This window comes from Schistocerca serialis, chromosome 11 (genome assembly GCF_023864345.2).
Source record: "Schistocerca serialis cubense isolate TAMUIC-IGC-003099 chromosome 11, iqSchSeri2.2, whole genome shotgun sequence".
Classification (NCBI taxonomy): domain Eukaryota; kingdom Metazoa; phylum Arthropoda; class Insecta; order Orthoptera; family Acrididae; genus Schistocerca; species Schistocerca serialis.
The window spans coordinates 112,069,314-112,213,492 of record NC_064648.1 but is presented as its reverse complement, the minus strand read 5'-3'; the positions used below and the strand labels follow the sequence as shown (position 1 = coordinate 112,213,492).

Below are 144,179 nucleotides of genomic sequence, written 5' to 3'. Positions count from 1 at the left end.
ACGGCACTTTGAACAGTGGACGTTACATTTCAGATGTGTTATGACCCGTGGCTCTACCCTTCATTCGATCCCTGTGAAACCCTACGTTTCAGCAGGATAATGCACTACCGCATGTTGCAGGTCCTGTACGGGCCTTTCTGCTTACAGAAAATGTTCGACTGCTGCACTGGCCAACACGTTCTCCAAATCTGTCACCAATTCAAAAGGTCTGGTCACTGGTGGCCGAGCAATTGGCTCGTCACAATACGCCATTCACTACTCTTTATGAAAAGTGGTATCGTGTTGAAGCTGCATGGGCAGCTGTACCTGTACACGCCATCCGAGCTCTGTTTGACGCAATGCCCAGGCGTATCAAGGCCATTATTACGGCCAGAGGTGGTTGTTCTGGATACTAATTTCTCCGAATCTATGCACCCAAATTGCGTGAAAATGTAAGCACATATCAGTTCTAGTATAATATATGTGTCCAATGAATAACCGTTTATCATCTGCATTTCTTCTTGGTGTAGCAATTTTAATGGCCAGTAGTGTATTTCGTCTTCCGTAGCGCTGTGGTGTGATCTTGGAGATGTGTTAAGAGCAACCTACAGTTCACAGGAGTTTCTGCAAACGTGACGTTATTTTGACGCCATAAGTTTTGCATTTATGTGGACCGGGCTGTGGATAAGGGAGAGATTAAAATGTTGGCAAGAATTAGCTCCGAAACTTACTGAAAAAGTTGTGCCAACTGCTTTTGCTAATACGCCTTCATCAACACCAAAAGTGAGACCACTTGCTGATTTACAAGCAAGAAGAATCTTAAGCCAGCCAGCACATATTCCAATAGCCTGCTCATTCAAGCTTCTCAAGAAAATAAACTTATTTTTAAAACATCTGAAAACTGATGAGTGGAGTTGGTCCATAGTCAGAAAAAAAGGGGAGGGGCAGCCATTCTAACAAGTGAGGTAAACCATCAGCTCACTTACCTTGTGTCCAGTAAGTAAAGCCTTTTCGAAACCTCAACACAGCTAGCATATCGAAAACACGTCACTATCTGTAACATTTTGTGTAATAAAATAAAGAAAAGCGTAATATAGGTGGTTGAAGAGAGCCTTTAATGGGAGATTTTTGTCTGGGAAAGAAGTGGCCTAGAAAAACTAGCCCGTAAATTGTCTTTTGTACACTTCACATACGGCTACATTTTATGTATAGCTGAGACTACGTTACCTTTTTATTCTGTGGCAAATGTGTCGTTCAGTTCTATGCTTTTTATTTTGAACGGTAATTTGCTTTGCCAGATGATCAACGTGTGAATATTTATTCACATTTGCAAGCTTCACACTTAATATGTAGATTTGTAAATTATTGACAATGACAACCCAGACCTGAGACGCACACCTCCAGAGAAAGGGAACTACTGTATGTACACAATATCTAATATCTAAGAACTAACTGCAATTAACGTAATAAAGAAGTCCCAGAACCTTTGCAAACGTGAAGGTGAGATGGTAGGACGCGAGTCACCTCCGTAGCTACCCTCTGCTCTGTAACTCAACGCTTAAAACCGCTGCCTCACAATCAACCGCTGGAAGATCAGCCCCCGCACCGTAAACTGAATGTAATGAAGGCTTTAGCAGCCGATACGTCCTTATATGACGTCTGATTATAACACATCCGAAAGAAAGTGTCGTGTTTTAAAAAATCTCCCATGTACAGTTGCGTTGAAACGGTGCTGTTTCATAATACGGAATTTAGGACCTCCTATCCAGTAGGAGCCATGGCAAATGATTACGTTTTTTGATGCATAAATAATTATAACGGTCACGTGCAAATGTCAACTCACGTGGTAACAGTGTGATAAGTTTCTTTTTTTTAACCATTCTTCACGGCCCACATAAAGTCTGGTCTTCCGCCATTTCCTTTGTTTGTCTTCACAGGAACACAGCCGACCAAGCGAGCAGATCCGTTGTTCCAGCTCCAAGTACTGGAGACGCTGTCCAATGTTCCGTACTGCATGTCTGGACTGCACAATTGCGAAGGACGTTTCCGTTTTCCAATATCTATCTACCCTAAAACGTGTCACTCAGTGTTTCGTGGCGTGCAATTTAGTAAGTAAGGGCTACGAAATGCACCACTTACGCTTCACGGAAACTGAATGTAACCTGGCGTCTACTGCGACTGCTGTTTCCAACCAACCACAACACGACACAACTGACGTCATGGGAGAATTCACCGACTTCCCGCTAATTGTAAATGACGGGAAAATTCTCCGTGCAACTTCGTTTGCATGACGTAGCTAAAAATGAAATTTCCATCCCGATGACAAATTTATTACTGTCTGTTTATTTGCATACTGATGAGTGAACCATCATTTGAATTCTGGATTCCATATAACACTTTACAGGTTTGCATCAGAAGATCACATGATCAGAAACACCTAAAGAGTGAATAGTAAAGATATTGTTTTCTGACGCAGACTGAATGCCCATTTAACAGCACATGACGATTCTTGCTGTACGAATTTCGTGGAAGGAAATACGGACCAGTACTGTGCGAAATGTGTCCACACTAGGAATAAGAAAATACCGCACCTGTTGCTACCGCTGCCCATCTTCTTTGACCGACGACGAAAACGCCGGATAAACCACTAACCAAAACGCAGTATGCGTAAAATACGTGTAGTAACAAGGACTATTTAGTTTGTTTCCATCACAGCACATTGATACACTTCACCAAATCACAAACTGCCCTGTCAGTCTCAGCTGCAGAATAGTGTCAGCACACCCTGCCTTTGAAGCAACAATGTGGGAGGGAAACAAACGTCAGTGTTGTGTTCTGCCTCTGCAGTGGGAATAGAGAGAGTCCCGTGAAACTACGGCACAGGTCAAAGCCAGTGTGTGGCATCGCTAGGACACTCTGTGGGGAGTCTTGTTTTACGGTACGTGGTTGTGCCCTAGCAGTTTTAGATTTTAATTTGGAAGGCATGATATATGCGGAAAAGTGCGTTGAATGTATTGCAAATCTGGGCATCGGAATATACTCCGTTCATCACAATAAACTTCATGTAAACATTACACTATGTACTCTTCCGCGTTTGCTGGAACCTCTTTGGATTTAGCTTCAGGTGGAGCAGATGCCGAGCGGTCACAACTGCAATCAAGTACGATAATGAGGGTTCGTTTTGTGCTGTAATACGGGCAACAGCTTTACCGGCGCGTTTGGCTTTGACAGCGCTGGCCGGGCAAGTGGTCCAGCTAACGTGCACTTGTGTGAGCAGTGGCGGTTCAGACGTAGAAAGAGACGAGCAGAGGACAATACAGCTTTGGATGTGAATTTTTGAACAGAAGGAAATAATATATGGTAAAACTCGGGTGGTTTTCTCCTTAGGAGACCGGACGGAAAATGTAACATGTCATCGATATTAGCGAACATAGTATTTTAATTAAAAGCAGGAGTGATGAAAATTCGTGACTAACGAGGGTAATTTTTCTGCATGAGCTGTGTGTGGCGTAAAAGCGCACTGTGGTAAAATACTTAAGCCACCGGAGGCATTAGAGTCAGTCATCTGGTAATCTCTGAACTCCTTCCACATCGCCGGCCGCGGTGGTCTCGCGGTTCTAGGCGTGCAGTCCGGAACTGTGCGACTGCTTCGGTCGCAGGTTCGAATCCTGCCTCGGGCATGGATGTGTGTGATGTCCTTAGGTTAGTTAGGTTTAAGTAGTTCTAAGTTCTAGGGGACTGATAACCACAGCAGTTAAGTCCCATAGTGCTCAGAGCCATTTGAACCATTCTGAACCTTCCACATCTGACACCGCTGAACACACTTCAGTGCAGCTAGGTTGATAACGAGTCTATCAGAGACAGAACCCCAAGCCAGAAAAATGTCCACATTTCCTCCTCCTCTTTCGTGAAGTGCTGTTCTGCAGTTCGCCATCGTTTGGCAGTGACGTGTCACAAAGCTTCGCGCATTAGTTTGCAGTACGTTTGACAGCGTAATGTCTTGTTATTTCTCGCGACAAATCCCTTAACTTGGCTCCATATCAATTCTGTCGGGTTCATACTGCAGTGTTACGACCACAACTCTAAATATAATCCATTTGTACAGCGTGCTCGACGCCATCAAAATTGTCTTCCATCTTTCTGCGACATTTATCACTCAGGCTCATGTGAGACCACATCTGTCCTACAAAACAATGGGCATATTCAAACAGTACTTTTTAATTTTTCTCCAAAAAATTTAATCACTTAATGCTTTATCTTCAACCATCTTTTGAAATCTTTTATAATATATCTGTAATTAAGAATGTATACTTGCAATGAAAACCAGAAATTTTCGTGTGATATGTAATTGTAAACTACAAGATGTGCATTTTTCTTAAAATTGGTGATGCACAAGTTAATTGCCATATATGGCTCAAAACCATATCAACCAAAACCACTAAAAATAAACGCAAAATATACCTATTTAAAACAGCAGATAAAAATTCGCTTGATGCTTTCCTAAGAGTGTCTCCATTCCTCCCAAGCTAATTATGTAAGTGTAGACCAGATATGGCTCAAATTCAAAGATGCAGTATCGACAGCAATAGATTCATACCATCTAAAGCTAATAAGAGACGGGACTGATCCATCATGGTACACAAAACACATCAGAACACTGTTGCAGAAGCAACGAAAAAAGCATGCCAAATTCAGAAGAACGCAAAATCCCCAAGACTGGCTAAGTTTCACGGAAGCTCGAAATTTAGTGCGGACGTCTATGCGAGATGCTTTTAATAGTTTCCACAATGAAATATTGTCTCAAAATATGGTAGAAAACCCAAAGAGATTCTGATCGTATGTAAAGTACACCAGTGGCAAAAAACAGTCAAACAGTCACTGCGCGTTAGCGATGGAAAAGTTACCGATGATGGTGCCACTGAAAAACCACAGCAGCTGTTACCATGCATGACATAAAAGTAGGTATCTTAGGTGTTGCGATACAACTCGAATCACTTAAGAAAGGCAATTCTTTCGGTCCAGATGGTATACCAATCGGGTTCCTTTCAGAGTATGTAGATACAATACCGCCTTTCTTGGCAATCACATACAACTGCTCACTTGACGAAAGGTCTGCTCCTAAAGACTGGAAAGTAGCACAGGTCACACCAATACTCAAGAAAGGAAATAGGAGTAATCCATTTAATTACAGACCCATATCACTGACCTCAATTTGCAGGAGGATTCTGGAGCACATACTGTAACTTTAACATTATAAATCACCTTGAAGAAAATGACTTATTGATACATAACCGACACGGATTCAGAAAATATCGTTCTTGTGCAACACAGCTAGCTCTTTATTCCGATGAAGTAATGAGTGTTGTCGACAAGGGATGTCAGATCGATTCCATATTCCTAGATTTCCAGAAGGCTTTTGATACCGTTCCTCACAAGCGAGTATTAATCACATTGCGTGCATATGGAGTATCGTCTCAGTTGTGTGATTGGATTCGTGATTTCCTCTCCGAGAGAGGGTCACGGTTCGTGGCGATAGACGGTAAATCATCGAGTAGAACAGAAGTGATATCAGGCGTTCCGCAAGGTAGTGTCATAGGCCCTCTGCTGTTCCTGATTTACCTAAATGATGTAGGAGATATCTGGGCAGCCCCCTTAGATTGTTTGCAGATGACGCTGTAATTTACAGTCTAGTAAAGTCATCAGACTATCAATTCCAACTACAAAATGACCTAGAGAGAATTTCTGTATGGTGCGAAAAGTGGCAATTGGCACTAAGCAAAAGAAAAGTGCGAGGTCTTCCACATGGGTACTAAAAGAAATCCGAGTAATTTTGGGTATACGATAAATCGCACAAATCTTAGGGCTGTCAATTCGACTAAATACCTAGGAATTACAATTACGAGCAACTTAAATTGGAAAGATCACATAGATAATATTGTGGGGAAGGCGAAACAAAGACTGCGCTTTGTTGGCAGAACACTAAAGAGACAGCCTACATCACACTTGTCCGTCCTCTGCTGGAATATTGCTGCGCGGTATGGGATCCTTACCAGGTAGGATTGACGGAGGACATCGAAAAAGTTCAAGGAAGGGCAGCCCATTTCGTGTTATCGCGAAATAGGGGTGAGAGTGTAACTGATATGAGACGCGAGTTGGGCTGAGAGTCACTGAATCAAAGGCAGTCCTGATTGAGGGGAGATCTATTTACGAAACTTGAATCTCCAACTTTCTCTCCCGAATGTGTAAATATTTTGTCGACACCCAACTACGTAGGAAGAAATGATCATGATAATAAAATAAGAGACATCAGAGGTCGAACGGAACGATATAGGTGTTCCTTTCTCCCACGCGCCATTCGAGAGTGGAATGGTACAGTAGTAGTATGAAAATGGTTCGATGAACCCTCTGCCAGGCACTTAAGTGTGAATTGCAGAGAAACCATGTAGATGTATATGTACATGTGATGAGTTTCATATTTAAATGCTTTAGGTATTCAAACCAAACAAAGAAAATTACACACCACGTGGAGCGTAGAACCACCGCCCGCCGGCACACACGATGGTCAGTCTACGACCCCGTCTATCACGCCACGCATACAGTTAACACCTCCCTTATTTCTGATACATAGTCCTACTCGAAAAAAGTCAAAAGCTGATTTTTGTCTGTAATCTTGTGAAGAACATTAACTACTTGTTTCTCGCCATTAACGGTGTTCCACGCGCGTGTTTCACTACGAAGCAGGAAGCAGTGTCGTCCATTTTCGCGGTATGTATGAACAGCGAGACAATCGGAGCACAAGTACTGGGTACAGAGACACTGACTGTACACAATTTAAGATAAAAGTTACGTAGGTAAAGTACGATTAAGATAGACGTTGATGGCTGTTAATACGTCAGAATGTCTGAAAGGTTCTTCCGCACTGACATACTAATAAGCTACCGAACACTTAAGTTGGACCTACTTCCAAGAGCGGAGCACCACCAGTTTAAGAGAGCTACGGCTGCTGACCAAGGCTGCTGACCAATCATCCCGCTTGCGTTTGTTTACATCTGGTTCGCTCTTATGATGAAGTACATGCTACATATGAACCCCGTAGCCCCATCCTTTATTTCGCATTCACGTTCATTGTCCTACCCGTCTCACAGCCATACCACCTTACTCCACACCAACCTAGACCTCTCGCTGTGCTACGGAGTACTGAAAGCTTGTTCCCAACAAATAAGTAGGAGTCTCAGCCAGATATGTATTTTTCCTGATAGACTGAAATACGCTGGTGTTCAAAAACTGCGTAAAAATGAGGGGTCGACAGAAGCGTCCGATCTCACGCGTCGGCTTTGACCCGTGACGTAACGGTGTTGTGTGTGACGTCATGACGGCGCGGAGTTTGGTTTGTGAGTGTGGCGTGTTTGTAGATGTCGTCGAGTTGTGGTTTGTTGTGCTCTGGTGGTACGTTCAGGGTTTTCGTTTGTGTGGTGTAATGAGCTCAGTTTGCTTTTGATCATTATCCAGAAATGTTCGAGTGTCGGCTATGTTTGTGGTGGAATTCGTTTCAGTGAGTTAACGATTTTGTGTGAAAGTTAATTTAGTGTTCGCTGTACATCCTGTGGTAATTTTAGTAAAATTAATCGGTTGTTGTTTTTGTTCAGGAATGGATATGACGGATAAAATTAACAGTGCACAGGTCAGAGGAAGTGTTTGATCCCAATGTGTGTCTGCGTATGTTGGTATTGGTATCAGGAGATGTTTTTCGAGCTATATAGGCCAAGGAAAGTGTTTGATCCTAATTTATGGGATCGGGAGCTGCTGCTGAGCTATATAGGTCAAGGGAAGTGTCCGATTCCAGAGGGTATTGTGTTTAGTGGTATTTGGAGAGTTTTGTGTTGTTTTGTATTGGAGTGGGTGTCTAAATTAGTTTATATTTAGTTTGCCCCCACAAAAAAAACACCCCATTTCCCGCGCTTGTCCCGTTAGTCTCATTAGGCTTTTTGTGGAAAGTGTGTGTGTTTGTTTTTCGATGTATTTTCGTCCTCATAATGTGTACGTAACGACTTTATATTGGAATCGTGGTTTATGGTCGTTTCCACCATATTTGTGACGTCAAAGCAGATGGGCGGGATCGGACGCTTGCGTATTTCCAAAATGGGGACAGGTCTGATGCTAACAACTACCAGCCAGTCTCACATCTGATAGCTTTATTCAAAAGTCTTGAACAAGTAATGTATTCAGGAGTGGCATCACGTACCTGTAAAAATGAAGTACTAACAAAATGTCAATTTGGTTTTCAGAAAGGCTTTTCAAGAGAAAATGCTATAAATATGTTTTCACTGATCAAATATTAAATACACTGAATAACCAAACATCACCCATTAGGATATTTTGTCACCTCTCAAAGGCTTTTGATGGTGTGAATCATGAATTTCTTCTACACAAGCTTAAGTATTGTGGCATGAGTGGGACAGTGCACAAATGGTTTAATTCACATTTAACTGGAAGAATGCAGAAGGCTGAAATTAGCACTACAGATTGTCTGCAAAAATCAGCAGAGTCCTTTAACTGAGGAGGTATCAAGAATGGTGTCCCACAGAGTTCAGTCTTGGGTCCCTTACTGTTCTCAATATATATTAATGCATGCAAAGCTAGTTCTTTTTGCTAATGATACAAGTACAGTAATCATACTCAAGGAAATTGTAAATAATAATGTCTTTCACAAAATTATTAAGTGGTTCTCTGCAAATTGACTCATTAAATTTTGAGAAAAAAGTGTATGCAATTCTGTGCAGTAAATGGCGTAACACCATTGATAAATATAGGCTATGAAAGCAAGTCTATTGCTACGGCAGAGTATTCAAAATTTCTGGATGTGTACACTGATGAGAAATTGAATTTGAAGAAACATCAATGATCTGCTGAAATGATTAGGTTGAGCTACTTATGCTACTGGGGTTATTGCAAAATATTGGTGATGAACATCATAAAATTAGCCTACTACACCTATTTTCATTCACTGCTTACACATGGTATCCTATTTGGGGGCAATTCGTCACTAAGAGGAAAAGTATTCATAGCATCAGGCCAACAGCTGGAGCCCACCGAAGATCACCTTGCGGACATTTATTTAATGAACTTGAGATATTCACAGTACCTTCGATGTACATATATTCATTTATGAAATTTGTCATTAATGACCCACCCCAATTCAAAAGTAACAGCGAAGTGCATAGCTACAACATTATAAGAAACGATGATCTTCACTACTCTGGATTAAATCTCACTTTGTCATAAAAAGGTGTGAATTATGTTGCCACAAAAATATTTGGTCATTTGCCAAATAGCATTAAAAAACCGGCAGATATCCAAACAACATTTAAAAGAAAAGAAAATTATGGAAATACGGAAGCGTCCGATCCCGCCCGTCTGCTTTGACCCATGACGTCACAAATATGGCAGAAACGACCATAAACCACGATTCCAATATGGCGCATATAACGTCGTTATGTACACATTGTGAGGACGAAAATACATCGAAAAACAAACACACACACTTTCCACAAGAAGCCTAATGACACTAACGGGACAAGCGCGGGAAATGCGGCGGTTTGGGTGGGGGGCAAACTAAATATAAACAAATTTAGACGCCCACCCCCATACAAAACCACACAAAAAGGAAAAAAAAAACCGATAGCACAAAACTCCCCAAATACCACTAAAAAATATCATCTGGAATCGGACACTTCCCTTGACCTATATAGCTCAAAAACATCTCCTGATACCAACATATACAGCCACACATCGGGATCGAACACTTCCCTTGACCTGCGCACTTAATTTTATCCGTCATATCCATTCCTGAACAGAAACAACCGATTAATTTTACTAAAATTACCACACGACGTACAGCGAACACTAAATTAACCTTCACACAAAATCGTTAACTCACTGAAACGAATTCCACTACAAACACAGCTGACACTAACAATTCTGGATAATGCAAACGGAGCCCAATACACCACACAAACGAAAACCCTGAACATACCACCAGAGAGCACAACAAACCACAACACGACGACATCTACAAACACGCCACACTCAAACCAAGCTCCGCGCCGTCATGACGTCACACACGACAACACCCTTACGTCACGGGTCAAAGCCGACGCGTGGGATCGGACGCTTCTGTCGACCCTCCTGAATGACAGCTCCTACTGAATAGATGAATCTTTAGACATGAAGTATTAACTATAAAAATATTTACTATTTTGTGTAAAGAAAACTTATGTTCAAGTGACACATCCCACATCGTTACGAAATGTATTAATGCTCTATGCAACAAGGATCAATGTATGTATGTATCTATGGATGCAGGCTAATTTGTCAACAAAACTCATATTTCAGGGAGGTGGCTATCGTATCAGCCCTTCTTTGTGGAAGTTTGTCTACAACCACCTGCATTGCTGTTTTTCATTTACTTACACAAAAGACGATGAAATTACTCCCAACGTATTAATGACAAGAGATTCGCTTGCTGTGATATAAACTGTATTCCTTCCTCTACGCAACAGCAACACACTTTATACTGTAAGCACCTACAGATGTAACAATGCGTTCTTCTTAAAGCCGCAACAGTTGAATAATTCTTTATTTGTCCTAATAAAGTATTACTCAGGAGCACCTGTTTGGTTTGACAGGAACATGTATGTGAATCTTCAGTTTCTCCCAGCTTATTTTTTGATGGAACAGTCCACAGGTGAACTGCCTGTTCGTAGTGTCCGACGTGCACGCTATGAACCGAAAGTACAGCTATGGACTGTTCCATCAAGAATATATGTAACAGTTGAGTTCTGCAGTGAGATTTGTAACTGATACTCTGTATTTTGATATCGTTCTGAGCAATGACAAACACTTGTCAGAAAAGATTCTGAGGACGGCTGGTTTTACCGCCAAAGTGTTTCAGTGCTGGTCCTTTTAGGTGGAGCACTGCTTCACACATCCAGATACCCCCTAAGCAGAAAACCGTCTACTTTTTTGGTAAGTGTATGGCACAGTCACTGCCTGGAGATGCACGATTATTAATAGAAGTGAAGACCAAGTCCCTAACGCCGGGAATTTTGACAACATTTGTAGCAAGAGGATCAATTTTAGGCAAACGAAAGAATTCATTAATTTCTGCACTCACACATATAGTCTTACTGACTACCCAACAGACTACCTTGTCACCAAAAACATTACTCTAGAAAAGTGAAGATATCGAAATTCAATGGAACAGCGTTCTGTATTAAACATTTGCGTGACCTAACGTGCTGACGATTGCTAAGGCAGGACTGGGAGAAAGAAGCTAACAGATTAGTTGCACTAAATTCGGCAGTTTTCCTGGAGCTGACTGCTTGGGAAAATACCGGATTCAATGCTCCACTATCGAACTGTCAAAATGCGTCTAGCAATAGGATCAGACTGTCCCTAGGTCTACGCACTATCCTGACATAAAGTAATTGTTTAGTTCCTCAATAGTCGAAGTTGCCATAGCATCTTATCTACTTGCAGAAGCAGTGTTCCGTCATTCTGTTCTGTTATTCCTAACACGCACAATAATTCTTTTAGGGATCACATGTGTACAAAAACGAATCTGTATTTCGGGGGAAAAAATTCAACAAAATGACGCGAATACGAGTACAAATCTCGTCCGAGCCTACGCTTTTCACTCATGCCTAAAGTCCGTAGAACAGCAGAATTAATAGGAACGTCGGTAGGACTTCAAAATAACAAGATTTGTAATACGAAATTCGTTAGTATTTTGAGAGCGTAATAACCGAACGCGATTTGCTTTATAAGCGATAGTCTCCATAGTGAACGTAAATGGAACCTTACAGCTACCGTGACTTGGCAAAAACAAACCAAAAGAAAACAAAGAAAATAATTCAATAGTGTGGGAACGCATGAAAACAGTCGTCCTTACCTTATTAAGGATGTGGATGTAGCAGAAGAAATTCTCGGCGCAGAAACAGCAGCACGAAACCCCAACGCAGAACGTCACACTGGACACGACTCGCTACAAATGCGACAGACTCCTGAAGCGGCAGGGCTGTGGCACGCAGTCAGTGCTGCCAACGGCTGCGAGGCCGGCAGGTACCAACTGCAGTCTGCTACGGGGGCCTCACAGGGGGCAGCGCTTCCAGGGACCAGCGCAGAACATGCGAATGTAATACGAAGACTGTCGTCCTAATTTTGTTATTGCGGACAAGCTGAAAAAAATAAAGTAACATGTTTGTGAAAGTACTTTTAGAGCTATGTAATCCAATTCTACGCTCACTGTGACACTGCTGTGGCCACTTGAGTGCCTCTCAGAAAATTATGCCCGCACCGGAGTCCAGGGAACCAGGGTTATTGTGATACCGACGCGCTACAGTACTGTTTATTGTCAACACACGGCTGTTGCCCATGCATATATTCGGTTCATTGCTTCTCAGCCCCTGTCCGCGCCATTTCTACTCATTGCTGTGGATAACAATGAAGCATTACATCCCACTCGTCAGCAGGTTCTTTCCTACAGAATGATTGTTTTATTGTCGTCAGTTGAAACATATGCCTGCCGTACTTTCCCACTTCACGTGTTGTGTGTGCACTGTGTGTCAAGATACAGTGTTTTTCCCTGTCCTGTGGAGTTCAAAGTGCCAACAGGGAAACCTTTCCTGAAAGGGACAGATTTAAAGATACGATTCATGTATTCAAAAGATCAAGAAAAAGCTACAACTGAACAGTTTTTGAACTCACAAAAAGGCGCTCCCGGAAAATTTCTCCTACCAACAACGTCAGACAGTGAGACTTAAGCGTGCTTAAAAGGCCATGCCCCTAACGGCAGCCTCTCATCGTGTGGTGCTTCAGATGCAGCTGAACACAAGCACTGGAACACGGACCTCCCGCTGTCCCACATGCGGGTAGGCCTACTGCTAGCAGTTGTGAAGCAGTCACGAGTTTGGACCCAGGCACTTGGCCTAATAGGTTTACATCCACAATGATAAATGAAATTTTACATAAAGGCCCTAATAACATTGTAAGTTTTGAGTATCCTTTAAACGAGAATGGAAGAAATGTTTCAACTCATTTTTAATATAAGAAGTTTACCAAATTGAGAAAAACAATTATCGTAAATGGCTTATGTATTCGAAACCTACCGACAACTTTCTTTGTTTTTATTGTAAACATATTCGATCTCCTTCAAACTAGACTTGGTCAATGTTTCTATGCTTCGATACAGTGTATCGATACGTGGAACTGTTTCAGTGTTTCCGAACGGCTGTGGTTCACTGTTTCGAAACAGTGGTGTTTCATTCCGCCCCTGTCTCGGATAACCGGACCAGATTCGATGTCGAGCCAGACACAGAAACTGTATCGTTGTTTCAAAATAAGGCTGTTTCAGTCCACCTGTGCTTGGAACGGACTAATTGTATCGAAACAGTGGTGTTTCATTCCGCACTGTGTCGGACGAGATTCCGGCTCGGCACAGGTACTGAAACACAACACACCACTTCATGAAACACTTTCAAGAGTGTCGAAATCTTTTTGACAGCAAATAGCATGAAGCTTAAGATATCCGAAAATAAAGCTTCGTTTCTAGCTGACTCTCGTATTCCGAAATGGCGTAACATCTGCTTTATAAACACTAACAAAACAATAAAACAACGCATACTATTCACATTCAAAATAATAAATATGTGAAAATCATTCAGTTAAATTACACTTTTTTTTATAACAAACGCTTCTCTGTTCATGTACAGTAATCATGTTAAGAAACGCAAGTAAGACTACAACATTTTGAATAAAAAAAAGGCGTAGAGTGACAGTTATTAGACATATACATAAATTGGATGTAGGTATAATTGCAAGCAATCTGTTTGACATATCACTTACAGTTTAATGGTGAACGGGAAGGGCTGGGAAGCATAGTGTATTTATAGTAACGGTTCGAATCACCTTGAAAGACAAAATTTTTTTCTGTTATATTTTGTTATTTATTCTAATTATTTGGCGTTATTTGTGAGTCTATAGTCACTGTGCCTATTATCCACAATGATTCCCTTTGTGTGCATGGAAATTAGCAGGATGGGTATATTACCCATACTAAAGGAATGTGGGAATCCCAGTAGCATATCCGTTGTTTCTGCAGTTTGCTCCCACCTCCAGTTCCGTTCGTGGTGGTTCTTGTATCTTCAGCTATGGCTGTCCTCAGCCATTTGAAAAGCATGAAAGTCACACGACACGAAAGCAGCGCATTTGCTGCAGGAAACATGAAACTGCAAAGACGCCCAAGTGATAGTTACATACTTCCTGCGATATGATTAGCGCTCTCGCACCTCATTTGTGTTTATATGTACATACTTATACAGTAGACATTCAAGATGATAAAATGTGTAGGTTTATTAGATTACAAAACACAAACTGTTTCACTGTTTCGAAACAGCGTATCGAAACATTACATTGAACTGTTTCATTTCTTTCGAAACAGTTATGTGTTTCAGTTTGCCCATCTCTACTTCAAACAAGATATCAGGCGATGGACTCCGTGGCTGGGTTCATTTAGAAAATCGGATTCAAGAGCATGAACAATAATTTAACAACATAAACAGTACAAGAAAGTGGACAGAATGCGAGGTAATTTGAAACAACAAAGTGGTATTGATCATACTTACTTTGAACTACTGGAAAGAGAGAAGGAACATTAGCGTCAGATTCTAAACTGAATTATACTCACCATCAGATACCTAGTTCAACGTAATATGGCCTTAAAGGGAGGCAGTGTCAAGCTCTATCAAGAAAATAATGTTAGTTTTCTTGGTTTGATCGAAATGACAGCAGAATTTCACCCTGTTTTGCAGGAACATTAGAGTTGGGTAAAGGCTCAAGTAAGTCATGACCATTTTCTTGGAAAAAACATTCAAAATGAACTCATAAATTTGCTTCCCAACAAAGTAAAAAACAGCATTGTTAATTCTGTAATCGAAAGTAAATATTTTTCTGACATGCTTGATTGTACTCCTGATACATGCCACAAGGAACAAATGACATTGATTCTTAGGTCTGTAAATTTATCAGAAGACGCAAGGACTGTAGAAGAACACTTCCTCGACTTTCTGAACGTCACTTCAACAACAGGAGAAAGTTTGACTGGAACCGTTTTGTCGGAACTAGATAAACTAGGACTCGATATTCATGATTGCAGCAGCCAACGTTATCGATTATAACAGGTTATCGAAGTGGTGTTCAAGCCAGAATATCAAGGTGCAAACCAAGAGCATTTTATATGCCATGTGACAGCCACAGTCTTGTGTTATTAGATGCGGCGAAATCTACTGCAAAAGCAGTCACATTTTCTGTTGTAATTTAAAGAATATACATTATTTTCAGTGCATCCACTCAGAGATGGGAAATCTTATTGCGCAGGGCGCCAACTTTAACAGTGAAGAATCTTTCAGATAGTTGATGTCAAAGTAGGGTGTAGAGTGTCAAAGCTGTTAAAGTGCCAGACGAGAGAAGTCAGAGGCGCCCTTCCTGAGGTGAGCGACGCCGCTGTTGAATCGAAAACAAAGAGCGGAGCTCACTCGCTTGCTGTGGACGATTTGAAAAGCTTCGAGTTTATTGTAGGCGTTGTCGTATAGTACGGTCTTCCCTTTGCCATTAGCGCAGCAAGTAAGGCAGTTCAAGCAGCAAACGTTGACGTGAAAGTAGCAACTAAATCTCTCGAAAGTCTAATTACGTTTATTGGGAATTTCCGCGAAGGAGTTTTCGTTAATATGCAGTTAACAGCGAAAGAGATAACTGAAACTTCGCAGACTTGACCAAAATTTGGAGAAAGGAGAACTGGCAAGAAGGCGAAGCAATTTGATTTTGAAGGTGACGACATGGTTTGCAGAGCTCAACCGTCAGAGGAGACATATAGGAGCGATTTTTTCTACCCTGTCGTTGAGACAGTGTTTGAAAGAGAGATTTAGTCAAATGCTAAGTATTCCGGAGTACTCGACTTTTTGTTTTCTCTACACAGTTTAAAATACATACAGGACGAAGAATTGAAAATGCTGTCTACAAACCTTGAGAAAGAGCTAAGTGTAAACATAAATTGTGAATGTTCGAAAGACATTGTTGCTTCAGCTGTCTTGACAGAAATTAATGTGCTCAGAGAAATGGCGCCCTATGACGTGAAAACTCCTACGTTAATACTGAAATACTCGAACGATTCTGCAAACCCGTTGAACGGGATTTACATCGCCCACAGTATTTTGCCAGCCGTGCCAGGAACTGTCGCCTCCGCTGAAACAAGCTTTCCACGTTCAGATCTCGTCAAGAATTATTTCCGAAGCAGCATGTCGGCCATGTCCTCAATAGAACACGGCGCGGTTCGAAAACTGAGTTCTGAAGATACTATTCATGAATTTGCTCTTCAAATAGGGAGGAAAAGATGTTTTGTGTATACCCTTTGTGTTTATAACCTACAACTCAGTTAATTTCTTGTGAACACAGAGCACAGTCGAGTGATGAAAACATTGAAGCAAAATTTGTGAACCTTACCTGATTTTGAATTTCATTGAATTGGAAGGATTCCCGTAGCAGTCTTATTATTAACATTTTTGTAATAACTATAACTATTAAGATTTCTTCTCCAATTAACTATTTTCCTACAACGACAGTAGGTCCCCTGCGGTAACCGTCTACTGATGCACTGGTACTGCGTTAATGCCGGAAGTTAGAATTCTTTTGAACGTGACGGAAGTGTGTGACCTGTGTTGGAGGAGGGGCTGGGAGTTTTGGGGGGGAGGGTGTGGGAGAGCCCCTCGCAGAACTTGGGCACACGTCCCCACGCCGGCTGAGCCCTGCTCATCCACTGCTGGCTCTGGAATTTTCTGTAAGCAGGCTTTCACGCAAACACTACTTTGTCTATTCGCACTACCCTTCTCTGTACGCGTTCAATATTCCCTGTTAGTTCTCTTTGTAATGGGTCCCACACACCCGAGCGATAGTCTAGGATGGACCACACGAGTGTTCCGTAAGCTGTCTCCCTTGTAGACTCACCGCATTCATCCAGTGTCTCGTCCACTCTGCCATCTAGTTTACCAACAACTGAGACTATGTAATACTTCCATTTTATATCACCTCAGTGTGCCACACCCAGGTCTTTGTATGTTGACTGATTCCAAAAGTGACTCATTAATATTACAACAACCTTAGAATACGACGTTTTTGCGTGTTTTTAAGAGCACAATTTTGTACGTAACTTCTCTGCCAAACAGACTGAAGTGGATGGCAGGGTGTTCGTCGAGCCACCATCACACGATTAGCCTTACATTTCTTCCCGCTTACAGCAATTTGTCGAAGCCTCCTTTACTTTGAAATCATGTGAAAATATGAATAAATATTTGTACAGCTTCTATCGGACACTCCTTCATTATAGATAATGTATCATTTCCACAAACTGTGGCCTGACTGTTAACATTGCCTCCAAGGTCATTAGCATACGACGTGGACAGCAGTGCATGCAACACACATCCCTGAGACGTGTCTCAAGCTACTCCCACACCTGTTGGTAAGTCTCCTTCCGAGATAACATGCTGCGTCCTCCAGATACGTAGACAGATAGACAGGCAGATGGACAGTGACGGGGAAAGTGGGGGGAGGGAGGGAGGGAGAGAGGCAGAGCTGGAGACAGAAGCGCCTCATTCGCGTGCAGGGGGCGGCCCCCGCCTCTCCCCCCTCGTGGTGGATGTCGCCGCAGTCCGACACACACACTGCCGGCACTCCTTCCCGCTCTCTATACACCCCTGACAGCAGCGCTCCAAGCGGACACTAAGCTATAGTTCTGAATGCGATATACGAGGAATGCGAATAGCATCATTTATATTCATTTGTAACACAGTTTTTCAACAGGGAACGTCTGTAATGCTGTAAAAATCTGCAGTAACTAAAACATTACACCTCATTTTTTTTTTTTAATTTCCTAAGGACCGTGGGAGGTATGAAGTGGTACATTTCGGGACGTTTTACTTACGATTCTCTTGTAAGTAACAGATATTTAATGAAGGACGTCGTTTTCTTACAAGGGAATCAAAAAGGCTAGTAAACAGCGGAAGACTTGACCTTCAGCAGAAAGACGTCGTATATTTATTCGGCGACGTGAAGTTTTGTTCACAACACCTCCAGTCGGATCAATGAACGCGAGACAATGGAAACTTCTATGGAATGCAGTATCTGCGTTACGTAAGGTACCAAATAAGCCAACACAACTGTTGATGAAATGAAAAACACACAAATGTGGTAATAAGGCATCAAAAACAATGAAACTTTATCCAACACGGATCACATCAATTCCACAATTGTTGATACATCTCTGCCAAAAACGGCAACAATCTTACAACAGATTCGCTCTTGAAGCAAAAACAATTACATTGAAAGAAATATTCGTCTATTAGAACATCGATAGAAGTGTAAGAATCTGTGAATCATTACACTGCATATAAAATTGTTACGTGTCAAAGAGACTGTCCATCATGACAGGAACAGAGAGCAAACGAGATATATTTCCTCATGCTTCAAATATGTGTTTACGTTCTCTTCCTTTAAGAGGAGCAAGCTGCAGTTATAGAAATTATTGCTTCACGAGTAAATTGTAGGTTACGTCACAGAATCACCTCGGTCGGCGCTTTGGCGCGAGTTTTTCAAACTGGGCGACTGTTATTAGAAAATAGTTTCCAGCTTTCCACAATAACGATCTTTTTATAAAAATAAATATAATTCGTATTTGTTTCGATATTCTGGAGTATAAAATTGGTGGAATCAGTGTATGTGCAGCTTTGTCGAACAAATTTATTACAAATTAGATTTTGTATGATACTGTTCAAAGCATCGTGTTCCTTCGCAGTCTACACAAAACACACGTGCTCTTCTTCTCACTTTTTTCCAATTGGCAACACACACGGCATTTTCGCGTCGGCGCCTTCTTTTACGCGAAAGACTGTGTGTGTTATTCTGGAAGATGTCGTCCCACCAGACGTGTCGGCACTGACACCTGTCAAGGTTCCACGCTGAGAGCATCAACTGACATCCATACTGCCTCTTTCTGTGAGATCCATTTGAAACTCAACTCTTCGGAATTTTACCACCAAGTCGGTTGTACAACAGGTACGGATTCAGAGCTGCTACGTCCATGAAATGGCGAAATCACTGCATATATATTCTCGAAGACGTTTGCTCGTGGCCGAATAACTGGTCCCGTATTGGTCAGCTGAATCAACGCCAGCCGTTCTGTCCGTGCATTCCAGGATCACTCCAGGTTTCCACTGCACTTTTATCTCCTCAGTCTGCCGCAGCTCGCCGCTGTAAACACAGGGAAGCGTGTATACGTCTCTGCTGTCTCGCCACCGCACTGCCATCAGCTTCCCTCTGTAAGAGGTCTCACATTTACCTCTCTCGTGTTTTGCCTCCTTCAGAGCTGTCAGCACTTCCTTCCCGTTAATACTAACAGTTCCAATGCAGCCACTGCTTTTAGAAACGAGAAAATCGAACCGCTCATTAATAATATAGAACCTGTCGGTAGACAAAGTATATCCATTGTTGAAACATCGGTGAAGCAAAGACTTTAGACACTAGAGGATATTCACTATATTGTGGCTTAAACACAATGTCTTTTCCACTACAAGTTACAAAGTGTAACAAAGAATCGCTACCTGCTTAATACAAGCGAAACTATTTAATATCAAAGCGAGATTGATATACGTCCCGCCCTTTCCACAATTAACAGCGATTTATGATGGCATAACTCATGTCCGGGAGTAAAAAGCCTCCTCAAATGTTTTCTATAGATGATCAATGACAGATCTGTATCTACACAATTCAGCGGGAACACCAGAGTCATTTGGAATAAACACTCTCGTCATTAAAATGAAGGAACCTCAAATAGTACATTTCAAAATTCAGTCTTTAAATAATCCCTGAGAGGAATAAGATATCGAATGAAGATTACAACTCCCCAATACTTTTTTCTACCCATTTGCGAACACACGATCGCTGTTTTAATTTGTCCAGCGTGTGCGTTTATGAACTGTTCAGCACATTTGTTCGTCTCGCTCGCCATCTTTGCTAGCAAGCTCCCATAAAAAAGTTATGCTATTAAACGATTGTGGAGGATCTCCAAAGAAATTTATACATCTAGATTTCGTGTCGAACGGAATTTACTCCTATCTACACTGCAATTAGCGGACCACGAAATTACCGAACCGGAACCATTGTAATCAGTTATCACTTCTTGTCTGACGTTCCCTTCACATCTTGACGTTTCTGAGTCATTGTAATTAAGTCATCATCATCGCTCTCTTCACCACTACTCCACACTCCGTACCGTTTATTTATTTATTTTTTCACCCATCACTCTTCTGACTGGTTTGACGCGGTCCGCCAACCTCTCCATCTCAGAGCAGCGCAGGCAACCCAGGTCCTCAACTGTTTGCTGGCTGTACTCCAGTCTCTGTTTTCCTCTACAGTTTCTACCCTCTACAGCTCCCTCTAGTACTGTGCGAGTTATTCCGTCATGTCTTTACAGCTGTCCTACCATCCTGTCCCTTCTTGTTGTCATTGTTTTCTCCATATATTCCTTTCATCGCCGACTCTGCTGAGAACCTCCTCATTCCTTACCTTATCAGTCCACCTAATTATCAACATTCTTCTGTAGCACCACGTCTTAAATGCTTCTATTCTCTTCTGTTCTGGGTTTCAGAGAGTCCGTGTCTCACGGTCATATAAAACTGTGCTCCAAACGTAAACCCTAAGAAATTTCTTCCTCAAATTAAGGCCTATTTTTCATACTAGTAGACAAGCCAACATCTCTTTTTCTCAACACATACTGAAACGTCCCCTTTGAACAATTTTACAAGACTGTGCTTAACCTGACACACAATACTTTGTTAGCGCAACGCAATCTGACTTTCAAAATTCCCTACAAAAGAATGGCCCTGACTAACATTAAACTATACCTTTCACTAATCACTTACCTCACAAAAATCTTCGCTGCTCAAGCTACTGCAATACAGCGAGCGCCACTACTGCCAGCTAAATAAAAGATTCAAACTATGGAAGGCACTAACTACTGATAGGGATAGTTAGCAAATGAAAGATATTAATAGAGAACAAACAATGTATTTACCTTAATATCATCACAAGTCATAATATATACATCAGTTCATGACAAATTACAAACCTCCGCCATCTCTCTCCCCACATCCACCACTGCTGGCGGCTCACCTCCAACTGCGCAACGCTACGTGCTGTTCACAGCCAGCTGCCTAACACTACAATGGCGAGTATTACAACAATGCAAAGCAGCCACAGACTGCACACAGCACAGCCAGTGATTTTCATATTGAGCGCTAAGTAACGTTGCCAATAAGAAAACATAAACAGCCTACTTACATAGCCCCGATGCTCCCCACAAAAAATTTTACAAATTGGGTTGGGCAGTGGCCAATACAGATTTGAAAAAATTTTTCATAATTACAATAACAAAGAAATCAAATGCACACACTTATTGATACAATGTTGGTCAAAAGCTAAAATTTTCTCACAGTCTATAAAGACAGTCCTGATCGTACATAACAGTAGAATAACAGTGTTTTTCTCAAAGTCTGAGCAGTAAAAGAAAATGCACACGGAAGTAGTGGATTTCCATGCAGTCTTGAAGAAGTAGCGTTGTCCTTCCAACGGAAAGACAGTGCTGACTCTTGACATGCTGACAGATAATGGGCCACAACAGAGCAAACCCACAGCAGAGTCAGTCGTAGTTTGGAAGAATATTGGTAGGTAGGTCACCACAGAGCAGACCCACTGTAGTCCTGGTAGAGAGTATGGTATTGGTGGGCCACCAGAGGTGCAGACCCACTGCAGTCCTTGTAGAAATAATGGCATGGTGGGTCATCATAGATGCAGACCCACTGTAGTCCTTGTAGAGATAATGGTACTGGTGGGTCATCAAAGATGCAGACCCACTGTAGTCATTGGAGAGATAGCCAGCAGCCATCTGTTGTGACTGTGCAGGTGCTCATTCACCATCGAAGAGTCTTGCGGAGAATATAGCAAGTCCATAAACCACCACTTGTGCACTCACAAAGTTTTTGAAATTGTCCTTAGAACCAGCAATGCTGTTATCCAGTCCCTTGCTGGATTACCAACACACGTGCAAACACTATCAGTCCCTACTTCTCACATATTGTCCATATACTATGACCAACAGAAACGTGTGCAGTGAAATGGAACTTACAAGTTAATAATATCATGAACTGGTGACAATTACAATTTTATAACATGAGAATACAATAACAAAGGTACACAATACATCATTAAAAACATAACAATATAGATAACATTTGTAGTAATAGGGGCTTTACAAAAGAATAGAAATAGACATATACGTCAGTGTTACAGGAATTATGACATGAGTACATACATAGAAGATCAGAATAATTATTGAAACATCAACTTCACACATGAGCATTTAAACAGAATGAATAATGTCTAACATCTTCACAAAGTAAATAACATATTATTAATGCCAATTATATTTGAGGATAACAGTATTCCTCATCATAGTGAATGTAGCGTAATATTAAAAGAGAAAAAAATTCTATGAAACTACACAGAGACAGGAAGAAAACAAATACACAAGGGTACACAAACACGTACTGGGATAACACAAAAGGAAAGGACAGGGTTCGTTTTCAGTGTAACATTTGGTACTGCAGTCCATCCCAAAACTTCATTCTACAGATCTTTCGTCTTATTTCAACCTTTGCTTCCACCAAAAAAATCTTATCCAAGCATGTTTTCTGTATTCTGTTCATATTTCTTTCAAAATAATTATTTCTGATTGTACAATACTCATTTGGGCCCAAATCCTTTTTATATAACTTCGCAATGCATTCTTTACCTATTCTCCATAGTCAGTTTCTCATATAGTCTACCCCCTCTTAAGCTAACTTAAATCTACTGAGCTCAGATGCTAAACTAAGGGAAGAGGCAATGCAGCAGCACGTAAAACAATTATTATAAACAGCAATGAAAAAAATGGAAAATTGCAACGCAAGCTACAGTATAAATTAGCAAAAGTCAAATTCAATAACACTATGCCTGGCAAACAGCAGCAACTTATACCTAAACATGACATAGCGCAAGCAGAAAAAATATTACTCTAAAATGGCCATGTCTAATACCTATGTCACATCTTAACATTAGAGTGATGCATCATAATTTATTCTACAAAAGAAATTACCAAGTACTTGAAAAGAAAATTATGAATGCAGTTCCTGTGAAGGTAAATGTCGCTTTGTGCTCCCTCATTTTTTTGAAAAAAATTATTATATACTCGATCTTAGACAGAAAATATTTATATTAGTACATCTATAAAATTTTATTTTAACCAATGCTGCAGTGCAGCTAGAAACTTGATATTAAACAAAATGTGTAAATAAATACATAAAGCAAGCCATATGGCATTTTTCTTAACTAGCAAGGCAATAGCTGTGAAATGTTTCTCATCGTTTCATTAGGCATTTCAGTAAATATCATAAATTACGAGCTCCACAGTATGCTTTCAACAAGGAGATGTCAGTAGCGCGGACAATGGCCTTCCCTTTCTTTTTTTTTCTACCTGTGCTTCTGACGAGGCACTCATACTAATGGCTTGTTCTGCAGCCGTCTGACACACCTGGGTGCCCACGACGCATTATGTGCAGGTGGTCACTTAACTTTCGTACGGAAATATTTATGACAGCAGTTTCCGCTACAGTGACAGTCATATATACAAAATTTCACAGGTCGAGAATTTACTTTGCAAATGTGTAGAAACAAAATCCTATGAATATAACAGTGTCCAAAAAAATTCGTCAGCATTGTGATAGAGTCACACATTTAATAACTCTTAAAGTACGATTCTTGGTTTCCAACATACTTCTTATGCCTCATATACGGTAGCATCATCTTATTGATCATAAACATACCTCAACAGTATAATACACATCGTCGTCATAATAATAACATCATAACACTTCAGTCAAATCTCAAAATCGTCGTAGCTTCCTCCAATAATTTCAAAACCTAAAAAAAATTCTCTGCTCATTTAAATAGTGTCAGCTACCTCAAACGTACTTTAAAAATCATGATCTCATACCAAATACATCATTCAAAGCTCTCATAGTATCACAATAGTTCCGAAAAATATGAACAGTTTACAAAGTACAGACAAAATACAGTTTCATAAGTGTGAAGTTATCCAACTGTGTAATTGCGTAAACATGTGTCACTGATGTAGTAAAATAAATGTTTGTCTCTCTCAGTTAAATGATCAGATAGCTGTGTAATTTGTGTGTTAGAGAAATATGGTACCGATGTGTAAAGTTGTATAAGCAAATACCATATTAGCTAGGGTTCCTTGTGGATGCCACACACATAGTACACAAAGTAGGCGTGTACCCCCTGAGGATTAATGTAATTATACCCTCAGGTGTTACAGATTACACCAATGGAATGAAATATATCACGGAAAACTTTCTTTGTAATTCAAAAATCTTTAAAAATAAATGTTTTAAGTACAAAATTAATGACTCAAATACGTGTCCTGTAGCGCTAAATGTGCGTCTTGTTGCAACATAATCTCTGTGGAAGTGTCGTAGTTATCGTCCTCCGAAAGCTAAGTTCTGCAGAAGTCAATGTACTTACCACATGATAAACAAAAGTGAAATGCTTTGCGTAGAGATATCTTAGTTATTACGCTTATTGTTGTGATGATGAAAGTACTGTGCTGTAACGTATTGTTGTGCTATGGAAAAGGCTGTCTCCTTGTAGCTATACCACAAAAGTTACTAATAAAACATGTTTTGATTTCCAGAAGAATTCAGAAAAACTGTGCAGATATAAAACAGATACACCGCAAAAGCAACATTGTAAATTGTCACTCATTAGTAGCGTCGTGATAAAACCGTGTAGCTGTTACATAAACTAACCACTCTGTCGTCTGGTATCTCACAGAAAGTACTTTAAACCCAGAATGTATTTTCAAGTAAACCAAAATGTTGCATTAAAATCTCATTAGCAGTACCAGTATGTGTCCTAAGTATGTAAGCCTGATAGTCGTTACGTAATCGTGCAACTAACAAGCAAGAATGTACAAATACAACACTGTGTCGTCTGTTCACTGTAACAATGCATTCGTAATTTCTGTTTAAAAAATGTTCCCTACGTTCTAGACTGGATATTTAACTTCAAACATTGTTGCATGTTAACAGTTACTTAAGTCTGACAAGCATACTAGTAATGTAAAGTGAAAAGTTTTATGGCAATGACAAAGTTAAAAAGCAGATTATCTTTCAATAAACGGTTTTGCATGTGAAATGTGGTGCAATCCTTTACTCTTCATAGTACTCACAGTTTGGCTGGAATACAATTATCATGCAGTATACGTCGGTAAAGAATACTGGAATTTTTCTCAAGGTTAGCGTCTATGTTATTTTTCCCTGAGCCAGCGGGCGCACGCGGCTGCCTGCTGTGCGAGTCATTGCCTATTGTCTCTTTGTTGGCGCGCGTCGTTAATGGGATTTGGAGACCTAACTTCTACAAATTCACCGTGACGAGAGGGCCCTGCTCTGTTTGAATCCCGCCAGTTCTGATGCAATTCAGGTCTGTCGTTACGATCACATCGTCTGTCGTCATGTCGGTAGTTCCTGTAGAGTCTTTCTTGTCGGTTAAGTGGTGGAGAATTTCTCCCTGAATCGTAACTGCGCGCTGGTCCATTGCGTCTAAAGTTATTCTGTCTCCCTTGATAGTATTTATTTTGGTTCCCATATTGTCTGTTTCTCTTATTGTCTCTGTGATAGTCATTACCACGGAGAGGTGATCTTTCCCTGTAGTTATTACTACTCTGCCAACGGTTGTCATACGGGTGGTGTCTGTTTTGGTCACGATTTGTGTTGTGAGAATAGCCTTGTCGTGTCAAGTTATTACTTCTTTCATCGCGGAATTGTGACAGATGTGACCTGTAATTGTTGTGCTCCTGTTTCCGCGTTCCCCGATTGTCAGTGTCAATTTCCAATTCTTGTAACAGACCCTGAAATGCTTCAATGTCATCTTTGCAACGTCCTGCTAAAATAATATGTCGTAAATGTTCAGGCAATTTGAGTAAGCAAATGCGGATGAGTTCTGAGGGGCTGTATGGGTTTGAAAGATATTGATTCTTGTGCAACATGTCTTCAAAATACACTCCTGGAAATTGAAATAAGAACACCGTGAATTCATTGTCCCAGGAAGGGGAAACTTTATTGACACATTCCTGGGGTCAGATACATCACATGATCACACTGACAGAACCACAGGCACATAGACACAGGCAACAGAGCATGCACAATGTCGGCACTAGTACAGTGTATATCCACCTTTCGCAGCAATGCAGGCTGCTATTCTCCCATGGAGACGATCATAGAGATGCTGGATGTAGTCCTGTGGAACGGCTTGCCATGCCATTTCCACCTGGCGCCTCAGTTGGACCAGCGTTCGTGCTGGACGTGCAGACCGCGTGAGACGACGCTTCATCCAGTCCCAAACATGCTCAATGGGGGACAGATCCGCAGGTCTTGCTGGCCAGGGTAGATGACTTACACCTTCTAGAGCACGTTGGGTGGCACGGGATACATGCGGACGTGCATTGTCCTGTTGGAACAGCAAGTTCCCTTGCCAGTGTAGGAATGGTAGAACGATGGGTTCGATGACGGTTTGGATGTACCGTGCACTATTCAGTGTCCCCTCGACGATCACCAGTGGTGTACGGCCAGTGTAGGAGATCGCTCCCCACACCATGATGCCGGGTGTTGGCCCTGTGTGCCTCGGTCGTATGCAGTCCTGATTGTGGCGCTCACCTGCACGGCGCGAAACACGCACACGACCATCATTAGAACCAAGGCAGAAGCGACTCTCATCGCTGAAGACGACACGTCTCCATTCGTCCCTCCACTCACGCCCGTCGCGACACCACTGGAGGCGGGCTGCACGATGCTGGGGCGTGAGCGGAAGACGGCCTAACGGTGTGCGGGACCGTAGCCCAGCTTCATGGAGACGGTTGCGAATGGTCCTCGCCGATACCCCAGGAGCAACAGTGTCCCTAATTTGCTGGGAAGTGGCGGTGCGGTCCCCTACGGCACTGCGTAGGATCCTACGGTCTTGGCGAGCATCCGTGCGTCGCTGCGGTCCGGTCCCAGGTCGAGGGGCACGTGCACCTTCCGCCGACCACTGGCGACAACATCGATGTACTGTGGAGACCTCACGCCCCACGTGTTGAGCAATTCGGCGGTACGTCCACCCGGCATCCCGCATGCCCACTATACGCCCTCGCTCAAAGTCCGTCAACTGCACATACGGTTCACGTCCACGCTGTCGCGGCATGCTACCAGTGTTAAAGACTGCGATGGAGCTCCGTATGCCACGGCAAACTGGCTGACACTGACGGCGGCGGTGCACAAATGCTGCGCAGCTAGCGCCATTCGACGGCCAACACCGCGGTTCCTGGTGTGTCCGCTGTGCCGTACGTGTGATCATTGCTTGTACAGCCCTCTCGCAGTGTCCGGAGCAAGTATGGTGGGTCTGACACACCGGTGTCAATGTGTTCTTTTTTCCATTTCCAGGAGTGTATTTCACAAGACTGGAGAATTCAGATTGTTCGAAATGTTTCATCATTATGATGCCATGTTTTACGCGGTCTTGTGTGGCTTGAGACCAATATGCTGAGAGGAAGGCATGATAAAATTCTCCTTCACTGTGACAATCGTGAATGACCGATCGCATTCTTACAGCTGGTTCATTCTCTAAGTAGCCACACATAAATTCTAATCTGTGTTCTAACGACCAGTTGGGAGGAAAACAATGAGAGAATTGATGGAGCCATGCTTGTGGATGAATGTCGTTGCCTGAATTCTTAAATGTTTTGAATTTACGTGTAGTAATGAACAGCTTATAGTCAAAATCATCATGTCGGCGAGTCGCATATCGGTCATTGTTAGGTCGTGTCGGCCGTTCCATCTCGAAATTCGGTGCACATTGCCAGTTTCTTTCATAACTTCCGAAATGCCCTGTGTTATTATTTTGCGTCTTTTCCGTATTTCTAAGTCCCTCTTCCCGTGTTGGGGCGCGAGTGTCCTCTGAAATACGTAATTCTTGTATTACCTGTGTCAGCTGATCTTGTACTTCCCGGATTTCTCTTTGGTGTTGCGTATTAATTTGATTCTGATTTTGTTTGAATTTCCTAATTTGTTCATACTCTTCTGTGTCAGTGAAGGCTACAGGTGTTGTGTCATTCAGATCATCATCTACCTTTGTAGATAAGTTAGTGAACTGATCTGAAAGTTCGGCCACTTTATCCGATAGTGTACTTATTTCCTCAGTGTGTTTTTCTGAACCAAGTTTCAGAGTATCTACTGTGTCCTTTAAGTTTTCCTGAGTTTTTGCAAGTTGCGTAACCGAATCGGTAGATGCAACTGAGTCAAATTTAGCTTGCAAGGTCTCATGATTTTCATGAACAATAGTTTGCAGTTATTTTATGGCTGCTTCGTGATTCCGTAATGCATTTTCATGCCGCGAAAAAATAGGTTGAAAATGCTCACAATTTTGAGTTTTAACGTCATTACAGACCTTTTGACATTTCGATTCGATGTTATGTAACTCAGTTGTTAAATCTTCACGTGTTTTTTCAAGTGTAGTGTCTAACTTTTGAAGATTTTGTCCCATTGCGTCTAACTGTTGCTGTGTTTGTCTCTGGTGTTGTTCCATTGTGTCTAACTTTTGAAGATTTTGTTCCATTGTGTCTAACTTTTCAAGCTTTTGTCCCATTTGTTGCATTAACTGTAATAACAATGCACTGGTGTCTGAAACATGTTCCTCAGTGCTTTTCGGCAGTGAATTTGCACCGGCAACATTCACATTTTGACAAGCGGAAAATGTGTCTTGACTCATTTGAGAAAACAGTGAGGACGCATAACCTGAATCTACAGTATTTGCAAAATTGTGTCCTGTCATTTCGGATTCCTGAGGCGAGCTGTTGCCGACCGATCGATCGATAATGCTTCCCTCTTCACTAATTGTTTCACTGTCCACACCATTGTTTGACGCCCGCTCCATTTCCCTGTGCACAGTTACCAAATTACTACTTTGAACATTAGTAAATTCATTACTCTGCGGCGCTGATAAGCTACGCTCGTCGTCACTATTATTTCTCAGTTTAGTTTGGAGCCTAGTGTTACGTTTTTCACACGCCATAATTTTCACTATATTTCACACGATAACACAGAAAAGCACAATTTGAAGTGCAAAAATAGGAGAACACATTAACATAGCACTGAAAATAATATCTAGTTAATTGCAAGCGTAGCTGCGAAATACTTGGTGCAAATCTATATGCATGCCACAACTGTTTTACTGTACAACAATGAAAGGCTACAACTACAAAGGAGATTCTCTCTACAATTATGCACTAGCAATAAACAATATCTACACTAATTACACAAACTACAAGAAAAATCAGAAGATTCCAGGTTCGTATCCTGGCAGGGTCGCCATATGAAACGTCCCCTTTGAACAATTTTACAAGACTGTGCTTAACCTGACACACAATACTTTGTTAGCGCAACGCAATCTGACTTTCAAAATTCCCTACAAAAGAATGGCCCTGACTAACATTAAACTATACCTTTCACAAATCACTTACCTCACAAAAATCTTCGCTGCTCAAGCTACTGCAATACAGCGAGCGCCACTACTGCCAGCTAAATAAAAGATTCAAACTATGGAAGGCACTAACTACTGATAGGGATAGTTAGCAAATGAAAGATATTAATAGAGAACAAACAATGTATTTACCTTAATATCATCACAAGTCATAATATATATATCAGTTCATGACAAATTACAAACCTCCGCCATCTCTCTCCCCACATCCACCACTGCTGGCGGCTCACCTCCAACTGCGCAACGCTACGCGCTGTTCACAGCCAGCTGCCTAACACTACAATGGCGAGTATTACAACAATGCAAAGCAGCCACAGACTGCACACAGCACAGCCAGTGATTTTCATATTGAGCGCTACGTAACGTTGCCAATAAGAAAACATAAACAGCCTACTTACAATACTAATCGTACGGGGGTAAATGAGGTATCGTTAGAAAGTTTTTTTTCTGGCTTCTGTCATTCCATATTAGTATTGCACTAAAATTTTGCTACTTGCAGAAAATTTAGCTTAAGGGAGACTTTCAACTGTCACACGCAAAAGCGTATCGCGTATGGCGAGCATCATACCTATAGTCTACGAACCTAAGTTTTTAAACAGGAAACCTCTTCAAACCACCTTGCTACAAAAATAATTTTATTTGTTGTAAAGCACTTATTAACTGGACAGTTTGTATACAGCACAGTAACAGATAATGTGTGTGGCCACTGCAGTTATCCGCTATATCTGCCATTGTACAAGCTGACTTTCCTAATCGAGTGTACCTTCTGAAACGACAGACATATCTGCCATTGCCACCTTCAGTTCTGATTTACGTACAGCCACCATGATCTAACGTGCTCACTGTAACTGAAAATGTCTCCCGAGTGGAAGTTCCAGGTTACGTGGATGCTCTGACAGTCCCTGACCTCTGCCACTCGTACAAACCGGGACAAACAGTCCGAATGCAAAACACATTTCTGGAAACATGAACGTATCATACATAATCCACGACTATTATTTCACGTCATTCGGTTAGTTTTTAAAAATATTTCCTCTTGTTCCCACAAGTACCCTTATACCAATGACTAAACTTATTCCAAATAGTGACATTATTTAAAACTGTAACAGCGAGCATGTTTCGCACAGGTCCCGTGGTTATGTTGTGTATTCCATCGTCTTTGACATGGATAAGTAGGGGACTTTCCAGTCGATTCTAGATAGCTTTCACAAGCTTTATGGGACCTTTATAGCAATTCCAAAGTGCTTGAGATTTTAACATGGCTGCATCATAAAGTTTTTGTACAAGTTACTTTCAGGTATCGTCTTAGTCACAACCCTTTTAGCTATTTGGTGTAATGTGTCTGACCTCTTTCCCGCCTTTCTTCACTTGCTTTTGATGGCACTATTCTTTATCAGACGATTCAGATACGGTTTACATTGATCAAACAGTAAAAATGTAATGTGTACTCAGGACTAACTGCCTTTTCTAATACCTAGGGTCGTGGACATCTTCACTTGACAGGTACGCCTTTGGTGCATGAGAACTACCAAGTGTGGTACCGACGTAGCAAGACAGAAAGAACGCAAAATCGTGACTGGCGATGTCCTTACTGGAGCTGGAAATTTAGCGTGGAATTCTACGCGAGATGAATTTAATAGTTCCCACAAAGAAAGTGTGTCTCGAAAACTGGCAGAAAATGAGAGAGATTCAGGTCATAGTAACATTACACCAGCCCAAAGACACAGCCACCACCCGCACTCTGCGATAGGAATTCTGATGTTTTCTATGACAGTCACTGAAAGCGATTTCCCAAATTCAGCGAAGATGATGAAGTAAGTATTCCAGAATTAGAGTCAATGACAGCTACAGATATGACAAACTTTGAAGTCCAGATCCTCAGAGTAGTTAGGCAGTTTAAATCACTTAATGAGGGCGGGTCCTCAGGTCCAGATTGTACACCAATTAGTTTCCACATGTACCAGCCCCGTACTTAGCAATCGTATACAATCGCTTGCTCGACGAGACACCCGTACCTAAAGACTGGAAATCGGCACACGTCGCACCATTACACAAGTAGGGGAACAGCAATAATCTGCTGAATTACGGACCCATATCACTGACGTCAATTTGCTATAGGATTCTGGAACACACACTATGTTTGTAATCAAACTGCACGCCTACGGAGTACCGTCCAAGTTGAGCGACTGGATTCGTGATTTCCTGTCAGATAGGTCACAGTTCGCAGTAAATGACGAGACGTCATCGACTAAAACAGGTGTCCTACCTGGCGTTACCCAAGAATGTGTTACAGCGCCCACTGTTGTCGTTAATCTACATCAGGGGTGTCCAACGCACAGTGCACGAGCCGCATGCAGCCCAAAGCAAGTTTTTAAATGCTGCCCAAGAATTCAACACCTCTCACGCTATCGGAAAAAATCCGTTTGTGTGAAGTTACGATAAACAAAAGTTTTCAATTTGAAACTCTCGCCACACGAAGCTGCAAAGTACAAAATATCTGTCTGATGCGAGAAGCGGCAGTTGACACGATCCACACGAGTACTAAAAGGAATCCGGTAGTTTTCTGTTAGACGAGAACTCACACAAATCTGAAGGACGTCAATTCTGTTAAATACCTAGAGATTACAATTACGAACAACTTAAACCAGAACGATCACATCGATAATGTTGCGGGGAAGGCTAACTAAAGTAGGCGTTTATTGGCAGAACACTTACAAGATGCAGCAGGTCTTGTGAAGAGAATGCCTACACGAAACTCGTCCGTTCTCTTCTGGAGTGTTGCTGTGCAGTATAGGACCCTTACCAGATAGGACTGACTGAAGACACCGAAAAGTTTGAGAGAAGGGCAGCTCATTTCGTGTTATCGCGATATAGGGCCAGAGTGACACGGATATGATAGGCGAAAATATTTAGTTGAAGCCCACCTACACAGGGATAAATGATCGCCGTGGTAAACTAAGAGACAACACACCACATTTAAGTGGTCGTTTCATCCACGTGGTGTTCGAGAAAGGCACGGTGCAGACAGAGTGCGGAGGCGGTCCGGCGAGTCCTCTGCCAGGCACTTAAGTGTGAATTGCAGAGCAGTCATGTGGACGCAGGTGTGTGTGTAGGTGGGACAGGGGTAACCAGGAAATGAAAAAAACAGAAGACATTGGTTAAATGCCATTAAAACACGTTAAATTTATTTTCATGGCAACACACAAATTGAAAGTTATTTTCACTTAAATTTTGCCAAGATACAGAAGAAGTACAATGGCTTTTATACAGTGAGATAACCGGTGGATTTAATTTTGGACGTATTCGTACATTGTTTGTGCTTCGCAGGACCACACAGGTGTCCCTGCTGAATTGTTTACATTGGCCGAAGACGAACAAAAGGACGTAATATCACCATAAGGACTCACCACTTCGAAACAAAGGTGTTCAATTTGTTTCCGATTCCTCTTCCTATGTGACATCGTTGAAGCTCTAACAACAAATTAAACAGCAATTTTGTTCAACAGTTCTACTTTATCCATCCTCTGCAAGACAACTATCTTGTTGACCGTGGACATAAGCACGTTCCTTCTCTTTGACGTCCCTCTATACTCGCAACAGATGCGCCAATAGAGGAAACTACACAACTCGATGTTGACTTGTTAACTGCCACTGCACTTGGATCCCTGTATGCCAGTGGCTGTATTTAAATTTAATGTCTGTCACCATCGATTGTTCCCTCTGCAGTATCCAATACTATACAGTTATTCAGATGAGCGACATATCTGAATTAAGGAGGGTCGGGTAAGTGAGGTTTCGCTGTCTCCGCACCTGTAACCACCTGCCTCCCTTGGGACAGGAATCGTTACATTCTTCTTGAACTCTGAGGATACGTTGCTTGCCTCATATGTCTTGCACACCAAGGGGGGGGGGGGAATGTTTTATCCTGGCTGGCGTAGCCAAGCATCTTAGTGACTCTGAGGGGATGTCATGTACTCCGCAGACCTTTTAGTTGTCTTTTGTATCGTGAGGATTTGAAAGCAAAGTGCATAATACGTGTTAGTGATTAAATGACAGAGGCCGTAGCCTTCCGGCGCCAGAGTCACTTTGCCTCCAATCACCGAAGGATCGTTCACATGTGGAGCTGTAGACTGTCGCCCATAAAGCGAGTGAAGCCACCTCTAGCTCACTGATCATTCATCCCAAGACACACAGTGATACAGCTGAGCACCACAAGTCACATTTCTGGACTCGTTTAAGATACTGTAATACGATTTGCCCCCATATTAAACACTGTGACAGAGGCTTAAGTGAACGACGTACAGTCTCTTTTCATAGTTATATTAATCGCAGGGATATCGGTATCAATTTAGCTTTTTGCAATTGGACTGTTGTAGTTTCTGCTGTTAGTATCGCAATTCTGAAAGAGACCAAGTCTACAGCATTTCGCTCTTCAAAATCTAGTTAGTACTTTCGGAGTAATTACAGTATTTGTAATTTAGGGTTAACCAGAGGCGTTAAGTAAGTAATGCAGCACATTTGTTTTTCTCCGCCAGTTTCGCTTGAAAAAAATGCAGAATATGTTGTGGGGAATCGTGGAATACTCCCGTTTCAGCCGTCAGAGTTTCATGGAGTTGTGACAGGTGGTGGTACGATACGCAGACTTCAAAATGGCGTCTGTAACGGAGGCGCGTTCCCAGCCCAGAGCCGCCACTGACGGAGGCCTGGCAGTGAACAAAAGCACGGAGAGTCGGCGCGCGAGGCGTCCGTCGTCTTCACAGCGAAGTTGCGCAAACCCGTCCGATGTCCCGTGTGGCGGCCGGGCGGCCACGCGCAGCTGTGGTTCCTGCAACATTCGAACGTGCGGACTCTGATTCGAGGTAAACGAAAGGTCAGTGTCAAGCAGGTCGCCGCTCAGCTGAACGTCTGTGTTGGCAGCGCTGGCACACTCGTCCGCACTCATACACAGTGCCGACTCAGCAGGTGTAGACACCTGCTTGAGAAAATTTACGTACATTCCGTACACACCGCGGCAGCCCTCGTTCCATGGTACACACCCGTGGCGTCATGACACCGACACAGGCGTCGTGTTCAATACGACCTACTTTGCAACGCCACACGTGCGAAGCCCTTACAATCGACAGAACTTGTCCTTAAACTCTTATCACTACAGCAATTCGCAACGTTTATCAAGTTTAAGCATTTTAAGGTCGTACTTTTTATTTTGCTACAGCTTTAACACATTTTTAAAACGTGTAAATGGTGTTCATGTAATCCATCGTTTGGAATACGCCGGGTGACAAGCCTCGACAATCGAATCCCGCAATCTCTGTTGCCAAACTATTTTCGGTCCAGTCACTTTTTCCTGCTGCGACATCTTACACATTCCGCCCACGTACTTAAACAGTACCGTAGTAGCCTTGATGACGGCAGAGGAGAAATGTATAATTAGTAGCCGCTCGTATGAAATGTGGTGACCGCACTCACAAGTGCTTGACTAGTCCATAGCAGAAAACTACTAGGAACTGGCGCGATTAGTGTGAACAGAATTGCTATGCTAGAACTACCGTGTACTACTGAAATCTTTAATTTCTGTTTAGTATACTGACTTTATGTACCAAAGCGTCTCTGGTATTCACAGCAGTTCTGTGAATGACGCATACTACGACTTTCTTGTTTCGTTCGGACCGGTGCTTCCACTTCCAGCTGCTAGTAAAGTTTTGTCGAGCTTATCCACATATGCGTCTTGAGGCAATATTTAGCAGGTTTTAGTTTAGTTAAGACTGGTGACATGTGAAGCTACGTTGTCTTCTGGTCATAAGAAACTGGTAGCACCTGCTTGTTCCGGCAGATTATGCGTAACCGCTCGCGCACGTACGTCACGACGCCAAACAGATTATGTTACTCTTGTAACTACATATTGAGACGAGAAAGAAAAAGAACCGGTTGATATCACCATATTTAACGACGTCTCATTAATTTTTGTGCTTGTCGCTCAGTTCTCGCTGTGTGTACTGCTTCATTTGGGACGCTTCTTAGTAACGGCAGCAAACTTTTGCCAGCTACTCAGTCTCTGATGCCAAACCAGAGACGCTATCAAGCCACGTCGCCCTTGCAAACAAAGCGATAAAGCAATCTGACAAACTCGTTTAAATATTCTGTTTCTATGTTCCAGTGCTTCGGGAACAGACTGAAATGGCGTTATCTTCTCTCCCTTTATCCAGAGAGAACAGTCTTGCGATTTGACAATAGAAAGGAAAAAATCTTTCACTGGTCTGTAATTCGTCGATATCAGACGAACGAACAATTAAAATGACGCGGAGTTTGTAAGCTGCCGCGAAAACAGCTGTTGGCCGAGAATTCCGTTACAGCTGGGAACGGAGCTGCTGGCGGCGACATTCTTGCGTCAGACGCAGTGCGTGTCGTTGCCGAGTTGAGCTCGAGTAACAAATCGGTATCAGGGCGAAAAACTGCACCGCCTTTTTCTCCGTGACCGCATTACTGCCAGGGAAGGTGTCGATGTCTGCGACGCTTTTCCCACACACGGAGACGTAATAAATTCCGGCGAATTTCTCTGTACACAGTCGGCGCTAAGACAATAGCCGCAGCCAGGCTGGAACTATATTGTTGCGGAATCTGTTTTGTGCGGCGTCTTTGGTCACAGAAAACGTAATTCCGTTTTATTACGTATGCCTCGGTATTCCGTTGATAACACTACTGCAAATGATTTTGTCTAAGACAGTAGTGTGAATTGCTGTAATTAGTTTAGTCACATAGAAAATTACTGAAAATGTTAGAAATATGTGACGATTCCGAGATTTTACTGTTCCCTATGCTTTAGTTGCGTTACGCGTATTCGAGTCTCGCAGTATTACTTCGCATTTTCAAATGAGTTTACGTGGGTCGTCCAGCAGTGACGACGTACGTGGCGGCGACAACTCCTGCCCGTCTAACCAGCATCTGGAACGATACGCAGGCGGAAGACATGTACTCCACAGAAGCCCTGTGTAGGCTGTTCTGCCGATCGCTGAATGCCTCACACCACTATAGACAACTGTGGCGTTACAACGTAGACATACTTGAGATATTGGTTAACACCGAGTCTTCACCGTCATATCTACATCTGAATCGACGTACAAACGACTGCGACGAGCATGGCAGATAGTACTTGGCGCCGTAACACTTGTCAGAAGTTTTCCCCTTTCCAGTCGCACATGATGGAGAGCGGGCAGAGTGTTCGCTTGGGCGCCCCCGTGCTGCAGTGCTGTGCTCAGCCCGACTCTGTACCGACGGCCCTCACCACGTGTTTCCTCTGGTATGCGTATAATCATCCCTTCCCAGTCTTAACGAAGCGTAGTTGTACTTGGAGCCTTTGTCCTCATTTATCGGTCGTTAACGTCAGTTCCTCATTTTTCGTTCTTGACTTCTATGGATACGCTTGCATGCTCGCTGCAGAAACATTTTTATGAAAACTGATAAGATAGCCTCTTGTACTGCACGTCGCTCGAAAGCACGGTAAACAAAATTTCGTTTTTGACAGTTTCATCCTTACCTTTATAGTAATATGTTGCAGAGCAGACGAACGTTCCATTCGCACAGGTAGGCCAACAAATGTAATTACCATCAGAGTTCATGTCCACTGTAATGCACAGTGACTGTCGCAATGTATCTGTGAAAATATCATGTAATTTCAGAGGTTTCTAATCAGCAAATGATTTCATACAGCTGTTATCTTGTGAGTTTTCAAACTGTTGTAACACAAAGTCAGATGTCTTACGTTTTATGTTCCTTTGCTCTATAACTACAATAACAGTTCTGGTAAAGTGATCGTTTGTAAGTCTAAAGATAAAGATTAACAAGATTCACGGCGAACATTTTAATCAGATTGTAAAATGTAAACTTCCACGCCCGTAATTGTCATAATTAATGAAATATTCCGGGCTATTATGCCGTGGTCGAAGGGATTTCACTTTAAAGCACGACGTTTCGTCCCCATGTGAGGAGGACATTTTCAAGAATGATCGTAGCTTTGTTGCTGGTCTGCTGTTGCTCTGCGCTGGCCGGAGTGGCCGAGCGGTTAAAGGCACTACAGTCTGGAACCGCACGACCGCTGCGGTCGCAGGTTCGAATCCTGCCTCGGGCATGGATGTGTATAATGTCCTTAGGTTAGTTAGGTTTAAGTAGTTGTAAGTTCTAGGCGACTTATGACCACAGCAGTTGAGTCCCATAGTGCTCAGAGCCATTTGAACCATTTTTTTTGTTGCTCTGCGACAGACGACGGCATGTCTAGGGACCGACCGTTTCGTCCAGGCCAGTGCTTCGATATAAACATCGGAAGTTGTAGTTGAGATATAACTCCTGAAGCTTGTGAACGATCTGTTCTCGAGACAACAAGTCAAAGCGAATACTGGATAAGTCACAGGCTTACGAATACGTTTCAGAGTTAGACTTGAGAACTGTTCCCGATGGAGTAGCTTTGCGGCCAGGCCTGGATTTCCTCTGGCAGGGCTGAGCGCTCAGCGGCAAAGGGGGTACCGCGGCAGGTGGCAGCGGGTGTCACCCCAGTGCCCACGGAGCTCTGCTGGAGGCTCGCCTGCTCTGGAGAGGGCGACTCTGGACACTGGAGAGAATTCAAGCCCTGTAATTATTCCAAAAACGATATGTCCAATAAAATGTCAATGACAATTGTGTGAATAAAAACGTAGAAGTAAAAAACTAGCAAAACTAATGAAATTCCAACTATTTATTTAGTCAGGCACCATCAATCTGGTAGTGGATAGCAGCATGGGGCCAAAGGTATCTAAGCAACAAACAAAATGACCGTTTTATTATGTAAATGTGTCGAGCCGTTAGAGTCCTCAACATTCACACAACAAAATGAAGCAGTACAGCATTGTTTTCTGTGTTGATTATTTCACTTTTTTCTAACGCAGTCTGAGGGAATTTCGCCTGTATCATACATCTTGCTCACCAGATGGTAGAGTATTGTCAGGACTGGCTCTCCCAAGGCTGTCAGTAGTTCTAATGGAATGTTGTCTACTCCTGGAGCCTTGTTTCGTCTTAGGTCTTTCAGTGCTCTGTCGAACTCTTCACGCAGTATCATATCTCCCATTTCATCTTCATCTACATCCTCTTCCATTTCCATAATATTGTCCTCAAGAACATCGCCCTTGTATAGACCCTCTATACACTCCTTCCACCTTTCTGCTTTCCCTTCTTTGCTTAGAACTGGGTTTCCATCTGAGCTCTTGATATTCATGCAAGTGGTTCTCTTTTCTCCAAAGGTCTCTTTAATTTTCCTGTAGGCAGTATCTATCTTACACCTAGCCATCGCTGCTTAGCCATTTTGCACTTCCTGTCAATCTCATTTTTGAGACGTTGTATTCCTTTTTGACTGCTTCACTTACTGCATTTTTGTATTTTCTCCTTTCATCAATTAAATTCAGTATCTCTTCTGTTACACAAGGATTTCTACTAGCCCTCATCTTTTTACCTACTTGATCCTCTGCTGCCTTCACTATTTCATTCCTCAAAGCTACCCATTCTTCTTGTACTGTATTTCTCTCCCCCATCCCTGTCAATTGTTCCCTTATGCTCTCCCTGAAACTCTGTACAACCTCTGGTTTTTTCAGTTTAACCAGGTCCCATCTCCTTAAATTCCCACCTTTTTGCACTTTCTTCGGTTTTAATTTACAGTTCATAACCAATAGATTTTGGTCAGAGTCCACATCTGGGTATATCTCGCGAAAAGTCCATGGGGATAAGATTGTAGAGGCCTACCGGTAATCTCTCTTCCTGCGAACCATACATGACTGGAACAGGAAAAGCGGGAAGCGACACCGGTTCACAAACTACCCTCCACCACACACCGTCAGGTGCCTTGCCGTATACACTTTAAATGCAGACATAGAGCCGCAGACCTGCGGTTTTCCTCAGAGAACAACTCTCCTCACTTGTTTTTAGTAGTTTTCTTTAACAAACCGAATCAAAATTAGATGAATATGATGCAGTTTTAATTTCAAACGAGTACAGTGTGCAGTTCTCATTAGCAACTGCTGTGGAAAATGAAAGCGTCTCAGCAGTTAGTATTCTCTCTATCCTAGGTCATCAGTCAGAAATTTTCTCTCGTTTCCAATTCCCGAGAGGTTGACTTGGCTATTATTTTTTACAAAGCCATGTGATGTAAGAATAACATTGAGAACGTTTTAGATGGCGAGTCACCATGCGAACGTTTCACGGCGAGGTGTCAGTCATGCTGGGGCGGGTATGCACAGCTGAACACAGCTAATGTGTTCCATTAGGGGGAAGCAGCCTGTGCTATTCTGTCATCAGCAGTAAAGACGTGCTGTCCATAGATGTCTCGCATATGGGGGCTGCACCTTGGAGTCCTGTTAGGTCGGTATAACAGTGACTGTATACTCGGAAATAGAGGCAGCTTTCACCTGTGTCCGGCACCGGATTGCGGCTGCGCTCTCACCCAGTCATGTCAGCCCCTGTGTCTAGGTGAACACGTACTTGGATAGGAATTTCTCTGGTGTCAAGTATGAAAGGGATGTCGCCACCTCTTGCCTGAGGGCACCTGTGTGTAGTTTGACAGCTGACGGCCGCATTACTTAGCGGGGATTGCCGCTAACCTCCTGTGCACTCTACTGGACAGGGGTAGCGGGCAGTGTCTGCTCGTTGATTGTGTGTCTGTTGCATCACTTTGTGAGCCAGTCTGTGAGCTGCCCCGTTCATTATTTGGACAGTTTACGAGTACTGAGCATGTCTACACATCACTGTGCTGCATTACTTAGGAGGAGTCTGCATGTCTGTACTGAAATTATTTTGGTAAATTAGGAGTTGTTTGCGTGTCTGGAGAGCGTTGTTTAGGAGTAGTTTACAGATCTGTGGGCTATGTGGCGTGACCCCAGGCATGTCAGAGCGTGTGTTTTGTGTCAGTGTGATAAATATACTCCGTCACTAAATAAAATATTCCAAAATAAATAGAGTGCACTCCTTCCTTACTCTCCCCAGCACAAGCTGAGTCATTTTCGCGCCATTTTCCACCTGCAGACCACCATCTCGGATTACGTCACAGGAGGGATGACAGCACCCTCTCGTGACACTAATGTGTACAGTTCACTTGGAGTCTAGATCTCATAGTGGAGACACTGCTTGCAAACTAAAAACTCATGACCCACACAGGCAGAGTCATTTTCCCTCAATTTACCCCCACCATCTTGGGTTATGTCATGAAAAGGATGACAGCGCTCTCTGGTGGTGGTACTGAGTACTAAGTCCTGACCTAGTGGTGAACACACTGTTTGAAGCCATATTGGATAACTGTACTTGCATCATCAGCTGATGTAATGGCTGTCATCTTGGACAGCACCCTCCGGTGGTCGTAGTGTGTACTAGGTCAGCTGGAGTGCGGACCTCCTGGCGAACACACTGGATGGTGGTGCTGTCTGAGATTGTTTAAATAAAGACTGGTGCATGATTTCGATACTTGACGATTAGCAAGCATATTTGCAGAGTATTTTAGATGGATTATTATTTTGACAATTTACGAGTTGTTTGGCTCTCAGGACGTAAATGTACTGCATTATTTACGAGTGGTTTGCATGTCTGTGGGCTGTGCAATGCGTTATTTTGACAGTTTGCAATTAGCAAGTGCAAGTGTAGATCATTATACATGAGTTATTTTGGAGTAGTTTGCAAGTATGTATGCTGTGTGGCATGTCAGACCATGTGTTCTGTATAGGTTTGACAAATATACTCCATCCCTAAATAAATAGTTCATCTCTCCAGCATCCCAGTGCAGGCTTAGTCCATTTCCCACCAATCCCTAGGAAGAGGTGGCGGTCAGGTGACTTAGGTTAGTGGAGGTGAGCTTTGTTTCCTGCAATTTTGTTAAGTTGGTAGAGAAACCCCAAGTGACCTTTCTTTACAGCCAAAATTCAAACTTGGCGCCAGTTCATAGGAAGAAGTGGCGGTCGGATGACTTTGGTTAGTGGAGGTAGCACATGTTAACTGTCTTCCCGCGATTTTCTTAGCTTAGTGGAGATAACCGCCATGTGATGTATTATCCTGTTGGAATTTGAACTTCCCGACTTTTTCTCGGGGAGGGGGGCGTTTCACTTTCCCGCCAAAATTCCAACTTCCCACCAAAATCCGTCATTTTGGGTAACGTCATTGCCGACATCTTGGATGACTTCATGTGCTGTTGCCAAGTCTATACGCTGCTATCTTGGATGACATCATCGCCGCCATCTTGCATATAAATGGCAACAATGCAGAGTGGCGCTGTATTCCCTTTGTCCCAATACTGCTCTTCTTTGGTGCAAATAGAAAGGGAGCAGCCATGATTAACAGCGCAGCAGCATTAACGAAACTAACCTAGCAGGTTGATAATAGCAAAGATATAACAATAAATAAACAACTCATGCATCATCAATGAAAAACGACAGTAGTACCAAAATAAACAAAACTATGACTAAATTATGGATAATAATTGACTTACCCTTGTGCACAGTTGTGTATAATCCTCTGAGAGATCATAGTCGCCAGCCGTAGTGGCCGAGCGGATCTAGGCGCTTAGTCCAGATCGGCGTGACTGCTATGGTCGCAGGTTCGAATCCTCCCTCAGGCATGGATGTGTGTGATGTCCTTAGGTTAGTTAGGTTTAAGTAGGTCTAAGTTCTACGGGACTGATGACCACAGATGTTAAGTCCCGTAGTGCTCAGCGCCATTTGAAAAATTTTGATGGTAGCTTGTTTTGTACGACTAGCATGGCAGGTTTGCGGGTAGGGAAGCGTATTAGGTTTTTCTTCAATTCCCTTTATTTAAACAAACTAGTAAGATGACTGCAGATGATGTGAGCATGATGTGATGTAAGTACTGCTACCAATGTGACATTGTAATTGAACACAAAAAGTGTATGTGTGCTAGAGACACAGAAGTAAATTCAGTCTGAGATCGCAACTGAAAATACATTCTAGCTGCACAGCTTATATGTCAGTAAATTGAGTATGGTGCAGTTTACACCAATCTAAGATAGGACCATACATGCTGCCAGCAAATAGTTTCCAGTAAGCTGATAATGTAGGGGACTGGTTCAAACAACAATCGGTAATAGAGTTGGGTGATGTACTAGACAGCCACCAATATTCCGGCATTTGTACCTTCAAAGAGATTGGGAGTTTACGTTTGGCAATAGACGAGATTGTGAAAGATGTCGGCTGCGTTCTTGTAAGTTGTGTGGATACATTATATTCCACGAGAAACACAAGGTCGAGAGAGAAACGTTGTGTTTCTTAGCAGTAGACTATTTCTCAATAGTTGCAGTGCTATGGCAAAGATTTCTGTCACAGTGTTCACAGTTTATACTAATTAATGGAAAGTTATCGAGTGAAACAGCAGTCATTTCCAGTGTTTCCCACGGTTATGCTGTTCCTTATCTATATAAACGAGTTAGTAGATAATCTGAGCAGCCCTCTTAGGTTGGTTGCAGATGATGCTGTCATTTACCATCTAGTAAAGTCATCAGAAGATCAAAAAAATTGCAGAACGATTTAGAAAAGATATCTATATGGTGCGAAAGTTGGCAGTTGATCTATATGGTGTAAAAGTTGGTAGTTCACCCTAAATGATGAAAAATGTGAGTTCATCCACATGAGTGCGAAAATGACTCTGTCAAACTTTATTTAGACGATAAATCATTCAAATCTAAAGTTCGTAAATTGAACTAAATACCTAGGTATCTGAAAATGAGTTAGAGAACCATATAGACAGTGTGAATATAGTGATGGGAGATTTTAATGCACAGGCAGGCAAAGACAGAAAGAGATTTGAGCAAGTGTTGGGATGTTTTGGATATGGGGGCAGAAATGAAGAAGGGGAAAGACTCCTGGATTTGTGCCAGAGAAATGGAATGAAACTAGCAAACAGCTGGTTTATGAAGAGAGAAAGTCATGTTATCACCAGATATAGTTCGGATAGAAGAACCAAGAGTGTAATTTATTATATCCTAGCAGACAGGGAATGGGGAGAGAGAGTAACAAATGTGAAGATAATTTCTAGTGTGAGTGCAGATGGAGACCATAGTTTACTGGTGGGACAATGGAAAATGAATCAATGTGTGAAAAATAGAAAACAGTAGAAAGTGATGAGGGTATGGAATTAGAAACTGAAGGAGAGTAAACGTGCTGACAATTATAGAGAATTAATCACACAAAAATTTCCAAAAGAGGTTTTCTGCGATGTAGAAAAAGAATGGAGTTTATTCAAAGACACTTTAGTCGAACCAGCACAAAAAGTATGTGGTAGAACATTTGGAAAAGAAAAAGCAGGACAGACAAGTTGGTGGGATGATACCACAATCCAAGCAGTTAGAAGATAAAATGGAGCATGGAGAAAATGGTGGAAAACTAAAAATGACGAGGGCCATATAAGATATGAAGAAGAAAAGAAGAAGTGCAAAGAAATAGTGGAAACAGCAAAGAAAAAGGCATGGGAAGAGTTTACAAAAAATTTTGAAGAAGATGTGAAGAGCAATAGGAAAATGTTCTATAAAATGATGAAAAATAAAGGAAGGCTTATGAAGTACCAGTAAAGATGGAAACAGAGGAAGTTACTGTGGTTGAAGATCCAGGGAATATAAAAGACCTCTGGAAAGAACATTTTAAGAAACTGTTAAACGCTGAGGAGCAGGTACATGAGGTAACAGCAAATAATGGAGAAATTGAGAGAAGTTGGGAAGCAGAATTAGGACAAATTATATAGGAAGAAATGGAAATAGCTGTGAAGAAGATGAAGGGGGGGAAAGCCGCAGAACCTGACGAGATGATAAGAGCAGCAGGTCTGTTGGGAATGCAGTGGCTCTGTAGAGTACTATCAAGTGTATGGAGAAATAGTACAGTACCTGACGATTTGAGAAGAGGCAACATTGTTCCCATCTTCAAAAATGGCAATAAAGGCTTTCTAAAAACTGCAGAAGAATAACCCTCATGAATCATACAGCCAAGATTTTTGAAAGAATTTTACTAAATCGAATATGTGAAAAGATAGAAAAGGAGCTGATTGAATAACAGTATGAGTTTAGGAAAGGAAGAAGCACAACTGACCTCATATTTTCTATCCGTCAACTGATGGAAAAAAGTTGGGAATATAACAAAAGGGTGATAATGGATTTTATCGACATAGAAAAGGCATATGACTCACTTACCAGGGAAAGACTCTGGGAAGAAATGAAGAAAATAGATATAGAAGATGGATAAATTAATGTAATGAAGACAATGTACAAAGGACACTATTGTAGAATTAGAACATCATTGGGGAACTCTGAATACTTCGAAATAGGACAAGGACTTAAGCAAGGAAGTGTTCTATCTCCTGCACTTTTTAATGTTGTGATGGACGAAATGAATAGGGCAGTTAAAGATATAGTAAAAGAAAAAGACAAAAAGATTATTTTTGCAGATGATATGGTAATATGGGGTGATAAAGAGGTACATGTACAGTTACAACTCGATGTGTGGAAGGAAATAATGAAAAGGTATGGATTAAAAATAAATAAAGATAAGAGTGAAGTAATGGTTTTTGGAAGAGACCGAGGGATCAACGGATGTATTACTTTGAATGGGGAACCCCTCAAAATGGTAGACGGTTTCACTTATTTAGGGAGTGAAATATCTAGTGATGGAAGAATAAGCAACGAAATTAATAGGAGGTTACAGAAGGGAGGCAATTTCTACCAAACAAAAAAACACGTGATTTGGAATAAGGAAGTTTCAGAAAAAGCAAAACTCCTTGTGTATAAGAGTTACTACTTCCCTATTGTTACTTATGGAGGAGTAACATGGACAATGACAGGAAGGGTCTGGAGCAGACTGCAAGCAGGGGAAATGAAATTTCTCAGAGCGGTTATGGGAAAAACAAGAATGGGCAGAGTAAGGAACGTAGATATCAGAAAGGACCTTCAACAAGAATGTATGAGAGAAGAAACTGAAAAAAAAGAGATTAAGATGGTACGAGCATGTTAAGAGAATGTGTGGGCAGAGACTCCCCAAAATTATGGAAGAACTAAAGATGGATGGAAAAAGACCTAGAGGGCGCCCAAGAACACGGTGGAAAACGGGAGTGAGAATATCTGTGGAAAGGAGAGGTGTGACCTGGCAGCTTGTGGAGGAAGAAAAGTGGTGGGAGGACCAAGCCAAATGGAGAGGACTCGCCAGCACCCAGACTGGCAGTAGCTGGAGCGGGATCCAGGTATAGATAGACCTAGGAATCACAATTATGAACAACATAAAATGGAGAGAACACACAGGAAATGTTGTGGGGGAAAGCGAACCAAAGATTGCATTTTACTGGCTGAAGATGCAACAGATCGACTACAGAGACTGCCTACACTACGCTTGTCTGTCCGCTTTTGGAGCGCTGCTGTGCGGGGTGAGATCCCTACCAGATAAAATTAACGGACTACATCGAGAATGTTCAAAGAAGAGCAGCACATTTTGCACTATCAAGAAATAGGGGAGCGAGTGACACAGACGTGATGCAGAATTTCGGGCGGACATAATTAAAAATAAGGAGTTTTTCGTTGTTCTAGAAACTTCTCACGAAATTTCGATCACCAAGTTTTTCCTCCAAATGCGAAAATACTTTTTTGACACCGACCTCCACAGGGAGAAACAATCATCATAAAATAAGGAAATCAGAACTCGCTCGGAAAAATAGAGGTGTTCGTTTTTTCGCGCCCTGTTCGTGATTGTAATAATCGAGGATTATTGTGAAGGTGGGTAGATGAACCCTTCGCCAAGCACGTAAGTGTGATTTGTAAGTGCCCATGTAGATGTAGAGGACTCCAAGAACTATGGGACTTAACATCTGAGGTCATCAGTCCCCTAGACTTAGAACTATTTAAACCTAACTAACCTAAGGACATCACACACATGCATGCCCGAGGCAGGATTCAAACCAGCGACTGTAGAAGCAGCGAGGCTCCGGACTGAAGCGCCTAGAACCACTCGGCCACAGCGGCCGGCATGTAGATGTAGATTACGAGTTTACTACGAGTGATATTGTAGTGGACTTTGAAGGCCAGCTATGGTTCTTTCACTTGCTCGTGTAAACTGTGATAATAATATATTTAATGCGTGTATGTTTTTTATGTTGTTACTTTCTTTTTTGTTATCCCAATTTCTTTCTGTTGTAACTTGTGACAATGTAATTAATCGCGTGAGCTGCAATGGGATGTTATTGTATGTATGTGTATTATCTTTCTTTTCTGAAATACATTCTTTGATTTAGGAATAAATCTCATTGCCTTCATATGTCGCCTCTAAGTAGCGTCTGTGACTCAGATATGACGACGGTCAAAGCCACAGTGTAGAAAAATCTCTGGAGTGTGCATTTCGTGCTGCGCATGTTGTCAACATTAAAGCGAAATTGTCACATGATCTCAGGATGACTCTTTTTAAGACCAGTTCACCTTGGCCGTGATGTCCTGTAATGTCAAGTCATAACATTCCGCAATCCATTTGAAATGGCGGCATTCAGACAAGTCATCAACAGACCGTCACGTCACGTCACGGCAGGCCAAGGTTCCCCGGCAAGGAAGTGTCGACGGTATCATCGTCTGCTATCATCGTAAGTTAACCTACTGTATTTTGCGGCGCTCGCTCGTGTTATAGTAGTTGATCTTGTGCTTTTGTATCTTCTTAATCTTTATTGTATTAATGTATGTTGTTTTCGTGGCAAATTGTAAAGGTTTAGAATTATTTCCACTGGATCTTTTAACACAAGGAATGTGAGATATCTGGAAGCAAAAAATTATTCAGGTATGACAATAACAGAACAGATGCCCTCTTTTCTATAGCACAGAAATGTCGATGTTTTGAAATATTGTTTCACGTTTCAGTATTTCAACAGACAAAACTGATCAAGAACATACGTTATGAGGTTTGGTTTGGCCATTAATAACCGTAGTTCCTCAGTTGCAATACTACACTCTGACACGGACTAAGTGAACTGACGTTACATGACGTGAGAGACAGTGTGAATACACGCTGATGCGACGCTGCTGTGACGTGATGCCCGCTCATTTTCCGCATCAAAGCTGTGAGAATAATTTATTCTAGGTATCAAATTCAAATTGGTAAGGTGTCTACAAAACACCTGTCCCAAATACACAACACATACGAAGGGAACCTATCTGTACTAACGATATGGCGGCATTCAAAATTTATAGAACGTTTTATGGAGAAACCTACGCCACCCCAAGATCACATGACCGCGGTGGCAATGTATATCGACAATAGAAAATAAATTCTGTGCATCTGAATCCTCACTCTGTGGTCAAAGCCGAGGGTGAAATCGGACACTAGAATTTATTCATTTTTTTCTGTTAATGTGTCATTAAATGGGGAGTCTTTATCGTCCTTGTGCCAATGTAATTCGCATCCTTAACACCAGTGCAGTACTGTCCCATAATCTAGAACTGAATTAGTGGAGACTGCGCAAATTTGAGCTACTAATATGTTGATTCATTTCGCTATCAACTTTGGCACTCAGGCCATAGGCTTGACACTCTAGTGGTCTGCAACATATTGGTTACAACGCAAAATATTTTAATAGCAATCTTTCGCAGTTCTCTGTAGCATGGTATGTATAACATATGGACGTGTTTCTCATTTACACTTGTATACAACGTGAGTATTCTTTTCCGGATGATATCATATTCTTGTTCTGCAGACATACTGTTTACACCTTGCGGTCGCAGATAACAGTGTTCTTCCAGAGATGAATTTATTTATAAATCTATTTACAGATAACATAGTTCTTCCAAAGATGTTTGATTTTATGTATCTATGATCTTTCTGTGAACATGGATTGTCCAACATAGACATGTTATTCATCTTTGGCCATGTCAACCAGTTTCTTCCATAGTATATTTTCAGATCAAATTCATTACACATGTAACTACTGTACTGATGTTCATTGTGTGCTTCGATTGTTTAATGACTGGAAAACATAATTGCTACCTGTCTGTCGTAGACTTAGACAATTCTGCACTTCCTGGGTGCTGGAACACCCATTTTAGATCTTGATGATGCCTTCACATACACTATGTGGTCAAAAGTATCGCGATACCTGGCTGAAAATGACTTACAAGTTCGTGGCGCCCCCCATCTGCAGTGCTCGAATGCAATGTGGTGCTGGACTTGTTATTATTCACAACTCCAAATGAATTACAAGCTTTCTCTTTAAAGTACTTTAATCACGATATGGGATCTTAGTAACTTTGAAAATTAATTGTAAATGCTCTTGGGAAATCGTAAATTAAAAAACAGGAGAAAAGTTGTGCATAATTCGGACTGGCAAAACTAGCTCAGTCGTATTCCTCGCTAAACTCCAGTCGTGGCAGAGATCTCGCTCAGACGTCGACTTCAATTCTCCAGTTCGCGAGACTGGAGTGAGAGTGGCACTGTTGCAGGGACGCCGATGGTGGGGGAAATGGAAGAGAAGTTGATCTCGACAACCCAAAGTGAAAGGATTGAAGGTTAAAGAGAAAAGGAACAGAAATAAACACGGAAGCACTATGTAACACGACGTTTTTGCTGATTGACAATCCAGTGTTGGGCACCTTTAATTGAAAAGACCCTAAGTAAGTCTTGGTGCCAAGTCTTGGTCACAAGTACTGTTGCTGTATTTGGGATAGAATTATACATTTCGATTTGCAGCTTCAGAGTGAATAACGTAACAATTTCTGAAACAGACTGTTGCAAGTCCAGTATTGGCTGCCAACCAGTGGGAAAACTTTCTGAGCCGAATTACCTCAATGAGTGTGCGTCATCATGGTTTGGTGCAACTTACAAAATCGCGACCTTCCGTCGTATGAATACGACGGAGAGTCTACTTTATATTCTAAATTTTGGAGAACATTCCCAGGTCCGTACAAATAAAGCGAGTCGGAGGATACACACCGTCCGAGAACGTCCTCAGCTTGAGTAAAGGTGTGGGGGAGGTCGCTCAAAACAAAGAGCATTTCATATCAGTAAAATAGAGGAGCCTATCACAAGTCGAGAACATCCTCTGTTTTTTGAAGTGATCTCTGTATCATACATCGAACTGAGTAAGTTCTGTAGAGGTTAATTTTTACCGACATTTTGGCGGTAAAGGCAGAGTTTATATTGCCTGGAAGGTAAGAAAGTATACGTAACCTGAAGAAATACAGAAGAGAAAAACTATTGAAGCTTATACGGGTTTCCCAATAAAAAGCATCACTTGCCTGGCGCATTTCCTTCGAGAAAATCATGATAAAAGAGAGGGGTGACCTTCCAAACGAGGTGAAAATTAAAACATTTTTTCGAAGTGATGTACGAGAAGACTTTGGTATACACAGAACAACTGTGCCGCTGGCATTTCCGGATATTCATCAACATGTCTTCTCACAGCATAAATCTAATATCTTGTTACGTTAGAAATGTAGGCGAATCAGAAAAAGTATCAGCTGGTTGATTACAAACCTAGCGATCAGTTTCTCGTAACGAACCCCACAGGCGATCGCTTGCGTCCTTGACACGCGAGCAGATCGTTCCGCGTCGTATTCAATCAAAATTATCTCGTGTTAGAAAGCTCTGCCACAGTTCCGGTTTGGAGTAGATGAAAAATCGTGTAATTTTAAGATTTCATTCACATAATGTGTTCACCTAACTTCAGTAACAGAAGAGGTTCCCGCATATCGTTAATTCGATAAGATAGCAGAAAACGCATTTTTCTAAATTGTCATTAATCGTCTTAATAGTTCGTTGCCACACGTAAAAGTGAAATCGATCGTAGTGCAACTCTTCCAGAACACACTAATCCCAGTTCCATCTTTGTACACTAAATGATTAACCTGTTTGAGCGAGCTGAATGAAGTCTGACGTTACGCGTGCGTTCTGTGCGTCACACGGCGGACGACACACACGGAGAACCTTCTCAGGGAGGTGGGGAGGCAGTGGGGAGGAAACTCTCTCGTCGGAGAATACGCTTCCAATTTGTCATTCATATGAAACTGCAAACTTTCTCAGTGAATACTCTTTTGCTCTGAGAATCTGCTCTGGAGAATAACCTCACGGTTTGTCCCTATGAATGTGAAATCGAAGGGTGTAACCACGATATAAACTAGTGGAATTGGGTGGGAGAGGGGGACAAGTCACAGTATTATCGAAGGATAGGGAGTAGGCAAACCACGAATCATTTCTTGATAATTAAAACGGAAAACTGGTGACAAACGGCTTTCAATAAACATTTTAAACACAAGAATGCACTCGCATAACAAAACAATAATTTAAATTCTTGGATCGGGTTCAGATTTTTCTGATACTTCCTTTTCTAACATCCTGCCAGTAGGGTGACAAGGGGGGCATCACCCGAAGGGGGACATCACCCCAAGGCCGGTGTCGCCCCAAAGTAGTTCACCCCACATGAGGACGTCGCCCAAAACTATGCAGACTCCAGATGAGGTCCGTGACGTCACTGATGACGCAAGTGCCACAAACCTTGCCACACACCCCTGGCGGGAGGTTTGAAGTTTGGCGGGAAAGTGCCACGCTTCCCTCCCTCACCAAAATGGCGGGAAGTTCAAATTAAAACAGGATAATTCATCACACCACGGTTATATCTACTAAGCTAAGAAAATCACGGGAAGATAGGTCGCTCGAGCTACCTCCACTAACCTGTCACCTCATCCTAGGAGCTGGTGGGAAGTTTGAATTTTGGCGGGAAGATAGGTCAATTGGGCTACCTCTGCTACCCTAAGAAAATTGCGCAAAAGAAAGGACACTTGGACTAACGTAAGTCATCCGATCGCCACCTTCTCCTAGGGATTCGTGGAAGAAGGCCTCAGCTTGCACTGGGCTGGTGGAGAGAGGAAGGAGTGTACTTTATTTATTTTGGAACAATTTATTTAGGAATGGAGTATATTTATTACACTGATACAAAACACACGCTCTGACATGCTTCGGGTCACATCACACAACCTACAGACACGTGAATCACTGAAAGACTCTGCAAACATGATTGCTAATCACCAACTGTCGAAATCATGCACCAGTCTGTATCTCAACAATTTGAGGCTCTACCGTCGTCCAGTATGTTCGCCATGAGGTCGAGAGCCCAACTGAGCTAGTACACAGTACCGGCACCAGAGGGTGCTATCATCCCTCTCATCTGTTTGACCACTTTCTTAGATAAGATTAGATTAGACTAGATTTGATTAGTACTTGTTCCATATATCATGAATACGACACTTCATAATGATGTGGAACTTGTCAGGTTAATAAAGGTGTCTATACAAGATATTACATTACACAAAATATTGCATGACACTCAATATTTTTAATTTCTTTTTTTTGTGGGGGTTGGGAAAATTATCCACTTACTATATCCAAAAATGCATCTAATGAGTAGAAGGAGTTGCCATTAAAAATTCTTTTAATTTCCTTTTAAATGTGGTATGGCTATCTCTCAGGCTTTTGATGCTGTTAGGTAAGTGACCAAAGACTTTTGTGGCACCATAATTTACTCCCTTCTGAGCCAAAGTTAGATTTAACTTTGAGTAGTGAAGATCATGCTTTCTCCTAGTGTTGTAGCCATGTACACTGCTATTACTTTTGAATTCGTTTGGATTGTTAATAACGAATTTTATAAGTGAATATATATATTGTGAGGCTACAGTGAAGATCTCTAGCTCTTTGAATAAGTGTCTGCAGGATGATCTTGGATGAGCTCCAGCAATTATTCTGATTGCACGCTTTTGTGCAATGAACACACTTTTACTCAATGATGAGTTACCCCAGAATATGATGCAATACGAAAGCAGAGTATGAAAATAGGCATGGTAAGCTAATTTACTCAGATGTATATCGCCAAAATTAGCAATGACCCTAATAGCATAAGTAGGTGAACTCAAACGTTTTAGCAGATCCTCAGTGTTTTTTCCAGTTCAACACATCAATGCATACACCTAGAAAGTTTGAATATTCTACCTTAGCTACCAATTTCTGATCAAAGTCTATATTTATCAATGGTGTCATTCCATTTACTGTGTGGAACTGTATATTCTATGTTTTGTCAAAGTTTAATGAGAGCCCATTTGCAGAGAACCACTTAATGATCTTTTGAAAAACATTGTTTACAATCTCACCAGTTAATTCTTGTCTGTTAGGTGTGATAGCTATAATTGTATCATCAGCAAAAAGTACCAGCTTTGCATCTTCGTGAATATAGAATGGCAAGTCATTAATATATATTAAGAACAGCAGAGGACGCAAGACTGAACCTTGCAGCACCCCATTCTTGATTGTTCTCCAGTTTGAGAAATCATCAGTTTTTTGCATATTATGTGAACTGCTTATTTCAACTTTCTGCACTCTTCCATTTAGGTATGATTTAAACCATTTGACCACTGTCCCATTCATACCACAGTATATAAGCTTAGCTAGAAGTATTCCGTGATTTACACAAACAAAAGCCTTTGATAGATCACAAAAAATCCCAACGGGTGACTTCTGGTTACTCAGAGCATTTAATATTTCATTAGTGAAAGTATATATAACATTTTCCGTTGAAAAACCCGTTTGGAAACTAAACTGACATTTTGTTAAAACTTCATTTTTACAAAGGTGTGAAGCTACTCTACAATACATTACTTTTTCGAGAATTTTGTATAAGGCAGTCAGAAGAGAGATTGGGCAGTAGTTGTTGACATCATTCATATCCCCTCTTTTATGCAGTGGTTTAACAATGGCATACTTCAGTCTATCTGGGAAAATACCCTGTTCAGAGAGCTATTACATATGTGGCTAAGAATCCCACTTATTTCTTGGGGACCAGATTTTATTATCCCGCTGGAAATGCCATAAATTCCATGTGAGCTTTTATTTTTGAGAGAGTTTAGTATCTTCCTAATTTCAGAAGTAGAGGTGGGTGGAATTTCAATTGTATCAAATGGTGTGGGTAAGGACTTTTCCATTAACTGCCTTGCTTCTTCTAATGAACATTTAGATCCTATTTTCTCTACAACATTTAAAAAATGATTATTCAAAATGTTTTCGACTTCTAGCTTGTTGTTTATCAAATTTCCATTTGCTTTGATGGTGATGCCGACATCCAGCACTGTTGGTTGCCCTGTCTTCCTTGTAATAATATTCCAAATTGTTTTGAATTTTTTTCAGAGGTTTTAATCTCAGACATGATGCACATGCTTCTGAACTTTTTAATGACCTTTCTTAATGTAGCACCATAGTTTTTATAATATTTGGCTGTTTCTGGGTCATTACTCTTTCTTGTTGTTAGATACAGTTCCCTTTTGTGGTTACAAGATATTTTTATTCCTTTGGTAAGCCAAAGCTTTTTGCATGGTTTCTTATAATTAGATTTAACTACTTTCTTGGGGAAACAGTTTTCAAATTCTGTTACAAGTGTATCATGAAGTAAGTTATATTTTAAATTAGCATTGAGTTCCTTGTACACCACATCCCAGTCTAACTGCTGAAGATTTTCTCTGAAATTTCTAATTGTTTAGTCACTAATTGAATGCACAACTTTGGAGGGTAGTTTTGAATTACTGAATGGAGCTATGTCATATACTGTAACTAGCTGAGCATCATGATCGGAAAGCCCATTCTCAACAGGACAAGAATTTATGTTATTAAACCTATCTTGGTCTATAAAAGTGTTATGCTGCGATCGTACGGGAGCGAAGACCTATTTTCAAAGCACAGACGCCACAAGGTGGCATGCTTCTGAAAACACCCTTAATAGTAAGAGCGTTCTCCTTGTTTGGAAGTAGATCACTGTCTAAGCACAGGCGGGGGCTGATTGTCGCAAGCACTTCTAACAACATTCTCAACCTTGTACTCATGTCACACGACTATGTGAAAATAAGAACTGAGCCGACCTCACGGAAATTGTATAATGTCCCAGAAATTGTTAATTCTCGTTTTTCTTGATGTCTCAGCTTGTATGCAAGAAAATTCTTGCCCTAACAGAACCTGTTTACGAAAATAGCGCAGAATAACGTTGAATGCAGTCTCCATTGTGGACCTAACGAGGCACACCCTCTATCGCATGTTACCCTTCCTGCTTTCAACACACAAAAACGTCCCCTCCGCTACGTAGAGGCCCCTATATCCCAGCACAAAGGATGTAAATGAATCGGACATCATGATTGGCTCTTATAGAATTTACTCACCGAATTACTGATGCCGCCGGTATCAACGCAATGTCCGCCTTTTTTCCTTCTGCAGACGAGAATTTATGGATATGTGTGTGTGTGCGATTGTATACCTGTCCTTTTTCCCCCCTAAGGTACGTCTTTCCGCTCCCGGGATTGGAATGACTCCTTACCCTCTCCGTTAAAACCCACATCCTTTCGTCTTTCCCTCTCCTTCCCTCTTTCCTGACGAAGCAACCGTTTGTTGCGAAAGCTTGAATTTTGTGTGTATGTTTGTGTTTGTTTGTGTGTCTATCGACCTGCCAGCACTTTCGTTTGGTAAGTCACATCATCTTTGTTTTTAGATATATTTCTCCCACGTGGAATGTTTCCCTCTAATAAATAAATAAATAAATAAATAAATAAATATATATATATATATATATATATATATATATATATGATTTGCGAATTTTAAAGGAATGATAAAAAATGTGGAATACACTGTGAGTAGATATGGAACATTACATTCTGCTCATCTTTTAGCGAATCATACAAGAAAATAGGCTGCCCCGTAGTTATTGATGAAAACTTGTCAGTTTATTTTATTGGTCTGTCTGTCCATCCTGCTCTGAAATTTTGGTTGTGATGACAGACTAACCTGTAGCATTGCCAAGGCTCTATGTCAGTATGGAATGTTGTGTATATTAACATCAGTAATGTTCTATTTCCAGAATAGAAATTACTGGTCTCTCAGTTAAATATTGTCGATTTGTGAATTTAAAACTGATGAAAAAGAAATGTGTATTACACTGCAAATAAATAATGAAAATTCTGTTCTCCTCTTGTTTTAGCTGTCTTATTTGCCAATTATTTTGTTATGCAGTTACTGAAAAATACTTGTCAGTGTTTTATTGGACTGTCTGTCCATGTTGTCCTGAAGTCTTGGTTGTGATGAAAGACTAACCTGTAGTGTAGCCCAAGAGCTGGGTCAATCAGGAATGTTGTGTGTAGTGTAAGATCAGTGCCCAGTGGGAAACTCAGCCAGCAAGTACTAAAGATGTTAAAAAAGTTCAAGATACTCACAAAAGTAAAGTGAAAAATAATGTTAGTATATTTCATCAAAATATTGGAGGATGAAGAATAAAATTGATGAGCTTCTGCTTTGTTTAGAAGATATAGAAACCGAGAATGTAATAGATGTACTATGCCTGTCTGAGCATCACATTGTCACTGATATGCAAAAGGTTAGCATCAATGGGTACAAATTAGCTGCACATGTAAGTAGAGATAATATGATGAGGGGAGGAGTTGCCATACATGTCAGAAGCTTCCACAGTGTAAAAAATTTAGAAACTAAAAATTTTTGTGTAGAGCCACTGAACTTAAACTAAATGATGGCACTTTCATAATTGTAACAGTGTATAGGTCCCTCTCAGGGAATTTCCAGCTATTTCTAGAAAACCTGGATGCTTTGTTGTGCTATCTGTCAGACAGGGGGAAGCAAATTATCATTTTTGGGGATTTCTATGTTGATTCCCTGAAAGAGTGTAATAGGAAGAATGACCTTGTAGTATTACTTAGTTCTTTCAATTTGAGCTCTGTCATTGATTTTCCTAATCGGATAACAAAGAACAGCTGTACATTGATAGATAACTTTTTTATAGACCAAGATAAGTTTAAGGACATAAATGCTTATCCTGTTGAGAATGGTCTTTCAGATCATGGTGCACAGCTAGCTACAGTATATGACATAGCTCCATGCAGTATATCAAATCAGACTTTCAAAGCAGTGCATTCAATTAGCAATATAAATATTGCAAACTTTAGGGCAAGCCTACAGCAGCTCGACTGGGATGAAGTGTATAAGGAACCCGATGCAAACTTGAAATGTAACTTATTTCACGATACATTTTTATGGGTATTTGAAAATTGTTTTTCCAAGAAAATAGTTAAACATAATTCCAAGAAAACATATAAAAAACCTTGGCTAACTAAAGGAATAAGAATATATTGCAACTGTAAAAGAGAACTGTATCTAACAGCAAGAGGGAGCACTGACGCCGAAATTGTTCAATATTATAAAAACTATTGTGCAGTACTAAGAAAAGTTATTAAAAAGTCCAGAAGCATGTGCATCATGTCTGAGATCAGTAACTCTGATAATAAAATGAAAGCAATTTGGAATATTATTGAAAGGGAAACAGGGCAACCTAGAGCACAGGAAGACTTTAGTGCCATAAAACTGAATAACAAGTGTAATAACAAACAATCAGAAATTGAAAATATTTTCAATAATCATTTTTTAAATGTTGTGGAGAAAATAGGATCTAGATATTCACTAGAAGAGGCAAGGCTACTAATAGAAGAGGCCATACCTGTGCAGTTTGAAACAACTGTAATTCCACCAACCTCTCCCTCTGAAATCAGTAAAATAATAAACTCACTGAAAAGTAAAAGCTCTTACGGAATTGATGGCATTTCCAGCAAGGTACTTAAAGCTTGTTCCCCACAGATAAGTAGGATTCTCAGCCACGTATGTAATAGCTCTTTGGAGCAGGGTGTTTTCCCCGATAGGCTGAAATATGCCATTGTAAAACCATTGCATAAAGAGGGGGATACGTCAGATGTCAACAACTACCGCCCAATCTCTCTTCTGACAGGTCTATCAAAAATTTTTGAGAAAGTAATTTATTCAAGAGTAGCCTCCCATATTTGTAAAAATAAAGTACTAACAAAATGCCAGTTTGGTTTTCAGAAGGGATTTTCAACAGAAAATGCTATATACACTTTCACTGATCAAATATTAAATGCTCTGAATAACCAGACATCACCCATTGGTATTTTTTGTGATTTCTCAAAGGCCTTTGATTGTGTAAATCATGGAATTCTTTTGGTGAAGCTGGATCATTATGGTTTGAGGGGGGCAGTGCACAAATGGTTTAATTCATACTTAACTGGAAGAAAGCAGAAAGTTGAAATAAGTGGTTCATGTAATGTTAAGACAACAGCTGATTCCTCAAATTGGGGGGGGGGGGGGGGGCTATCAAGTACGGTGTCCCACAGGGTTCGGTCTTACGTCCTTTACTGTTCTTGATATGCATTAATGACTTACCATTCCACATTGATGAAGATGCAAAGTTAGTTCTTTTTGCTGATGATACAAGTACAGTAATAACATCCAAAAACCAAGAACTAGGTGATGTAATTGTAAATGATGTTTTTCACAAAATTATTAAGTGGTTCTCAGCAAACGGACTCTCTTTCAATTTTGATAAAACACAGCATATACAGTTCCGTACAGTAAATGGCACAACTCCAGTAGTAAATATAGACTTTGAACAGAAGTCTGTAGCTAAGGTTGAATTTTCAAAAATCTTTAGGTGTGTCCATTGATGAGATGTTAAACTGGAAGCAACACATTGATTGTCTGGTGAAACGTCTGAGTTCAGCTACGTATGCTATTAGGGTTACTGCAAATTTTGGTGATAAGAATCTCAGTAAATTAGCTTACTATGCCTACTTTCATTCACTGCTTTCGTATGGCATCATATTCTGGGGTAATTCATCGTTGAGTAGAAAAGTATTAATTGCTCAAAAACGTGTAATCAGAATAATTGCTGGAGCCCACCCACGGTCAACCTGCAAACATTTAAGGATCTAGGGATCCTCACAGTAACCTCACAGTATACATATTCACTTATGAAAATTGTTGTTAATAATCCAACCCAGTTCAAAAGTAGTAGCAGTGTGCATAGCTACAACACCAGGCAGGGTTAAATCTGACTTTGGCACAGAAAGCGGTAAATTATGCTTCCACAAAAGTCTTTGGTCACCTACCAAACAGCATCAAAAGCCTGACAGATAGCCAACTAACATTTAAACATAAGTTAAAAGAATTTCTAGATGACAACTCCTTCTACTCACTGGCTGAATTTTTCGATATTAAATTAGGAAAAAAAACAACTTAAACACTAATGTTTTGCAATATTTTGTGTAATGTAATATCTTGTACAGACATCTTTTGTTAACCTGACACATTCCACATCATTACAAAGTGTTGTATTCATGATCTATGGAACAAGTATTACTCTAATCTAATCTAATCTGTACAGTAGTGGATTTCTTTTCCTATGTATGCACTATATGTTACATTTATTTACATTCAGGGTCAACTGCCATGGTCTGCACCATTCATGCAAAAGTCAGTAGCAACCAACTGACAGCGTTAATAATGCTGTTTTGGAGTGATTTAATACAGCATGTGCCAGAGAATTGGCGCGCTACAAGAAAAAGCTCTTAAATTTGCTTCTTGTCTTGGACTTCCTGATTTTGATACAACATCGTCTGGGCGGATCGATTTCGTCTTCGATACAGAATTGCTTCCTGAGCAGTCTGTGGAGAAAGATCAGCAGTTAGTCAAGATGTGGTACCGGACTGGAAGTCGAAACTTAGAGTAAAAACAAGTGGCTATTGTGATAGCGACATTTACGACGTAAATGATTTTTTAAAGCTATTTCAGACAAGACACTAACTGCGAAGTATACATCTACCGATACTGGGCAAGCGACTTTCAAGGACAACGTCTGGACAGACATAATGGATGTAAGAGGTCCAGGTCACAGACACGTGGTTCACGACACGTGGGAGTTTGCGTCTGGCCCGGAGACTTGCACAGACAGCCGGGATCGAGCCCCGGTCTGTAACAAATTTTCACTGTCGCCATTCCACTCCATAGTTGATGGTTATCTTTATTCGCAGTTGTAAAAAAACTTAATGTGTACTTACTGTGAAGAGTGGTCAGTGCGAAGGTAGCAAAATGGCGAAACGAAAATTAACGATCGCTCGTTGAGCTAACCTCTGCGGTGGAAAACAATAACCACTAGTGATAGATACACAAAATCGTTGACGGTGCTTCAAAATGCAAATAAAAATGGACGTATGACATGTGACATTCTCCGTTCTTGGATGAATAACTTAAATTCCTGCGTTCCGTAGTTGCGAAAATGGACACCGCCACATGCGTATATGAGCTAGCCAAGCTTGTGACCGTAGGTGACGCTGTTAACTGGATTAAAAGTGCTCGGAATGAAGCGAAAAAATTAGAAAATGCTTCATTAATTCTGGTTTTAAGTCTTCACAAAATGTGGACGCTGGAGAAGGAATGTTGGGAAATAAACATCATCAGTGAGATGTTGTCAATACTGAACTGGACATTTCTACAGAGAATGAAGAAACCGGGTGCTTCAGTAGTTATGATAGTGGGGAATAGGTCGTTGCAGAAAGGAGCCCAGATTCTCGGTGTCCTGACAACGAAAACACTATTGTAAACGTAAGGCAATGAAACTTCCCCTTAGAAAAATTAGTGAATTACTGTGCTGATAAACCTCTTACGTCATTTGATTTTCAAACAGCTGAGCAGAACTGAATGTACTCAGACATTTCTCTCTTTACTTATTCTGATCAACACTAAACTGACACACAATATTTTTAGCGCAACGCAATCTGACTTTCAATAATCCCTACAAAAGAATGGCCCTAACTAACATCAACCTACACCTTTCACAAATCACTTACCTCACAAAAATCTTCGTTACTCGAACTACTGCCAGCTAAATAAAAGATTCAAACTACTGAAGGCACTAACTACTGATAGGCGTAGTTAGCAAATGAAAGATTTTGATAGAGAACAAACAACGTATTTACCTTAATAGTGTTCAAAAGTCATAATATATATAGCAGTTCATGATATCCAGTCTTACAAATTTACTCTTTCTGGCGGACACACGTCCAGATCGTCCGCTCTTAAAATTCCGCCATTTCTCTCCCCGCATCCACCACCACTGGCGGGTCACCTCCAACTGCCCAACGCTACGCGCTGTCAACAGCCAACTGCCCAACACTACAATAGCGAATATTCCAACAGTGCCAACCAGCGACAGACTGCACACATCATAGTCAGTGATTTTCATACAGAGCGCTACGTGGCGGTACCAACATAAAAACCTAAACAGCCTACTTACAGCAATTCCTGTAGAGGCTGACCCATTAGGCGATACGCAATATTGTTTGACACCAGTCACTTACTTCTGATGTTTTCTATCAGAAACTGTTGTTTTTAAACCTGGGGTGGAGCAGAAACATTAGAATGAGATTGTAAACGAATATATGGAAAAGTCGGTGCAGATGCCAATTTCAGTGCATTTTACTACGCAAACGATTAAGTATGTCACAAGTAAATGCGATGAATGTTGAGAGCAAGCGAGATACCATATAGACGTCTTATAACACCACAACTCTGTGGATGAACATACATTTTCACCATATTTTGAGAAGTTTGTTTTATTAGTTGTGCTGAGTATTATTCTTGTAAATATGTTGTCAAGTTACAAATGCTATTTGTTATTTAAGAAAGAAAGTACGCATGGGATGTTAACATTTCGTGAGTAGACAAGCTAGTCTTGTCAGGGAAAACATATTGTCAAAGAGTGCAATAAACTGTAAATGCATTACCACTGGGCACGCAAGCGCCCCCCCCCCCCCCTCACGTCCCCCCCCCCCCCCCCCAAAGAAAGGTTTGGAAGCACGGAGATTAAAAAGTCTGTTTCCGAAGTGCAGAGCAGTCAAAACTGAAATGGTTGGTTTGGCGGATAATGTGGGCAAGCCACAGCATTTATTGGGCACAGTACAAATGCAGCAAGAGTAAGCCACATAACATCAAGAGTAGTGTGGGCCCTTGTTATTGGCAAGAAGATCAACCTGTGCCCTATTTTACTGTTAAATACAGCCACTCGACAAACCAACAGCATCATAAACTGGAGTCAGATCTAGACTTTTTATAACGAGAAGAGTAACAGACTGACCAGCTTAGTTGGATTTCTATTGCTTAAATAACACGGTTGTCGTGCATATGGTCACGTAAATAATTTTCCAAGTCTCATTCAAGTGGTATTCATCCTATCCCTTTGTATGAACCGAGATAATCAGAAAATGAACTGAAAATGATCACTAAATTAGTGGATTATCAAAACATAAGTTTTCCAACTTTTGGTCAATTATGTAATAATTAAATCTTTGGGTGTAGTACGAATAATGTGAGAAATGGAATGATGCAAAAGCCAGTATTGATTCTTATGCTAAAAATAGAGTAATTTTCGTAATAAAAGATTGGTAGTAAAACATTACGTAAGTTGCACACTGAATTTCATTGTCAAGACACAGTTCTAATTTATAGCTTGTGGCATAACTTATAACTTTTATTGCAAAGAAATATCTGAGTAACTGTTAGGTAAATGACAGTCCTTACCAATGAGTAAATTCAAACAACCTTTCTGTTTGCTACAATTACGACAATCAGTATTACGGTGAGTAACGTAACAAAAAGTTTCTTTCCACAGCCAGTAAACAATCTTACTTTAATTGATCGTTTGAAATTAATATAATATGTTTATGTGTTTGCTGTTTGATTGTTACCTGACTACTGTGATATGCGTGGTGTGAAGTACTTGAAAGTGTGGCTTAGGTACTGTTCCTACGTCAATACGCCAATAACTATTCTTATGTAAGATTGCTTACGAGCATAAAGTTCCGGTTCAATTTAATTATTCTTGTTCCGGTGAGGAACTTGTTGTTTCATTAATGACGTGCTTTGAAATCCTTTTTTTCCAGATTTTCCACTAAGTGCTGTTAATTAAAAATTAGTTTACGTGGTAAAAACGTATAATTCAACCGAACTTTGTTTCTTCGTCAATGGTAAAGTACTTAGCAGTGGCGATTCGGTTATAATTTCACCTACTTCACTCGGTTTTGCATTATACTTCGGAGTAAATGCCTTTTCTGCAAATATTAGCGTCTTTAGGTACAAGGTCATATAGGAAATCATAATTAGCTGGAGAGGTAGGAGGGTTATAGTCTCACAGAAATGAAAACAACAAATAAACGGGAATGAACTATGTTACAACAAAGGAATTCAAAAGTCAAAGCTTCCAAAAAGAAACGCAACTTCAAAAAGTTAAAAAATGGTTTCGACTGAGCACAGAGAAATTGTGTGATTATGAAACTGTTGCGTTCATCATTTCCTTGGGAGTGATCACGTTCACATTCTTACGAACACCTACGTAGGGCAAGCAGGCGTATCTCATTCAGTTACCGGTCGTACAAATTAGGTGCGTCGGTAAGAGACGCCTCTCATATGACGAACATACTGTCACTAACGCCGCGTGTGACACAGCGGACATGTTCTCCGGTGGAGGATTTGGCTGACTTGTCGCCTTGTCATCAAAGGTCTGCGGTTCCCATTAGAAAGCCGCTTCCTTTCGGCTGCTAATAGAGTAGTTGTGCAGAGTCAGCTGTCATTATGGGTCCCTATCTCACAACTCGCTGTTGCAAACGGACGTTACACAACGACACAGGCACAAATTTGAATAAAGCGAAGCGCTGAAAAAAAAAAAAGCACGAGAGAGATTTGATCACCGTATCCACTTAACCACGACGCCATTTTTCGTTTTGGCTGCTCTATATCGTAGTTCTTGTTCTTGGACCGTTCACTGTTTCCATTGTGCTTTTCTATTTATTTTTTTTTAATTCCAGTACAAGTTGTTCCTGTTTTCATACTTGATCTGTGTTCAGATTTCGACAGGCCATCCACTGGGACTTCTTACCAGTGAATGTGGAGGGGGGGGGGGGGTTTGCGGACGGGAGTTTCCCTTGTTAAGGTGACAGCAACTACTGTTGCTATTGCTGGAGCTAATAATAACAACAACAATGACGTTCACTTTTATTTACAAACGAACTGCTGCAGAGTGGGCACCTGAACGTTGTTAGTTGTAAAACAAGTTATCTCTATGATACTTCCGGAATCTCTCACATGCACCTACTTCTACAAAAATGGTTCAAATGGCTCTGAGCACTAAGGGACTCAACTGCTGAGGTCATTAGTCCCCTAGAACTTAGAACTAGTTAAACCTAACTAACCTAAGGACATCACAAACATCCATGCCCGAGGCAGGATTCGAACCTGCGACCGTAGCGGTCTTGCGGTTCCAGAATGCAGCGCCTTTAACCGCACGGCCACTTCGGCCGGCCTACTTCTACACAGATTCCGTATACAGGGTGAGTCACCTAACATTACCGCTGGATATATTTCGTAAACCACATCAAATACTGACAAATCGATTTCACAGACCGAACGTGAGGAGAGGGGCTAGTGTAATTGATTAATACAAACCATAAAAAAATGCACGGAAGTATATTTTTTAACACAAACCTACGTTTTTTTAAATGGAACCCCGTTAGTTTTGTTAGCACATTTGAACATATAAACAAATACGTAATCAGTGCCGTTTGTTGCATTGTAAAATGTTAATTACATCCGGAGATATTGTAACCTAAAGTTGACGCTTGAGTACCACTCCTCCGCTGTTCGATCGTGTGTATCGGAGAGCACCGAATTACGTAGGCATCCAAAGCGAACGGTGATGGACCTTAGGTACAGAAGAGGCTGGAACAGCACATTACGTCCACATGCTAACACCTTTTTATTGGTGTTTTTTCACTGACGCACATGTACATTACCATGAGGTGTGAGGTACACGTACACACGTGGTTTCCGTTTTCAATTACGGAGTGGAATAGAGTGTGTCCCGACATGTCAGGCCAATAGATGTTCTATGTGGTGGCCATCATTTGCTGCACACAGTTGCAATCTCTGGCTTAATGAATGTCGTACACGCCGCAGTACATCTGGTGTAATGTCGCCGCAGGCTGCCACAATACGTTGTTTCATATCCTCTGGGGTTGTAGGCACATCACGGTACACATTCTCCTTTAACGTACCCCGCAGAAAGAGGTCCAGAGGTGTAAGGTAGAACTGCAACGCATTCTCTGTTAATGCCCATTGACAGAATTGCACTCGATGATTAAAGTCATCACCATGTAATTGCTGATGTAGCGACACATGAAACGGGTGAAAGCGGTGACGATGCAGTATGCGCATGACACTACTTTGACTCAGTCCACCGGCTCTCGCAATGTCCCGTGTACACATGTATGGGTTCATGGCAACAGCAACTAATACACCAACTGCACCCGCTTCTCCTGTGACGGGCCTGTTACGGACCCGTTTGCGTGCTACGACCATACCTGTTGCATACAGTTGGCGGTAGATGTTTTGCAATATGCGGCACGTTGGATGCTCTCTGTCCGGGTACCGTTCTGCATACACCCTGCAGGCTTGAGCTGCATTTCGTCGACACTCGCCATAGATATCATCTCCGCCTTTTCAGAGTTCGAACACACCATGGTCACAGTTCCTAAAACACTACACTATCACAGACGTCTAGTAACACGGTGTACTACAGTTGGTCTGCGCGCGGAGACGAATGCAGAATAACAATAGCAGCAAGCGCTACATGCGGACACTGCGACAGCTAGACCAAACCACAACAGTGCACTACAGCCACACTCGCAAACACGGTCGTCATCGTGAACATGTCCCTGCAGATGCTGCTCGCCGACCGTGGCCCGTGTTTGTTACAACACGCAACTGAACGTCGGAGGTTTCAAGCAAAATGGTTCAAATGGCTCTGAGCACTATGGGACTTAACATCTGTGGTCATCAGTCCCCTAGAACTTAGAACTCCTTAAACCTAACTAACGTAAGGACATCACACACATCCATGCCCGAGGCAGGATTCGAACATGCGACCGTAGCAGTCGCGCGGTTCCGGACTGAACGCCTAGAACCGCTAGACCACCGCGGGCGGCAGGTTTCAAGCATCAACTTTAGGTTACAATATCTCCGGATGTAATTAACATTTTACAATGCAACAAACGGCACTGATTACGTATTTGTTTATATGTTCAGATGTGCTAACAAAAGTAACGGGGTTCCATTTAAAAAAACGTAGGTCTGTGTTAAAAAATATACTTCCGTGCATTTTTTTATGGTTTGTATTAATCAATTACACTAGCCCCTCTCCTCACGTTCGGTCTGTGAAATCGATTCGTCAGTATTTGATGTGATTTACGAAATATATCCAGCGGTAATGTTAGGTGACTCACCCTGTATACTTTGTACAACCTACCACATAATACCTAATTGTGTTTGTAGATGATGGCAAAGAATGTGGATGGGTGATTGTAAGGAGGGAAATTATAGTCACCTTACAATACCCCCACCTAAAGAACTATTTTGTACTAGGATCGTGTAATTCTTATAGTATCATCTCACCCAGTACAAAATCATATAACCATCAATTGTCTGTTCAAGAGGACTAATAAGAATGTGTGGGCAGAGGAACACTTGAATCATGATACGTTCACCTACAGTTATTCTGCATTCATTCGTGGGTTTACTGCCATAAATGTACTTATTACATTTTTATTATAAACTGTCTACCCCTCATTTTTGGAATACTGTTCTGAGATGTGACAATTGTAATATACAATATCAAAAGAAATTTAAATAACATTACAAAATTTTTATTCTGTTTAAAGAAATGGCAGTTCCCATCTTTCTTAAGACCCACGCTCTCTGTCATTCATTCATCCATCCACAAGACATTTCACAACTTGATTTACCAAGTCTAGTGTTTCCCTAAGGTGTATACCATTTAAACAGTTCAAAAATCTTACGTTCTAACGCATTCTTTGACAAACTGCATTTACATTTACTGTGCTGATTAATATTTGTAATAAGAGTTCGGATTGACCACCAATTTAAACTTAAGTGTTTGTCCACAGTGCATATTATGTAATACATAAAAACATTAAAAACCCATAGCATCATTAACAAAGAAAATAAACAATAATTTTATATAAATACATACACAAATAAAATTCTGGAAATATACAAATATATAGAAACAGTGAAGGACATCACATCATTATCAAATAGAATGTCAAACAATACATTTACATGAATACATACACAACTATTTTCTTAAGACCACTCTGAAAAATAAGTACAAAATGTTTACACAATGAAAGATATCGGAAAGTGTCAGTTTTTTGGGTTGACTTGTTCAGTGTTCACTAGATTATTCATCTTTTTATCAAGAGTCACACACTGATTCGGATTTCACAACACACTTTCTTCTTCATTTGTGTACGGGGATGGAATCAAAAGTTTTTTTTTTTTTTAAATTTAGGATGCAAAGATTATTTGAGATTGGACATGTTGCCTTACAAGTCAGCCTTTGGACCCTCAGCCCATTGCTGATTACGTCAGGTTACCAGCCTCTCGCAGAGTTGATGACGTGGAATGGACCTCGGAATGTACAGCCACGTAAGTGGGTGTATGTTTTGAAACAGCCAAGATTGTTGTGGAACTTGCACACAGTATGTGGAAGGTACAGTGAAGTAGGATCTTTATAGGTCACCTAGAATTCTTCTGCGTCGGCTAAGAGAAGTGTAATTGTATCTAGTCTTCAGTTCTTTGTGTTTCTTCTTTTGCTATGTTTGTGTTCCTCCTCTTCTTCATGTCGCTTCTTTCTCTTGATATAACTATTGTATTTTGAATAAGGATATCGATAATTGTGGATGGGTAGGTTATGTGTTTGGTCACACTGTACATGGAACTTGTGTCCTTGTGTGAGATCAGATTCCTCAGGAGTCAATGCCAGATGACTGACTGCTACAGATCATGATGTTTACCAGCCTCTCTCTGGCAGAGGACCGCAGAAGAAAACCAAACATAGTTGACAGTTCCGTACAGCTATTAGCAGTTGTGCTGCAGGCTGAACTGACGGTATTGTGTGTGCAAATGGTTTACCTCGTCTCCATCGTGTAGTACAACAGTGGAGACAAGTCATCAGGGGCCGTTTAAGTACCACCTCTGCGGCCCTGGCCACGTTACCTGGTGCTATTGTCCGCCACCCGGGGTCTCCAGGTAGCCGACCAACAGCCGACGTCCGTGTCCGCCGCGACATGGCTGACGGTGCTCCTTGCTTCTGCTCTGTTCCATCTGCACACCGCATTGTTGCTTCCAGTGTGTCCCACAAAGCTTTTTGTGCATCCTGTGCCCACTAATGCCCACATTTAGTTTCCAATTTACAACAAATACTATACAATACATGACAATATTATTGACATTTATGAAATATAAAATTTTAAGATGCCTTCTCTAGAGATGTCATTTACATTTACATTTATTATTGTTCTATTTGTACGATCAGCCAAGATGCTCACGTATTTACTGTTATGATCAAAATTTCATGTACAAAGTTAATGTTAATTATAAGAGACCATTACTATGTCAATAAATTATTAAATCTCTGTCAGCACCTGTATACCTATAAAAACACATATTCATTAGTTGTTCATACACTAACAGAATTATAATCATCACCAGGCCCAATGTTAATAACTGCAAACTACTTGTTAACTACTGGTAATTACTGGCCAGCAGGATGTTTATATAAGTCTAACTACCACAGTATTCAAAGAAAACTGCTCTGTTGTTGGGTATCACAAGATCGTCTGATCTCATGGCTCTTGGTTTCGTCGTGGATGACGACGTGAATATCTGTGAACAATAAAGTGCACGTCTGCACACACAAGCATACACAAATGAATGATTAGGTGTATCTCTACTTCATTTCATGCTTCAGCTTGCTTCCTGTGGGCAGTCATCAACTACATAGCAAGTATAGTATAAACCAGTGCTAGTTTCCTTATCCTACTTTCACGTACTTTATCTCATGGTTTTTTCCGCAGCTCGTGGTCGTGCGGTAACTTTCTCGCTTCCCGCGCCCGGGTTCCCGGTTTCGATTCCTGGCGAGGTCAGGGATTTTCTCTGCCTCGTGATGACTGGGTGTTGTGTGATGTCCTTAGGTTAGTTACGTTTTAGTAGTTCTACGTTCTAGGTGACTGATGACCATAGACGTTAAGTCCCATAGTGCTCAGAGCCATATCTCATGGTTTTACTCAGTAACAGCTTCTCTGCCGCTGTCCTTTCTCCTGGAGATGCTGCTATTACCTTTGTGTGGTGTTATTTTATTTTGACTAGTGGTACGTGCAAATATAAAGATTTTAGTACATTATGTAAAATCACTGCTCATCAACACCTTATGTATTACCATCTACTTCATGTGCTTTGAACTTACAGCATTCTTGATGTCTTTTATTACATTTTACGTGTCTATAACCCCTTATTAAACTTCCATTTCATGTCCCTATAACACTCAATTAATATTTCGGTGCGCTCATACGGAACTCTGAAGAACTGGCCACCATGTACACAATTATTCCATCTCTTTGAACAGCATAAATACAACATTCCCATACAAATAACGGTGCGCTCTCGTGTATGCACGTGGAGCTGGTCACCTATTGAACTCTCGTTTCTCTGAATCGAGACAAAAACGTACTTGGACGACACACTTGTGTGTCACCACAGATCCTATTAGCAAGTCACTCATTTATGATCCCATTCTAAACATGTAAAATAGACACTTCTTTATAAAATTTTAACAATTGACATTCTCTCTTAATACGTTCTACATCAATTGGTTAACAATTATTTCTTATTCCCACTGTAGCGTTCTAGCTGTTACGCGACTGTAGATTTTTGCAGTAAGTTTGTTACGTTATGGCAAGCTGTTTTGGAAGCCTGCAGTATAGTAGCATTGGGCACTGGCTGGCATGTGGCCTGCCGTATGTGTCTTAGCCACACCTGTCACTAAAGCGGACCGCGAGAATGCTCACTGTGGTGTGTTCTGAAATCAGTTATTCACCTCACCTAAGGCCGGTATTACACTATCAAATTTCTTTGTCAAAGATTTGATCAAAGATGTGATCCAATATTCCGTCGAATATATTTGACAAAGATCTATGACGTAGCGCTAGAAGGGGTATTACACTGTCATCAAATTTTTCGTCAAAGTTCAAGATGGCTGACAACAACTTGTTATTAACTGCAGCAGTTGTACGTACCCCAATTGCATTGTGTGCACATGCGGAAAAGAAGTGGGGGAAAAATGGAACCATACATACGAGGTTGACAGTCTTAAAAGTCCTGGGATTACAACTTGATAATAAATTCAGTTGGTAGGAGCACACCTCAGAACTGCAGAAAGGCTTTAACAAATCTGTATTTGCAATTCGAGTGTTAGCAGACATAGGCAACATAAAAATGAAAAAGCTTCCATTCTTTGCCTACTTTCATTCCATAATGTCATATGGGATAATATTTTGGGGTAAATCTTGAAGTCAAAACAAAAGTGTTCAGAGTCCTAAAGCGTGTAATACGTATTATTTGTGGAGTAAATTCACGGACGTCCTACAGAAACCTCTTCAAAGAACTGGATATACTAACTACTGCCTCTCAGTATATTTACTTCTTAATGAAATTTGTCAGTAGAAACAAATGGTGTATTGTATTTATTCATACTATTAGTATTTTTATTTCAGCTTAAAGAAATCGACATGTTCCACATCCACGAGGATCTCCTCAGCACGGATCTATGGAACGAAAAACTAATCTAATCTGGGTGAAGCCGTGGGTTTTACGACGACACGATAAAAGCATTCAACAAAACTTGTTACGTGAGCTTACAGTGGAAGACGTCAAGTCGTACATCAATTACTTAAGAATGGATGTGCATACATTTCTGTATGTGCTCAATGAAGTGTATCCTCATATCACAAAGCACAATATTCACTTAAGAACTGTTACATCTTCAGAAGACAGGCTCACTGTAACACTCCGATTCCTTGCTACAGGAGAGGGATAGGTTATGTTAGGTTAGGTTAGGTCAGGTCAGGTCACGTCAGGTCTCCAATCTTCTTAATCTATTTTTGTGTTCAGGGTGCCTCACGTTGTAAAGCGTCTCATCAGCTTCAGACATCTTTATTAATTTTGTAGTTGTCAGCACACACCAATTGTATTTACCGGCAATGTTTATAAAAACACTACAGACGACAGAACGCTGCAGCGATGCTAGCGCTCCATGTGGTAACATGTCACATTGCAGTGAACAGAAGACAAGCGGTTTCTTTGATCAAATATACAGCGAGGCCATAGATTTGATCAAATATTGGACGACATTTGACAAAGTCCCTATTACACTATCAAATATCTTTGACAAAGATATTGGACAAAGATATTGGACAAAGAAATCTGATAGTGTAATACCGGCCTAAGAAACTAAATAACTATGTTAAATATTAACTGCTTTATTCCAAATTTGATACGTGATCTTTTGTTATTCAGACAAACTTTGTTTCAAAATTTGATGCCGCTATAAAATAGTTTCGGAGATATAAAAAAAACCCATAAAATTACTTAACCAACACACAAGAAAGCAAATTCAGATAGGAACAGTAACTGTTTATATTTCTTTTGTTACTTGAAAACAGTACTTACTTCATAAAGATTATCAATTGTAAACTTTCGATAATTTTTCTTTCGTAATGAAAATAACAGTTTAAAAGTTAATATTTTTTGTGTTACGGTGAGAGTAAATGAGAGTGACTGTGAGTGTGTATGTGGGATACGTCAAATTTAAGTTGTACATTGCATTACACCTTGTGTAACAAGCAAGTGTTACGCCACCAGGATGTCATGGAAACTGTAAATGCCCCTCACTGGTGGATGACATATTGCTACGAGCGTTTGCTTTTGTAATAAGGCAGCCAGAAAGGTAATAAGAAGAAAAGCAGTTCTAAAGCATATTTCAAGCATAGTTTTCTCTTAGTTTTCGTTTCGATTGGTTTGGTGGAACATTTTTCTAATATTTTCAGAATGAGATGACGTAAACGCATCTGCGAATGTTAATTGGAGTAAAACAGTTTACGCGCGAATATGGCCTTAAAAGATTGATCTGATTGGCTGTTCGTTTTGATCAGTCAACCAGAGTAAAGTCTTGCCCGCGCATTGGAAGGAGTTGTATGCCGCAGTAAGCAACGGCACTGGGGAGCCGCAGCCTAGCTGCCGGGCGAGGAGGTCATGTCGGGCGTGTCCGAAAAAGTTACTTGTAAAATGAAGAAGTAAGTGACTGTTACCTCGCTTTCGGTTTATATCGCTGTGCAAACAGGTGCAGTTACGGACAGTTCTGTGAACTTTTGGGAGACTTTGGAGTGTTTGTTGTAGCAGTATGCGTTTACAGAACATTTTTTTGTGAGCATCTTCTTTTGAAGAATCCACTGAAAAGGACCGAATGCGAAACTTATTTCGTAGCATAACATAGACTGCATTAATCTCGTAATGTTTTGCGATGGACTTTGCACATTTCTGGCTGTGTTGCGTAAGCTGCATGAACTAGTAGTGGATGTGCTATCGACTTAAATGTGGGCTTGTTGACACCATAAGTAAAAGACCAAAAAAAAAAAAAAAAGTTAGTATCGATAAGCGGACATTTTCAATGAAGGAAGGAAGCATCCACTTTTGCCCGTTATTACTAGATCTACAGGTTTATTTTGTTACCTGAGTTACGCGGACTTTGCAATCGTATGTATGAACGATGGTTTTGTTCAATGCTACTTTAACATCGTCTACATAGTACCTACGAACGCAGAGAAATGGATGGTGAACGAACGCTGTACGGAGGTAGGTGTTCATTAATTTTGCAGCTTGCTTCATTCAGTGCTAACGAGTCTTTTAAAAAACCCCTACACTGCACCGCAAATTTTCAACATTTTTGCAGTACCACATGTTTCTCAATTTTACTTTATTCCTTTGTGGACAGATAGTACATCATAAGCTCTGAACACCTAAAATTGTACACTCATTTTGTTGTTTACGTAGTTATAGTCTACACAAAGAAGCATACCCTTATTTTCTTACCCACGACATCCTGCCCTTTCATGTACTGTAGTACCTCTTTTAATCTGATAATATTGCAGAAAATTTGATAAATCTATAAATAACTTCAGTGTAATACTTAACTTAATTGCTAACTATATACGATACTATACTTTTGCCATACAAGCTCCCTTCAATTCTCCCTACTTATTCTATAAATGGCTTGAGATGACTCACATGATGGAGTTCCAAAAATTTCCAGACTCAATTTCAACCGTATTTGCATGTGCTAGTCTTCTTATTCGTACAGGGCTGCTGTATCTCTTGAAGAACTTTTGACATAGCTTCATATGTTTGTTGTACAACCTATACGATTTAACTAAGACCTTTTGTCCGACTACAAATTCCGTTAGATGCGCCTTTTGGTCTGTGCGCACCTTACGCTTCTCTCCAGTGACCCGCATATTGTGCAAAGCCTCCTCCACTATGACTTTATATTGTCGGGGCGTCCTTTGTGGAAAATCGATTAGTCCTAAAATTTTATCTGGAGACTCCCTGTTCTCCAGAACCATCATAACTGGCATCAGTGTAGTACTGTGAGGAAGCTCCTTTATCACATCCTGAAAATCTTTAAGACATACATCCCAGCTAGCATGATTCCCTCCACAGTATAATCTACATAAATTACCGAAAACTTTCATCGTCTCTCTGCGGGGTTCAGACTCAGGTGAAACCTACTAATAAATATACCTACTTAGTGTTCTTATCCATACCTCAGATTTGTACTGAAGTCCATTATCTGAGATAATAGTCTAGACTTCACACTTGGTTTATGAAGTATGCACAAGGCCCTACTTACAGTTGCACCAGTCGACCTTTCCAGTGGCGTCTGCGCCAGAAATCCAGAAATTCGCTCTCAGCTCCAATACTGCCGATATATATTGATGGCCCCTCGGTGTCTTGGATAATGGTCCCATTAAATCCGTCGCTGCCATATGCCTTAGCTGCTCAGGAATAATTGGGTATAAAGGGGCATGGGTTCCTAGTTATGGATTTCGCCTCTTAGCAGTTTTTACAGATGGCTAGTTCTTTCCGGATGCGTTTCACCATGTTTTTAAAGCAGCAGACACTCCTCATTTTCATAAAACATTTTTGAGGACCTAAATGTGCGTAACTTGGGTGTGTATACCATATAAGCTTGTTTATTGACGCATTTGGTATGCACACCACCCACAGCGAATCATTAACGTTTGCCCTATAAAACAGAATGCCTTTTCTCAAGAGGTAGTGCTGTCTTATGTGGGCCTGCGTCCTATCCTTCCATTTTTCTTTTATTTTCACTAAATCTGGATCCTTGTCCTGCACATTCTACATATTCTGCATCGTTCCAGTAACGAAGTTTTCAAATGCCACTCGTTGAGGCAGCACAACGAAAAGTGCTCTTCTTCTAACGCTTTAGCCGTCTCTTCTGTTATACCAATAGGTGAGTGGGACAGGACATCAGCGATGACGTTTGTAGGACCAGGTACATACACCATTGAAAACTGGTATTCCTGAAGCACAGATGCCCATCTCTCTAGTCTTCCATGCGGAAGTTTTGCGGTTAGGAGAAATTCTAGGGCCCTATGGTCCATATAGACTTCTGTTTTTCTACCAAACAGAAAGTATCTGAACTTTTTAAATCCCCATACTATTGCAAGGGCTTCAAGTTCGGTAACAGAGTAATTTCTTTCACTTTCGGTTAGTACTCTGCTACCAAAGGCTATCGTTCTCTGCACTAATTTGCCATCTTGTTCAGACTCCCGAAACACCATAACACCCAGACCGATTTTCACGCTGCCAGAGGCCATACAAAAATCTTGTGATAAGTCAGGATGTGATAAAATAGGATCAGTGACGAGTGCTGCCTTCAAATTATTGAATTCTCGGTTAGCACACTCACCCCGCACCCAGGGTGTTCAATTTCCTGTCAACTGCCATATTTGGGGAATAGCTAATGTTTTCACAAAGATAAACTTCTTGTAAAAATGTATTATTCCTAGAAACATTCTCAGTTGTTTTCTGGTTGTAAGAGTGGTAAACTTTGTAATTGCCGCCATCCTCTCTGGGTCGGGACTAATCCCTTCTCCTGTTATAACGTGTCCCAGAAAGCTAACCCTACTGCTACCAAAAAAAGACTTCTCAATGTTTTCGGTTACCCCATACCTTTTCAAACTGCTTAACACTTCCTCTTTTTTGTCTCCCCCAGGTGTTTTCTGCTATCAATACGTCGTCGACAACACGTGAGCTTCTCTTGTAACTCTTCATTCAATATTTTGGTAAAACCCTTGATAAATGCACCTGAAGATATATTCAATCCAAAAGGGAGCCTTTTGAATTGAAAACAGCTTACGAAGGCAATAAAGGCCGTGTATTTTTGGCATTCAGGATCGAGCTCTATCTGCCAAAAGCTCGATCCCAAATCAAGTGAGGAAAACACCGAAACTCCGTGAAATCTTTGAAGGAGCTCCGGAAGCCTTTCAGGGCGATCCGTCTCTGTCACAATAATGGTATCTATCTGCCGTGAGTCTAACACCAGTCGAGTTCCACCGTTCTTTTCGTCTACTATGCGTAGTGGACTATTGCACTCAGATCTCGCGGCCTCAATTACACCTTCGTCCTCCAGTCTTCGTAGTTTACTTAGAACCCTTTCCCGGTATGACCATGGGATGGCATAAGGGGGTACCCGAAATGGTCTATGTCTCTTTACGTCAAATTTATATTGATACCCCTTAATGCATCCGGTTTTTGGTACGAATATCTTTGCATTATTTTTTAGTTCAAGCTCCAACCCTTATATATCCTTATTATCTATGTTATACAGATTCTCGAGTTTCGAATCAATCCTACCGTTAATTTTATTAACATGTTCACGTTCGGCCTTGAAATGTGCTCTATTGTCAGTATCTTTTTTTAATTTTTCTTCCCTCCCAACTTCCCTTTCCTTCCCTGTGAATTGTAGTTTTAAACAGCTAACTGGAATTTGAGCTTCATTGCCTTCTCATCAACTCTGATTTTTATTTTATTTCATATTATAAAATAATATATTTATTTATTAAAATATTTACAAATATGATCAGCATGAGAAAAAATCAGTACACTCTTTTTTAAGTGGTGCAGCAGAAGTACAGTATTTGGAAAATAGCTGCTTCTTGTAAGCTTGAAATTCAGCATGTATATCTCGTAATGTTATGGGTGAATTACAATAGTCCGGTATTCGATCAGTATATTTGAGTTCGACATTTTCAACACTTATTCGAGGAATAGCACAAGACTTGGGCACTGGTGTTATACACATACTAAAACAATGTTCTATATCATCTATGTGGAAGCTACATGTGTGAAGCCAATTAATGATGTCGGTGTATACTGCCTGAACATATGGGCACCACCTATTTAGTCTCTCTATCATACTAGTTAGAGCCATGTCTAAATTGAACAAGTCATCAACAGTGGGGTGGGGCATGAAAATATTATAACCATCCTAGATCGATGATAGCTTTCTGCACTGAAAGAAAATCTACATCGAATATTATGTCAGATGTTAGTTTCAGTATTATGAACAGATTTACAGTCATATGGTGTCCTTGGCAATCAAAATCTGGACATATTTGTTGAGATATTTCCATACTCTTTCCAACTAACGCACCTCATACCTTTGTTTTTGTGTACTGTGAGCATAGGTGGATTAACTGACTTCTTGAATCTAGCGAACAGCCTATCACAAATAGCTGAGAGTTCGCTTCCAATATCTATTACAGCAGTACCCATAATTCCTCCAATTTGTACTGTTACCACCAGATAGATTTCCTGTTTGGGTAATGTTTCCTTTTCATCAAGTAATATCTCCCTAAGTCCTCATATTCTATAATATTATTTAATTACTTCCGAGACGGTTTATGGGCGCATTTTCTCTAGTGTCTGTCGTCTGGCCTAGTCATTGTTCATTTTCAATGTTATTTTGCGTACTCTCCCAGGGTTAGGTGGTCTAATTTCAATCAATTGTTTCCAATTCCTGTTGTTGTCCAGTCCACCCCATCCTCGGTCAGACCAGTGACAGGTTTCTCTATTGTCGCCCCATGATGCGCCATAATTTTGTGGCTCCCATCTCCGGCCATTTTGTTGCCTACATTCTGTGCCATAGTTTCTCCACTGCCCGTTATTCCCACTACGATCTCTCGCGCCCATGTTTTCACGGTGCGGACGATTTACATTGTTTTGATAATTATGGCCTCTATTATTCCCTTCGCTGTTCTCCCTTCTTTCGCCCTGCACGTCTCTCTGCCTACGTTTTTCTCGTTGAAAGCGAACTCCAACTCTCTTAAGATACTCTTGAAGTCTTCTACACCACTTCCACATCGGTCGACGAGCGTTTGCGGGTAGGCAATTGGCAGCTTCATCTATCACAGTCTTATCTCAGCCGGTGTGCATGGGTCGTCCAAATACTGATTTTCTTGGTCAAGTCTTCGAAAACCTTCACTGGACTATGGAATCCTGAACTCTCCAAGTCTCTGCTCATCATGATTTTCGGCATTTCTTAAACAGGAGATTAGAAAACTGATGGATCGGTCGTGGTGGAGATCATGATCAGCAATTCATGTCATGGCCTCCACGCTCTCCCGACTTAACCCCATGTGATTTCTTTCTGTGGGGTTATGTGAAAGATTCAGTGTTTAAACATCCTCTACCAAGAAACGTACCAGAACTGCGAGCTCGCATCAACGATGCTTTCGAACTCATTGATAGGGACATGCTGCGCCGAGTGTGGGAGGAACTTGATTATCGGCTTGATGTCTGCCGAATCACTAAAGGGGCACATATCGAACATTTGTGAATGCCTAAAAAAACTTTTTGAGTTTTTATATGTGTGTGCAGAGCATTGTGAAAATATCTCAAATAATAAAGTTATTGTAGAGTTGTGAAATCACTTCAATCATTTGTAATAACCCTGTACTTTGGGCATCCCCTCTTCTATTCTCTGTCACGTTGTCCTCGCTGGAAAAATGTTCCGTGTTGCGCGTTAACGGATAACAATTAAGCACTTGAAACGTTTCATTGCTCTTCTCCGTGTTCGCAATTTTCGATCCAGTCGTACTCTGTGTGGACGCGGGGTCCATATCTCTAGCGATATTTCGTCACTCTGCAGATACGCTTTCAGTCTCTAGTTGGCGAGCAACTCTTACATTGGAGCACATTCTAATAATGTGTGGGCTTGAACGTGATCGTGAAGAGTTTGAACTGGCTCTTTCACATTCTGTTGTTTCCAAATTACCTACTATTTCTTTTCCGGGAGGTGATTTTTGTCTGTCTTGGTTGCGATCTGACTTCCTGAGATAATTGTTTAATTTCGCTTTCTATGTTCTGTTTAAATTGGGAGAGCTCCCCAGCCAACGCCTTATTTGGTGCAATTTCTGTCTTTTGCAGCTGCGTTATTTCTACTTGTCTCACGCGCCTCTGCAACTTCGTTAATGCACCTCTCTACCTGTCTTTGTCATGTTTTCAGTCTTCTCTAATGTTTCAATAGTAATCCGCTTTGCGCCCATCGCTAGTAATCGCGCCTCGATCACGGTTCTTCTGACTTCCGCTGTCCGTCGTTCTAGTATTGTTCTGAGCGTCACAGCCTCATTTTCACTTCCCTCGTTTCATGTTTTATTGCCTGAATTTCGACACTAACGTTCTGGATTTTATTTCCCATTTCTGAGCGTACTTCGTCGGTCCCCTTTCTTACTTAACTTCCCAATTCAGAGCTGACCTCCTGAATTTTACTTCCCGTTTCTGGGCGTACTTCATCATTCCCCTTTTTTATTTGCTCTTCCAATTCAGACACGACCTTCAGCATTTCAGCACTAACGCTTTGAATTTTATTTTCCATTTCACTTCCAATTGCTTTTAGGTATGTAAGGACGCCCAACACATCTGTGTTATCTTAATCTTCTCTCCTGTTGTGACTTTGCATTCCACTACTCTTACATGAACTGCTCCCCTTTTCCCTTTCCACTTGTTGGTATTCAAAAGAGTCATCACCACACGCCCCTTATATGCTGACTCGTGACGATGTCACTGACGGCGATGTACCACAAATCTAACTTGTTCAGCATTCACTTGGACTCCCTACATAATACTCCCGTATCTTTATGATTGCTTCAGTGTGTCGCTGTTCCTCATCTTCGCTATCAGATTGCCCACCACGGACTTGACTGTGTGTATCATCCTCATTCCCTTGGATCGGTATTCTCCTGACCAGTGCCTTTTGCTGCTAACATAGCTGACTCTTTCTCATCCCATAGGCTTTCTTGACTACCCCGTGTATCTGCCATTTCTAGTACTCTGCTGTGCTACTTGGAGCGCTTTCACCCTAGTTAACATGGACTGACCCCTGATAACAGTTCTCTGATAAAGGTACACAATCTACACAACCCACATTTATTATGTAACGGGCATGTAACATAAAATATGTACAACAAGGAAGTTAAACTAATGGCTACGTCATGAACGACCGCCGGCCGGTGTGGCCAAGTGGTTCTAGGCGCTTCAGTCTGGAACCGCGCGACCGCTACGGTCGCGCGTTCGAATTTTGCCTAGGGCATGGATGTGTGTGATGTCCTTAGGTTAGTTAGGTTTAAGTAGTTCTATGTTCTAGGGGACTGATGACCACAGTTGTTAGGTCCCATAGTGCTCAGAGCCATTTGAACCAGCCATGAACGAGCAGTGTCTTTACAATACAAGCAAAAAACAACGATAAATACACTACGTGAATATCAGTGAATTGCAGCCAGTGGGATGAAGCGCAACGCCTCTGAAGAGAAATACATTGAAATTAACAAACATTATCTTTAATATTATTGCGTGAATTTGCCACTGCAAACTATACACGCAAGCTGGTGATCACTATCAACAACACCTAAACATTAAATGGAAATAAAGACTTTTAGAAAATTTCCCAGGTTTCAAACCACTTTATGACTACTATCGAAAGGGCATAAGTAGGATCCTGGCAGGGTAAGCCATATCCAAGATAATACTAGAGGGAGGTTTAAATGAACGTGCACAACGGAAAATAATAAACGCTAAAATGAAGATTTGGCCCTGTCTGACTATCCCTTGAAGCAGACCTTAGGATCTCTTAATGGAATGTAACATGTAAATTACAACGCAAACATAAATGAATGAATAAGACAACTAATACTACTAAATGATAAACGTTGTTCCTGCTTATATATTTATTGTATAAAAAACTTTATATTACAAAGTTTACATTTCCTAACTAAAATTACTAATGCGACCTAATACAAATAACGTGAAATGACTGACATCATGTATGTACCAAACTTCAGAAGACACTGCTTTCAAAGATGATCTACGGTGGTGTAGAACCTCAGTGCATATAAGCTAAAGTGATCACAGCTGTTTAGCTTTTATTGCCCTAATAAGCTGAAGCAATTGGCGATATCACCGTGTGTACTGCATTGAGTGCGTCGAAGTGATGGTTCTCGTACTCGTCTGCTACGATGGAAGAACTCCAGCCACAAATAAAAACTCTTTCCAACACTAGGACGGCAGAAGGCGGTCCTCTGACTAATATACTCTAATACTGTCTTCTCCTCTCTGTGTTCTACAGACGAGAAATGTGAACTCCCAGCCACAATGACAGAGTTCAGATAACTTCGCAACGTAAGTATAGGCAGAGGAAGTGCTCTCAGTCACTGAACGCTGCGTACTCAATGACGACTTCCAACCTAGAGGTGAAGTCCAGAATCGTATAGATTCGCAACAGTACAGTGCCTAACTGTTCTAAGTATAAACTCTCCTGAGAGGAAAGACAGCAAGTCCGTCTGTCCCAACAAAGCTGATTTCGACCGAACGTCACACTTGGGCGCTCACAACGGAAGACCTCGTCTCTCCAGTGCTGGTCTCCCAGCAAGGCTCAGCTCCCCACCATCGTAGTTCCACAAACGAATCATATTCCAGAAACTACGGAATACTTTACCTCTCTACATATCCTTCCGAGCGCCGACCAATCATATTTTACTATTTTGTCGTCCAGCGCGGAAAGTTTGCGAGGAAATGCGTATACTCATACAATGGTAGGCTTCTGAGTAAAAATCCTTGGAAATAACCCAGACTGCGTGGTTTCCAGGATGCCGCTTCTTCGTTCCTCTCACCTGCGTCCAAGATTTGTAGAGTTCGGAAGTATTATCCAGTTACCCTTCTGGCCCTACTCAAAAGCGGCCGGTCGCCCCTGTATTGTGTCTTCGCGCTCAGGTGTCCAGACTGTCCGTCTCGGCACTTCCTGTGTGGAGCCGAACCACCACGCCTGTGGGGGCCCTCCACCCAGGGCTTCAGTTCCTGCTGCCATTTCATTTCCACTGTCGTTCCAACCTCTACTAGTATAGGCAATCATTCATTACGCCGTTCTGATAATAAAGACACTGCATCACTTTTCATTCAATAAGCGTTAACAGTTATTTCCAAGGCGTATGTGGCAATGTCGGTCTCCTTGATATATTCATATATAAGAGGTGCAACATGATACTTAATTGTGTTTGTAGATCAGTGACAAAGAATGTGGATGGGTGCTTGTAAGATGCGAAATTATAGCGACCTTACAGATGAAAGAGGAAGAAAAGCGTGACGTGTTAGAATTGGTCTCTGAGCACTATGCGACTTAACTTCTGAGGTGATCAGTCACCTAGAACTTAGAACTAATTAAACCTAACCAACCTGATGCATCACACACATCCATGCCCGAGGCAGGATTCGAACCTGCGACCGTAGCGGTCGCTCGGCTCCAGACTGTAGCGCCTAGAACCGTGTTAGAACTGCAACAACATTCCTATTGCCATTTCTCCAGATATCGATGATTCTATCTGTTGGCTCCAATGTATTTATTTGTTTATTTTTCGTGTTCAGCTCATCTTCAGTTGCGGACGTATTCTCTTTGACGCATTCCTCACAGCAGCAGAAGGTCATCCTTGCATCTAATACGTCCCCATTTCTAACGAATATAGAGACTGTGTGTGTCTGGAGAGAAGATGGAGTCTACTTGTGGGGTGTGACAGGTGGTAGGTATACCCCACAGCGCCAACGGGCTTGGCGCTGCGCCACTTACTCACTCATGTAAAATGCTCCATGTTCAGATAACAGCTGCTCCAGAAAAATGATAGCATTAAACTGGTGGAAGATATTTGCTGCTGTCAGGGCTATAACTCCCAAACGCCCAAATCGCAAGCTGAACCTCATCCGAAAGCTGAGCTCATAGACATCCTTTTGCTAGGAAAGTTACGATACGTGAACGTCGTTGATTAACCATGCTGTTTACTTGTGTCTGTGGCGGGGAGAAATTCGGTGCTCTAACGAAATAATGTGCAACCAGTTGCGTTTTGCTGTATGCACCTCACTGATGACACCTGCAAACAATGTGACAAGTATACCATCCTGAAGATGGGCCAGAAAGCAAATTTCTTTTCTGCAGCTGGTTGCTTATTGCTCCTGGTTAAAACATTAAATTCGGTGCTGTTCGCCACGTTGTTTCATTGGATTCACACAACACTCCATTCTGCAAGAGCTCCTCCAGTGTTTCGGAGCATCTTTCTTACATTGTCATAAAATGCACAAAACTGACCACCATTTCTGTGCCAAAATGCTACCAACTAGGCACGAATTCTTAGTAGAAGATTACTGGCTGACAATACTGACACTAGTAATGACATTATTCGTTAAACTGACACTTCACCTTAAATAAACATACAGATATAAAAAGAAAATCGAAAGACCGAAACGGAATTGTCTGACATAAACGACAGTTAGCAGGCATGTTCCTACATCTGAAAGATGAAGTCATCTCACATGTGGCGTCAGTAGAATAAGAGTGGAGCCAGTAGCCCCTCTATGAGGATGCAAATGAGGTGTGCTTCAAACGTGCGACGTAACAGTAGCGGTCGTGGGCGTCAGTTGCCTTTAGCAGTGGGAGTTGCTTTTAAGGCGACAAAGACGCCATTACCAACACCCCACCGAGTTTGAAGGAGGTCATGTAATATGGCTACGAGACGCCGAATGTTCCTTCTGCAGAAGAACTTGGCAGGAATGTAGACACTGTGCGTGGCTCCTGGCAGCTGTGGTCACAGCAATGCACAGTCGCCAGAAGGCAGGGCTCCGAACAGCCACGTGGCTCTGCCGAGAGGGAAGACTGTCATGATTGGCGTATGGCTCTGGGTCATCGTAATGCATCTGCACCAGCAATCTGAGCAGCAGTTGGCACCATAGTGGAAATTTGTGGTAAGGTATTATGGGACCAAGCTGCTGAGGTCATCGGTCCCTAAGCTTACCCACTATTCAATCTAACTTACGCTAAGGACGACACACACACCCATGCCTGAAGGAGGACTCGAACCTCTGAGGGGAGGAGCTGCGCGGACCGTGACAAGACTCCTCAGAGCGCGCGGCTACCTCGCGCTGCAGGCACCACAGTGACACAACAAAGTGTTGTATATCCGTTACTTCGAGGACAGCTCCGAGCCAGAGGACCTGTAGCGTGCCTTCCACTGACCCTAAACCGCCGCCATTTGCGACCTCAGTGGCGTCAAGTGAGAGCTCATTGGAGGGCAGGGTGTGTTTTCTGATGACAGCTGGTTCTGCCTCGGTGCCAGTCACGGCCGTGTGTTGTTCAGTAGGGGGCCAGTTGAGGGCCTGCAACCAACCAATCTGCATGCTAGACTCGCTGGACCTACACCCTAAGTTTTGATCCGGGAGGATGCACTCTCGTGGTTATCCCACACACCCGGATTGCAGATTTGTATGTCGATCACGTGATTCGACCTGTTGCGCTGCCATTTATGATCAGCATTCCAGGGGGTGTTTTCCAAGAGGATAACGCTCGCCTATACACTGCTGTTGTAGGCTAACATGCTCTACAGATTGTCGACATGTTGCTGTGGCCTGCAGTCCAGCACACGTGGGACACCATCGGACGACAACTCCAGTGTCATCCACAAACAGCATTAACAGTCCCTGAGTTCACCATCACACAAACTGACCTTCAGCACCTCTATCTACAACACAATGCGTGCACGTTTGCATCCTTGCATTCGCCGTTCTTGCGGTTACGTCGGTTATCAATGTACCAGCAACTCCCTTTTGCAATGGTTTATCTCACATTTACATTAATCTGTATCTTGCAATGTTAATCGCTTAAATATATTACCTCGACAAATGTATTCTTGAAATTTCGTTAGTATATGTGTTGTCACCGCCAGACACCACACTTGCTAGGTGGTAGCTTAAATCGGCCGCGGTCCATTTAGTACATGTCGGACCCGCGTGTCGCCACTGTGTAATCGCAGACCTAGCGCCACCACAAGGCAGGTCTCGTGATACGAACAAGCACTCGCCCCAGTTGTACGACGACATTGCTAGCGATAATACGGACGAAGCCTTCCTCTCATTTGCCAAGAGTCAGTTAGAATAGCCTTCTGCTAAGTCCATGGCTACGACCTAGCAAGGCGCCAATTGTAACAGTGCATGTATCGTACGAGTCTCATTTGTATAGTCAAGAGAGATGTATCACAAGGAGTGAATAAAGTTAAGTATAAAGCAGCTACGTACTTTTCTTGCTACCATTCAATAGTTATCCTGTTCCAGACTTCACGCCCGTCTGCGTTAGATAGCGTGCCTATCGGCCCCCTCAAAATAACACTGTGTCGGCACTTCTGTCGACACATCAGTATACACTACTAAATTTTGGATGTAGCAATGGTCTTCCCTTTAGTGTTCGTATAAATCTAGCGTAAAATCTCTTGCCATGAAACAAAGAAAATTATGTAAGAATAAATGAAATACTCAACACAGATAACAACTTCATGCAGTTTTATTTTCTTGAGTGAATATGGAGTAGTCTAATGGTTCAACATAGATTGACAATAAAATACGTAAAAACCTACCATCCACAAAAGCAGCATGTACTGTGATTTTGCTTGTTTCGTTGATAGCTGTTATCCAGGAGATGGTTCAAGGCACTTGACTAACTCATTTAAGCCGATGTGGCCGTGCGGTTCTAGGCGCTACAGTCTGGAGCCGAGCGACCGCTACGGTCGCAGGTTCGAATCCTGCGTCGGGCATCGATGTGTGTGATGTCCTTAGGCTAGTTAGGTTTAATTAGTTCTAAGTTCTAGGCAACTGATAACATCAGAAGTTAAGTGGCATACTGCTCAGAGCCATTTTTAACTTATTTAATATTTGACATGTTATCAGTTTTGCTGTAGTCTCTAACTTCGGTGTTTTTATTGATACAACTATGAATGACATTTTATTAGACACATCACACTGTGATTATTTGAAATGCTTGGTTTTGATCTACTATCTTCTCCTGAATAATAACAGATCATATACTTATTTAAGAATGTCCACCTTTCGTAGGCCTCAAATTCTCTCCAGTGTCCAGAGTCACCCACTCCAGGGAAGGCGAGCTGCCGGCAGACCTACGACGGCAACTGGGCAAAACCTGCTGGAATGGTACCTGCCTTGACACCCCCTTCCTTGCTGAGCACTCAGCCCTGCCAGAGGAAATCCCATACTGTGCTCAACAGCTACTCCACCCAGAACAGCACTCACATTTAACTTTGAAAACATTTTCGTCAGTCTCTCATTTATCCAGCATACACTTTAACTTATGGCTTCCAGAACAGTTCGTGCGTAAGCTTCAGGAGTTTAATATTAACTACAAGTTTCTATGATTATATCAAAGCACTGGCCTGAACGAAGCAGTCGGCCACTAGCTATGTGTCATTCATAGATGTTGTCAGAGTACGAGATGTGTTTCCTTAAAAAAATTTACTTCATTACTGAAAGAGTAAATATTAATTCTATCACATCATATGTGTTAGCCCTGGGTGGGGGGGGTGTGGTTTTGTAGCTTTAGGTACACATTATTCGCGCCAAATTGTAGTACATGTTTCTAGTATGGACAACTTAAAAACGAAGGGGAGGGGACACGGTGTTTGGGAGGAACAGATACTAAAGACAAATTTACTGTCTGTAGTCAAAGCAACCATTGTACTATTTAGATACATGATTGGAATGTGTACCGGTAACGTGTCACAGCAACACTTCTTGGAGGAAGATGCAACTATAGCGCAAAAAATTGATCAATATAGGTTTCACAATTCGATTACCAAGGCCGAAACTACAGCAATAAAATAACGTACATTTGATTATTAATGACCGGATTTCACGTTATTCTGCATCTTCCTTTTTCCGCCGACATATTTCGCGATAAGTAAGGATATCATGAAATTGATTTCCATCAGGGCTACTAAATAATATGTAAGCACTTCTTACCACACACTTACTATCACGTTCTTTCATTCAATGCACCAAAGCTTGTCCTACTTCCGGTATGGAAATTTTAGCTCTTAAATTTATTTCGGAGACATCTGTTGGTCAACTACGTCACTATCGTTGGCCATTTCTTTACGAGAGTAACTGCCTACGATTTCTTCGTGTCAGAGAACCTGCAGTCGGTTTTATCGAGTATTTCAGTACTTACGAACCACATACTGCACTGTTTAAACGTTCATCTGAGAGGTTAAGAACAATTTTGTTCTTCAGTCCTTACTGGTGTTTGCCTTTGATGCGTGTTTAATTTTGATGTATCAGTTCGCATCTATCCTAAATCTCCATAGCAAGCCCCGAACATTCACAGTGCTATCCATGACTTGTGTGGCGAGATTGAATGCAAAGAATTTTTCGGACAGGAATTACGCTCATCAGATGATGGTACAGATTTATTCCAAACTGGGATTGTGTAGCTGTGGCTAGGGATAAATAACGAAACGTGTAAGCAGTGAGTGTGCCGTGAATTACGTAGGACATGAGATCTACTTAATGGCACTACTTTCAGTTCCTAGTATCCGTTGGTTTTCTCCTACCGCACGTAATATTCTGGAGAACACAATTTGTTTTCCCATAACCTCTCACACCTTGCAACACCCAGTATCAAGGCGATGGTCTGGAAGATTGCGTGTGACATGATACGAAATGTTTACTGGAGTTCCTATTGGGACATTGGGAATGAATAGCAGAGGACGCGAAAAAACTAAACTACAGCCAAGAAGTGCTCCCCATCCAGAGTAGCTTAACTTGGGAAGGTGTACGAGAATCAGTGCATTCAAAGATGTACGGTTGTATGGGTGTCCCTCCAGAGACACAGAATTCACAATTGTCGGCCGAAACCGGACAATATTTCATGCAAGGATGGCCTTCCTGCACTGTGTACAATGCGGCAATGAAATTACGTGTGTAAGTGGTGGTGGAATGTTGGTCTGTTTCTACTGTAGACTGTCCGTTCCACCCTCCACTGGATTCAGCAGTTGATATTCCCGCTAAACTGGAGCCACACGCTTTTTGGAAAATGCCCATAATGCAGAAATAACTCGTGTCGGCATTTTAGTGAGAAATTGAAATGGGCTGTCCTATTTGCTATGTCAATTTTCAAGTTCTTTGGACCATGAATGTGAGTGCAGTTGTGAATGTGACAAATGCACTCAACTCTTGTAGCATCGGCATAACCATATTTGTTGTAGGTCTGTTCCCGAGATCACAGGTGTCACTTATTTTCCAGTCAGTAGCAGGCAGTGTGTGTAGGGCAGTCTGGCTGTGTACTCAGCTGGAAACTGGACTGCCGTGTGTTGGAGACAGCATTAGCTAAGAAGGACATTGTGCTAACATATTTCGAGTAATGATAACAAGTTCCTATTTCATATATTTGTAACTGTGTAGTTTGTTATTGTTATGACACTGCGTGTGGCTGCAGGTTATAGGGGAAATTTCATAATGCAACATAAGGTTTTGTCCTATAATTGAAACACATGATAAGGAAAGTAACAGTACATGGGAAATTTATCAAGAAATATTTTGCTAACCTGTGTAGTTGTGAGAATTTTATGGAAGAATGTATTGCTATTGTGGCTTAATAAAGCACACTTATACTTGGAATCTTTGTTCTCATTTATCAGTGGTGGACTTTAGTTCATCATTTTTCATTCTTTACCTCTATGAATGTGTCTGCATACTGGAACTACACATCGCGAGTTGCGTACTGGAGAAACATTTTTATGGAAACTGATAAGATACCGCTTGCACTGAATATCTTTATCAAGTGCGGTAGATGAAATTTGGTTTTTGACAGTTCCATCATTATCATAATAGTAACAGGTTGCAGAACAGATGAGCCTTCTGTTTGCACAGATAGGCCAACAAGTGTAATTACCAGCAAAGTTAATGCCCTCTGTAAGGTACAGTGACTGTCAGAATGTATCCGTTAAAATCCGTTTCAAATCGCTGAAAGATTTCAGAAAGTTGATATTTTGTCAATTTTCAAGCACTTTTAACACAAGGTCAGATGTGTAAAACTTTATGTTCTCTTGCTCTATGATTACAATAACAGTTCTGATAGAGTGATTCTTTGCAACTCTAAAGATAAAAATTAACAATATTCAGGGCCAACATTTTAATGTGAGTCGTTTTGCAGTCAAACAGCATTTGTAAAAACGGACTGCTCTCTCGCAGGCGAATTGACTTACTGGCTAGCGTGGATTCTGCTTCGTGTAGCGTGTGCTTCACGTACTTCCGCTCAAAATGTAATCTTAACGCATTTCTGTTGCCCTGCACGTAGATTTACGTATCTCTATAGCAAAATAAATTTTAATAATTTCTCAGATACCAACCATACATTCACAAACATGAGTTTAAATAAATAGGATCACATTTCAGAATATAGGATATCCCGTTATTGAGCAGTTACCAGTAGTGAATACTGGCGTTTTTGACGATTCGAGGAAAGGAGGTGGAGTTATGGGCTCTTTCCACTCTGCTGAAGCGTGCTGTACCGTTCCAATGTGAGGAAATAGCAGACAACACCAGATAAAGGGCGTCAGGTGCATCCCGTATTTTCGGCGAGGGGCATAAGATTGCGCTGTTTTAGTTCCATAAAGAGCGTTTAATATCATGGCGGAGGTGTGTGAGATTGTGTCTGAGATGGAAGTCATAGTTGCACACGTAGAAATCAGACGTCAGTTTATATCTGCCACATATGGGGAACATCTGGGAAAAAGAAGCACTCAAGATAACTGCGATACTTCCCGAAGACGTTTCTCCTCTGTTTTCAGGACAGCTGCTGTTTGTAAGAAACTCATTTAAAACGGATGTGGCAGCTATGGAAAGTTTTAAAAGAAAATATCGGCAACGAGATGGTCTATGCGGGTTGGCACCATGCATCCATTAGATGAGAATTTACCAGGATTACAAAGGCTAGTTGAACTTGCTAATAACTTGGACTGCGGGAGCAACATATTGAACTAAGGAGCATTCAGAAGTATTTGAAATTATTATCTGGAATAAACATACGTATAGTTGTACTTCAAACCAGAGAAACTACAACACATGTAAATAGTATTAATACGTGTCTCGGAGAAGAATTAAATCAACTGAGAAATGTTGGGATACTATCTACGCAGGAAGTTGTGAAGTAGCAGAAAATATTGGAATATCATCTGAACTGAATGTAATGATTGATGACGGAGACAAACGGCAAGGCAGAAGAAAACGATTTGTTGATGAAGCACCAGATGACGACTTAAACTAGAACTGGAAGAACAGTTTTAACTAAATGTTTCCCATTTTAATACACAGCTGTATGAATGTATAGTGTAGTGTGAGCAGGCACACACACAGCACAAACATGTTGTTTCCTGTGCAACTACGTAAGGAAAACGACGAATCTTCCTAGAGTGTAGAAGTTAGTAGGGAGGGTCTCAGATAAGAAATTTTGCTGTTGAAAAGATTCATGAAGGCAATGTTGGGTCTGAGCGACTTCTTCTGCGTCTTTTAAATGCTCTTCGTAAGTGCAATTTTAACGATCTACTGCAAAACACGATGACGGCCTTACGGACTGTTCTGCAACAGGGTCACAGTTTGTCTGGTGGTTGCATTATATTAGGATTATAAAAGAGGTGACTCCTAAACAAACTAGAGAGAAAGTACAGTTTGGTGAAGTATCGAATTTATACAAACAGCTGTGGGGTACTGTGAGGGGTGAGGTTGTGCTCTAATTGTGTTTAGTTACATGTGGACCGACTGTATATTTCCTGATGACAGGCGCGTTATGTGGGATGAATGTTGCTACTAATATCTCATTGTAATTAGACACTGGGAGAATGGTTGTACACAATGTATGCTGAATGTGCTGAAGTAAAGTAAGTGTGATATCAGAAGGGAATATTCGGTTGATACAACTCATATAACAGTGCATGTTGCAAAATAAAGTAGTCTCATACAGCACCTTATAGACTGCTGTGAAATACTTTTCAGCAATCAGATATCATAGAACAGTTGTGTTTGTTCACAATGACCTGTTGACTTTTGCCAAGTTTAATCTGGAAGAGTACTCACGACATTTTTCTTGAGAGATAGATTGTCTGTTGTTATCTGAATTATTTTGCTGTTATCTGGCGTTGTCTCAGTTTTGCTACAGCGTTGCTTAGAGTATTTTTGTGCTGTATGCTACTTGAGGAGGGCTGAAATTAGTGAGTCACAATAGGATTGAGTTATTTCCTTCTTTATTTAAAAAATTGTGAATACTGCTCTTCTACAAATTGTTTCAGTTCTCTTTTCTCGCACAGAGTTCGTTGTATTGGCTGCCTCATGACAGCATCTCCACCACCCGCCTGTAGCCCGACTCCCTGGCGATCTCCAGTGCTGTCTCCCCATCATCACCAGTTGTGGCCCCCCTGTCGGCCCCCGCGTCGAGCAACGCAGCCGCCACTTCTGCCTTGCCATAGGCTGCTGCAAGATGCAGAGGCCTCCACCCTCTGCAATCTCTGGCGTTGGGGTCGGCGGTCGCCCGCAGCAGCAGCCGCGCGACAGCGGCGCCTCCCTGCTCTGCAGCCAGGTGCAGAGGCGTCCTCTGCTTGCCCTTGATCTCCCTGGCGTCCACCGCCGCCCCTGCCTCCAGCAGCAGCCTCGCCGCCTCGACGTCTCCCCTGCGCGCTGCCCAGTGCAGGGCGGTCCGCCCCTCCAGCCCGGCCCTCGCCCCCACGTCTGCCCCAGCGGCGAGCAGCGCCCTCAGCTGCCCCACTGCCCTCTTCCCAGCCGCATGGACCAGCCTCATGTTTCTCGTCTTTGCAGAGAGCCTCCTGCACAAAACACACAAACTGCCACTTTCTGTTACAAACACACAACACACCCACATAACGAGGAAAACTGCCGCACGAGGAAAAAAAATGGTTCAAATGGCTCTGAGCACTATGGGACTTAACATCTATGGTCATCAGTCCCCTAGAACTTAGAACTACTTAAACCTAACTAACCTAAGGACATCACACAACACCCAGTCATCACGAGGCAGAGAAAATCCCTGACCCCGCCGGGAATCGAACCGCACGAGGAAACAACTGTTGTGAATACAAAAGTGTCATGAAACAAGCCTACAATATAAGCAACAGCTTATCTGTTCTATCCGCCCTCATAAAAAATTCTTCACTCATCGTCCATTACAAATAGCATTACACAACCTCTGAAAGAATTACGTTGTCACATTTTGTCACACTCATCCCTCGAATTCAGCTCCATTTCTATCATGACGCTACAGCTAACCAGTCGCTAACCTCCAATACAGATCAGGCTTGTTGCAGCTAATACTACTACTCTGTCTGCAGCTTCACTGCCAGAGGTCACACACAAGAAGAATCCCATACCTTGGTTTTCAAAGGCACACTTTCCTGATATGCGGCCACAAAATTTTCACTGCAGTTACCGGCAGTTTTCTTGACACAGCCTCACCAAATACTGAAACTTTCTGACAGACAACCATGCCTTCGAAACATTTCAGACGTAACATACAGCACAGTGGCACTCCACCCCCATAAAAAAAACTGTGTGCGAGTGTGTGTGCGCACATCACATTTTGTGTGGCTGATAGCATGTGCACATGTATTTAACGTGTACTACCATGCACAAAAGCATCTGTACAATCTGATTTGTTGTCCATCTTCGCGTTTTCGCGGTGTAAAGACTGTGCCATGAAGTTTCTGGCATCCAGCAGCATAAATTCAGCGTCTTCTCCTAATATTTCGGCTGTGGCTGGACGGTATTCAGCCGAAATATTAGAAGAGGCTGAATTTATGTGGTTTCATACCCTAAACTTTGTGGAACGATCTGAATTGTGATTCGCCTGATTTGTGATCAGTCCACATGACATTGTTCATCTGCTCTGTTTTCGGTACAGTCTTTGCCTATACAGAATGTTCACTGCATGGGGCCACGAGAGACAACTGCTCTGTGCGATGCAAATTAATACTTCGATAATGCAATTACCAGAAACATGTTATTGGGGATTACACAGCCATTACGCTTGCAAATTGAAATTTATTGCAAAAATGAACCTTCAAAGCAACTTCCACCTTCAAATTACACGACGATTTTTATTTTACTGCGCTACTGTCTGGGAATTCAATCGAGCAATTAAGGACGACATATTTTTAAGTATGGTTTCAGTCAGAAGTAAGAAGGAGTGTGCACGTTCAAACTTGAAATGACCTGACGCAGATTTGTGTTTACCGGATATTCCAACACTTAATCGTATGGTTAACTAAGCACAGTCAAACGTCAGAAATCATTTTTCAGCAGCAGTGAGATGACAAACTGAAATGAGGAGACTAAAGTCTTGTCTTTTGGGGATTCCAACCCAGCACCTACCGACGTTGACATCTATAACCCGTTCATTATAAGAATAAACCTGGTGTAAACAAATGCAAACGCGATGACTGGTCAGAAGCCGTAGCACACGTACACTGGTGTTGTTGACACTTTTGGAAGTAGGACCTACTTATGTATCAGGTATCTTATTACTAACTTACGTTAAATGAAACTTTAAGATATTCAAATGCATTAAGAGCCATCAAAGTTTTTGTTAGTCACGCTTTAGCCACATAGTTGTTACTTCAAAAATCGTGTACAGTCACAGCCTCTGCAGCGTTGTGCTCTGATTGTCGTGCTGTTAATGCGCAGTATGAAACTGGCTGAGGCTGCTCTGTTCCGTGGTGAAAAATGCGCATGAATCACGGTTAAAAAGTGCCGAGAAATAGGCTGTTCCTAATGTTTTTTCATAAATTTACAGAGATAATGGGCTGTGAGGTTTTTCCAGAGTTGTACATAACGCAGTTGTTTACAAATCCAAATTGATCGTGACAGAATCGCCTGTGCCGCAGCGCCGCTTGTGTCGAAGCCGCTCAGCTCAGTCTTGTTGGTGTATCGGCCGGAGTCACATCGTAGTCGGCGTAGCGGAGTTTGTCGTCGTTTTGCTCTCGGCGGCGGTGTTTTCTGCCCGCGCCATGGTGTCCGTCGAGTCTCCAAAATCTGTTCCTCGTCGAGCCACTGTTCGTTTCAGTTTTGACGCGTCGTGTTCAACCCGGCTCCTTAGAAATTCAGGATTGGTTGGCTGATGTTATCCGTGGTACACCTGATCAGGTAGATACTGCTTACTTCGATTCTGATTTGTATGCATTCTTTGTGAAGTTTTATGATCCCGTTCAAGCAGAAAGACTTCTCTCCCGGGTTGGTTCTAAAGTGTTGTTTACACATCGCGATGGTTCCGTTAGTCAAGTCCTCCTTGAAAATGTGGCACTCGAGTACACTCCGGTTAGAATTTATTTCCTGAAGTGGACGATTCATTTCTTAAAACAGCGTTGCTTCCGTTTGGAGTCATACGGCACGTCCGATGGGAACGCCGGTCAGCACAACGTCGCTTGCAGTGTTATAATGGTATCCGGACTGTCAAAGTGAAGTGAATTCTTTAATTTTAATTGATTGCCTTCAGCAAGTACTTTGGAAAAAAAAGGAGTGACTATTTTCGTTTTTTGAAGGAATACACTGCCATTTGAGTGTATAATTTCGGTGTTTTTCCTGTGTCTGGGAAAAAAAAGAAAAATTAAAATTGGTCGCGGTATTGTACTGTGGGGTGAGCGAGCAATATTAAAAAAAAAAAAAAAAAAAAATGTGTCTGCCATCTAAGTATGACATCCCGCGCCCGGGTTCCCGGGTTCGATTCACGGCGGGGTAAGGGATTTTCTCTGCCTCGTGATGACTGGGTGTTGTGTGATGTCCTTAGGTTAGCTAGGTTTAAGTAGTTCTAAGTTCTAGGGGACTGATGACCATAGATGTTAAGTCCCATAGTGCTCAGAGACATTTTTAGCCAGATGACATCCTGCGTTCGAGCCCCGGTCGGAAAGAAAAAAAGAAACAAAGTGGTAATTGTAAAAAAAAGAGGTAATCGTCATACATTCTAAACTTACAGTCGCGTGTTCGCGTCCGAGTGTATCGACCTTTCTTTTTTTTTTTTAACTACATTTCGGCCCTCGTCTAAAGTTACGAGTCAGATAGAAAATCTGACATAATTCGCTTCACATTCTACCCAACAGTAACACAAAAAAAGTGTCGGTTAGTCGGTAGCGTAACGAAATGCAAACCACACGCGGTTATTCGTGCGTTTGTTTAAATCTCCCCAGTATCATTTTTTTTTCCTCGTTCAATTTGAAATACCTACATCTCGCAATTATAGAACTACTCATTTTTTAAGAATAATGCATGTCTTCTTGTTTCTAATTACATACTGGACGAGAAGTTCCAGTTTCCATTTCAAATACAAATTCTTAATTATCTATGTTTTATGAAATACTGTTCATAAAAGTTGTTTAAATTAAAAAATATAATAGTTTAATTTTTTAATGCAAAAATGAGAAACCAAATCCTCTTTATTTGGACTATGTCCATCGTTTTATGCCACAGAGGTAGACTAGTATCGTACAAACACGTAATATGAACCCAACAGAACTGAGCTGGAGCCAATCAGCGGGATTTGGCCCGAGAAGTAACAAGACTGTTAAGCTGTCAGACGTACCGGAACTAAAGCACTCAGCTTTTTCACGTCACTGTCGTACGCTGGCGCCTTGTAGAAAGGGTTCATCATAAAAGAATAAGAGAAAATGCTCTGCCTGGTTGGCTTCGTGGGTTCTAGCAGCAGGTGAACTGAATGTTTTTCTCGGATTCGGGTAAGGAAGGAGCTAAGAGATTACCAGACGACTGACTATAAGAAATACTTCAGTGGCTTCAATATTTACCTGTACAGTGAAATGCTTCACTCTTCTCTCACGTTACACACAGATTATACAGGAAAAATATACCATGTGGCTCAGCCAGGAATTTTCATCATTCTTGCTGTCCGCCGCTCGTGGTCTTGAGACAGCGTTCTCGCTCCCCGCGCACGGGGTCCCGGGTTCGATTCACGGCCGAGTCAGGGATTTTCTGTGCCTCGAGATAACTGCGTGTTGTGTGTCCATCATCATTGACGAAAGCAAGTCGCCGAAGTGGCGTCAACTAAAAAGAACTTACGGCGGCGGCACTGCCCCGCATGGGGCCTCCCGGCCAACAATGCCATATGATCATTTCATTTTTTGCATCATTCTTGTTTATAATTACTATAAAACATTAGCTAAAAACGATAACGTGTTGCGGTTTGCGTCTAGTCGTCTAAGGAGCGCATTGAGGAAGATTTGCAGTGTATTATTTCATTCTGCTTAAATATTAAATGACATTCGAAGCTGTATTGCTCCTCTGCTCGTCTCTTGTTACGTGTGAACTGCAGCTGGGCACGAAACACCAGGCTAGCTGCACCAGCTGACCGGCCAGTGCTGTCCAAGATAAAGGCACCGGTACAGCTGTTGTCGCGTATTGTCGCACAGTCCATGTGCGCGTAACGCACCACACAGAACATACCCTTATTACCGTACCTGACAGTACTTCAGACAGCTTGGCTGCAGTTCCACGTGGAAAGAAATCCAATGAGGTTCCAGAAAATGCCGAAGAATACATAGTGCAATGTTCACATCAGGTTTATTCTTATGAATAACGGGTTATAGTCACTCGTAGACGTTATATATTGGTTTACTCCATGAGCAGCGAAATGTGCACATGTATGAATTGTAAATATCATGATGAATGTTTTCTGTTGTCTAGGAATCGAACCCTAGACACATAGTTGTTGAGTACATACAAAGACACATTGACTGTACTATTCTCTTTCACCAGTTGCTAGGAGTGGCATGTTTGAAACTGACATAAGAGAACGAAAAGCTGCCTGTCTGACTTGGGAGTCAAAACTAGAACCCACTATTATTGTTGACAAAGCGCAGACAGGCGTTAAAAATCATAATAACTTGTCACATGTAGTTTGGTGTGCGCATGGTACAACTCAAAATGACATACCAGCATTCCAACCCAGACCTGTGTCTTTTGTGAAGGTCTTTATGACTTTTCAGACAAGTGGAAACAATGAGGCGGAGGAAATGTATCATCTGAAAGGCATCGAACGTCGCGAAAAGGGAGAGGTGAGTTCGAATCCCAGTCCAGCGCCAATGTTTTCCACATCTCAGGCTCGAATACAGTAAGCGCCCTGTGGCCTTGCACGGTGATTGGCTCATTGATTTAAAAATATATCGCTTAAGAAAGGTGACTGGTGACAGAGTTTCGACCTGGCATGACTTCCCCCTCTGCCAGGGCCCAGCCTGTACCGACTCTCCTCCAGGCTACAAGAGGTGGGAGAGGTGCTACTTATGCTTGTTAAAAATGATTGCCGGATGTGTGAAACAAAGCCAGACCTTCGGCATTCGTAGCAAGAATCATTTCAACTTTTTTTAACTAACAACTATTATCACGAATTAAAATTCATGCAAGTTGCGGTATTCGAACCCACTACGCCCTTAACCCCTTTTCTTTCATTTAATTTTTTGACGATTCCGAGGTCTGGCCACGCCTCACCCATACCTGTCGCCGAGTCGTTGCGTTATTTTCGCAAAAAAGAAAAAATAGCAAACAGTTGAAAGCCTTTCCAGGTTTCTGTGGATTTTACAAAAAAATTGTTAAGGGACAAGGCTTCAATAACCCATACTTGAACAACCTCTTAAAAAGGAATAGTGCGTTTGTTTGGACAGATGAGTGTCAGCTGGATTTCGAATCTCTGAAGAATGAACTTTTACATAATAAATGTTTTACATCAGCCAATACTGTCAGAGACTTTCCATATGAATACCGACAGTAGCAGCTATGGGATTGGTATTGAAATTTTCCAAGCGGTAAATGGTTCAGAAAATTCAGAACAGAGCTATAGCTTTTGCCAGTGGGATGTTGACGGGATACGAAAGGAACTATACCATACACAGAAGGAGGAGTTGGTCATAGTACGGTGCCTAAAGAAATTCAGAAATTATTTGTGGGGTTATAAGATCATCATGCACACTGACCACAAGAGTCCAACATTTTGAAGAATCTTGCCTTCTAAATGGCATGCTAACTCGATGAGTTTTATACCTGTAAAAATTTAATTGCAAAGTCTGCTATGTAAAGGGAACAGAAACTTATGTGGCAATGCATTGTCCCAATGGTATGTATGAGGTACTCAAGGAATCCAATGAAGATGAATCTTTCCACATTAATCACATGAAGGAAGTTTCAGGCAAAAATAAAATTGAACGATTTACAAAAAAATGATATACCAATAAAATGAGGATCCAAGTTGAAATCTGTGAAAGTAAATTTTGATAATATATAATATCCCCAGATTGAGAAGTTTTTAAAAATATCTTGTGTAGGAGGAAAGACTTCGTTTCTGAAGAATGGAGGGTGTGTTGGCCTATCAAATTTGATACCAATGTCAGATTATTTTCACCTAGCATTGAGACAAAGGGGTGTCCAGATAAACTGGCTAGTGTTACAGTGATTGCCAATAGTGCGCATAGAAAGGTCACTGAACATATTCAGTCTTCTGACATCTGCAAGAGAGCTAAGGTAACCAACAGAATTAACCAAGGCCCAATGCAGAACACGTTACCTGAAGATACCATGGATTTATCATCCGTGGATCTGTATGGCGCCCCTTCCCCAAAACTTCTCGTAATTGCAAATATAATTCAGTGATTTTGGAAGTATTTTCTACATTTTCAAAACTGTAGGTGACAGCAAAGTCAGTGTTCTATAGGATGATTGAGTATTTGGAAAACCCAAAGCAGTACTGTCTGATAATGGCACCCAATTCAATTACAAAATCTTGAAAGATGGCATGGAGCGAAATGGTGCAGAAATTAAATATATACTCCTGGAAATGGAAAAAAGAACACATTGACACCGGTGTGTCAGACCCACCATACTTGCTCCGGACACTGCGAGAGGGCTGTACAAGCAATGATCACACGCACGGCACAGCGGACACACCAGGAACCGCGGTGTTGGCCGTCGAATGGCGCTAGCTGCGCAGCATTTGTGCACCGCCTCCGTCAGTGTCCGCCAGTTTGCCGTGGCATACGGAGCTCCATCGCAGTCTTTAACACTGGTAGCATGCCGTGACAGCGTGGACGTGAACCGTATGTGCAGTTGACGGACTTTGAGCGAGGGCGTATAGTGGGCATGCGGGAGGCCGGGTGGACGTACCGCCAAATTGCTCAACACGTGGGGCGTGAGGTCTCCACAGTACATCGATGTTGTCGCCAGTGGTCGGCGGAAGGTGCACGTGCCTGTCGACCTGGGACCGGACCGCAGCGACGCACGGATGCACGCCAAGACCGTAGGATCCTACGCAGTGCCGTAGGGGACCGCACCGCCACTTCCCAGCAAATTAGGGACACTGTTGCTCCTGGGGTATCGGCGAGGACCATTCGCAACCGTCTCCATGAAGCTGGGCTACGGTCCCGCACACCGTTAGGCCGTCTTCCGCTCACGCCCCAACATCGTGCAGCCCGCCTCCAGTGGTGTCGCGACAGGCGTGAATGGAGGGACGAATGGAGACGTGTCGTCTTCAGCGATGAGAGTCGCTTCTGCCTTGGTGCCAATGATGGTCGTATGCGCGTTTGGTGCCGTGCAGGTGAGCGCCACAATCAGGACTGCATACGACCGAGGCACACAGGGCCAACACCCGGCATCATGGTGTGGGGAGCGATCTCCTACACTGGCCGTACACCACTGGTGATCGTCGAGGGGACACTGAATGGTGCACGGTATATCCAAACCGTCATCGAACCCATCGTTCTACCATTTCTAGACCAGCAAGGGAACTTGCTGTTCCAACAGGACAATACACGTCCGCATGTATCCCGTGCCACCCAACGTGCTCTAGAAGGTGTAAGTCAACTACCCTGGCCAGCAAGATCTCTGGATCTGTCCCCCATTGAGCATGTTTGGGACTGGATGAAGCGTCGTCTCACGCGGTCTGCACGTCCAGCACGAACGCTGGTCCAACTGAGGCGCCAGGTGGAAATGGCATGGCAAGCCGTTCCACAGGACTACATCCAGCATCTCTACGATCGTTTCCATAGGAGAATAGCAGCCTGCATTGCTGCGAAAGGTGGATATACACTGTACTAGTGCCGACATTGTGCATGCTCTGTTGCCTGTGTCTATGTGCCTGTGGTTCTGTCAGTGTGATCATGTGATGTATCTGACCCCAGGAATGTGTCAATAAAGTTTCCCCTTCCTGGGACAATGAATTCACGGTGTTCTTATTTCAATTTCCAGGAGTGTATTTCAGCCTAACATCCAGCAAGCAACACTGTTGAACGGTATGTGAGGTAAATAGGAAGGTTATGTAGGACCTATTCCATCGACAACGGGGCAGATTTGTATCTGAATTTGAGTGTGTAATGAATATCTTGGCTCGTGAATCTACTGCGTTCACACCTGAGGAAATCATGCTCAATAATAAGAACAAATGTTTAATTGAGAAAAAAACTAGTTCCCACCATGTACCCGATTTGACATTAGTGCAGAAGAAATAATTGATAAAAGAAGAAACAAAGCAGAAACGAGATCTAATAGGCACAGTAGGAGCCTGAAGTTTGCCACGTTCATAATTGGAGGCTATGTTCTTCTGAAGACCCATGAAAAATCAAGTGAACGTAAGAATGATATTGTTGTTGTTGTTGTGGTCTTCAGTCCTGAGACTGGTTTGATGCAGCTCTCCATGCTACTCTATCCTGTGCAAGCTTTTTCATCTCCCAGTACCTACTGCAACCTACATCCTTCTGAATCTGCTTAGCGTATTCATCTCTTGGTCTCCCTCTACGATTTTTACCCTCCACGCTGCCTTCCAATACTGAATTGGTGATCCCTTGATGCCTCAGAACATGTCCTACCAACCGATCCCTTCTTCTGGTCAAGTTGTGCCACAAACTTCTCTTCTCCCCAATCCTATTCAATACTTCCTCATTAGTTATGTGATCTACCCATCTAATCTTCAGCATTCTTCTGTAGCACCACATTTCGAAAGCTTCTATTCTCTTCTTGTCCAAACTATTTATCGTCCATGTTTCACTTCCATACATGGCTACACTCCATACGAATACTTTCAGAAATGACTTCCTGACACTTAAATCAATACTGGATGTTAACAAATTTCTCTTCTTCAGAAACGCTTTCCTTGCCATTGCCAGTCTACATTTTATATCCTCTCTACTTCGACCATCATCAGTTATTTTGCTCCCCAAATAGCAAAACTCCTTTACTACTTTAAGTGCCTCATTTCCTAATCTAATTCCCTCAGCATCACCCGACTTAATTAGACTACATTCCATTATCCTTGTTTTACTTTTGTTGATGTTCATCTTATATCCTCCTTTCAAGACACTGTCCATTCAATTCAACTGCTCTTGCAAGTCCTTTGCTGTCTCTGACAGAATTACAATGTCATCGGCGAACCTCAAAGTTTTTATTTCTTCTCCATGAATTTTAATACCTACTCCGAATTTTTCTTTTCTTTCCTTTACTGCTTGCTCAATATACAGATTGAACAACATCGGGGAGAGGCTACAACCCTGTCTTACTCCCTTCCCAACCACTGCTTCCCTTTCATGTCCCTCGACTCTTATAACTGCCATCTGGTTTCTGTACAAATTGTAAATAGCCTTTCGCTCCCTGTAGTTTACCCCTGCCACCTTTAGAATTTGAAAGAGAGTATTCCAGTCAACATTGTCAAAAGCTTTCTCTAAGTCTACAAATGCTAGAAACGTAGGTTTGCCTTTCCTTAATCTTTCTTCTAAGATAAGTCGTAAGGTCAGGATTGCCTTACGTGTTCCAGTGTTTCCACGGAATCCAAACTGATCTTCCCCGAGGTTGGCTTCTACTAGTTTTTCCATTCGTCTGTAAAGAATTCGTGTTAGTATTTTGCAGCTGTGACTTATTAAGCTGATAGTTCGGTAATTTTCACATCTGTCAACACCTGCTTTCTTTGGGATTGGAATTATTATATTCTTCTTGAAGTCTGAGGGTATTTCGCCTGTTTCATACATCTTGCTCACCAGATGGTAGAGTTTAGTCAGGCCTGGCTCTCCCACGGCCGTCAGTAGGTCCAATGGAATATTGTCTACTCCGGGGGCCTTGTTTCGACTCAGGTCTTTCAGTGCTCTGTCAAACTCTTCACGCAGTATCATATCTCCCATTTCATCTTCATCTACATCCTCTTCCATTTCCATAATATTGTCCTCAAGTACATCGCCCTTGTATAGACCCTCTATATACTCCTTCCACCTTTCTGCCTTCCCTTCTTTGCTTAGAACTGGGTTTCCATCTGAGCTCTTGATATTCATACAAGTCGTTCTCTTATCTCCAAAGGTCTCTTTAATTTTCCTGTAGGCGGTATCTATCTTACCCCTAGTGATAGGCCTCTACATCCTTACATTTGTCCTCTAGCCATCCCTGCTTAGCCATTTTGCACTTCCTGTCGATCTCATTTTTGAGACGTTTGTATTCCTTTTTGCCTGTTTCACTTACTGCATTTTTATATTTTCTCCTTTCATCAATTAAATTCAATATTTCTTCTGTTACCCAAGGATTTCTACTAGCCCTCGTCTTTTTACCTACTTGATCCTCTGCTGCCTTCACTACTTCATCCCTCAAAGCTACCCATTCTTCTTCTACTGTATTTATTTCCCCCATTCCTGTCAATTGCTCCCTTATGCTCTCCCTGAATCTCTGTACCACCTCTGGTTCTTTTAGTTTATCCAGGTCCCATCTCCTTAAATTCCCACCTTTTTGCAGTTTCTTCAGTTTTAATCTACAGGTCATAACCAATAGATTGTGGTCAGAGTCCACATCTGCCCCTGGAAATGTCTTACAATTTAAAACCTGGTTCCTAAATCTCTGTCTTACCATTATATAATCTATTTGATACCTTTTAGTATCTCTAGGGTTCTTCCATGTATACAACCTTCTTTCATGATTCTTAAACCAAGTGTTAGTTATGATTATGTTGTGCTCTGTGCAAAATTCGACCAGGCGGCTTCCTCTTTCATTTCTGTCCCCCAATCCATATTCATCTACTATGTTTCCTTCTCTCCCTTTTCCTACACTCGAATTCCAGTCACCCATGACTATTAAATTTTCGTCTCCCTTCACAATCTGAATAATTTCTTTTATTTCATCATACATTTCTTCAATTTCTTCGTCATCTGCAGAGCTAGTTGGCATATAAACTTGTACTACTGTAGTAGGCGTGGGCTTCGTATCTTGATATTAAATGAATGATATTAAAAATATATATAACACGCCATTCATAATACAAGACATACCTTACAACAATGCCTTCTATTTAATCTATCCCAAGTCCAAGAAGCCCCTTGGTGTCCATAATATAGTGGATCTCAAACCGTATGTCCCTAGGAATGAGTAAATGAAGTATATTCAGAAATGATACAGAAATTAAAATGTGTATTATGCTGTAAAGGAAATACGAGGTATGTCCACAAAGTAAGTTCTGTTTGGTTATATAAAACAGATGTGTACAAATACAGAAAAAATATTTATTGTACAAAAGCTACAACTGTTGAACTACTTTCCTACATAGCTTCTGAAATTTTGTAGGCACTTGTCATAGCATGACACAAGTTTTTGTATGCCTTCTTCAAAGAAGGTTGCCGCCTTTGTATTTAACCATATGGTAACATGTTCTTTCAGCTTGTCACCATCGTTGAAGTGTTGACCACCAAGGACAGATTTGAGGTGTCAGAAGAGATGGAAGTCGCCAGGAGCGAGGTCCGCGCTGTACGGAGGATGAGCAAGCGCGTCCCAGTGAAATTCCCGTAAGCGTAGTTTGGTCACATTCGCCGTGTGAGGCGAGGCATTGTCATGGAAAAAAACACCACCTTTTCACAGTAATCCTCGGTGCTTGTTCTGTATTGTGCGGCGCAATTTCTTAATGGTCTCGCAGTAACCATGTGCATTGATTGTTTAGCCTTGTGGTAAGAAATCAATCACAAAAATGGCTTTTCTGTCCCATTAAACTGTGCACACGACTTTTCAAGGTGTCAAGATTTGCTTAGGCTTAACCTTCATTGGGGATGAAGTGTGCCTCCATTCCATTGATTGCCGTTTTATCGTAGGGGCGTCATACGATACCCAAGTTTCATCCCCGGTGACTTTCCGAGAAAGAAAACCATCGCCTTCTTCATTGTAGCGTATCAAAGCCTGAAGTGCACTGCTCATCCATTGTTTTTTTTTGTTTGGTTTTATTCGTCTCACCCATCTAACCACTGAATCACTCCTAGCATTTTGTCCCTAAACCTTGCAGATTTACCGACGAATTTCCTTTGGTTTAACTTCCTTTACATTTAGAAAACGAATCATAGATCTGTTTTCACATACGGCCCCGTTTTCAATTACGGCTGACAATATAAGGAAGCACTACAAAGCACACGTCAGCAGCAGCGATCTGCAAATGGTGTACACTTCTTCTCCTTGAGTCAGAGTAACTGCCGTGCATGCTCGGAACTGCGATCGTAGCGCTGCCGCGGATAGAAATAGAAACGTATCTTACTTTGTGGATGACCCTCGTACATCTGTCTAATGAAGATATTGTACTGTACTTAACTGCAATTTATGTCTTTATATAAATGATGGTACCTATCTAAAATTGCTGATACTTTCTTGTAAGTTACACATTCTTAAAGCTGTTGTAAAATGTGAAACCCTATGTTGAAATGGCTAAAGGCAAATGTTGCCGAATTGAAAAGAAATGTGGATTGCCTAAAATACAGAGTGGGCGGCATAAAACACTTGCCAAAGTGGGGCAAGAAAACGTGTCTGGAAGACTTCCAAAACTAAAAATGGGCAGTCAATCGATTGATGAGATACGTGATGTGTCAAATGTTGTCAGACTGTGAGATGCTATGTCAGGTAGGAAAATTATTCGATTATCACCTCTGTTAGTATTGTATGTGTTTGCTATGGTTTTCAAAGAGGGACTGTGTTTCAGATAAGGGCAGTGAGAAAGAATACTAGGTTCAGTTTAAATATTTTTGTTTGTTTATGTAAATATCAAAGAATGGACTGCTATTATTAGAAGCAGCATTTGTAGATTCCTGTTTCGTAACTTCAAACTTATGCTATAGGATGTGTTGCACGTACAATGTCAAATTGCTTGTGATATTTGTAGGGGTATACTTGTATAAGTGTACCTACATTTTTTGAATGCTTACAACATGCTACTCTCAATAATCTTGGCAATACAGAAAAATTTTACTTACTACTCAATTTAACTGTTTCTCAAAATGAGATCCAGTTATGATAGGTGTACATAACTGAATAATGATGCTTATGTCTTGTTTTGGTAATTATGTGTATCGAGTGTATAGTGTTTTAACATGTTTTTTAACGTATTCTTTTCAAACCCAACTCTGGTAGAATTGGTTATTTCTCTGACTGTTCAACACCATTAAGGTGTTATTGATGTTAACCTAACAGCAAACTTCAGTGAACCATGGGGCATATGTAACATCCATTTTTGACCATTTCTATGTCAATTTGTAATGCTGCTTATGTAGACTGTTGTATCAATCATGGAAAGTCTTTGACTATGTATACATATTTCAGTTATGTGAACCTTCTGAACAATATTGTTTAAACCGCGCTTGTTGATTTAAATAACTACTGGAATGATTGTTATATAATGTACTGTAAATGACTTGGTCCACAGTTAGGGAATGTAGTGTTGAATGTCAGAGATATGGGGGAAGCCCTGCAGCTATGGAAGTAGCCTGGCGGACTGAAAAAGGTGTGGTTGGTACGCAAGTGACGACTCGTCCTTCGTGACGGGTATGGAGTCTGGGCAGAGCAGTACTGAGGTTAACACCTCGCTAGCAGTAGCGGAACATCGTGGCTCGTGTTCTCGGAGTTTTGAAGCAGAGGAGCCTAAGAGCAGTATTTATGGGCCTTGGGTGATGAATTTGGTGACATTGTTATCATGGCATTGTTTTTGGCCCTTTAAAAATATAATTCCGATTCCAATGAGGTCTGCAGTAGGGCGAGGCCAACAGTACAGCCGTGACTGCATCGCCGCCATGTTAACAGCCACTGTAAATCACGCCACCAGTGTCGCCAGCTTCCTTCAATTTTTTTTATATTTGGCACTCTGTAAATGACCCAGGCATTTGTGAACTTTTCTTGATTTTAATAATAATCATGGTGTTGCTTAAAACTGTCTTACACCCGTGATTATCCCAAATCTCAAACCTGCACAGGAACCCCATCCTAATGAATTTACTTCCGAGTAGACTAACGTATTAAGGAAAGACTTATTCAGCAGTTGTAAAAATAATTGTGATTGCTTTCTAACGTGTGGAGTTATAGTGTTTAAAGTTCAGTTTTATAGTTTCAGAAATATTCCACTTCCAGTTCATTTTTAAATTGATCTGCAGTTATTTTCTTAAATAATTTGCTTTACTTGAAAAGCTGCCCACAGTAGTAGAGTTACTATTTAAAAGAACAATATTGATTTGAGGTGAAAAAGATTAATTGTTGCACTTATGCAGTTTGATCAGAATTACAAAGTTTTACCGCTCTTCATTTCATGAGAAACTGTTTGAACTTGAATTTAATGTTGTGTTGGCATTTGCACAGCCAAATATACTTTGAGAAGATTAAAAGACTGTTTACCAAAGCACATTTGTTATTTAAAGAGTTACAGTTTGTTGTGCTTCAGTTAATAATTGTTGATGACAATACCTACCATTTCCCACACACGCTTGGGTAGTTCTGTTAATGAGCATGGTTCTTGAAACCATGAAAGTGTAACGACCATCGTGTGCTAGGGTAGTTAATGAAGAAAAGCAAAGACTCCTTCAGTGTAGTTAGATTTGCATTCTGATTAATTGCTTCATACTGAGTGTCAGAAAGATTTCCTGTTTTAGCTATTCTAAAGCAATTTGGTTAATGCACAGGCATAGAGACCCTGTACTAAGTAATTATTTTATAGAGTACAATCATTAATAGACCCACTGATTTAAATCAGAATCATTTCATGCTCTGACCTGTTTAGTATTGCTATTAGCATCATGTGTGTTGAAGACTGTTGCTATCTCATTGGCCATTTGTTTGTCTGTCTTCCAAGTCAGTACTACTTTTATCTGCAAAGTTAGGTTACTGTGTTGTAGTGTGTTCATATAAAAGAATTTAGTGTGTGTGTGTCAAGGAAGTTTAGGTTAGCCGTAACACTGTGTTCTGATTTATTATATTGTTTGACACAAGAATGCCTAATTATGCTGATGACCGATATTAATACCTAATATTACAACTTGCTTTTGTGCTGGCAGAATGTCTTTTCCTGACCCACCAGTTTACTGTTGTTTATACTCTGTTGAAGTGTTTAGGGAAACGAATCCCCATCTGATTGTTCTGTTCCCTTTCTGTTATCTCAAGGCCATAACTTTAAAAAAAAATTCCTCGCACAGGATTAAAGTTAGCATCAACTGCTGTTTAAGGTGGCCAGTGTTACCGTTGTAAGTGCTCCCTGTGGAGGACGCCTCCTGCAGCATTCCAGCACAGTTTCTGGATGGCGGACTCACTGAAGGACTACGCCCTGTAGTATTCTGTGACATTTGTATGGCTGCATCTGTGTCTCAGCATTTTCGGCTCTTAGGGATGGAGGCGGAGGTATAGTTGGTAAAGAGGTTTCCAGCTGGAGTACATCACAACCAGACACACATTCCAAAGTCAGGTATTGAATTGTAAGGTGTACCCAGGAACAAACGTATAGTAAAATCACAATTCAGTTATGATGATCAATGAAGTTAATTTTTAGAGAATTGTCACGAGGAAATCAATGTGTAAATAAATGGAATACGGAAGTACTGAGGAATGGAATGGGAATTTTAACTTCTATGAGGCTCTAGATAATGTGATAATGAATGCCTAGCTGGAAGTTCAGGTGAACAGTGGTTGGCGACTCTGGAAAGGCCAATAATCAAAGTTTGACAGACAAATCTAGGTACAAGGAGAGGAAATCTGAAGAATCCTTGGCAAACACAAGAGATATTTAAACTGTTTGACGAAAAGAAATACATCATTACAGGTTACTAAGGAATGAAATCAATCGGAAATTTGAGGAAAGTACAAGCAGAATGACTACAGGAAGAATTAGAAGAAATGAACGTAGCAAGGACCTATTCAACACATAGAAAATTCGGAACAATCTTCAGTGAAATTAAATGCACAGCAGTCAACAAGAGTTCGAAAGGAATTTCACTGTTAAACGTGCAGGAAAGAGCAGATGGCAGAAAACAGTTCATGGGAGGAACTATCACATGACTTGATGGAAGAAGAGATGAAAGCCGAATTGGAAAATGTGGGGACTGACAATTAGAATTTAAAGCTCAGGAAAAGTTACACACAAACAAGGCAGAATGGTTAGTTACCATTCCTTCAGAACTTACATGATCGTTGGGGAAGATGGCAATCAAATGAGTATTCACGTATCTGTGTGATTCATGAGACAGGAGTCTTAACAGCAGACTGCCAGAAAAAGACCATCTAGACACTACAGAAGCGACCAAGGGTCAGTAACTGCGATAGCTTTCAGACAATGACCTAAACAGCTCATAAATTCAAACTACTGACAAGAATAATAACAACATGCAAAAGAATGGAATACAAAGCTGACGATCTGTTTGAGGATACTAAAGTTGGAGTAAAGGATCCACAGAGGCCGATCTGACCTTTGACTTGATAGTAGAAGGGGTGTGTAAGAAAAATCAAGAGATCTTTATTGAATTTGTAGATCTTTAAATGATATTTGATGAGGAGAAATTGTGAAAATGTAAGACCTTTTTCTTAAAAAAAAATAGGTGTAAGACATAGGGATCAGAAGGTAACATACAATATGTACAATAATCAACAAGGATTGGTACTCTGATTAAAGATAGTGAAAGACAGGGTTGCAGGTAGCCTCCAAAAATGTTCAGACTGAACACTGAAGAATCGTTGGTGGAATTGAAGAAACTTCTAGAAATATAATTAAAACTGAGGTTGAAGAGGATTTCAATGATAAAATTCACTGGTGATATTGCTATGCCGACTGAAAGTGAGAAAGGAATATAGTAAACAGTCGAATGACCAAATTAGGATTAATGAACAGAAGAAAGACGAAAGTGCTAGGGGGTGGTAAAAATAACATTGGTGGCAAAGTTTACATCAGAATTAAGGACAAACTGCTACCCTGAGGGACGAAGTGTGGTTGTTGTAAGGAGTAATGTAGCATGGAAAAACAGGAGATTCCTCATAAAACAAAGTTACTAATACCAAAGATATGCCTTAATTTGTGTTATATCTGAATGTATGTTTGGAGCTCAGTACTGCAGGAAAATGATTTGTGGATTATGGGAAAAACAAGAAGGGAATCGGAGCATTCTAAATGTGGTGCTATAGAAGGATGTTGAAGTTAGGTGAATACATAACATAGGAACTCTAGAATATCTCTGCAGAGTAGGTGAGGATAGCGATACATGGAAAACCATGACACTACAAGGGTCAGCGTAATAGGTTAAATGTGAAGGCAACAGGGATTAACTGCAGTGGTAATGGAAATAGCTGTAGAAGGTAAAAACTGTAGGGCAAGACAGATCTAAATGCATACCAGAAATGATTGTGAACTTTGGGTGCTCATGGTACTCTAAATCTGGTGCTCAAAGAGGCAGAAATATCATGTGCAGCAGGCAGAGTCTCTACTATGCATGTTTTATTACTGAGAGTGGCTGTTACACCAAACTACGGTGGGGTGACAAGGTGATCCAGAACCTGGCAAGCTGAGGCTCTGAAGAAAAATGGATCAAATGGCTCTGAGCACTACGCGGCTTAACTTGTGAGGTCATCAGTCGCCTAGAACTTTGAACTAATTAAACCTAACTAAGGACATCACACACATCCATGCCCGAGGCAGGATTCGAACCTGCGACCGTAGCGGTCGCTCGGTTCCAGACTGTAGCGCCTAGAACCGCACGGCCACTCCAGCCGCTGGGCTCCAAAGACATTTGCTACTGTTTGGTGCTTTATTAGCATATTTCTTGTTACCAGCAGAAGTTTTATGGCAAATAATTAGGTTTTTTTGTCCTCTCTCATTCATGCCAACCACCGCTAATGGTCTTATAAACATGTGTTTATCTGACCTCTGCTAGACCATTCCAGTACATCGGCAGTATTAGATGTTTATCAATCTTTACCTAAAGTGTTACATACTCAGTGCATACCACCCTACCTCTTACAGTAGATTTTCTTTGTATGATGCTAGTGTACATGCCTGAATTATTGCAGACATTGGTTTGCTGATTCTGATGAGAATGAATCACTGAAGTGTTGACAGTAACACACTATTTTCTCTACCAACCTATTCTTAATTAACCACTCTCTCATGATACTACAGTCCGCCTTCTTAGCTGGGTGGTAATGCGCTTGCCTCCCATGCAAGTGGGTCCAGGTTTGGCTCCCAGCTGGATTGGAGTTTTTCTCCACTCGAGGACTGGGTGTTGTGTTGTCCTCACCATCGTTTCATCCTCACCACTGGCACGCAAGTCGCCCAATGTGGCATCGACTGGAGTAAGACTTGCACTCGGTGGCGGAATTTCCCCACAATGGGGCGTCACGGCCAACAATGCCATACACTCATTTCAATTTTCTTCATGATACTACAACCTAATCCTGTGGATACCAGCCTGTTATTCATCTATGTTCTGATTATATTCCCAGTTGACTTTGCTGACCCTAATTAAATCTAGACTGAGCATTTACAGTTGACTTTTTGGTATTTATATCTTATCTATCACATAATGGTGTGTGTGTGTGTGTGTGTGTGTGATGACAACTCACCGCATGCGAGAGACAGTGGCCTCATCAGGTTGAGGAGTCGTGGGCCGTGCAGCAGCAGGTGTCTGGCGAGGTGCGCTGGCAGAGGTGGCGGCGGCGGGGGCGGCAGTGGTGGCAGTGGTGGTGGTGGCAGGCCTCATCTGTGTGGCGGCTGGTGGGCTGCACACACACAGAGAGAGAGAGAGAGGCACAGTGTGAGCTGGCTGATGTGTCCTCGTGGGGTCCTGGGCGCGGCTCACTGCAGCCAGCCTGTCCACACACACACGCACACACACAAACGCAGAACGCACGCCGACGACGGGAGTAGCGGCCCAGATTGTGCAAACGACTTGCCGGTGACAAAATCACATCAGTTGTGTCGAAGTGGGAGCAATGAAAGTGAAAGGTTGGCTCTATGCTCTTATGTGTCATGTAAGTGCATGAGGAAAACTGTCCCTGCATCTTGACAGAAACATTTTAATTTCCATATATAGAAAGAAGACCGACTTAAAAAAGGAAAAATGGAAACTATCGTATGGCACTGTTGGCCGGGAGGCCCCATGCGTGGGAGTTCGGCCGCTGCATCCTTTTTAGTTGATGCTGCTTTGGCGACCTGCGGGTCAATGATTATGGACATATAACACCCAGGCCCCTGCCGGGAATTGAACCCGGGCCCCATGCGTGGTAGAAGGAAACGCTACCGCTAGACTACGGAGGCAGACTTTAAAAAAAAGGGAAAATTAGTGAACATTTAAGCTAGTTGTCCATCCAGCGGAAATACGCTACTGGCCATTAAAATTGCTACACCACGAAGATGACGTGCTACAGACGCGAAATTTAACCGACAGGAAGAAGACGCAGTGATATGCAAATGATTAGCTTTTCAGAGCATTCACACAATGTTGGCGCCAGTGGCGACACCTACAGCGTGCTGACATGAGGAAAGTTTCCAACCGATTTCTCATACACAAACAGCAGTTGACCGGCGTTGCCTGGTGAAACGTTGTTGTGATGCCTCGTGTAAGGAGGAGAAATGCGTACCATCACGTTTCCAACTTTGATAAAGGTCGGATTGTAGCCTATCACATTGCAGTTTATCGTATCGCGACATTGCTGCTCGCTTTCGTCGAGATCCAATGACTGTTAGCAGAGGGTAATACGGAACGCCGTGCTGGATCCCAACGGCCTCGTATCACTAGCAGTCGAGATGACAGCCATCTTATCCGCACGGCTGTAACGGATCGTGCGGCCACGTCTCGATCCCTGAGTCAACAGATGGGGACGTTTGCAAGACAACAACCATCTGCACGAACAGTTCGACGACGTTTGCAGCAGCACGGACTATCAGCTCGGAGACCGTGGCTGCGGATACCCTTGACGCTGCATCACAGACAGGAGTGCCTGCGATGGTGTACTCAACGACGAAACTGGGTGCACGAATGCCAAAACGTCATTTTTTCGGATGAATCCAGGTTCTGTTTACAGCTTCATGATGGTCGCATCCGTGTTTCGCGACATCGCGGTGAACGGACATTGGAAGCATGTATTAGTCATCGCCGTACTGGCGTATCACCCGGCGTGATGGTATGGGGTGCCATTGGTTACACGTCTCGGTCACCTCTTGTTCGCATTGGCGGCACTTTGAAAGGTGGACGTTACATTGCAGATGTGTTACGACCCGTGGCTCTACCCTTCATTCGATCCCTACGAAACCCTACAGTTCAGCAGGATAATGCACGACCGCATGTTGCAGGTCCTGTACGGGCGTTTCTGGATACAGAAAATGTTCGACTCCTGCCCTGGCCAGCACATTCTCCAGATCGCTCACCAATTAAAAACGTCTGGTCAATAGTGGCTGGGCAACTGGCTCGTCACAATACGCCAGTCACTACTCTTGATGAACTGTGGTATGGTGTTGAAGCTGTATGGGCAGCTGTACCTGTACACGCCATCCAAGCTCTGTTTGACTCAATGCCCAGGCGTGTCAAGGCCGTTATTACGGCCAGAGGTGGTTGTTCTGGGTACTGATTTCTCAGGATCTATGCAACCAACTTGTGTGAAAATGTAATCACATGTCAGTTCTAGTGTAATATATTTGTCCAATGAATACCCGTTTGTCATCTGCATTTCTTCTTGGTGTAGCAATTTTAGTGGCCAGTAGTGTAGTAACTTTAATTCCATAAAAAGGCGAAGCCACATTTTCAGAAATTCACTTCGGCTAAAAAAATGGAAAAAAACAAAAATGTGCAGTAGTGGCAGTGGTTACACTGACCACACACACGCGCGCGCGCACACACACACACACACACACACACACAGTTAGCGTTAAATGGATGTTGCTTTCGTGCTGTACAATTTTACTCCTTGTTTTCCACAAGCGTATTACATAACAGCAAAAAATTATACACAGCGATGTGTTATGCCTGCTCAGGAAAACTACAGCTGTAAAGCAGGACCCAGTTCATCGAGTGGACGTCAGAACGCTTTGATTAGTATACTGAAGGTAATAACAGCTCTCTATTAGCACGGGACGTAGCCGTTGAATGCCGTGTTGGACATATTTCTACACTCCTGGAAATGGAAAAAAGAACACATTGACACCGGTGTGTCAGACCCACCATACTTGCTCCGGACACTGCGAGAGGGCTGTACAAGCAATGATCACACGCACGGCACAGCGGACACACCAGGAACCGCGGTGTTGGCCGTCGAATGGCGCTAGCTGCGCCGCATTTGTGCACCGCCGCCGTCAGTGTCAGCCAGTTTGCCGTGGCATACGGAGCTCCATCGCAGTCTTTAACACTGGTAGCATGCCGCGACAGCGTGGACGTGAACCGTATGTGCAGTTGACGGATTTTGAGCGAGGGCGTATAGTGGGCATGCGGGAGGCCGGGTGGACGAACCGCCGAATTGCTCAACACGTGGGGCGTGAGGTCTCCACAGTACATCGATGTTGTCGCCAGTGGTCGGCGGGAGGTGCACGTGCCCGTCGACCTGGGACCGGACCGCAGCGACACACGGATGCACGCCAAGACCGTAGGATCCTACGCAGTGCCGTAGGGGACCGCACCGCCACTTCCCAGCAAATTAGGGACACTGTTGCTCCTGGGGTGTCGGCGAGGACCATTCGCAACCGTCTCCATGAAGCTGGGCTACGGTCCCGCACACCGTTAGGCCGTCTTCCGCTCACGCCCCAACATCGTGCAGCCCGCCTCCAGTGGTGTCGCGACAGGCGTGAATGGAGGGACGAATGGAGACGTGTCGTCTTCAGCGATGAGAGTCGCTTCTGCCTTGATGCCAATGATGGTCGTATGCGTGTTTGGCGCCGTGCAGGTGAGTGCCACAATCAGGACTGCATACGACCGAGGCACACAGGGCCAACACCCGGCATCATGGTGTGGGGAGCGATCTCCTACACTGGCCGTACACCACTGGTGATCGTCGAGGGGACACTGAATAGTGCACGGTACATCCAAACCGTCATCGAACCCATCGTTCTACCATTCCTAGACCGGCAAGGAAACTTGCTGTTCCAAAAGGACAATGCACGTCCGCATGTATCACGTGCCATCCAACGTGCTCTAGAAGGTGTAAGTCAACTACCCTGGCCAGCAAGATCTCCGGATCTGTCCCCCATTGAGCATGTTTGGGACTGGATGAAGCGTCGTCTCACGCGGTCTGCACGTCCAGCACGAACGCTGGTCCAACTGAGGCGCCAGGTGGAAATGGCATGGCAAGCCGTTCCACAGGACTACATCCAGCATCTCTACGATCGTCTCCATGGGAGAATAGCAGCCTGCATTGCTGCGAAAGGTGGATATACACTGTACTAGTGCCGACATTGTGCATGCTCTGTTGCCTGTGTCTATGTGCCTGTGGTTCTGTCAGTGTGATCATGTGATGTATCTGACCCCAGGAATGTGTCAATAAAGTTTCCCCTTTCTGGGACAAAGAATTCACGGTGTTCTTATTTCAATTTCCAGGAGTGTAGTTCCAGATGATTGTGTCACATAGACATCACTCACAAACGAAGGTACTTCTGACAGATGGCTGCTAGCAGGTATTATTATACCAGTTTATAACTTTGTACTCCAGCTCGTGTGACTTCCTTCACAGAGCCAAAGTCATGCTGTCTGGGGAGTTTATGTTCGACGTTATCTTTCCTCCTATACTCGCGCAATTAAAGCTCCAATCTAGGATTGTGGTCATACCAAGACAAGCCGCATATGTACCTGAAACACTGGAAGGCTTGCAAGGGAGTTATCGTTTTGGTCTGATGTTTCAACTGTTCTGTAGTGTGAGTCATTCTACAGTCCAGACCCACTCTGACAGTGTGTGAAAGGTTTCCGACCAACGGTCTTGCGCTTACTTTTACGAACGACAACTTTGTACATCGATCCCCTTCTCAAGCAAATCGAAAACTTTATAACGATAGATTAAACAAATTAGATCCCAAATAAAGTTGTACATCCATGTACGGCCATGAAATGAGGGGACATTCCATAAAGATCTTCATTTTCAATCTCTATGCTATTTACACTGCAAATAAACCAAAATAATGTTCGATACATTGTATATGTCAGCATTTTCATAAAACGAAAGGACAAGCAAATCCACAGATATACGACGAAAATTTTCAGGCTAAACAATCGCCATCGTGCAGTGTTTAGAGTGATTCTTCCCGAAATATAGTCCGTTGTCATCAGGCACAGAATTTGGTCAAAAATCTTCACAACCATACTTATCGTGAGAGAAAAGGAAATCACATCCAAACAAGACTGCATCAAAATATATTCCATTCTACATCACCAGCTATGCTTGCCAATATTTGGCGAAATGGTGCGTTGTGTGTGGTTTGCTGCCAAGCTATGCACTGAGGGAGAAGCTTTTATGTATCTAAATCAAGTTTTCTTTTTCTGGGGAATCCTTAAAACAAGCAAGCAATTGTAAAAATTCAGAGTGGATTAATATCGACCAAGCACGTGTAAATCATCAAGTGTAAAATGTTAAAAGTATCGCATTTTACGTACGAAGTTTTCGTGCACGCTCTACAATCCAGTTCAGTTGCTGACCGCAGAAGAGTCCGTCCGCACACGGAGCGCCCTCCCCCCCGGCGCGACATTTCCGACCGTCCGACGCCCGCCCTGGTTTCACTGCCGCCTGACACCCCCCGCACACTCCCGACTTGGCCCCATCCATCCCATTTTCATCTGCTCCCGAAACTTAAAGAAACGCCACCGAGGACTTTGCTCTGGTAGTGGTGAAGCGGTGCGTCGAGAGTTGAGGTTGTGGGTTCGTCAACAAAGTCAAACATTCTTCAGTGACGGCATCGCGAATATGGTCTCTAGTTCGCACAGATGTGTTCGTCGTAAGGGCGGTATGTTGATTTACAGATACGTAAACATGGAGAGAAAATGCAGAATGTTAATAAAGTCTGCCGTATTTAAAGCGCTTTAAGACTTTCCAAATAATTCGACAGCTAGCACTGATATTTGCAAACTCAAATTTTACTTTCCCATTCGTTTTCATGGCTTTTAATAAAATATTAATAAATACATTGTCTGGAGTATTACTCCGGTTTATTTGCTCTGTGACGTACAAAATGAGAAATAAACTAAAAAGACTGCAGCAAGAGACTCGACCCCAGGACCCTCGGATTACCGCTCGGAACTCTCTCTGGACCGCTGGCTGGGAGCTGTGCCGACATAAATGACTCATTCCCCGCCCGACCCGCGCCAAAAGACCCAACGTTTGCTGAACGCTTGGCGTTCTGGAGCCCTCATTTATGTCACAGTGATTTCTGGCCGAGCCCTGCTGAGACCATAAATTTGGAGGAAGTCGATGCTGACCAGCAGGTGAGCTGCCCTTGTCAGTGAAAAGGAATAGAGAGACCCCTGTTCGACAGAGAACGCAGAATAATTTCTGTCGGCGAACATGCAAACGATTTGGAATTGTTCAGCGTTACACTTTCCCAAATTTCCTCATTTTAGAATGGATCTATCAATTCTTGCATTGAAGAACAACCCAGCAGACAGATGCGTGAGCCCAGATGAGGAGCATTTGGATTGTCATTTATTTGCCATAATGCTTTTAGTGCTGGGAGTCTGAAGGGATGCTCGACACGCCTTTGATGCTGCTCTTTCCATTTAAGCAGAGGGGCGCGTCTTTAAGGGGTATGGATCTTGTCAGGACAGAAAGGCGTTCGGAAGCAATTCGCTGTGGCCTCCAACATTTGCCTTAAGTGAAAATGACAATCCACTGAAAATCATTTTCAACAATGACACCGCATGGATTTGAACCAACTCACCTCCTGAATCCAGGGACTACTGGTTCAGCGGCTCGCAGCGCTACCCGGAGTCGGTGGAGAATCGAGGAAAACCGGTTGCTGTACACTGTTTTACAATAAAATAAAATGCGTCGCAACAAAAGATTGAATTCTTACATACCTTGTTTTTCCTTTACATGTGCATGTTTAGTCATTCCACACTGCATGAGTGAGTGCATATTTTTAAGATTTAACTGTGCATGGAATTGCTGGATTCAGTTACTGTGCTATTACAAGAGCAGAATACATTTCGTACGAAGGGGTGAGGGAAGGATGAAGAGTGCTGCCAGCTCAGAGGAATTTAAGCAGCCCGCTTTTAGAAACGAACGAAATGCGCTGTCATCCTGTACCCCTTCCGCTCTCCACAAACCCCCCCCCCCCCGCCCCACCCAAAAAAAAGTCCATATAGGAACTGATTTTCATAACTGATATCATGCAAGTCATCAGATTGGGTGATATTTTGCCATTTCCTCTACTAATGGCAGAATACCGAGCAAATTTTTTTAAAGCAATACAGCCATCGCCATTTAGGCGATATGTTTCTTGGTGAACGCGATTTTTGGGTGACACAGCTGAATCCGAGTGCATTTTTATCCACTGATTTTAATTTAATATTATTTTCTATGATATTTACGATTTCGCCGCCTTCTGAAATACTGTAATATTGCAACTCCAAAGTTCTACCAGCCTTCGAATAACGACTCCAGGGCTAACATTGAACTGCTATAGGCAGGTAATTAGGCAATGACAGTAGTATGTACATATTTTTAAGTTACCGTAACGCTGGCGGACGAATCAAAATAGGTTTGTCTCTTCTTTGCTGTTACGAACTTATTCATAATTGTAAACTATCACAACAGCACAAAAACAATAAACGGTAGCACTTACATTACATTCGACTGCAATTAACAACGCGTCTCCTCGAAGCTTTCGAGCTTGCAGCGAAATGACGACGAGGAGAAAATTCGAGAAATTGCAGCCAATACAAAGGTATACCGACCGTCACCCTACCCACGCGCCATTCGCGAACTGGTATAAACAGATAATATTATGAAAAGGAATCTTCTTGAGAATGGTATTTTAGTTGGTACTAATGCCCTCTGTCATACTATCCGCAACGGACAGGATTCCTACTCCGTCGGTAATTACTACACTATAGTGCTATGTCGGTTGCATTCCAAGCGACGGATGCACCAGAAATACGGGGAAATTTTATCCAACCAAGATGTACTCCGCAGTATCCCACCTATTTCATCGGGAACACTTCCTGTCAGTTTCACTTACCGTAAGATAAGATCTGTTTTGTAAGAAAGCATTTCTGAGGGAACCCGTAATTTCTTTTCAATTTTGTTCTGCCACTTAATAGCAAGCTCAATCGATTCTACCTACAAGACCTGAATAAAAGCGTAAGCTGCATGTTGCTGCCTTCTGAGATCACTAGAACAATGAGAAAACTCAAAACAAGCAAGATTAAATGGCTGGTTCAAATGGCTCTGAGCACTATGGGACTCAACTTCTGAGGTCATCAGTCCCCTAGAACTTACAACTACTTAAACCTAACTAACCTAAGGAAGACACACACATCCATGCCCGAGGCAGGATTAGAACCTGCGACCGTAGCGGTCTCGCGGTTCGAGACTGTAGCTCCTAGAACCGCACGGCCACTCCGGCCGGCAACGAGATTAAACTCAGCACATGCTGACAGCTGAATAGTCGCCCAGAGCAAGCTTGTAACCCACATTTTTACAAAAGCTGCCTTTTACACAGAGAAAGGTTAACAGTACCTGGCAAAAAGTAGCGATACTAGACCTGCTCTACACAATCTTTTGCAGGTGACAGATCAACAAGTTTGCGTTGCGCACAACAAGGTTGAATCGGTAAGTAAGATGGCCGACACATCAAGTCAGGGTCAGTGCTAAAAAACCAGTGATCTCTATACAACCTGGATGTAGAAGTCTGGTCTCTGACTATAGAACTGTAGCGTGTCTGCTACTTCATCTTGTGTGCATCGTCCGCCATGTTTTAGTTTGGCAAATAAATTTCCATCGCTCTGTACGTGACAAATAACTGCAGACTGATTTCTTGTTTTGAACTTTACGTGAATGTATGGTGTAATAGGCTGATGTTGGGGCACAATCGGATTGTGTTTTCTTTCCGTCTTCTTGTGACATTGCCTAGCAGCCATGTTGTAGCTTGACAGGGAACGAAATATGAGCTTCTATGGCTGGCACCATCAGACAGCTGAAGTTCAACAGCCAGGACTGTCAGAAACACACGAATAGAGGCAAAAAGCGTAAACAACGTTTGAGTGAGTGGCGTGATGTGAAACGTAAAAGACTCGTGGATGCTGGAAAACAATATATACGTATTAAAGAGGGGAATGTAATGGTGGCAAAATCTACACCAGATGAGGTACGTAGTACCAGGCTCAACCCATTTTTCATGGTAGTATTATGATTCCATAACCTTAAATAACTGGCCTAGTTTGTGACTAGCGAAGCAAATTTCCGTCTAGCCTTTATTGTGAATTATCACGAAGTAGCGCAAACCATATCGCTATATAATGTATCATTACACAATGGAAAGGTTAGGTAATACAATGCTTAATAATAAAAACCCCCCATGAACCATGGACCTTGCCGTTGGTGGGGAGGCTTGCGTGCCTCAGCGATACAGATGGCCGTACCGTAGGTGCAACCACAACGGAGGGGTATCTGTTGAGAGGCCAGACAAACGTGTGGTTCCTGAAGAGGGGCAGCAGCCTTTTCAGTAGTTGCAGGGGCAACAGTCTGGATGATTGACTGATCTGGCCTTGTAACATTAACCAAAACGGCCTTGCTGTGCTGGTACTGCGAACGGCTGAAAGCAAGGGGAAACTACAGCCGTAATTTTTCCCGAGGGCATGCAGCTTTACTGTATGATTAAATGATGATGGCGTCCTCTTGGGTAAAATATTCCGGAGGTAAAATAGTCCCCCATTCGGATCTCCGGGCGGGGACTACTCAAGAGGACGTCGTTATCAGGAGAAAGACAACTGGCGTTCTACGGATCGGAGCGTGGAATGTCAGATCCCTTAATCGGGCAGGTAGGTTAGAAAATTTAAAAAGGGAAATGGTAGGTTAAAGTTAGATAGAGTGGGAATTAGTGAAGTTCGGTGGCAGGAGGAACAAGACTTTTGGTCAGGTGATTACAGGGTTATAAATACAAAATCAAATAGGGGTAATGCAGGAGTAGGTTTAATAATGAAAAAAAAAATAGGAGTGCGGGTTAGCTACTACAAACAGCATAGTGAACGCATTATTGTGGCCAAGATAGACACAAAGCCCATGCCTACTACAGTAGTACAAGTTTATATGCCAACTAGCTCTGCAGATGATGAAGAAATTGATGAAATGTATGACGACATAAAAGAAATTATTCAGGTAGTGAAGGGAGATGAAAATTTAATAGTCATGGGTGACTGGAATTCGTCAGTAGGAAAAGGGAGAGAAGGAAACATAGTAGGTGAATATGGATTACGGGGAAGAAACGAGAGAGGAAGCCGCCTTGTAGAATTTTGCACAGAGCATAACTTAATCATAGCTAACACTTGGTTCAAGAATAATAAAAGAAGGTTGTATACCTGGAAGAATCCTGGAGATACTAAAAGGTATCAGGTAGATTATATAACGGTAAGACAGAGATTTAGGAATCAGGTTTTAAATTTTAAGACATTTCCAGGGGCAGATATGGATTCTGACCACAATCTCTTGGTTATGAACTGCAGATTGAAACTGAAGAAACTACAAAAAAGTGGGAATTTAAGGAGATGGGACCTGGATAAACTGAAAGAACGAGAGGTTGTAGAGAGTTTCAGGGAGAACATAAGGGAACAATTGACAGGAATGGGGGAAAGAAGTACAGTAGAAGAAGAATGGGTAGCTCTGAGGGATGAAGTAGTGAAGGCAGCAGATCATCAAGTAGGTAAAAAGACGAGGGCTAATAGAAATCCTTGGGTAACAGAATAAATATTGAATTTAATTGATGAAAGGAGAAAGTATAAAAATGCAGTAAATGAAGCAGGCAAAAAGGAATACAAACGTCTCAAAAATGAGATCGACAGGAAGTGCAAAATGGCTAAGCAGGGATGGCTAGAGGACAAATGTAAGGATGTAGAGGCTTGTCTCACTAGGGGTAAGATAGATACTGCCTACAGGAAAATTAAAGAGACCTTTGGAGAGAAGAGAACCACTTGTATGAATATCAAGAGCTCAGATGGCAACCCAGTTCTAAGCAAAGAAGGGAAGGCAGAAAGGTGGAAGGAGTATATAGAGGGTTTATACAAGGGCGATGTACTTGAGGACAATATTATGGAAATGGAAGAGGATGTAGATGAAGATGAAATGGGAGATACGATACTGCGTGAAGAGTTTGACAGAGCACTGAAAGACCTGAGTCGAAACAAGGCCCCAGGAGTAGACAACATTCCATTAGAACTACTGACGGCCTTGGGAGAGCCAGTCCTGACAAAACTCTACCATCTGGTGAGCAAGATGTATGAGACAGGTGAAATACCCTCAGACTTCAAGAAGAATATAATAATTCCAATCCCATAGAAAGCAGGTGTTGACAGATGTGAAAATTACCGAACTATCAGTTTAATAAGTCACAGCTGCAAAATACTAACGCGAATTCTTTACAAACGAATGGAAAAACTGGTAGAAGCGGACCTCGGGGAAGATCAGTTTGGATTCCGTGGAAATGTTGGAACACGTGAGGCAATACTAACCTTACGACTTATCTTAGAAGAAAGATTAAGAAAAGGCAAACCTACGTTTCTAGCATTTGTAGACTTAGAGAAAGCTTTTGACAATGTTGACTGGAATACTCTCTTTCACATTCTAAAGGTGGCAGGGGTAAAATACAGGAAGCGAAAGGCTATTTACAATTTGTACAGAAACCAGATGGCAGTTATAAGAGTCGAGGGGCATGAAAGGGAAGCAGTGGTTGGGAAAGGAGTGAGACAGGGTTGTAGCCTCTCCCCGATGTTATTCAATCTGTATATTGAGCAAGCAGTAAAGGAAACAAAAGAAAAATTCGGAGTAGGTAGTAAAATTCATGGAGAAGAAGTAAAAACTTTGAGGTTCGCCGATGACATTGTAATTCTGTCAGAGACAGCAAAGGACTTGGAAGAGCAGTTGAACGGAATGGACAGTGTCTTGAAAGGAGGATATTAGATGATCATCAACAAAAGCAAAACGAGGATAATGGAATGTAGTCAAATTAAATCGGGTGATGCTGAGGGAATTAGATTAGGAAATGAGACACTTAAAGTAGTATAGGAGTTTTGCTATTTAGGGAGTAAAATAACTGATGATGGTCGAAGTAGAGAGGATATAAAATGTAGACTGGCAATGGCAAGGAAATCGTTTCTGAAGAAGAGAAATTTGTTAACAGCGAGTATAGATTTGTCAGGAAGTCGTTTCTGAAAGTATTTGTATGGAGTGTAGCCATGTATGGAAGTGAAACATGGACGATAACTAGTATGGACAAGAAGAGAATAGAAGCTTTCGAAATGTGGTGCTACAGAAGAATGCTGAAGGTAAGGTGGGTAGATCACATAACTAATGAGGAGGTATTGAATAGGATTGTGGAGAAGAGAAGTTTGTGGCACAACTTGACTAGAAGAAGGGATCGGTTGGTAGGACATGTTTTGAGGCATCAAGGGAACACAAATTTAGCATTGGAGGGCAGCGTGGAGGGTAAAAATCGTAGAGTGAGACCAAGAGATGAATACACTAAGCAGATTCAGAAGGATGTAGGTTGCAGTAGGTACTGGGAGATGAAGAAACTTGCACAGGATAGAGTAGCATGGAGAGCTGCATCAAACCAGTCTCAGGACTGAAGACCACAACAACAACAACAATAATAAAACACTACAGAGCACGTGACTTACACCTTCAGGCAATATTCTTCAATCATTGTCTTCGACTGGATAAATAACGAGTTATTTATTCAAACACTGTTTCAAAAGGTGGTTATTGTTTACTGTGATCCCAGGCATTCGGCTGCAGGAGCACCTAGCAACCTAAACGAATTGCACTGGATACGAAACACACAGTTTAAAGACTTCTATAGTTTGAATTACAATGAACAGTCAGTATTGTTGAAACAAAACTGTGTCAGAATTGAGCACACCAAAATAAGATATGTCAAAGATCTTTCTCGTAGACACTGCAGTTTTTCTTATTTGGTAACAATACCATCAGGTGACAGCAGGTTTGTCAAAAGACGCTATTTCATGTTTATAACAACTCTTCATGGAATACATGAATTGGAAGAGAAAATAAAAACTTCGAAGGTGTTCTGTGACAAGACGGGCAAACATAAAAATCAACTTGCGCAATACTTGGTCATCGGAAGCTATGTGAAATCAAACGTACACTGCCAGGACAGTCGCCACAAATCTGTTAAGAGTTGCTTGTCCGCTGGTCTATATTTAAAAAAGATGTTGATACGTTTAGAAAACAACATCCCGTATATAAATGCAATGAATGCACATAGAGAGTGATTTTCCACTCGTGTTTCAATCTGAGATTTGATGTTCCTGGAGCAGAGTCTTGATCCTACTGTGACAGGTTTTATTTGGGTATTATGTCAGCAGAGAACGATGAAAGACAAGCTATTGAAATTGAAGGAAGATTACATCATTACAACGCTGAAGGGTCCTATAAAGCGGTGAAGGAAGACGAAAACAAATCCCCAGTCCTATCTCCATTTTTACTTTACCTTGCTTTACAGCAAGTGTTTTTCTGTCCTGTATTGTCCCTCTCCTCCGTGTTTTATCAACGGCAATATTCCTGTTATAGTGAAGCCACACATAATGCGGGAACTAATGATGGAACAATGTGCTTTTGGCGTGAAAGTGTTGACAGGCGAGGATCAACCGACATTTCTTCGTGTATATTGAAGTACATCACCACAAACTATCAGCTCCTTCCTCAGGGAGAAGGTAAGACTTTCGTCATTTGGTCTGACAGATACACAGGGCGAAAAAATAACTCGCATATGTTGTCACTTTGGCAATATTGAATAACTCTGGAATATTTTACTACAGTCAATCATAAAACTTCCTGGCAGATTAAAACTGTGTGCCCGACCGAGACTCGAACTCGGGACCTTTGCCTTTCGCGGGCAAGTGCTCTACCATCTGAGCTACCGAAGCACGACTCACGCCCGGTACTCACAGCTTTACTTCTGCCAGTATCTCGTCTCCTACCTTCCAAACTTTACAGAAGCTCTTCTGCGACGATACTGGCAGAAGTAAACCTGTGAGTACCGGGCGTGAGTCGTGCTTGGGTAGCTCAGATGGTAGAGCACTTGCCCGCGAAAGGCAAAGGTCCCGAGTTCGAGTCTCGGTCGGGCACACAGTTTTAATCTGCCAGGAAGTTTCATATCAGCGCACACTCCGCTGCAGAGTGAAAATCTCATTCTGAAGTCAATCATAAGTTCCTGGTATCAGGTCACAATTTTCTGCAGTGTGACCGAGACCTTGTCCTGATACAGCATCAGAAGGATCATCATACTGTGCATGTTCCTGAATACTGGGTAGAGGTTTTCGCTTCATCGGGGCTATGAAACCTTTCCTCGTATATGATATGAAGCCAGAGGAGTTATATTGGAGTGATTAGGAACATTCGTTGAGAAGGTATTCGAAATTCAAAATAACTTCTTCACACTGGATACAGATAACTGCAGATTATCCAGGAAGAGTTCGCATCAGAATCCGCCACAATGTATTACAACGGTTGCATGCATATTCCACCATAAAGAAATCAGGAGGGGTTCTTAATACATAAAGTCTAAGCCCTATAGTGTGCCACTAACTGAAACTCCTCTTCTCTGTTCAGAGCTGTTGCCAATATAGGGAGGAAAATTGAATGACTTAATGGATATGTACAACTGTATTCCGGTGGAACTGAAACAATTTTGTGAAGTGAAGGTTGAGTAACATTTTAGTGTACTGATTTCTTTGTAAATGAAGTCAGCATAACACATAATACAAGAATTTACTTCAGTGACAATTTCCTCTGCGCTGCACGTAGGTGCAACACAACAGAGGGGTATCTGTTGAGAGGCAAGAAAAAACGTGTGGTTCCTGAAGAGGGGCAGCAGCTTTTTCAGTAGTTGCAGGGGCAACAGTCTCGATGATTGACTCATCTGGCCTTGCAACACTAACCAAAGCGGCCTTGCTGTGCTGGTACTGCGAACGGCTGAAAGCAGGCGGAAACTACAGCCGTAATTTATCCCAAGGGCATGCAGGTTTACTATATGGTTAAATGACGATGGCGTCCCCTTCGGTAAAACATACCGGAGGTAAAATAGTACCCCATTCGGATCTCCCGGCGGGGACTAATCAGGAGGACGTCGTAATCAGGAGAAAGAAAACTGGCGTCTACAGATTGGAGCGTGGAATGTCAGATCCCTTAATTGGGCAGGTGGGCTTTAAAAGGGAAATGGATAGGTCAAAGTTAGATATAGTGGGAATTAGTGAAGTTCAGTGGTAGGAGGAACAAGAAAATGGTTCAAATGGCTCTGAGCACTATGGGACTCAACTTCTGAGGTCATCAGTCCACTAGAACTACTTAAACCTAACTAACGTAAGGACATCACACACATCCATGCCCGAGGCAGGATTCGAACTTGCGACCGTAGCGGTCGCGCGGTTCCAGACTGTAGCGCCTAGAACCGCTCGGCCACAACGGCCGGCGAGGAACAAGACTTCTGGTCAGCTGAATAAGGGTTATAAATACAAAATCAAATAGGGATAATGCAGGAGTAGGTATAATAATGAATAAAAAATAAGTATGCGGGTAAGCTACTACAAACAGCATAGTGAACGCATTATTGTGGCGAAGATAGACATGAAGCCCACGATTACCACAGTAGTACAAGTTTATATGCCATCTAGCTCTGCAGATGACGAAGAGATTGATGAAATGTATGACGAGATAAAATAAATTATTCAGATAGTGAAAGGAGACGAAAATTTAATAGTCATGGGTGAGTGGAATTCGATAGTAGGAAAAGGAAGAGAGGGGTAAGTAGTAGGTGAATATGGAATGGGGTAAGAAATGAAAGAGGAAGCCGCCTGGTAGAATTTTGCACAGAGAATGACTTAATCATAGCTAACATTTGGTTGAAGAATCATGAAGGAAGGTTGTATACAGGGAAGAGACCTGGAGATACTGGACTCTGACGACAATCTATTGGTTATGAACTGTAGATTAAAACTGAAGAAACTGCAAAAAGGTGGGGATTTAGGGAGATGGGACCTGGATAAACTGACAGAACCAGAGGTTGTAGTGAGTTTCAGGGAGAGCAAAAGGGAACGGTTGTCAGGAATGGGGGAAAGAAATGCAGAAGAAGAAGAATGGGTAGTTTTGAGGGATGAAATAGTGAAGGCAGCAGAGGATCAAATAGATAAAAAGACGAGGACTAGTAGAAATCCTTGGCAGAGCGTATACGCGGAAAATGAAAAAAAATTCCCGGCTTTTTCCTGGATTTCCTGGTTAAAAATACTCTTTCTCCCAGGTGAAAACACACTTTCTCCGTGTTAAGTGACACTATATTTTCTCTCAGAACTGTAAAACTTATCAATCGTTTGGATGGTTATGGCTTTATGCACGGGCGTGGAATTTCCCGGCACTTTAGAAAACGAAACTCACGGGGGAAAAAACACGTTTGGAAAGATGTCTAACGTGCAGCAACATATACGCTGCGTATTTTCGTATTACGAAAGTATACATTGGAATTCCATCAAACACCGCATTTTACTTTCCGAATCATTGAAATCGAGATTGCGATGCGCTTTTGTAAGCCAGTCACAGCTCATGTCACGTGATCTCGCCAGCCGTTGACAGCGGATATTCAGAGCATAGGACACGTGATGTAGTCAGCCAACAGCAACGTCACTGTTAAGTAGCACGAAGACAAACAGCGAAAGTTAATAGTTTAAATTAATATACATGGTGTTGTTACAAGAAAAGCAAAGCTTTCACATATAAAATTAGTCTCTAAGGTTAATAAGCTGCAAGGGAAGCTAAGCTTTCGCATATAATGTTGATCTTTTCTGCACGTGTTACACTTTAAGATATATCAAACAAATGTGCCAGTAAAATTTTTAATAATGACATAAATGTCTAATCTTCAGGTTCGAAATTCTTCTAAATGGCTCGTTATCAAAGAGTTGATTTTTAAATGAGAGTCAAACGCTCTGTGATTTAATAAATTCATGGTACATTCTTGCACATAGTTCAACTTACGTAAAAGGATATTTACTTTGAAAGTAACGCTTTTCAAACCACCATTCGCAATATTTTCCCGCGACCTGTTAGAAACAGATCCGTTTCCGCAGTTGCCAGAGAGCGCAGATAACAGGCGACACCGCGCTTGCGAAGCTGCCATGACGTAGGAAGCCCGTATGTGCGTACGTGTAAAACATTAAAAGATCACACATTATGTCATAAAAGAAACAAGACGTCAGAGATTACTGCAAGAGCATCGGAATTTCGTGAACCATACTAAAGTGTGCACATTTAAAGTGCATATTTAAAGTGCACATTCCAATGTCCAGATACCCAATGAAGTAGTCCTCGACCTGATACTAAGCTTTTCAGTGTGGTTTTCAGGATGTAAATTTTATTGGAGCACCAGTACTGTATTATATCATGTCTGGCTCTTAATTGTGGCAAAATGTCATACGTGCTAGAAGACGAAAACGTGCACTTGAAATTCAGCAACCAGTTGAAACTAGCCAGTACTGTGGAATTTCGTTTCAAATACATTGACTGCCTCTGCGGAAAAGGTTAATAAAATCAAATTTCTTTAGCAAACAGACTAAAAATAACTACATTGTTCTGCAACGTGATTAATGCTTGACTGTCAGAAAGGTGGAAATAAAATAAAATCTGAAAGTAATAAGATATTTTAGCCTTCCATAATTATGTGAATGTATTTTAATTCACTTGATAGCTCCCGGCCACAGACATCCATTTTGTTTTCATTTGAGGTGAGAGTAAACGATGGGGAAACAGCAAAATCACTAAATGTAAAGACGGGTCACGTGGAGACTTCCCACTATAGCTCAGACTGCTCTGCGCATCAGCCCCGAATCTACGACATTTGCGAACCGGGTCAATACGAAAAAATCGAATTTTCAAAAAGATCTTCATATTGTAGCGTACATCTTTCTGAAAAGTCTGAAACATAAAACATATGTGTTCGAGGAAATGTAAGACATGTTATATGGTCTGAAGTGCGCCAGTGTGTATTTTGTAATGGATGCCATCAAACTATATTCAAGACAGTGGAAATTGAAATGTCCTGTTGTGCCTCTCCTGCCCCCAGTCGGCCCGTTTGACAGCCTGCCCCCCCCCCCTTTTTTTCAAATCTCGCAATTAATAGTGAATGGGATTATTTGTAAAAGGGAGAGTAAGATCTCTTCTGAAAATTTTCACTCTTTATTGTCTATTAGCTAATAACTTGCTCTTTTGTGAAGTACACATTTCTTCAATCCTTAGCTCCTAGCATTTTTTTCTCTGTAATCTTGCTACAGCTTTACATGGTGTGCTTACCTCATCAAAGTTCGTCAAACGTTTTGCTACATGAAAAATCGAAATGTCACTATCTAATACTGAAAAAATCATACCCAAGATGGTCTGGTTTTTCGATCTGATTACGTCTATTTTGTCACTGTGTGATAGATAAAACAAAATAGGCCTTTCTAATATTGCAGCAATTTTGTAACACACACCAAATAAACGACACTGTTTTGGCACAAATGGTCATTTTTACACGACAGAATGTAATTCACGAAGTACCAATATCAAATGCCTATAAGACCTACTGCAAGCAAAAAGCTTTATGTTAGGAAATAGTTTCACATTTCATTCATACGCACCAGTTTCTCAAGCACGAGATCGAAAAGCAGTATAACGAAATTTTTATATAAATTTGGAATCGTCTTATTGTTCCGTAATTTGTGTGATGTCCCCGTTTGTTCTCCTTCCCCGCTCTAACAAACAATCTTGTCATCAAGAATTCTGTAGCTATTCCTGCCATTGTGAAAATTTGTTCGACGATTAACTTCACAAACCCTGCCAGAATCACGGGTTTAGTTATCCCGCGATTATTTTCCGGTTAGGCGTTATTAGGTGTTGGTACAACACGTTTTCCGCGTTACTATCAGAATAGCACTTCAGCGGCTGCTAGCCAGGGACCGTACAATTGGTCCTTACAAGTGTAGCGATCTGGCCAAAAATTTACTGTCAAAATTTCATTTTCTTATATACACTGAGAAGATAATACGTAATCTTTCTTACCCGTTATTCCTGTTAGTCGTTTATTTCCACTCTGGTTGTCTGAGTTTATGGATTTCGCTAATAACGCTGAACATTTGCTAACACAGTCAACCACATAATCAGACAGCCATTGGCGTTCATCCGTTCGGCTTTACTCCGCTCAGCTCGTATAGTCACGTTCCCTTTGGTCTGCGGAAGTTTATTTCTAAATGTGACGAATATTCTCCTGACAGAGACATCACGTACACTATGCACGCATTCAAAAATCAACTTATGATTCACTCAGAAACCAACTTAAGATGTGTTCAAAAATGTTCAAAAATCAACAGGGATGCGTTTCGAAATCTTATGAATAATCGATAGACCAACGTGAGCTGTATGCTAGGCATTTTGTGAAACAAGTTTTTTTCCCCACGAGAATATGAATTTGGCGCCCCCTTTTCCCAGTAGCATCTAGTTACTTGCTGCGACTGCTTGCACAGCCAACAGCCACATTCCTGTAGCCAGAAGCGGGAAAATCTACTGCTCAAACACGACTCAACTGCGCATGCGCATGAGCCCGCTCGTAACTGCTAAAAAGAAAATAATGTAAACAGTTGCGGCTTCACACTCATCGGAGGCAATTTGTTGTTATGAAGCATTGCATTGTCTTTCTAAAGCCTTTGACACATTTGCTGTTGGCAGACGCTTGCATGATCACTGGGTGTCGTTGTATATGGCGCATTTCCTTTGCAATTTAAATTATTTTCGTATTTTTTCTCTCGTTTATGTTTTATTGTTGAAGTATTATTCTGCAGTACGGGGAAACAGTAATATCCTTACGTAGACTATCGGTTCTTACCGATCAAAATTACAAAACTCTAACTGAAAACTATAACAATGAAAAATTCCCGGAATTCTAAAGAATTCCCGTGTTTTTCCCGGATCTCCCGGTACGTATACACCCAGCTTGGATAACAGAAGAAATATTGAATTTAACTGATGAAAGTAGAAAATAAAAAAAATGCAGTAACTGAAGTAGGCAAAAGGGAATACAGACGTTTCAAAAATGAGATCGACAGGAAGTGCAAAATGGCTAAGCAGGGTCGCCTAGAGGACAAATGTAAGGATGTAGAGGCATATCTCACTAGGGGTAAGATAGATCCTGCCTACAGGAAAATTAAAGAGAACTTTGCACAAAAGAGAACCACTTGTATGAATACCAAGAGCTGAGATGAAAACCCCGTTATAAGCAAATAAGGGAAAGCAGAAATGTGGAAGGAGAGAATCTATAAAAGGGAAATGTACTTGAGAACAATTTTATGGAAATGGAAGAGGATGCAGATGAAGATGAGATGGGAGATATGATACTGCGTGAAGAGTTTGACAGAGCACTGAAAGACCTTAGTCGAAACAAGGCCCTAGGAGTAGACAACATTCCATTAGAAGTACTGGCTGCCTTGGGAGAGCCTGACAAAACTCTACCGTCTAGTGAACAAATGTATCAGACAGGTGAAATACCAGCAAACTTCAAGAACAATATAATAGTTCAAACCCCAAAGAAAGCAGGGGTTGACAGATATGAAAATTACCGAACTATCAGTTTAATAAGTCACGACTGCAAAATACCAACGCGAATTCTTTACAGGCGAATGGAAAAACTGGTAGATGCAAACCTCGGGGAAGGTCAGTTTGGATTCCGTAGAAATACGGGAACACGTGAAGCAACACTGACCCTACGATTTATCTTAGAAGATAGATTAAGGAAAGGCAAACGTACGTTTCTAGCATTTGTAGACTTAGAGAAAGCTTTTGACAATGTTGACTGGAATACACTCTTTCAAATCCTGAAGGTTCAAAATGGTTCAAATGGCTCTGAGCACTATGGGACTTAACATCTATGGTCATCAGTCCCCTAGAACTTAGAACTACTTAAGCCTAACTAACCTAAGGACAGCACACAACACCCAGCCATCACGAGGCAGAGAAAATCCCCGATCCCGCCGGAATCCTGAAGATGGCAGGGATAAAATACAGGGTGCGAAAGGCTATTTACAAATAGTACAGAAACCAGATGCCAGTTATATGAGTCGAGGAGCATGAAAGCGAAGCAGCGGTTGGGAAGGGAATGGGACAGGGTCGTAGCCTATCCCTGATGTTATTCAATCTGTATATTGAGGAAGCAATAAAGGAAACAAAAGAAAAATCGGGGTATGTATTAAAACACATGGAGAAGAAATAAGAACTCTGAGGTTCGCGGATGACATTGTAATTCTGTCAGAGACAGCAAAGGACTTGGAAGAGCAGTTGAACGGAATGGACAGTGTCTTGAACGGAGGATACAAGATGAACATCAATAAAAGCCAAACGAGGATAGTGGAATGTAGTCGCATGAAGTCGTGTGATGTTGGAATTAGTTAAGGAAGTGAGACACTTAAAGTAGTAAATGAGTTTTGCTATTTGGGGAGCAAAATAACTGATGATGGTCGAAGTAGAGAGGATATAAAATGTAGACTGGCATTGGCAAGGAAAGCGTTTCTGGAGAAGAGAAATTTGTTAACATCGCCTATAGATTTAAGTGTCAGGAAGTCGTTTCTGAAAGTATTTGTATGGAGTGTGGCCATGTATGGAAGTGAAACGTGGACGATAAATAATTTAGACAAGAAGAGAATAGAAGATTTCGAAATGTGTTGCTACAGAAGAATGCTGAAGATTGGATGGACAGATCACATAACTAACGAGGAGGTATTGAATAGAATTGGGGAGAAGAGGAGTTTGTGGCACAACTTGACTAGAAGGGATCGGTTGGTAGGACACGTTCTGAGGCATCAAGGGATCACCAATTTAGTATTGGAGGGCAAGAAGGAGGGTACAAATCGTAGAGGGAGACCAGGAGATGAATACACTAAGCAGATTCAGAAGGATGTAGGTTGCAGTAGGTACTGGGAGATGAAGAAGCTTGCACAGGATAGAGTAGCATGGAGAGCTGCATCAAACCAGTCTCTGGACTGAAGACCACAGCAGCAACAACAATTTAGTATTCACAATGTTTGATATGAAGATTTTGTTGAATACCGTGGTTAAATACAATCCTTTGCATACTGTTGTTGGTTACAATCTTGTACACTTATGTGTGAGGTTGAAACCTTGTTCTCTGTCAAGATGGTAGTTTATCCATTATTCCTTTTTTTAGTTTACGTGTGGCGTTAACAAGTGCCTGTCAGTCAAATGACGAAGTCAGTAGAATTGTTTCATTACAATTTTGGTTTCAGAAGTGCAAACATTTGTGCAATATAATGTTTTCCTTCTTCCTGGAAAAAAAAATTACTTCTGTCGGTTACAACCTTGTTTTGGGAGGCTATTCAGTTACAATAGCAGTCCGTACTTGCCGCTCTTTATACTGAATTCAAGATACTGCTACCGGCAACAGTCGCAACATTGTGCTGTATACGGGACTTCCACACTTCAGAGACCAGGACGTGATACGTGTTGTACAGGCGAGTACGTCACTGGGTATGCGAAGTTCCGTGTCTGCAGCGACGAGCGCATTTAGACGATACTGGAAAATGCAACAAGACGCCGTGTTGTGGTTTAGAAAGGATTTAGACAGGCCAGCCACACATTACGCAGCATTTTATGGCCTGAGGTCGTAAACCAGACAGTGACTACATCTCAGAATCAAGATCTAGGAATTAAATTGCACACATTACGTAAATTCCGATGATAACAACTACTATAAATAATTAGAAGGTAACTGTCAAATAGGTAAGCGAGACTGACATATGGCATAATATTTTTTACCACCTGAGAGATTATGCACACACACACACACACACACACACACACATGCCGTGATGTAGGAAAGCAACTGAGCGCCGCATCGCGAGCGACTGTTCCCTGAAGTGGCGGGGCAGCGGCTCTGACGTCACGTGGCCCCCTCCCCCCCTGCCCCCACCAACAGCCTCCTGCAACGGACGCTGCAAGCCGTGACCTTGGCGCTTCGGCCGCTTTTTTTCTCTCTCCAAGAGGCGAGCACACGCAGTTCTTCCCGTGACAGAACGCTGCATTCCGAATAAACAGTTTCGCCCTCCACTTGCCTCTTAAGTCTTCCTCAGCCATTTTTAGCAACGACAGAACAGACCCTAGTCCCGTGTTCTCAAGAAAATCTTACGTTCCGAACGTATCCTTAAAGGCTTTTTTCACTTACAGTACTACAAGTACTTTTAACTCGAAGTGGCGGCCGCTTGTATTTTCCACAGTTATTTTGATTTCAGTCTTACAGAGAAGCTGACAGGTTGCAAGTACATAACGTAATGAATTCGTATCAGATGGCCATTCAGTACATTTCACCGACTCAGTTTACTGTTGGCTGCCCTGGTATCCATCCAGGAACTTAAATTCTTCCGTCTGTTCCCTTGTGCTGTGCCCAGTACGAGGGCCTAAATTGTTATTTTGTGGCACCTGTTTTTGTAGTAACCGTCACTTTTGCGCTAGTATTTTTTAACAGTTCTTAGTAACTGGCTGTCATTGTGCTGTGATTGGTTGATGCAGTACAGACTGACCAGTCTCGTATTCGGTTTTATACTACCGGAGTACTGGTGCCACATTGCTTTGTATTGAACGTAAGTGCAAGGAAAAAAAGAACTCTCGGAAACGCGTACTTATAGGTGCGAATTCTTACAATAGAACAGCGTAAAATGACGCGCTATATGACGACGTCATCATCGCAAGCTGCACTTACTTTGGAGTCAAACACCAAGTTTAATTTCTGCCCTTTCAAACTAACTACAGTAAGGAACTAACTACAGTAAGGTCAGCACTGTGGACACAAAACTGTCAAGTCTTGATGCCGTAGTAGTTTTCTTTAGTCGTGTCGGATATATTTCGTTAGAGAAAACTCACGTTAGTAAAGTCTTGCATGCATTTATAAAAACTGCGCCATTCATCGTGTAAAGACTGGGTATTACGTTTCGCACTGTGAGAATGGAGACTGCTACACCTGTCATTACACTGTTTTCAAGACCTCCTGGGTGGGGTCTGCGCATTTTGGACAATATTTGACCGCCGTGTCGGCCCCTCTGTCCTGACTGTGCTGAATCGACGCCAGGGGTCGTGGGTTCTCTCCCAGCAGTTGCTTTTCTACTCAGAAAGCCGTGACTCGCCGCGGTGTGTAAGAATGTGGCGTGGAGGAGACCCTGGATTTTTCTTTACATTGTTTATCTTTATTCACTATCGTTGTTTTAGCTTTGCCGCCACCGGCTCTCAGCCGACGATAAACTGTTGTAAAGATAATGAACATCAAATAAAGATTTTGTTAACAAGAAAATTAAAAATCAGCTCCCTCATTATCATTTCAAGTTAGAATTTCTCCTAATTAATTTTAGGTCTCAAAGACAAATGCTTTGGAAGACCCCAACACAAAAGAGATTACGAAGAAGAAACTAATTCTCTTCTAGCCGCAACAGAGAGTAACCGACCACAGAAACAATTGTTTTAGATCTGTCTAGGTGCTAATGATCATTTGCATATTTTTTATGTGAAGTAAAAACATGAAATAATATGCACAGGCGATACGAACAAAGAAATATTCGAAACTAATTTTCTCACTAGGAAAAGATAAAGAGAAATAGCTGTTTGAAACTGATAAATAAGGAGACTAAAACTGTATCTCTGATTTGGCAGTTAACTTGTATGCTTGGAGTTGGAAAAATTTACCCGTCGAAAGAAAGAAGGCGCGAAGGTCGAGGCCGTATTTTGAATAAGTGTAAGTAGAACAATATTTGCTATCACTAGATTTGCCAACTACTCAACATTTTAAACGTGAATGAACGAGAGATGGAATAATTCGTGAGTGGTATCGTAATTTAATTGTATTATCTGTACAAGTCAGAGATATAGTAGAGATCCAACTGTGCTTTACAGAACGTTACATCACTTACTGTGGCCTTTCGTAGCTTGTAATCGGAATGTTACACAAGGAAACCAATGATACTATAAGTAAACTGTCACTAAGACGTGAATTACAAGTTAATGAATAGCAACACTGATAGCTCACCGCCGGCCGGTGTGGCCGTGCGGTTCTAGGCGCTACAGTCTGGAAGCGCGTGGCCGCTACGGTCGTTGGAATCCTGCCTCGGGCATGGATGTGTGTGATGTCTTTAGGTTAGTTAGGTTTAAGTAGTTCTAAGTTCTAGGGGACTGATGACCTCACAAGTTAAGCCCCATAGTGCTCAGAGCCATTTGAACCATTTTTTTGATAGCTCACCATACGTGTTAGGAAACACTATGACAAATTTCTCAGTATTATTTTGCAAGAAGAATGAAGCCATTGGTGCAGTGGTTTTTCGTACTTGACTCTGCACATAATGAACTCCTAGATCCAATTCTAGAATTCAAACACTTGACGCAACATATTAACGACACCTGGGTCTTTTGTCTATGCATACGTCACTCACACGCGAAACTGCGTTGGTTCCGTCTATGTGCGTAATTAAAGTGTGTACCACAAAGGAGTAATATGGGTTCGATATCAATAGGCATATACTCACAATTTATCTACGTTGTCGTTGACTGCTTACGGATAGATTCCCGACAGTAATGTACACAGTATATGTACTGGCATTATAGGCAGTACTGTGTGGTCAGTAAATACCAAAATGCTACTATACTCTGTGAATTAATACTGGACGCTGCAGTGATTAATAGTAAGGGCACAGGAGTACTCTGATTGTAAACATTGTCGGGAGTGTACTTTGAGGCAGATTATGTGTACAAATATTTTCTAGGTCATTCAAAGAATTCGCAAATACAGATTTCTCAACAGATCTGACTAAAAATTAAAATAATTTTTGGCATTACATGAAAGCAGCAAGCGGATCGAAATTATAAGTTCAGTGGCTCAGTGACCATACTGGCGTAGAAAAGGAAGACGACAGACAGAAGGCGAAATACAGGGCTACCGGGAATCATTTGTTTCCTGAATTCTGAATTTTCCAAAATATTACGTGCACAAATATTATTGGATCATCAATACAAACGCAGCTAGTTTAAACTGTGCCGACCACCTGACATCACGAATTCACCGCCTTGCCAAAATGCCGACGAGGCAAGAGAAGCGATTTCATGCGTTGGAATACGCGAGATATTTGACCAAATGTGGGCAGCTGCAACCGGGGGGGGGGGGGGGGCTGAACGAGATTTTTGTACAAAGAAGTCAACAGCAGGCACAAGCCGCGAACTCTAAATAGCGCAACAAAGTGTGTGGAAGACCGTGCGTCGGCGCTTACACTTCAAAAGGTGCCGTTTGCCGCTCGTGGGAAAGCTGTGGCGAGTAACAGAATGAGATGGGGCTCAGGTAGTGTGCATACTCGCGCCCATCTAGAAAAGGTTTTACTGAGTTTAACGAAAGCGATGTTGGCCTGATGTATTGACGATGACCTTTGGCTACACTGTCTAAAGGATCATTCTAAGAAGTATCAAATTAAGATCAACCTGAAGACGCCTAAGTAAGGCGAAACGCGTAGTTGAAAAATAAAAAAATTAAAATGCAACCAAGACTGTTTTGGCAGAAATAGTCATTTTTATAGCACGACAGAATGTAATTCACGAAGTATCAACAAAAAAATATATATATATCAGATGCCTATTACACCTACTAATAGCAAAAATCTTTATGTTAGGAAATAGTTTCACGTTTCATTCATACGCTCCAGCTTCTCAAGCATGAGATCGAAAAGTAGTAGTATGAAATTTTTGCGTAAATTTGGAATCATCATATTCTTCCATAATTTGTGTGATGTCCCCGTTTCTTCTCCTTCCTCATTCCAACGAACAATCTTGTCATCACTCATTCTGTAACTTTTCCTCGCAATGTTAAGTATGACTCATTCTCTGGTTAGCTTCACCAACCCTGCCACAATCACCAGTTTAGTTATGCCGCGTTTATTCTCTAGTTATGCGTTATTACGTATCCGTACAACGTGTTTTCCGCGCTACTCCCAGAATTTAACTTAAGCGGCTGCTAGCTGGGGACTGTACACTAGTAAGTGTAACGATCTGACCATGCTTTTCTGTCAAAATTTCATTTTCTTAGATACACCGAGTAGATAATATATAATCTTTCTTTAAACTGTTATTCCTGTTTGTCGTTTATTTGCACTCTTGTAGTCTAAATCTACCGATTTAGCTAGTAATTATATATAACAAAGCTGATCATTCGCAAACCCCGTCAACCACATAGCAAACAGCTATTGGCATTCACCCGTTTGGCTTTATTCCGCTCAGCTCGTATAGCCCTGTCCGCTTTTGTCTGCAGGAAAGTTTATTCCTAGATGCGACCGAGATTCCTGTGGCAGAGGCGTCACATACTCTATGCATGCATTCAAAAATCAACTTATGATTCATTCAGAAATCAACTTGGAATACGTTCAAAAATATTAAGAAATCAACAGCAATGCGTTTCTAAATCATATGAATAATCCACAGACCAACATGCTCTGGATGCTAGACGCTTTGTGAAACAAGGTTTTTTCCCTCAAGAATATGAATTTGGCGTCCCCCCCCCCCCCCCCCCCCCGCCCCCCTGAAACTGTCGATTTTTACGGGTAGCATGTGGCTGCTTGCTGCTGCTGCTTGTACAGCTAACAGCCACACTTCAGCAGCCAGAAGCGGGTGAATGTACAACTCATAGGCGACTCAACTGCGCATGCGCATAATACGACTCGCAAGTGATCAAACTGATGTAATGGAAACAGTTGTCGTCGTAGTTGTTTTTGGGGAAGGAGACCAGACAGCGTCGTCATCGGTCTCATCGGATTAGGGAAGGATGGGGGAGGAAGTCGGCCATGCCCTTTCAGAGGAGCCCTCCCGGCATTTGCCTGGAGTGATTTAGGGAAATCACGGAAAACCTAAATCAGGATGGCCGGACTCGGGATTGAACCGTCGTCCTCCCGAATGCGAGTCCAGTGTCTAACCACTGCGCCACCTCGCTCGGTAAAACCTAACTAACCTAAGGACATCACACAACAGCCACGCAGAGAAAATCCCTGATCCCGCCAGGAATCGAACCCGGGAACCCGGGCGCGGGAAGCGTTTATTGCTGCAGTATTATTCTGTAGTAAGGGGGATACAGTTATATCCTTTGTTAGAATATCGCTTCTTAGAAGCCGAAAACACAAAAATTTCACTGAAAACTAAAACAATGAAAAATTCCCGGAATTATAAAATATTCCCGGGTTTTTCCCGAATCTCCCGGTTGTCCCGGGTCGTATACACCCTGTCATTACATCATTCAGAAGCCATACTGGAAATTACCGATAACTCGCGTCACAAATATGCGCAGTAATGTTCAGATCCGTTTTGTTTCTTTTTATACCAACTTAAAAGTAAGACGCAGTAAAACGGAGCAAACGAAATAAAAACGTGTACGGAACAGCCCGGTCTGTACTCGTCCGGGACGTGGGGACTCCCGCGGGGCGGCGTGCTCACGTGTCAGGCGCGTGCGACGCCTCTCCGTGCACAGGCTGCGAACGTCTTCAAACGTACCTCTACACTAGCGACGAACGCTGCCCAATACCGAAAAATACTGAACCTGCCGATTCCAGCCACATTTCCATCCACGACGACGTCAAAACAGACATAAAACTCTTCAGAATCAAACATGCGTAAAATACGTGCCACAGCAAGAATTATTGTTGCTATAACATTCCATTTCTTTGGCTTCGCTGACAACCGTACTGTGAACCTGTCAACTAGCCTAGGCCTCGGGCTATGCAACAGATCAGTTTTCCACCACAGCCTACATTACAAAAAATAATCAACCGGTATGTAAAGTTAAAATTAACAATTTATAGTTATGGTACTCAAATTTGCGTTTTATGACGATATGCGGTCTAAGTGATACACATCTTTCGCTGTGCAGTCTAACTGACACACATTTTCAGGACTGTTTGTCAAGTCAAAGTGTCGATAAATGCGACGTCTGGGGCTGCCCGTTACTCCAGAGCAGTGACTTACCGTCAATTACATGTGAGGCTTCTGTAACAGTACGTGGCTAAACGTAGTATTAACTACAGGTTTCAATCAAATATAATCAGCAAATGTCTCCACAAATGTTATAATTCTGGCGTGATTCACTCTTCTGACGGAAACTACTAACAGAAATCTACCTCGATGCTCGCAATTATAGCACTGAAAATGAGAAATTGAATCCAAATTCTGCCGTCGTTATAGGCTGCATATAAAAATTTACACTGCTCTTTAATCGTGTCATTTCAATCTCAAGTAAAGAAGTTGGTAAATGACAGCGTCATAATCACTTTCATTCTTTGGTCACATAAGATACGACTAATGCGCAAGCTCAGTTACGACAATTTTTCTACACGAGCTGCACACAACACGACGCGTCTCAAAGATCGCTGATGCGTTGCTTTGTCAAGACACAACGCTCCTTTATCAGACAAATATTAACACGAGAACAGCCAAACAAAGTGTTGTATGGTGCAAAAAGAATTGTGGCGTGTGATCGCTTCCGTTTCATCGGCATATCTCAACCGAGACGTCACAGAACAATAATAAATAATACGAAAGGTTTATTTCACGAAGCACAAACATTACGATGAATTCTCCAGAATTCGCCAACTACTAACCAAATCTTCGCCTCAGTTTAACCAGGCTGTTGCGGAAAGCAACAGAAAGCTCGTGCATCACAACCTCAACTCCAGAGAATTGTGAAAATAGTGAAATGAACGCGAGTGCTGCGTTTGATCGCCAGAACCATGTCGGCACGACGCCAAGTGTTGTGAATCGCGAGTGGATCACAGGATTCGGAACGCCCACGCACAAAACAAATTCCGACGTCTGAATACTTTGCAGACGACTTAAAGTGTGTAATATCTGACGTTAAGCACGTAAGCGAGAAAATAGGAACGGTTTGAAAATATTCTTAACGTGTGTTCCAACTCGCGAAGTGCTCATTCTCAAGTACTTGTTGAATAACGTCCGCGTATTTCAGCCGTGTGCGTTACGTTACGTCCAGACGCGCCAACTTTCCAACTGTGATAATTTCCTCACTGTGTGCAAACCGTAATGGCAGATTATACCTCTGAATATGACGACAATATTTTAGACGTTTAAATTCGGCCAAATTAAGCGAAATGCTGAAAAACAAATTGTCAGTCCTGCAAGCCGCCGCATAGGCAACCTGCAATCGTTCTCGGCTTGCGGGCTGGCGGTCCAGCATTACAGACAACCACGGCTGCTGGAGTCTGGAATCGGTGGCGGAACACGCCGTCTCGCAGTAAAATTCCCTCAGTCCGAAGTGCTGAATTTGAAGGTCTTCGCATACTGGCGTCCTAATACCATTGGTTATTTCGTCGCAGTGACGTAATCAGGAACGCGTGGTTTTCGTTTTCAACAACAGTGGTACGAAAATTCTGCAGGATTCGACACTGGCAGATCGAAACGCTGCCCGGCCGAATGTGGCGGTATTTTCCATTTGGTTCCACGTTATTCTCGCTCAAGTTATCAGCGATTAAACGACTGAAAGAAGGCGATAAATAACGAGTAATAAATTACTAAACACTAGACACGCTGTTTCAACACACTATTCGCCATCCCTCTGTTCGTACCGATCCTAATTTTTTAACGTAATAATGTATTAGACAGGAGCAGCAGTTGCTTGACGTTGCCCTGCCGTGAGTTACGGGACAAACCACACAGAAGCGTGCAGAACAACATCCGCCGCTTCCACATAGTCCAGTGGAGCCCTGCTGCCCGCCTCACCTGTCTCTGGTGGTCTCGCCGAGAGGCTGGACTGAGCCGCACGCTGCTACACGCCTCGCAACGGAGCGACACAACTGGGCCGCACAGACAGCCGGGGCGCGCGGCTGCCCCCACCCGGCGATGACGTCACGGTGCGGGGTTGCCAGGCAGGCGAGGGAACGGCTGCGGCGGGGCGGGCGAGGCGCCCACGTCGCTGTCGCCACGGCACTCCGCTGCTCGACTCGCCGCGGCTCACATCGTTATACCGTCGCTCGCACACGCCGACGCCACTAGCCCGACGCCTTGGCTGGACGGAAAGGGAAGCAGGCTGCAGCCGCACTGGAAATTCTCATCCGTGCGATGGGGAACAACAGCGGCCGCCAACGGCAGCCAAAGCGCAGGCGCACTCAGCACAAGAGCAAGATTCAGCGGTGCTACAAGTGCCAGCAGCTGGGCCATACTGCGCGCGACTGCCAGAACGCCGTCGCGTGCTCGAACTGCGCGGCGGCTCGCGACACGCGCAGCTGCACGAAGCCTCGTGGGGCGGCCAGCAGCTGCGCGAACTGCGGCGGCCCACACGCCGCCAACTCGCGTAGCTGCAGCTGACTCAGGGAGGCACGTCGCCAGCCCGCCGTACCACGCGCTGCGGCGGCGTCAGGGCCCCACAACCGCACGAGTGGTCGACTGTGAAGAGCGGACAAATTGAATAGCTGGGCGGCGCCCATTAGAGTGGTAAACTGACGCGCGGAGTTCGAAAGTTTATACATCGCTTTTGGTTGTAAAATGCCTTCCCTAGAGTTAGGTCACAAACATAACGCCTCATTTAAATACGTTACTACAATATAGTTTTTAATTTATGAACAAACAGCAACTAGTCACTCTTTATGAATTTATGTTACGTAGTACATGGAATCTGCCGTAGCTAAAAGTTATGCACTGGACCCCTAGCATTTTTCGTAGTTCATTTACGTTAGATGTACGCAAAATGCATCAAAATAGTCCAAGATTTGCCCACTATGTTAATAGATATTTTCTGACTCTACCTTGCTTTAGATTTTATGATGAAAAGTGCGTTATATATGGCGTAGTGCTTTGGCAACTCACGACCAAATTATCAAGTTTCAACCTAACCTAGACCATCAAAACACTACCGATGAGCCAGCTACAACAAACAAGACTTCAGGCAGGCAACCAGTATCGCATTAGTCACAATATTTACTTTCGTAGATGTACACTTCAGTTTATATGTGTGGTTTTTTCATATAATAAATAAAACTCAACAACTGTTCCATCGAGAGAAGTTATGAAATCAGATTACAATTACACACATTCAGTTGCATTTTATAACGATAAAAAGCCTGCTAACTCAAATTTCGTGTTGCTTGCAACTCAACTTTTATAGTTAAAATAAAATGTGGTTCACAAAGAAAAATTTATCTTCCGCTGTATATGGTCTGGAAAACGAAAGATGGATGGAACAGCAACATCTTTCAGCTTCCTGCGATTTACGTAATTTTCAAGGAAACAACTTTCTTCAAAATGACCGGAACATATAAAATGGTATTCTGTCGGTCGGAAATCTTGCCTCCTGACAGTGTGTAACCATTTTTGTAACAGCTTTGGTTTTGAGAAAGGAAACCTGCAAATATATGCACAGACATTATGCTAATACCGTGTTACAAAAACATTTACTAACCAAGTGCACTGACATACAAAACAACTTAAATCGCTACACAACTCTTCACCATTGTACTTCTTTTGATTGGAACGTACAGACAGTAGAATTACGAGTAACAAATACTGTATGTACGCCCCAACAAATATACAACGTTGAATCAGGGTCTTCATAAACAACAGTACTACACAACACATCAGACTACAACCACTATAATGGCGTCCAGCCGAAGGTTCAAATTATCCCGCGACTGCAGCGCCACCAGTGAGTCTAGTTATTTTTTACAAGGTCTTTGGGCGGCGTCCAGCGCCATGGCGGCCGCCCCCCCCCCCCCCTCGCTACGGCCAGGGGTGCGAGCCGCGCCGTCACGAAGCAGAAGCCGCCACTGACGACGCCACGGCCGGCCTCCGAGTCCCCTTTGCGGCAGAACGGGCCGCGCTCAAAGGAGAACTTGTCGAAGTTCATCGGCAGCTCCAGCAGCTGCGCGAGGAGCTGCGTGTTCTGAACAAGAATATGGTTCCCACGCCCGCCCCCCCCCCCTGCGGTGCGCCCGGTGGGGGTGGACGCCGTCACGCAGACGGACCTGCTGTCGCAGAAGGACGTGGCCACTCAAACGCACGTCGCCCCGGAACCTGTAGCAATACAGGAGACCGGGGAGACGCCCACGGACGTGGCACCGTCCTCTCCTTCCACAACTCCTGGCGGGAAGGCAACACAGAGGGGGAAGCAAGAAGAGGATGGCAATCTTCGCACGGGCATCATACCCTTCCCGGACAGCACGAACGTGCCAAACGTGCTCAATAAGATTGCCACCGTGGTACGGGATGGGCGCTTCAACGCCCAAAAGAACCCGTACCTCTTCGCCCAGGCGGAAGGGGTACGGAAGCCGTCGCTCCCGCACAGGCCGTTTGAGATACGTGGCGGGCATCGGGCAATTCTGCTCGAGTACGTCACCAAGAAAGATCTCAACACCATCAACGCGAACCCAGTCTTCACGCCGCGCGACTGGGAATACATCCTAGAGGACGCAGTCGTGCGGCCGAGGAACGAGGTTCGCGACGGCACGAGGAAGCTGTCTGCAGACCTGCAGACAGCGCTGCAGAACGTCCCTCGCGTGACAAAGAAGACCTAAAACATCAAAGTCCACTAGTATGTCTCCCTGCTAGTAGCCAGGCCAGGACAGACACCCGACAACCACAGGACAAACCATACAGTGAGGCCACATCACCATCGCATCACCAGAAACAGGAGGAACGACTGTAATAAGTCTAAACTCCTATACCTCGGGCCAAGGCCAAGGCCCGTTTGTAAAGCGTAAAGCGTAAGCCGTCGCCACTGCCGGGCCGCCTGCCTCCTTGCCCGCCACAGTCCGCTTATCTCGTACCGCGCTATGCGGCTGCTGACACAAACCCCGATCACATGGGGCTCCCAAAAGCGGATTTCGTGAACCGATTTCCCAACACCACTACTGGGTGGTCATGTAAAGACTTTAAAATCAGTTCTGCAAAACCACTTCTAGTTGCCAGTTTTCCAATTCCGCAACCGATTTTCGCTCCGGTGTAAAAGCAACCGGTCCTGAAATGTGCTTGTGCTCTCAGCATTCGCGTTATTTTTAAAAATTTTTGGGTAATATGGATAGAGTGGCTTTTTCTACAGTGTAGGATGAGTGTAAATGTTAAACTATTTACAACTCGTCTGATTGAACAGAAATAGCGATTGTGCTGACTAAATCAGAAAGTGTAACAGCTCTTCTCCACGCGCCAGCAAATGCGCTTCAGACCTTAATATGTGAACAAGACGGCAAAAAACAGTTTTCTTCTTTCAGAAGATGTGTCTCACGTACACGTAGTGACGGGTGCCGTTTTAAGTCGCGTACACACTAGGACGTAGGCTGGGGTGACTTAAATAGTCCCTTTTTTAAAGAGGCCGCCCTTTTTCTCGTTCTGCGTCCCGTTGTCCAGCAGAATATACAACGGGTTACCAAATACCCCATTCCTTCGACATCAGGAGTAACCATTTTTTTTGGCTTCATTTTGTGTTTTGTATTTATTTTAACATCAATTTAGCATCACAGACATGGTTTTTTAACATTTTAATGAGTCTTGGAACGAAGAAGCTGCATTTTGGTCACCGCATGAGGAGAGGTCCGAACAGGAGATTTTCCGCCATCGTGCTCACTGCTAGTGGCGTATGAATCACCT

General features: G+C 42.2%; 1 protein-coding gene across 1 annotated transcript; it reads right to left on the bottom strand.

Annotated features, from left to right (window-relative positions):
• Positions 1 to 90,299: 90,299 nt before the first annotated feature.
• On the bottom strand, positions 90,300 to 140,534 carry LOC126427190 (ankyrin repeat domain-containing protein 65-like). The gene is made up of 3 exons (XM_050089414.1): positions 140,325 to 140,534; positions 109,923 to 110,078; positions 90,300 to 90,892 (listed from the first exon to the last, which is right to left on the bottom strand). The coding sequence occupies exons 2-3, from the start codon at positions 110,057 to 110,059 to the stop codon at positions 90,400 to 90,402; spliced, it is 630 nt and encodes a 209-aa protein (XP_049945371.1). The 5' UTR covers positions 110,060 to 110,078; positions 140,325 to 140,534; the 3' UTR covers positions 90,300 to 90,399.
• Positions 140,535 to 144,179: the final 3,645 nt, after the last annotated feature.

Coding starts and splice junctions, on each gene's coding strand:
- LOC126427190 (XM_050089414.1), bottom strand. CDS start 110,059: ATGAGGCCTGCCACCACCACCACTGCCACCACTGCCGCCCCCGCCGCC. Junction 90,893..109,922: donor GCCACTGTCTCTCGCATGCG/GTGAGTTGTCAT, acceptor TGTTTTGTGCAG/GAGGCTCTCTGCAAAGACGA.